The sequence below is a fragment of the Mirounga angustirostris genome, unplaced genomic scaffold, assembly GCF_029215605.1.
Source record: "Mirounga angustirostris isolate CCGP_5_RB_7025 unplaced genomic scaffold, mMirAng1.0.hap1 SCAF_6, whole genome shotgun sequence".
NCBI lineage: Eukaryota > Metazoa > Chordata > Mammalia > Carnivora > Phocidae > Mirounga > Mirounga angustirostris.
In genome coordinates, this window is record NW_026991714.1 from 38,681,085 (window position 1) to 38,825,263 (window position 144,179).

Sequence of the window (144,179 nt, forward strand, 5' to 3'; positions counted from 1 at the left end):
AAACATTGTAGAAGATTCTGAGTGGTTCATATTAAGGTGCTTAGGAAGACAGATGCATATACACATAACTCAAATGCTTAGAAGGCTGGAATAGTGAATATAATAAAAGAATGGAATGAAAAATCATGTCTTCTGATCGTGCTTTATTTATCCCTTTATTTACACATCATTGTGTGATACACCTCTCTTGTGTCATAGGTTCACCCCCAAATCAGGGAGCAGCGGAAGGGCAAGCAGCACCATCCTCCGCTGCGTACACAGTAGGGCCGTGCGGGAACGCAACTGGCTTTATTTGAGGGCTGGAAGAAATCGTTCTTATTGATTACGGCCATGTGGCGTATTTACCCATTGTGCAAATTAGCCTTTAAGTCCTGCGGCAAGATTTCAGAGGTCATTCTGCCTTTAGAAATGAACTCGGAGCCGTGAGGCTCTGTTCTCTATTTTGAACCTTGAGGGCAGTTTTCACAGCCTTCCCTGGGAGTCTATTCTCGTCTGGAACATTTTCATCTTAAGGAAATTCTTTATGTATGGTTGAAGTCTCTCAGACAACTGGTGAATTTTGTCCCTGTTTCCAGATGCAAGAGCTTAGGCTACCCCCTTCTCTACCCTAGCAAATGGGGAAATCCTTTCCCAGTCTTGCAGCCTTTTTGAAATTACAAATAAGTCGATAACTACAGGACTGACCCAATTACTGGTGCGTGAACCGGGTGAGCCGAGGCATGGCCTCGTATGGAAACCCGGGGCTGGTGTCAGGGAGGCCAACGTGATGGCAGGATCTCAGGTACAGGGAAATGAAAAGCAATAGACTAGGCCATGTGCTGGGCCGATCTGGAAGTCGGCGGGGTAGAACGGCCTGGGCGAGCCTCCTTGTCATGCCTCCAGTGGCCCTTTTCAGTGTGAGCAGACCTTACAAAGAGCCACTGACCTTGCCTTTCAGATGACTAGCAGCTCACCATGATAACCAACCCCACGGGGATTTCTTTACAGTGATGTATGGTAAAGGTCAGTCTGAATCAGGATGGCGTCTGGAATGGAGGAGGAGTTTAGGAAATGCACTTTTATTACTTACGAGGGCCTATGATAACTCAAGCACATGGACCGAGTCTTTCGTAGTAGTGAAAGGACCCTCTTTAATGAAACAACAAGAGGGATGTATAAAGAACGTCTCATCAGCCATTTTATGTAAACGATGCTTGTCAGAATATGGGAGAATAACATGAAGATGGTTTACTCTCTCAAATGTGGTAGATATCCCCCTGAAATATTTAAACTTGCAATTTGTCCTAGTTTATGAGGCATGAATTGGCTTAAATAAAGGTAAACGTTTGCCTAGCCAGTTAGAAAAATCACAAATTCTAAATTAGGGAGCTCGAATTAATGTGCTATCACTATTTTCATGTTAAAAATTCTGACTATCTATATTCATACAACTCTGAACTATAGATCCCACTGGATTGATATTCATGCGATGGGAACTAGACTGACATTTTTTTTTAAATTTTCTTTTATTATGTTGTTAATCACCATACATTACATCATTAGTTTTTGTTGTAGTGTTCCATGATTCATTGTTTGCGTGTAACACCCAGTGCTCCATGCAGAACGTGCCCTCTTTAATACCCATCACCAGGCGAACCAGTCCTCCCCGCCCCGAAGAAAGCCTTTATCAAATCCATTTCTAGAGTGTAGTTAAATGCAGGGAGAACCCAGTGTTTTCGAGATCTTTCCCAGAACTCCTTTCATTCCCTTCCCTCCTTGTCAACATCGGAAATAAAGCCACCATCTGACTTTGGTATCGCTGACAGGGCTCCCTTTTTCTCCAGGCACACAGGCTGGACACCTGAGAACCCGCTTTATTATTCACCCCTTACGCTGCCCACACACCTACATAACTCCTGTTTGTTCCTCTGATGTGCGTCTTATCAGATCCCTTCCCTCCACCTTCTTGGAGCCTTCCTTAGCTCCCGCTTGGCCTATCCTAGCAGCTTCCTGTTATCTCCTTGCTCTCTGTTTCTGCTTCCTCTGATTTCATTCTACTCACTATCAACTAATTAACTTCCCTACAGCATGACTTCGATCAGATCTCTTCTGCTTATAAATGTTCAGTGGCTCAAGATTACCTACCAAGTACAGCGTAAACCTCTCAGCCTGGAGATCTCAGAGTCCGGTCCACCCATCCTTCTGCTCCCTTTAAGTTGCCCTCAACTCCAGCCAAGCCAGCCTGCTTGCCAATGGGCAAGCTCACTGCCTTCTTCCATCCCAGCCCTTTTGCTAATGATCTGTCTCTGTGTTTGGCCCCCACCCCCAAAGCTTTCCTTTTAAATCCAATCCACGTTCATTCATTCAGTTAGTCATTTACTCAACCGCGTTCGTTTAGCAAACCTTTACCAAGTACCCACCAAATGTTGGGTGCAACCTCTGGAAAGCATTCCCTGATTTCTCCCGCCGGAAGTAGCCTGGTCCCTCTCCCTGATATTTTGGTGCTTTATACCATTCTGAGAAGATTTCTCACAAGCTGCAAGTCAGGTCCTGGCTCTGCCACTCGGACCGTCTACACCTCTGTTCCCCCATCTGTGAACAGTAGTTCCTCCCTCATGCGGTAGTTTGGGTTGAGGGGATGAAATGTGATGGTGCAAACACGGTGCTTTGCATAGTGTCCGTGCCCTTGGGGTGAGCCGTTATTGTCCTTACTATTATTCTTTACTGTGTTATTATAGCTCATTTCATTCTCTTTGAGACGAGGGCTGTGACTTGAGAACCTCTGTATCCTCTCTAGAACCTTTCAGGGAGTGTTTGCTTTCATCATTTGATCCGGTTTATTTAGTTGCAAGACACAGAGAGCCTCTTCTGTTACCTCACGAAAGGAGGGTTGATTGGAAGTGTCTAGACTGGAACTGAGGACTCATCAGATTCCTGACAGAGCTCTTCCTCTCTCCATCTGTCAGTTCCTCTCTCTACACCTATTCTGTTCTCTCTTCCCTACTAATGGCTTCTGCTGCTGACTTAGAGTCAGGGCCTACTACAGAATTTTCTAGGTCCACTGCAAAATAAATGAGGGGTCCCTTGTTCAAAAAGGAGAAAAAAGGTGTTGTTAGATGTGAACTAAGATATAAAACTTCTGCTTTCTTCAGAGGCCCTTTCTCTCCCTTCTCTGTCTCCACCAGCACGGTGTTTCTTATTTGCTATTTAGACACTGGCCTTCCTGAGGCAAGGAGACACTCACAGGGCAGCACACACCCTACTGGTCCCAGGGGCCCAGGCCTGCAACCTGGCACCCACAGCTGGGTTCCCCTTCCCTGACATCCACCAGATGGGAGCACTGTGCCCGAGGGCGGGGTGAAGTTGAGCCAGGCATCACCCCTTCCCCCGAGCCCACCCCCCAACCCAAGGCAGACAGGCAATCCCCAAGGCCCAGTGGTATTGCAACCTCTGCCTGTGATGATGCACGAAGTACCTGGATCGGGGGAGGCCGAGAGATTTGCTCCACTGAATCGCCCGCCAAATGAGCCATGGTGCGCCATCCTGGGGCAGGGACACCTCTCACCACACCCCATTTCTAGATGCCACAGGGCACAGGAGCCTGACTCTCCCCAGTCCATGCTCAGTTCCCTGCCGGGCAGTGTGGGGAGGAGGAAGGAAGGAGGGGGCGGGACGGTGAGGGGGAAGCAGGTCTGAGAATTCAGGGCAGGGAGGCAGCCGCGGGAAGCAGAATCGTGTGAGATGAGACTGGAGCGCTTGGTACCCGCTCCAGTGTCCCATCCACTTCACAACAAAACCCAAACTCAAAAATAAAATTCAGCACTAAATCCAAGCATGGGGCCCCGTTTGACCACTGGCAGCCCGCCCACGCAGCTGGCCCTTTCCAGAGTTCCATACACACGGGAGTGCATAGCTCTATATTATGACTCTTCTGGTTGCATCTTCTACTGCTAACTGGTTTATCTTTTCAGTTTCCCAAAATTAAATTACAAAAAAAGAAATCTGACTGGCCTACTCTTTCCCTTTCTCTAAAACACCCCCCCAAACCCAAACCAAAACAAACAAAACAAAAATCCACATAGGTCTTGGTTGCTGTCCAGCCAATGGATTGGTTGCTTTTGGGTCAAGTGGCCATTCGGGGTCCAATCGTTTGGAGCCTAGAGGGCAAAGTCGTGTCGCATGAAACACGGCTTCATGACGCTGTGGGAAGGAAGCAATGATGAAGTCTTTGGTTTGGGGCTCAGCAAATATATTGAATTTCGAATGAATTAATTTGATTTTTTAAATTAAAAATGTCCACGGAGACCCCTAGTCAGAAATATTTTCTTGCCAAAGTTATGGTTACACTTCACATGTGGAAGGACTAAATGTTTTGTTAAGATCTATCCTTTTGTATACATTATTTTCAGAAATTTAGGCTGGGTACCATACATCTGTCTAAATCAATGGGGTTTTAGATCATGTAAAATCGTGGCTCTGTAGGACATACTTTAGAAATTATCTTGTTCAAGTCGTATCATCTTATAAATGCAGAATGCATGAATTAGGTTAGGACAAAATGGGGCGATTACAGCAATATACCAAAGCCCGAAAGTAAAGAGACAACCTAAATAAAACTACCAAACCAAACCAAAAAACCCACTACACATATATCTCTGTGTCAAAATTAAAGAGAATTTAAAAATCTAACAAAAGGGGCACCTGGCTGGCTCAGTCGTTAAGCGTCTGCCTTCCGCTCAGGTCATGATCGCAGGGTTCTGGGATCGAGCCCCGCATCAGGCTCCCTGCTCGGCGGGAAGCCTGCTTCTCCCTCTCCCACTCCCCCTGCTTGTGTTCCCTCTCGCTGTCTCTCTCTCTGTCAAATAAATAAATAAAATCTTTAAAAAATAAATAAATAAATAAAATAAAATAAAATAAAAATCTAACAAAAGTATCTAAAACTCATAGATAAGTTAATATCCTTAATACACAAAGCACTCAAATAAATCAATAAGGAAAAAAAATCAATAGGAAAACTGACAACAGGCATGAGTAGACAATTAACACAAAAGAGTACAAATTGCCAGTAAAATGTTCAGCTTCACTATTTAAAAAAGAAATTAAAATGACAACAGATATAATTTTTCTCCAAATTGGCAAAGATGCAAAAGAATGATAAAACCCAGGGCTGGTCTATAAACCCAGGGAAACATGAACATTCATATGCTTAGGAGGATAGTTTGGAAAACCTTTTGAAGGTTAGTTTGATGGCATTGATTAAAACATGAAAGATACAAGAGTTCTGAGCCCTAAATTTTTACTTCTAGGTTTGACTCAAAGAAGCACTTATATATGTGGACAATGGCATATGTATAGAATGTTCCATTACAATATCGTTTGTAAAGGTGACAAATTTGAAATATCCAACAACCAATAGAAGAAAAGTAAATTTATGATATTTTAGTCCATTTGATGAAATATTATGTAGCCGATACAAAGAATAAGGGAAGATCTAATGCACCTACATAGAAATATGTCCAAATTATATTATTAAATGGAAAAAAAATTTCAAGGAAAAAAGTCTATATTATGAACCCATTTATGTAAAAACTTCTATATATTACTATAAATATTTGTTGCTTAATATCTATTAAGCATTGTGTATAACATAAAATAGTGTTATAGTACAATTTTTTAAGATAGCCTGTATTCTGCATCTGTTTGTGGGCATGTAGAAGGAATGTTATCCAGGACCCCCTCTCTGCAGCTGTGCCCCAAGACAGAGGCACGTTATTCCTGCTCTTAAAGAGCTCACAGTCCAGGGGCATCTGGGTGGCTCAGTGCTTAAGCGTCTGCCTTCAGCTCAGGTCATGATCCCAGGGTTCTGGGATTGAGCCCCGCATCGGGCTCCCTGCTCGGCGGCAAGCCTGCTTCTCCCTCTCCCACTCCCCCTGCTTGTGTTCCCTCTCTCACTGTGTCTCTCTCTGTCAAATAAATAAATAAAAGCTTAAAAAAAAAAGAGCTCAAGTCCAGGAGAGGGGATGAAACTGGCCGCAAAGAATAAAGAGCATAGCATAGAGTGTTGTGGGGTACTTGTTGGTTCTTTTCATGTTCCTAGAACCTTGAAAAGTAGATATAGATCCCCATTTCTCAGATGACCAAACTGGGACTAATCTAGAAATACAAAGTGGTGTTAAGTACATGACCAATCATTTCCCCATAGTCCTTTGACAACCAGAATTTCACAACTTCCACACCCACCTGTCCCTGGCAGCAGAGGCTGATCCCCACTTCTGACATTAAAAAAAAAAAAAAAAAAGTAGCACATATTCTGATTACATATAGAAAAATTTGCAAAAAATTAGAATTCTACTTCTATTTTCTTTCTGCTGTAACCTCACAGAATTTTTTTTTTTTTGTATTTTAATCAATATTTACAGTGACAAGATTATTTGAGAGGCCCTGGATCCCAGGCCTTGTTCTGTCACTTGTTCCTGTGGGCTCTGGGCAAGCCCAGTGTTAAAGAGTCCCTAACAGACCTGCTTTGTTTGTCTCCCTCCAGATGAAACAGAGTATGGGTGAGCCCTTTGAACCCAATAAAATAATGAAGATGACAAGTTTCTCTTCCACAAGACTTGAATCTGAGTTCTTCCCTGCCCCCCCATCTCTCTGATTAAAGCATCATCACACAGAATCAGGAAACAAGGTCATTTTCTCTCTAGGAACCAGCTCACGTGCCTCTTGCTGCAACATATGGGGATCTTTCTTTGGAGAGGTTGCTTGGCCAGGTGAACAGCTGTTGCCGGGTGCCCTTATGAATAAGTGGCAATAACTCTGATAGAGTGAGCTTAAGAAGACAGCTTAACTACTTTACTGTGAGAGTAGGCTTGTTTTGGTTTTTCCTCAGCTTATGCCACCCCTGGATTTATTTCTCCTGCTTTTGTGTATTTGGTGATTAGAAAAATGCTTTTTGGGAACTCTAGATATTGTAACTTGACAAAAATATATGTGGGCTGGTGAAATGAACAGAAAAACAGATTTTTATGAAAAATAAGTAGGTGAGTAAATATCAATATGTGTCAAATGCCTTAAATTATGTCCATACTTTGTCCCCGTAATTCCACTGTGAAGGGTTTATCAGTCAGATAATATTGGGTAACTATGAAAATATGTATTTTTAAGGTTTATTGCAGTATTATTTATAATGGTAAAAATAAAAAATGATCTCATTGTCCAATAGTAGGGGATTGGTTAAATAAATGAAAGCACACCTACACAATAAAATATATACACATATTAAAAATTATGTGGCAGGTGTGTGTATTCATTCACACACATGCATATACACAAATATATGGAGAGGTATTTTGTTGTTAAAATAGGGTCATAAAACAGAATGTGTAGTAAAATCTCATTTTGTTTTAAAATCTATCTTCACTTCTATATGGAGTCTGGAAGATTATATATCAATATGTGAACAGTGGTTATCCTTGAATGATGATGCAGGATAAACACATACATACACATACATGAAGAAATATATATATATATATATATATATCGCCTAAATTTTACCAGATGACCATATGTTATTACTGCACTTAAGAAATAAACATGTAGGGGCAGCTGGGTGACTTAGTCGGTTAGGTGTCCAACTCGATTTCGGCTCAGGTCATGTTCTCAGGGTTGTGAGATTGAGTAAGGCTTTGAGCTGGGTGTGGAGCCTGCTTAAGATTCTCTCTCCCTCTGCCCCTCCCCCACTCTAAAAAAAAAGAAAAAGAAAGAAAAAATATGTATTTTTTCTTTAAATATGGAATTAATGAGATTCTATTTTTTCCCCATAAAGATCAAATATGTAAGCACAGAAGAATCTCTACTCACTACACCAACAGCTCTGGTGAGGAGAGATAATTAATGAAGACCTTAGATCTCCCGGGCATTAACTGTTCTGGAAGCAAATCTGCAGACTTTTCAGAACTTTGTATCACTTTCAGCAGTTTCCCTAGTCCTGGATCTCTGATCTGTCTTCGACAGGTTTTGCTCTCTTTCTGATCCTTAGACAATGGAATTTGCACACACCCTTGTTAAAGGTTTATTCCACCGTGTCTTAAGTGCTAACTTACCTGTTTCTCCCAGAGGCTGTGAGCTCCTTGTGGGCAGGCACCTGACAGAACGTAGCGCATATGGGGTCTCTAGACATGTTGGGGAATGAATGCTCTGACAGAGCGACAGGTATTAATGAAGTATGTTTGTTAGAGGTTCGTGGAGGGAGAGAAATCACTATGGAAAAGTTTGGAATGGATTATGGAGAAGATGGTATTTGACATGACTTGGAAGGATTTCTCCAGGCAAAAGTGCAGAGAGGAAGGCTACCGATTCCAGGCAGGGCGAAGAGCATCGGAGCCAACTGACCCGGTGGGCTTTGCACTGAGGGGTTTCCCAGGGACTCGGGCCTTTCAGTGTTAAAACCCTATCGTTCTCGGCGAACCGGGATTGACTGGGGATTGACTGGTCACTTGGTGGAACAGTATAATCAAGGGCAGGAAAACAGGAAAGCAAAGTGGAGAAACATGTCATCCAGCTTGGTTAGAGTATGGCTTAAGTGAGGGGAAACTGTGGACAGTTAGGCCAGGAAGGTTCCACTGGGCCTCCCTGAGGAGGGCCTTGAATGCCAGAGTGAGATTCTTGTACTTCATTTTTTGCGAGTAGTAAAACCAAAGACACTTTAAATCCTAAGGCTTGACTCCTCTAGCACGCATTAAACCTCTCTCTCTCTCTCTCTCACTGTTTTCTCTCCAAAATCTCTCCTCAAAAGCATCTGTTACACTTTTGGCTCTTTTGTCTTGACATAATTTTTTTTCTCCCTTATAAAGCACACCTCGAATTTTCAAATGTAGTAATCAAATGGCAGTGAGAACTGCCTTCCCTTGCCAGAGGGAAGACACTTCACCGCTGGTGGGGACAGATTCCGCTGAGCCATTTCCACCCCCAGCCCCTCTGTGACTGGCGACATGTCACTGACTCACTGGCTGGGATTCAAGACCTGGTGGGCAGCGTCTAGGGTGCAGAGCAGGGGTGGGGGGCTGCTGGGGAGGGAGAGCTGGCGACCCTGGCCTCCTCCGCACCCTGCTGCTGAGCGGGGAGCCCCCACACCTCTTCTGGAACGTCTGAGGAGAAGCGCGGGCTGCTAAGGCATCAGGGCCTACGCAGAAGGCTGTTGCCATCCGCATCCGGTCTCTCTGTGCACTATAACAACTGACAAAAGGGGCCTCACTGCTGAGTTTCAGACTGAATGTTTAATGCAATCAATGCATATTTCATAGCACAATAACTGCCACAGTTTTGCTCTGCCGTCCTCCCCGGCTGAGTTATTTACGCAGCCATTTTGAGCCCAGTCACAGAGGAAGTTGACAAATGAGTATCCGCGCAACACGGCCGGTCTTTTCCCATACAGATCAGGCCTCACAACTTCAAAAAGTCCCTGAGCAGCATCTCAAACTCACCCCTCTCAGTTGGGTGCATAGATTTTCCCTTGGAAAAAAAATCCCTTGCCTTACATCCTTCCCTTTTCTCTCCTCCCTAGCCCCAAGAAAAAGTATAGAAAGGGGGTTTTATGCTAATATCATCATGCCCCGAAATGAATCTTAGTGATTTCTCTCACTACAAAATCCCTAAAAATGAAGAGAGTGAGCTGTCCCCCTGGTCAGTGATTTCGTTTATTCATTGATCAGGTCTGACAGTCCTTTGCAAGGCAGCTCTGTCCCTTGGATGGTTTGACATAAATCAGGGGCGCCTCAGCTCACCTGCTCATCACGGGTGATGGATTTGGCAGGTTTTCAGGCTCCTGTGAAACAGATCTCTGGACCAGGAGAGCCAGACTGGGACTCAGAAGGTAGCATTCAGCACGAGAGGGATGTCTTCTGACATACATCTCGTGCCGTTTTTCACTGACTAGGCACAAATCCAGCCCTTTGAATCTCAGTTGTAACCTTCGATTAAACATCAAGAAGCTTCAGGTGTACTCTTTGTGCAACTGTCGTGTTCCTGACAAGTTGTAGATAATCATTTCTTTGGGTAAACGTGATCCTGTGTTTCAGTGACTCATTTAGAGACATTCTAGATTGCTCTTTCTTTTAACATGTGAACTTTTTTCTGCCTCCCTCTCCCCCGTCCCCAATCCCTTTGCCAAATACTTAGTAAGAGAAAAAGAAACACATTTAGAAAAGAGCAGTTGAAAGGAATGCTAAAACAAATCCTTTTACAATGTGTGCATATTCGCCCTTAATATATCTATTTTGTCACTGCGGATTTTTATATGCCAAGTTTTCCTGAATAGAGGTCCATCTACCAAAAAGTACCTTAGCAAATCAAAACAGCTGGCTGGTTTTATTTTTTAATGAAGGTACAAAGCTAAATTCAGCAAGTTTGATTTTTATGATGAACACATTCTTAAAAGTACAGTTGGATGTCCTAAGCTCTCCTTCATCTACCATGTTTGGTTTTGAGGTCCTGCCATGGGAGAAAGCAGTGGGATAGTGGAAAGACTCAGGCCTCAGAGTCAAAAACTAGGTTCAAATATGACACTCAGACACTCCGAGGGGAAGGTTATTTAGCCCTTTTGGCCAATGAGAGGATTGACTCAGATAAGAGATGAGAAGGACAGAGCGTAACGACATGAGGCACTATGTTGGCTGTGACTTTGTATTGGGAAGTCCCTCTGGCTTGGGTTTGATTGTCCACTCCATCTTCTACCAGCTGTGGGACTTTGAGCTACCTGTCTTTACCAAGACTTCCTTTTCTAACTGTAAAGTGGGTATAAAATAAAACTTACCTATAATGCCCTTACAAGGGTTAGATAATGCACATAAGCTGCTTAGCATGGTGCCTGATCATCACACCATCCGCTAACTAATAGCTTAAACAGGGTAGACTGTGATTCGGTGTGTTTTGATCTTCCCAGCCTCTCAGTGACATAGGACATTATCATCCCCATTTTGCAAAGAGAACATTGGAACCCAGAGAGATTCTAGGAGGCCTTGTCAATCATCTAATGAGGGCCACAGGAATAAAGTCCGGTGAGTTCCAAGAACTCAAACGTTGCAGCCTGGGCAACAAGGCATAAAATGAAAGTCCTCACTTCCTTCCCCAGCACCCAGTTATTTGGCCTGAACTGATGGGGGCTGAAGAGGGAAGCAGCCAGCCTCCCACTCCCTAGATATCAGGCCTCTGAGCACTAGGTTACTCCTCTCTCTTCTTTAACGCAGACAGGATGCTGAAATGGTAACAGCTTCCAATTACTGAGGGCTTGCTTTTTGCCTGGGATCTTGCTAAATGTTTTACTCACATGAGTGCTGACTTTTGTGGATTTTACAAATGATGGAGCAGGCTCAGAGAGGTGGAGTGACTTGTTCAAGGGAGATAGCTAGCAAGTTGTCACGTCATGACTGAAATCAATTAGTTAAGTCAGTCTGACCCCAAGTAGGACTTCAAATCACTTCACCATGTGGTGAATCAAGTTCATGTTTAAGGTTCCCTCACACAGAAATAACCAAACCTGACTGATCATCAGAATTGCCCAAAGTGTTTATAAAATAATGCAGATTCTTAGGTACCACCCTTGGAGACTGATTCAGTAGGTCTAGGTGAGACCAAAAATTTGTATTTTTTAAATCCTCAGTTGAGTCTTATAATCAACCAGGTATGGGGAACTCAGCTTTAGGATACATGCCCAGCTGCCCTCCAGAGTGTCCGACCTTGCAGATGGCTTAATTCATTTCCTTCCTTGTCCTATGAAGCCATTTTTATTTCTGGTGCCTTCTTCACCTTCAGGCTCAGCGTTTCAGTCCACACATCAAATATTTATGGAATGCCTGCTGTGAGCAGGACACACTTGCTCTAAGAGACCAGTAACTTATGGCCCCTGGGATAGCTGTGTTCACAGCCCGGAGGTGGGTGTGTATGCAAGCTTCTGGAAGCATGTTTCTTTGTGAAGGTTTTAAGTTTTTTGTACGTATCTCTTGTGCTACCTGTTGTCCCAGAAATCAAGAGCCAGTCCCCTTTGTCTGTGTTTTTACAACACCCCATACAAATTAATGACACCTAGTACCTGACCCTGTGGTTAGTAAAAATGGTTGTTAGCATGGGCTTGAACAAAATGGAAAATGCCTTCTTCAGAGGAGTCAAGCAATCGCTAGTTGGAGATCTCTGACCTGGTCCATGGAGGTTCTTACCTGAGTTTTCCTATCTCTTAATATACAGCAACCCAGCCTTTTTCTTCCTAATTATCCCTCCCAATCCCATCCCATATTTAGACCCAATGAATTTGGACAGAGGCTGGGAAAGCAACTGAGGAGCCGTGTGGCACTGCAGTGATTTTGATCTCTGGCTCCTCATCAATAGGGGGTTCCTAAAATATATCAGTTCCTGCATCCCCCGAAGTTCAGTGAAATGAGAACTCTGCAGGTGGGAAATGGGCAAAGGTTTTTTGTTTTGTTATTTATTTATTTTTACTTTTTTTTAAGAGTAGAAGGGCCCGAGGGAGAAAGAGTATCTTTAGCCGATTCCACACCTAATATGGAGCTCAATGCGGGACTCGATCTCACAACCCTGAGATCATGACCTGAGCTGAAATCCAGAGTCAGATGTATAACGAACTGAGTCACCCAGGCGCCCTCAAAGTTTGTTTGTTTGTTTGTTTGTTTGTTTTTTGGAAGATCTCCAGGTGATTCTACTGTGTAGCCCATTGAGAAGCACTGCTATAGCAGAGGAGAACTGGACTAGGAATTGGGAGGATTATCTGTTGTCACCTGTAGCCTATGTGACCATTTACACATGGCTGTCCCTGGCTGAGCTTCCTAACGTCTGTACAAGGAAGATGCTGGACTAGATTTCTCATGGACTTTCTCTCTATTTTCAGCCATCTCATTCTAAGTTTTAATGGCCTGGGGTCAGCTCAGATGAAGAGGGAGGGCTGGGTGGGGAATACCAGCCGAGACCTTGTTTCTTTATAAGGGCCAAATACACAGAGAGAGGCAGACAGCAAGAGGGGAAGAATGGGAGCTGGATGCTAATTGGAAAGGATAAGGGACATGTCGAGTTGTCAGTTTCACTCACGGGAACCTGGTCTGTGAGTGCTGGAGCAACACTGATGGATCACAGGAAGGATCTTGGTCATGCCAGTGTCTGTCCTCTCTCCTATCTGTCTATCTGTCGGCATGCTATTCCCTGGCAGAGGGCCTCTGTTTGTTTTCTTAAGATGATGAAGTCTTTCTAAGTCTCCCTCAGCAGAGCCTATGATTGAAAGTGACAATTGAAGTCTACCCTATTTAAAAGCTGCCACTTTGTATTAGCAGAAGGATCAACTCAGGTTAGAGATATTGTACTGAAGCATTTTAAAACTTGATCAAAAAGAAATGAACAGGTGTACGGGGGCAGGGATGGGGTAGGATGTACAGAAAAGTTGGAGAAGAAGTAACACAGCTCCACTGTTAGTTTAGAAGGCAGCTCCAAACGGGCCAAACCCAATGCCCTCATCCAAAAGGGCAAAGTAAAATGGAAGACTGAGCAATGAGGAGGTGACTTTGGGTGGTGTGAACAGCTGACCGAGGGGACCTAGGGGCCAATGGGGCAGAAGACTGTGAGCATCTGTCTATTGCTGATTTGGAGCTCAGCCCTCAACATAACTTAAAGCAAAATATTCTCAATGTCTTCCCACCCCTCCTTCTCCCACATGAAGACTGGTCTTTTCACAGATGTAGTTCCTTTCTTTCTTCTTCATTCTTCAGACAAAACTTCTGTAAGACATTTGTAGAGTGCCTACTATAGGATAGGCACCATCCTGAGCACTGGGGACACAAAGATGAACAATCGGTACTCTCCCAAAAACTCTAAGGACTCTAGGAGACAGAATGGTAACCAAAAAGTAGAGTCGCATGTGGCCAGTGCCAAGGGCAGGGAACTTGGGGCATTGGGGGCATAGAGCACTCACCAACTTGGAAAGTGAAGAGGGATGCTTAAGCTGATTTTTGCATTAGGAAAGAGGAAAAGAAGAACAGCATGCACACAGGTATGGAGGCCCCAGTTTCGCATGTTCCATTTAGAGAATTGCATGTATTTCAATATGGCTGATAGAGAAGTGGAAGGGAATCTAGAGAGGAAGACAGGAGCCAGATCACAAAGGATGTTATAGGTTTAGTTGAGTGAGAAATGCATCTGGGAGCTAAAAGAAGCCATTGAAAGGCTTCAGAGAAGAATATACAATTAAACATATATTTTAGAAAGATCACTTCAGGAATAAACAAGATACATTAGAAAGAGAGAAGATTGATAAAAGGAAAAAATAAGCCTATTTCACACTAAAAGGTAGAGGGCTATTCTAATGGCCAAAGAGGGAGATGTTTTTCCAGGGCATACTGAAACCATGGAACATAGTTTGTGTACTAAGAATCTTTCCCTCTCCTTGAGCTTCTAGGTCTGGTCATGGGGTAAGACACCCTGGTCAGAATTTCTATAGATGGTGCTTGTGAGAGTGCCTGACCTTGACTGGGGGACATGCCAATTTCATGTTCAGGGACCAAACCTACCAGGGATATGTCTTCAAATTGCACAAACCCTAATCACTTCCAGCTTCTAATATCCACCGCAGTTTCTCTAGTCTGAGCGTTGTTAGTCTGTCTTGTTCTCGGCTGGTTGACAGATTCACCTCTCCTTTCTCTTCAGCATTGATTATATCTACCAACAGTGAAAATCTAAGTGGCTTCTAGAGAAACAATAGAATCCAGTGTTGTTTAGAATCCAGCGTGGTCTAGACACACACTGTTTGTGTGTTCCCCAGAGGAAACTTGACTTCGCTACTCCTGCCTTATTCTTCAGTCCCCTGGCAGATGGGAATTCAAAGCAATTTTTCTAATCAGGAATAACAGCGCAAGACATCTCACTGGGCCGCTGATCCATGGTTATGAATCTAGCATATGAATCCCAGTTGCTGTCAACCCTGCGCAAGAGCTTCTGAATCAGACTCACATGGAAATTTCAGTCTTTTATGGCATTGGACCCATGAAAAATTCTTAGTGTGAAGCCTTCCAGGCTCTCTCATGTGTAAATCTCTTTCTCTCTCAGCCCAGAGTCTGTTCATCCCTGTGTAGTTTTTGTGGAGGTAACTCTCACCCATCCCGGTACTGCATTGTAGCAGGTTTCTCTAGGATCAGATGGAAGATAATATGTTTTGTTTGCACCAGTATTTCCACAGCCTGAATGCTTGCCTGACCCAGACTAGTGTCCAAGGAACTGCGTCTAGTGGCAACCAGGGGAAAGAAGAATGCCTGGAACTGGTCTAAGCATACCTGATGCCAATATCCTCTTTTATTTATTTATTTTTTTAAAGATTTTTTAATTTATTTGAGAGAGAGAGTGTGTATGTGCACGAGCAGGGGGAGGGGAAGAGAATCTCAAGCAGACTCCCTGCTGAGTGTGGAGCCTGATTCAGGGCTTGATCTTACAACCCTGAGATCATGACCTGAGCCAAAATCAAGAGTCAGACACTTAACCAACTGAGCCACTCAGGCACCCCCACCAACATCCTCTTTCAATATGAAAGGACTTACTAAGAAGTCGAATATCTGTAGAATCCAGATAAAAGTCAGTTCTGACCTATTATTTCTTAGAGAGATTTTTTTTTCCCCTCTTAGATTTTATAAATTTATATGATATATAAGTCCAGAATTATGATTTTATGTAACTATAAACCACATGGTCTAGTCCCATTGAGTTACTGGTGTTTAAAAAAAAAAAAATCATCAACAAGCAAAAGTGTTTCAAAAGAACTCAAGTTTTCTACTTGTATTTTCGAACATTTTGTCTCTCTCATTCACTATTGTATCCCCAACATCTAAGATAATGACTGACATGTACTAAACGCACAATAATTTCTTGTTAAATGAACAAATACTTTGATCATACCAATTTATAGTCCACCCCCTCTTTTTTTTTCTCTCTCATCCACTTCCCCATTTACAAGAGCTCCTCCTGGGGTTTTTACCCCAAACTCTATCCATGGCCCTTGCCCATCTCAGCCTTAAAAGGTAGGAGAGGAAAAAGAATGAATGGGCCCAGCCAGAGGAAAGGCAGGCAACACTTATTCCATTGAAGTTGTTTTGTCCCATCATATAGAGACTGGCTCAGAGTCACTGATGAGTTTTTAGTAGGGTCCCTTTTAGAAGAATGATTGTGAGTTTGGAGACCTGCCCCACTCAGTCCAGCATATGTAAGTTGACTGATTCCTTGTAGAGATAGTCTTCCCAAGAGAGAGTCTTTCCTCTGTGCCACACTGCTGGGTGCTGATGGGATATGAAATACTGCACTGTAGAAAGTGAAAATTCTCTTTTTTTTCTGTTTTAAAGAGGTAAAGAGGCAGAAGAGAAAGAAGTGTATAACCTGAGTTTTCCGAGCATAACATAACCCCAAACTCTCTCTGGCATTGTTGATATCCAGGTTCTAAGACCATGATGGAAATATTCCAGGTAGAGAAGTTAGAAGGAGCAAAGACCCCCTAGAAGTGTGAGGCAGAAAATCAGGAAGTGAGACTAAAGTTGTATTCAAGAGAATGGTCTTGGAGGTCCACAGGAAACTGGCTGGGGTTATGATAAGATCTAAGATAATGAAAGGCTTCAATCGGGGAAGTGCCATGGTCAGATCTGCATTTAAATGGATTCTTAAAAATATTTGGTGGCTCTATAAAGGAGGGATTTGAGAGGGATATGATTAGAGGCAGGAAGATTAAAGTCAGGGAGAGGCAGGGAAATATGCCCTCCATGTTTCATGTTGATGGGAAAGGGGATAAATGACCTGAATTAGAACTGGTGTAGGAAAGACAGAGAGGATGGAGCAGATTTTAGAGGTATTTTTTAGAAAGTACAACTGACAGGACTTCAAGTTTGATGGCATTTGGGTGGAGGGATGGGAATTCTCAAGTTTCTGGCCTGGTAATGGGGTGGATGGAAATGCCAGCAACTGAGATTAGAAATGGTCAAAGTAATGCTGTTTGGGGATGAGATGATGATTTTGTCATTGGATATGTTGAGTGGTCCATCTGGGTCAAAGGATCTAGCCCACTGTTGACTATACAAGTGTGAAGCTGAGGGAAAAGTTTTGGGCTGTAAATATTGATTTGAGAGTTACTGGTTTACATGTGGTAGTTGAAACACTCAGACTGGATAAGGTCAGAAGACAAGAGAGACTAGGATACAATTCTAGAATACCTGTACTTCATGGGTGATTAGAAGAAGAGGTTCCAACTCAGGAGATGAAGGAGTAACAAATTAGAGGGATATGATGAAGGCCAAATGGGTATGCAATCACAGAAGCTAAGGTAATCTAAAATTTTAAGAAAAATGGCATTTTTAATGTGTTACTTCAGTTTAGAGGTATGATAAAGATTTGAATTTGACCATTAATATTTCCTAATGACTTTGACAAGAGCGGTTTCAGTAGCATAGTGAAGGTGGTCGCCAGACCGAAATCAGTTTGGGAAAGAGAAGGAGCTACAGAAATAGAGGCTCAGAGTATAGACAAGTCTTTCACGAAGTGGCTGAGAGAGGGAGGAAAGAGACTGGGTTGTGGACATCTTTGTCTGGAGGGTTTTGATTTGTTTTTTTGTTTGCTTGTTTTGTTTTGTTTTGTTTTGTTTTGTTTTGTTTTTTATAGGACGGGATATGTTGAGCATGCACAAGGGCTGAAAGGAAGGCTTGCCTATAGAGGAAGAGGTTGAAATGGCCAATGCAACAAGATCTTGAAGATATGGGAGAGGGTGGAGTCAAGAGCATCCTGGTAAGCCTTGACCAAGAAGAGGGACCCCCTATCCTTTGCTACTAGGATGGGTGTGCTTAAAGATACCTGTATAGATAGGGGTTGGGGGTGGAAAGTTGAGGGTCATCACCCTTGCTAGCCTCAATTTTCTTTAATGGATAAAAAAAATCTGGTTGGAATGGAGTGTTGTGGAAGACTCAGATTTTCTCCCCCCTTCTCTGTGCTTTTCAATCAAAGTTGCCAACAGTTAAACGTGAATTGCTCGTTCCTGACCGAAGAGCAAGGCCCCATCCATTGTCCTGACTGAGCCCCACAGCTTCCTGAGAGTGAAGAGTACAGAAAGTTACAATCAATACTGTTGAGTAAACCTGGTTAAGCTAGGGACCTGCCCAAGATCGCAGAGGGAGTGAATAGAAGTGCTGGAACTGGAAGCTGCTCTCCCTGCCCCGTCCCTCAGCCAACCGACAAGCGGGAGGGAAAAAGGGATGTGCATGATTCAGTGGGACCATCCCCACCACAAACGAGGGGAAATCAGAAGAGCAGGTGCACTCCGCTGCTTCCAGGCCAGTCCTCGCCTGGCAGGTGCAGCCCAGGTGCAGAAGTTTGCAAACACAGCCAGGCCCCCATCCCAGCCTGGGGGAGGGTGGAAGCCACTCATTCTCCATTGTTATGCTTGGCTCTTCTTGCAGGGGGAATCTTTGCTGTCTGTTCCTGCGAGTAAGGAGGCTTTGATTCTGGAGGAGCGGTGCTTCTGACTTTGATCTCTCACAAATCAGGTCTTTGCACACTCCCAAGAGAACATTTTACATTTTAAAGGCTCAGAGCTGGCTGTCTCTTTTGCTCACCTGTGGAGCTGCTCTTCCCCCCACGGCTCATCCTTCCTGCAAAACGGGCCCCTGGGCAACTTGCCCAGGACAGAGTCAGTGAAAACAGGCTGCCCAAGAGGGCTTCTGAGTGAAGAACAACGAACTAGCTGCAGCTCAGATCACAGACTGACACAGACCCCTCCCTTGGCTTGGGGCTTAGCGGGGGCATCCACAGTTAAGGGCAGGAGAGTCAGAATAACAGATACTGGGAAGCCTTGCTCACCTGTGAACAGCTCGGGGGAACTCTTTAAAGCACTTGTAGCCCTCTGCCATGGAGGCATCTTAGCCTCCATGGGGGTGGGCTGGGGGGAGGGGTAATGCACCTTCCCTGGTGCAGATGACAAAGTTCAAACCGGGAGCAAGTCACCTGAGCAAGTTTGGATTGGGTGGATCCAAGATTATAACCCACGCCTTCAGACTTCTTACCCTTCACCCTGTCCACCAATGTAGAGGTCCTGGAGGTAGAGTCAGAAGACCCCAGACACATTTTCCAGGGCGAGGACAGCCAGGATGGAGAAGAGTGCCAGCCTCATAATGTGACAGACCCGACAGCAACAGAACACTGAACTTGCTCATTAGAAGTTGACTCTGACTCTCCCGGGTGTCAGCAGCTGGGGTCTGGAACAAATGACAAAACCTTTCCTAACTGCTTCTGTAATAAAACCTGTCTGCCTGCATCACAGGGAACAATGAATAACGTAAATTATTTGAAATTCCTCTGTGAATTGGCTAAGTGTTCCAAGCAAGTAGGTAGTTATTTATCTTCATTCTTATTTCTCTCTGGAATCTTATTTGAGTCAGCCTGGGATCACGGGGGTCGGGAGTCTCTCCAGTTTGTCTTCAAGCTGGGCCAGGCACACAGTCTCCCTGCCATCCACCCCATCCATGTTTCTGGGACAAGCATTGCTCTCCATTGTTCGTGCTTTATCCTAAGGATGTTGGAGGTGGGATGGACGAACCCCAACTGCAATGAGAAATCTCTATCTCGAGGTGCCCGGGTTAGGGCTCCTTCCACAATAGACACAATGAGAAAAATGCGTTCTTCTTCCCACCCCCACCCAGCACCCTCACCAGGTCCTCCTGGGCTGAGAAAAACTCTGCAATTATAAGCTGGCAATTGAGCTCGGCCTGGAAGGGCCCAGAGAACTGGTGAGTAAACAAAAGTGATTTACCTTAATCAGGGCTGGTCACAGGAGAGAGCTGGAACTGTACTGAGTTCCACCTGCTATTTTCTAATCCTCCTTGCCCTGCCCCCCTTCCCACCCTCTAGGGACCTTGGCCCAGCCCTCCCCAACTCTCCGTTCCCCACCTGTTGCTGTGATTTCTTTAGGGGTGGGCAGGAGAAAGGGCCTCCCAGAAACTAAACACTGGCTAGGGGCAGAGCCAGCTTCCCTCCCCTACCTGGGAAAGCTAGCCCTGCATGGGCAAATCCTCCCTCCCTGGAATTACCTGGAGCTCCTTTTCAGGCACTAACTTGCAGCCATAAGAAAGAGTCCTCTTCCCAATACCATCCAAAGAAAGCACCTACTTACTGAGACTAAGTTTCAGCCTTGATGTGTGTGGGGTCGCTGTATGTAAGACTATGCATTCATCACCCTGGCTTTTTGGACCTAGCCATCCAATCTAGTTACCATTCTCTGTACACACCCTATGTATTCCTGTCTCCTGTCTCTGCTGATGGTAGTCCCTTGCCTCAAACACACTCTGATATTTATAAATCTTTTCACTTAGCATTTCAAAAGGCTTTCATGTCTGTGATCTTGTCCAATTGGATCATATCATGATCCTCACAGCAACCCAGAGGGTTTTGTTATTACTATTATTTAAATTATTATTCCCTGTTATATTTGAGGAACTGAGACCCAGAGAGGGGCCTCAATGACTCAATGACTGTTCAAAGTCACATCAGTAGTTGTTACATCAAGAGCTGGGATTAGAACAAGGACTTCATGACTCCCCCTTCCTGGGACTTCTTCACTATCTCATGCTGTGTCCCTTTCACCATTAAAACACTTACCTAGGGATGCCTCCTTCAGGAGCTGCCCCCAACTCAGCCACTGGAGTAACTTTTGCCTGAGTTCTCATACCCCAATTTTCCCCAGTTGCCACCCCCTCAGATCATGTGATTTTGGCAGACTGGACCTCATCCCTTGGGTCTGTTGGCAAACCATGATGCAGTGCATCCTCCTGACATGGAGATTGTTTCAGAGAAGAACATGTGACCAAAGCCAGCACAATGAAATGCCATCCCAGGTCTTCCGCTGGAGTTGTCTGAGAAGAGACGCTTCCTGCTGAGATTTCTAAATCTGTGGAATATAAGCATGGAGTTGTGGGGCCACCACTTGGAGATGCCCACCTGAGAATCAAGCTGACCAAGAGAATGCAAAACAAGGCAGGGCCCGAGGAAGCCCAGTCCTGAAGACATTGCTCAAGTCACTGGGTTCCGTCGTGCCTGAAGCCAGTTGGAGCTGGTTGCCTGAAGCTGGTTTCAGTTGGGTTTCTGTCACCTGTATTAAAAAACAGCCTTGACTAATTTACCCACCTTCTTGGGAAATCCCCCATTTATTTCTTGCTTCTACATCCCCCTATATAGTCTGCTTATCTGTTACTCTGGATTAAAATGTTCTCAATATTATATGTTTAAGTCTTTCTTCCACTTTATTACAAGCAGTTGGAGGACAGGAAACTTTCTTTTCTTTTACTCATGCAATGGAAAGAGCACAGGGTTTGGAATCAGAAAACCTGATGAGTCCTGCCTTTACTACAAGCTGAATGGTCTTGAATGGATGACTTCATTTTCTTGAAACTTATTTTTTTTTAAATCTGTGAGAGTTAAAACAACAAAAAAACCCCTCCCTTTTAGGCTTATAATGAGGATCAAATGAGGTAATGTATATAAAAGTCCTCAAACTTTTTAAAAATAAAATGCTGTTCCAACATAAGAGATTATGTAGAACAATGTCTGGCATGTAATAAATACCATAAAAGCATCTGGTAAATTAAAAATAAATAAAAATAATTATTGAACACAGCTTTTCTGTGTTGCCATCCACTGCTTGGATTCTTTGCTTTATGAGCAGGTTGATGGCAAATTGGGAACAAAGCATTTGGATGCTCCAGTGATTTTTAAATTTTTTTGCAAATCCATCACTAGAGATCCTTAATGGGGGGCATCCATCACCAGGTAAGAGAAGGTGTAGCCTCAGGGGGAGGTAAGAAGACAAGGCATTTCTTCATTTGTTCATCTTTCATTTACATTGAGACCACACACAAGGCTGGCTCAAGCACCATCTCCGAGTAGGAGCCCATGTTGGAGGGGAGGAACACTAGGGTGCTTCTACCATCTTAGTCCATAGCGGCTCACTCCAGTCCCCCAGTTTCAACCATTTATCAGCTCTCTCCATCAAGAAGTGCAGAGAAGTGAGCTCAACTTAGGACACTGCCCTCTGGAAGACACCCATGTGTTTCAATAGCCTTTTTTACAGACCTTCTTTGGACGCCACAAAGCTTTTGCATACTCATTTGAGGGAATATATAGTAGCTTTAGCTCCTTATTGGTTCCAGCTGAGAGAGAACTCCTGGGTTGGAAACTGAGATCAGTGTAGTTCAAAAGCAAGCTCCTGGCAACCTTGACCTTTTTAGATTCCTGGCCACTCACCCAGGTGAACTTCACCCAGAGAATTTGAAAATGCCCTGAGGAAATAGTTGTTTGTTAAATCATTTTGTGTGGAGAATCAAGAGACGTGAATGTCTGAACTTGGCATCATGTCATGAACTTCCTTTTTTTTTTTTTTTTTTTGCTACTAATTTTGAGCACTTATCTCTGGTAGACCCCCTAATAAGCACATAACATGTGTTGTATCATTTAATTCTCAATTTACCTCTCTGAGAGAATTTCTATTATTCCCCCATTACGGAGAGGTTTAAATAACTCACAGAAGTTCCCATTGCTAGTAAGTGGTAAACCTGGGTCTTAAGCCCAAGTTTATTTCACTCTAGGGTCTGAGTTCTTCTTAACTACCCACCTACCCCATCTATTCTGAGAATCCATGGTGCCTATGTCTCTTCCTAAACACCTGGCACTTTATTGAATTATGTATGATCCCATATATATGTATGTATATATTATATAATACCATAAACTTATTGAAGTTAGGGATTGAACACTGTTTTCCTCTGCATTTCTCACAGATGAAAACCACAGGGAAATATGCCACACAATGGTAGGAGGTGGATGAATGGAGCCATGTTGAGATAGAGATGTACTAGAGGGTCTCTGGCCTTAAGGACTGGACAATTAGCATGAGAGACAAAGCACCTATGAAAAACTAAAATTTATAATAAGAAAGTTCCTACTATAGCCATGATTATCGACAAGTGAATGACAAACTCATTAAGTGTTCATTCTCACAGAGAGATAGATGTCTTGGGGCTGGTTCACACCATAATATCGCTATCTGCACTTTGGGGCTCTGACTCCCCAGTTTGCTCCTTCTGCTCAGGCTTCCAGGGAGTCTCTGGGAAGCAGTGGCTTCAGTTGCATCCAGTTCCTGTAACGTGGGCCCTTGAGGGGAAGATGCTGAGTAAGTGCCAGTTTATGATGATTGATGACCACTCCCAGATTACTCTCAGCCCGCATGTGGCCCTCAGCTTCCTCAATTTTCATTTAATTAGGTTCCCCCTTTCTTCAGCTTCTCCCAGGAAAAGCAAGCTCTTGTTGCTGCTAAGAAATAGTTTGCCAGTCCCCACCCTTTTGGAAGACACCCTATGGAATATGGAGGACACAGCCAGAGAGGAAGTAGTGCTCCCTCCGCCTAAGTCTGATTGCCCCGTTCTCTCCTACTTCCCCCTCCCCAGTCTCAGTTCAAGGCCACCTCTAGTAGTCTTGGCTATATCATATCCTATCTGAGATAGTCCTCAAACTCCCAGGTGCCATAAATATAACTCATATCACTTCTTTCATTTTATTGGCCTGACTGAACTTCTTCTTCGGTCCCCACCCTCCTTGCACTCTGTCTGATTCTCTGATCTTTCAGTCTCCACAGCTAGGAACCTCCTGGGTTGCGCTTCTAACATGCCCAGAAGTATATCAATTTGCTTTTACCTCTCTGAGATAAGGAGCAAGCAGGAAGGAATAACTTAGCTGCTTCTGTTCCCAAAACTTTCTGGAAAATGGGGAAGTTGCCAGACCTGATGGGTGATGATTGACTCACTGTGATGTTGCCCTTCTCCTCAGGGAACTATCTCAACTACTCCTTAGATTAAACTCCCCCAAACTCACCATATTTCTGTCCCTCTCTCTCTTTTTCGAAGGTTGTGTGTATTACATATCAATTCAGGATCCAGCCCCAGCATCACTGTGAAGCGAGTAGGGTTTTCTCGGAGGCCCCTTGCCTCCCGATTTCGCACACACAGTGATCCAGGCACTACATCACAATCACCACCTGCTCTGTAGTGAGCCTCCCCAGCCTGTTAGAGAAAACACACTTTCAGAAAGCTGGGAATTTTTCCAGCAGTATGGTCTATTTTCCCTCTAATGTTCCTTATTGGGTTTTTTGTTTTGTTTTGTTTTTTGTGTGTGTGTGTGGTTTTTTTTTTTTCATTTTTGGGGGAAGAGAGAGAGAGGATAGGAAAGCTGGAGAGAAGGGGATTGCAGCAGAATTCATCACCTTGCAGTTGGATCTAAGTAATATTTCACAGAAATGCAGCATTGTGTGTTGAAGACTCTTCACTGAATGTTCATCTTCCACTTCTAGGCTCTAGGCAATGGTCAGAGGAGGGCTCCCCCACTAATTTGAAGCTCCTCTCCTCCCTCTGTCAGGATTTTAGAGGTGCAGCTGGGTCAACCCCCTGCATGGGTGGCTGGGTGCCGGGCTGGAACAGAGGAATGATCGATCTCTGGGTACCTCCAGGGTCCCTTCCTTTTTTTTTTTTCTGCCTCCCTTTCATGTTCAGTGGTTCCTCAGGACCCTCCACTCTCAGCCCCAGGACTTGGTCTGGTGGTGCTTTCACAGGACCTTCCCGCGGGCTGGAAGGACAGGCTCCAGCCATACACCTGGGGCTACCATGAAGTAGTTTTCTGCCTTTTAAGTCTCCTCCCTGTAGGGTCTTTGAAGGTCTCAGTTCTCACAGGGGGTTGCCATGATTCCATGGTTCAATGCAATTCCATCCTATGAAGGTCAGGATTGCATTTATTGGGTCCAGGTAATCCTGGGTTGTGTAAGGCAAGAACCTTAACTTCTCAGAGCTTCAGTTTCCTCACTTGCAAATTGTGGATGAGATCAGAGGTCCTCAAATTCCTTTGCATCTGAGAATTGCTGGAGAGTTTTTCAAAAGCTGCTGCACATCTCAGATCCCAGGGATTCTAGCGCCATATTTCAGTAGCAAGGTCCAGGAGTCTTCACTTTAAACAAACCTCATTTTGGTGCAGATCATCTGGAGAACAACATTGGGTGACGTGGTCTCCAAGCTCAATGTCTATTAATCAACTTACAGGAGCCCCTCCTGTGACCACCAGGGCAGAACCCCCTAGAAGGCAGAAGCCTGACTATGCCCTACAGGAAAAGAGGGTTGGGGTTTTCATTTAGGCATTTTCCCTTGAAGGGGACAGCCAATGTAGAGGATGAATTTCATGCACAGAAACAGTAGGTGGCTGTCACTAAGTGAGAAGTCCTGTGCGCTCATAATAACCTTCCCTCAAATATTTTCATAGATTAAACCTCCTGAGTTTTGAATGCTTCAAGAATCCTCCGATTTCAATTCCATTTCTCCTGGAATATGTTATTAACCAACAGTAGCCGAGCAGCTCTGACAGAAGCTAAAAGATGTGTTTTTTTGCGGGGAGGAGACCATTAACAATACATACTCTGCGCAACATCAGGTTTGGGTCTGCAAAACCACAGTGTTGAGAGACATGTAGAACAAAAGGTCAAGCCAGCCAAGGACTGAGTGGTTGCTGAGTCTGGAGGTAGGCAGCCTCCTCAGGTTTCCAAACTGGAGCCTTTTAAGTCCTGCCCCTTGTTGCTGTGTGGTTCAGGGACAGAAGAACAGTATCACGGAGCATCTTTACCTTTCGACTTTCCTGCAGGGTTCTCCTTCCTCTGCTCCAGGTTGTTATTTCCAAGCAGCTATCCTGCAAGGGGTCTTCTCCAAGCATACCCTCTGGCCTCTCCTTTCTCCCCGCACCCCCCCCCCCACACACACATGCTCTTGTGCTCTGTTCTTCCCGTGTTTCTTTTGGGTTGGTTGGAATGGCTCATGTTTGTCTGTTGCTTTAAAAGTCCCTTGGGTAGTTCACCCTATATATTAATTTGTCTCTCCAATCAGGCAGCAAGGTCCTTAAGGGCTTCTATTTCTTCCCCTTCGTTCCTTCCCTCAGTGCTCAGTGCAATGCTCAGGGAAGATATTTGCTATTTGTTTGTCTGTCTACTAGCTAATGACTCCTACTTCTACCTGGCAGATGCCATTTTCCTGATGGCAGGTAAATAGAGTAGATTGTCTGGAAGGAAGGGAGAGAGGGAGTGAGCAGAGAACCAGATGCTTCATGTTCTCCTTCTAGAATGTCCCATCTCATCAATCAGTCACTAGACACTTGTCTAGGGAAATCCACCCAGGAATGTGGCACCAAGTTTATTGATTGGCCAATCTAAGGGTTTCCACGTGGATCTCCTAGCATTGGGAATAGGGTGGACTGAGCTATAAGACAAAGTGATCTTACTCTTTTTTGAAGGGGAGACTCTCTGCGCTAGTGGCTTAGAGCCTGGGCTTTGAAGTCAGACAGATGTCAATTTCAATTTTGGCTCTACGCATTGCCAGCTGTCTTTTCGTGAACTTCTCAATCTCCATGATCCTCAATTTTCTCAGCCGGAAAATGGGGATAAAAATAGACTGTCTATCTCACAGGTTTGTTGGTGGGGGTGGGGGCTAGGAATAAATAAATACATGAAATCATACAATTGAGACGCTTTACGCAGTAACTTGCACAGAGGGCCACTCCAAAATTATCAGCCATTGAAGGAGCATGAAAAAGGCTTTCCACTTGTGTGAAAGTCCAAGGCTCTCCCCACAGCTGCCTGTTTTATTATCGCACCAACTCCCCCTTGACTGCTTTACTCCCTCCCCTATCTGTTGGTGGACATAATCCAAAGAGCAGAAGAGAGTGAGGGGAACCCCCTGTCCCCCCTGGTGCGGCCCCTCTCCAAGAGCTGCCCACTGCCTTTCCTTACAAACCAAGCCTGCAAGCTCCAGGAAACAGGCATCTCCCCTTCCCTTCCGCTGGTCGGCTCGGCCACTGGAAGCCTCCTGGGCTCAAGGCCACCCCAGACTCATCCCGTCCTCTGTTCCACAGAGCCAAATTAAAACTGAGAGACTCACTTCTTAATTGAAAATTCCCAATCAGGACAGTAGAAAAAGATTCTCTTTTTAATGTAAACCTCCAAATGCAAATACTTGAGCGGATGTGCGGTCCTCTTATCTCATGCTTTTCTTTCCTGTCTGAAGCAAACTCCTCTTGTGAGACCTTGGGGTCCCAGTAAAGAGGCCTCTTTGCAATTGTACATTACGAATTTGTGCAAAGGGACTCCTTAGTGGATTGGTAAGTGCCCTTAAAACAGATTTTATAAATATTTCAAGCAGGATTTTCTATTAGATTCCATCTTTTAGAAACTTCTGCTGCTATCTGGATAGCCAGTTTTTCAAGGATATACCTCCTTTTAGTTGAATCACAGTCTCAGAGAAGTGCCTCTGCCTCCCAAGTACCTTCTAAACAGTGTGGTTGACCTAGGAGCCCAAATTAAATTACTCTCTCTTCTAATGGAAAAGATTCAAGGAACAAAATGGCCCCAGGGAAACTGTGTTTTCTTGTAGTTTTTGGCTAGCAGAGATGTTAATCTGGGAGGTAGCTGGGTTGTGAGAGCACACATGGGAAGGAGTTTCTCAGGGCTATTTCATCAGAGGTGCAAGGAAGAAGCCTTATCAGGACTAAAATCCTTATCAGAATGAATCTTCCGTAAGCAGGAGGCACTGACCTTCTGGCTGGAAAGCTTCCCTAGAGGGGCAGGAAGGCTCAAGGACAAGTGATACAGAAGGGGCCTGGGTATCTGCTGAAGACCTGCTTTCACTTTCCCCGAGGCTCTAGTTCCTGGTACAGACCAAAAACCCTGCCCTGAGGGGCTTAGCAAGGACATCAGGATACTCCAACAAAGGCAGATAAGCATAAAATCCAAAGTCTGGCATTCAAGGCTGGATTTTATCAACTGCCTCCCAACTGTCCTCTAGCTCCCCTCCCCTCTTGCCTTCCTCCAATCGATGCTCATTGGCCAGAAGGGCTTTCTACAAGAATGCTCTGGCCATACCCTCCCGGCTTCTAGCCCATTGACTCCCAGCTTTCATTCTGACTAATTTGTATTCGATCCTTCAGATCTCAATTTCAGATGCTTGTTATTCAGGAAGCCAGAGTGCCAGCTCCCCCCCCCCACCCCCCGCTCATGCCAAGCTTGGGGTTCACCCTGTGTGTGCAGTATGCCAACAGCCCTGCTTCCCAACAACAACCTGTTTCCCCATCCAGACTACAAGCCCCCTGAAGACCAGGCTTTGTTTTGTTAAAGATGTATTCCTAGCACCCAAACTCCAACATTCAGGGGTTGGCAAGGAACCCAACAGCTGCCATCAAATCACTCATTCAGACCCTGGAAGAATGGGAAACAACACCAAGTGGGCACCGGGCCACCGAGCAGAAATCATGACCATCCTGCCCCGGGTGAGGAAGGACCCTGGTGGTCCTGCTTTTTGGAGAATCACAGTGATGCAGTGTCCTTGAAGCCAATCAGAGGAGGGCATGGAGAAGAAAACCCTTTTGGGAGGGGGGTGCTACAGAAACTTAGCAGCCCACTCCCTGTTGGCATGAGTTTGGGGTCTGGGTATTGCCTATGTGTTAAATAGCCAATAATATATTTCTTTTAAAAAAACTAGGTTGGCTTGTAATCTGTTAGTGCCCAGTCAATTCCACGGGGCAAAGATTTTGTCTAGTCATGGTCCTTGAGTGAGAATTCCTACCACCCATCTGGCCTCTGGGCTCTGTCCATCACCCTGGCCCCCACTTCAATGGCCTCTGCCTTGAGGCAATTTGAAACAATAGCTTGGTGGGGAGATACCACCCATAATCTGATTTTTCCCAGCCAGCATCTCCACAATAAGTCTGAGTGTCTTCTTTGTCTCATGGAGAATGCTTAACAGGAGGAGCTGGGAAGGCTGGGGATCCGGATTATAGTTCGGCTCAATCTTATCTCTTGCTCAGTCTCCTGCCTCTTTGCCTCTGCTCCCACTGACTTTATCTAAGAGGAGAGGATTCTGCTTTTTCAGCCCTGAAAGGCTTCAAGTTATTGGACTCCTAGTCAATCAATTTAGATCTCAGAGTATAGACAGACAGAAAGCATGTCTCCTAGCAAAGCTGTCTTTTCTTTCCCCTCTCTGTTTTAAGATAGGTCACCTTTAGTCTGAGCTGATCTCATTCATGTATAACGAGACTGAAAACTGCAAAAAAAAAAAAAAAAGAAGAGATGCCAATATTCTGTATCTTCCCTAGCATTTCCCCAAATATTGCAGTCTCCGCAAGCACATGGTTGGTATCCTGACTTGGGCAGGTGACAGTTTGACTGTCTATCTACCATCCTCGGACAAGAGTCACCACCTTCCCCACGAGGAAGGCTGGGGTCCTCCCTGCTTTCTACCTTTCCTTCCTCCATCTTACCTAACTGTAGGGTCTGTTTCTTGCAGTACACCCAGTTCCTGGTATAAATTCTGTATCATTTGGCTGATTTTGGATGAAGGCAATGCATGACCATATGAAGGAGGATAGATTCCCCTGAACAATAGGAATTTTGTTTTGTTTCATTAGAAAGGAGGAAGAATAAGGGGAATGAATGCTGGGGAGACAGCCAGTAGTATTCTGCACCATTTTCTTTAACATTCATATATTCAGTGAGCATTTGGTGAACACCTACTGCATTCCAGGCATCAGAGAGGCAGGAAAAACAAAAAAGGCGAGTTCCACCTCCTAAAAGCTGCACAAACCTGTGGAGATGCAGACATAGATGCCCCCTAATAAAGTGAGAATGGCCCAACAGAGGCCCAGAGAGTTCTGGGAGAACCCAGAGTTGGAGTGGCTGACCCAAATGGGGGGGGGGGGGTCCCAGAAGAGGTGAGTCCTCCCCTCACTAAAGGTACATTTCATGAGGCTGGGCGTTTTGTCCTTCTGATGTATTCATTGCTGCATTCTTAAAGTCTGTCATAATGCCTGCCCCATAGTAGGCACTCAAAAAATATTTGTACAGTGAATGACAGTGACACCTGAGATGAACCTGGAAAGATGAGTAAGAATAATCATAGTGAAGAAGGCTAGCGGTGTATGCACAGGTCCTATAGTAGGCGTGGTGGCCAATGATGTCTTCAAAATGTCTTGGGCATGAGAGGTTATAGCTATTCGTCCATGTTGCCAGCATCTAAATAAGATCTGACAGCATACATAGTAGGTGAGAAGATGCAAATCCGGGGGAGGCAGAAGGCAACCTAACTGCAGGTCAGAAGACAAAGCCAGACACTGGCATTTAAGAAGTAAACGCTGGTCTGACTCTAAATGCACCGAAGGAGTTTCAGGAGATGAAAATGAAAAAGGACAATGGCATCTATACTGGGAGCCGTGAGGAGCCCATTGCAAAAACAGGTTTTATCTCATTTTATCCATGCTCTCAGTGTGACCAGCATTCTATTATGAGGACTTACAGGATCAGGACTGCAAGTCCAGCCATCAACAGGCTGGCCTTCCCTTTGGCGGGGTTCGCCTTCACCCAGCATGGGTGGCCATCAGGTGATTGGTATTGTTTTATCATCCCGTTCTGCAGCGGTAGCAAGGAGAGATATCAGCATTCTTTGCTACCTGCAATTCCTTTCGAGACAACTTAAAAGAACAGCTTATTAAAACATCTAAGGACATTCATCGAAGGGTGGAGTAAGAAGCCCAAAGTGTACATCTGTTTAAATAAAACATACAGCATCTTAAACTGCTGTCAATAACTTCACTAGAATTCTTATTTTAGCCTTAAAGATGAGAAAGCTGGTCCTTCACATCATCCTGCAGCTTTGACTTGGATCCCTCCAAAGCTTTACATCAGATTAAAATCCAAACTTAATCCAGTGAACTGCCCTCGACGCTTCTAATGCCTGGAATGGAAGTCATCTTGCAACAGCAATAGGTGTTGACGATCTCATCAGTGTAAGAAGTGACTTTGGATACTGCCTGCCCTTTAGGCTGCTGAAGAAGTAATTCCCACTCACCTTTCTCCATGAAATTCTCTTCTTAAGAAAAGAAGCTAAGGAAAAGAGCAAGTGGAACTGTCCAGTCCATGACCTATTTAAAACTTTGAACATTTTCTCTTTTTCCAACTGAGTACATTTCTCAACCTGGTATTTTCACACCTTTCTGAGCCGAGTGTGATCTGATAATCATTAACAGATACAATTATTCTTCAATTAACCAGAAACTATCATCAAGACTAGGAATCATGGATGGTTCAGTATATGTTGGAAACTCGTCTAAAACGGTCTCTTCTAGACAAAGAAACATGTTCCCAGTTATTAGAATATTGTCTAAACAGAAATTTGGGGGATGCCTGGGTGGCTCAGTCAGTTAAGCGTCTGCCTTCGGCTCAGGTCATGGTCCTGGGCTGGAGCCCCGTGTCAGGCTCCCCGATCAGCAGGGAGTCTGCTTCTCCCTCTGCCTGCCGCTCCCCCAGCTTATACTCTCTCTCTTTCTCTCTGACAAATAAATAAAATCTTTAATAAATAAGTAAATAAATAAATGGAAATTTTGGTATGATTATTAAATAAATAGCCGTATGTATATAAAACTATATGCATAGTTATAGTCATTTATAATTAGGCCTAGCTACATTAGGTGTGTGTACTGATTTCACTACAACTGGCTGCTGGTCTTTGTGCCCAAAGAACCAGAGCAGATGAATCATAACCTGAGTCTTGGGACCTGAGACCAGGATGCAAAAGACATGCCCAAGTTTAGAGCCTTTTGTATGACCCAGAGTTCCCAGTGTGGTTAAACAAAGTATAGCCATCTGGTTATTTTAATATTGTTTAAGGTATGACATCAAGAGGCAAATCCTGGGCGCCTGGGTGGCTCAGATGGTTAAGCGTCTGCCTTCGGCTCAGGTCATGATCCTAGGGTCCTGGGATCGAGTCCCGCATCGGGCTCTCTGCTCCTTGGGAGCCTGCTTCTGCCTCTGCCTCTCTCTCTCTCTGTCTCTCATGAATAAATAAATAAAATCTTAAAAAAAAAAAAAAGAGGCAAATCCTGCTCTCTCTTTCCCTTCATCTCTGCAATTATTAGAATATCCCCCCTAAATGAGAATAAAAGGTCAGTACCACACACCCCACGAACAATCAGAACATACAGGCTAGACGACAAATGGAGATTAAGTTGCTCCATTTGGGAGAGGATGTATGTCTGACTTCAGCTTATCTTCATGGTTGGTTTTAAGCACCTTAAAGGCTATACCATTTTATATCAGGAATTCCCAAACCTGGCTGCATGTCATAATTACCAAGGGATTTATTAAAAATGTAGAATCTCAGTCTCCAACTGACACCTGCTGATTTCAGAATACTAAGAGGTGGGCCCCTGGACGCAGTATTTCTCACAAGCTCTGCAGACAAGGCTAAGACAGAGGTCAGTACCCAGCAGAGAGGCCAGCCCTGGGGAAGCCCTCATCTTCATGAAAACGAATAATTGCATAGATTTAAATTCCTGATTTTCAACTCTTTTTTTTTTTTTTTTTTTAGTTCTTGGGCACACTGGCAATTATGTAGTTTGGGGACAGAAATGTGAGGCTAACCGTTGACCTCAGGCTCAAAAGGGGCCAAACAGGCTGCTACATCTCTATGCAGCAAATTGTAGTCCTCTGGTCAGAAACCCAACAAGACAGGATGGGGTCCCTCTGACCCAACATGGCATTCACCACCCTCAACAGGAACAGTGTCTCCCTCAACCCCGGGGCAGGCTGTGATCAGCAGGCATGGTGTTTTATCTCCTTTGGGCTCTAAGAACCCTTGTCTCTCCATCACTCAGCCTTCACCATCTAATATTTCCTGAGTTCTATACCCTTGCTTGAGTGTTGCCTGCGGGCTGAGACTGAGCTAACAAGGACCATTGCCTGTTGGGACTGTGATAATTTATAGCTTAGTTCTGTGCTGCTTATCTTGACCAAAGCAGTATGGTATAAAATGGAAAGTAAAACCTTTCCCCTGCCTCACAGCCCTATTCTTCCCTTTTTTGTCGGTTCTAGTGGTTTCCTCTATAATTCTGATTAATGCGCTCACCCCCTAGTGTTTTGATTTCTCAACTTTTGACAGTATTTAAGAAACAACCTTATTTCTACTTACCTTCTTGTACACCTTTCTCTTGCTAATATTATGACACATTTTTTCACTTATTCTATTGATTTTGTTTATAAATTTTAATAATATGCGTAAAACTTTGTTTCTTGATACATTAATTTTAGACAACATATCTCAACTCTTTAGTAAGCTGAACAAACTAATAACATCTCTAGTTCCTTCCACTTCTTCCCCTCCCTGAGCCTCATAAATATCTTGGTAATATTTCTTTGGCCCTATCAAGGTTCATTACATGTGCATTATGGGTATAATTATACTTCAGTTTTCTAGGATTTATTCAGAGTTTGAATCTGATAGCCAAAAAGCAAACCATACTTACCTATTTTAGAGTTTATATTGGGTCATGATTTTCTTGTGTAACTTTTAGAGTTTCCAATTACCTGTTATTTTTCCTGTTGAGAAAAGAAATATGCTTTTTCATTCTCCATAGAAGATGTTTGTTTTTAGGTTGTTCAAGGCTGAAAGGGGTCATATATTTTCTTCCCAGAATCCTAACAGCTAGGAATGAACATGAGGTAGAAGCTAGGCCATTTGGATGAACCTGAGGGTTTGGATCTTGATGGAGTGATACATACAGGACGGTCTGATCATCTGTGGCAGCTCTGTGAGTCTAACAGTGCAGCATGCAGTGGGGAGAGTACAGAGGTGACAAAGACCAGTGACACTGTAGCAGGTGTTCAGTAGTGATGGTGTCTATGTGGCCTCAGCTGGGTCTTGCCTCCCTTGGATATTGCCATTTATTCTAAGCTTAGAACTCTCAAATTTTTCACCTTTTCTCAGAATAGTCCAATATTCTTCCAGTAAATTCCTTTTTTTTTTTTTAACAAAGTTGGTATCCATTGTTTACAACCAAGAGTCTAGAATTAATACAGACAATTGGTACTGATAGTGGATTATCAGTGAGCAACTGTTACTAACAAAAAGGGAAGTAGAAGGAATACGGGGTTGGTTGTCTGGCCTAGAACTTGAAGACAGCAGCACTCCTAGTATTCAGAGATGGGAATCTTCATATAGCATGGAGGAATTACATCACTAAAACTAGAATGAAGTTTTTATAGTGCTCTAGGACCAAAACAGTTGAGACACTCATAAAGGTCCAATTTGGTAAGAATGACCAGAAAGTTAACAAAAGCAACAGAAAATAAGAAATAAACAAACAAACAAAAAAAGAACAAACAAAAACTCTAAATCCAATGAATAAAGGCCTAGAATGACCTATTCTTAGACTTCGGTTAATTCACAGACCTGGAGTCTGTTGAATGGAGGGAAGGCTGGCTGGGATTCTACAATAATATCACAAGGAACTTCTGCACAGCTTCCTCTTAGTCCTCGCCAAAGAGACTGTCATTTACTAAAGCAACTGTACCCAACTGCCTTAGACCAGAATCTCTTGAAAAGAGAGCCCGAGTCCAGGACTTTTTTGGGGGAAGTAAAATCCCAGGGTAATGGGAGTGAGGTAAAAGGGAAGCAAAGAGGGAAAGATGACAAATAAATGCAGTGTGATGCATTATTGCTTCATGACGTGGTGCTAAGGGGGCTGAAACCCAACAGGTGTACCCACTCAGACAAAGGGGATCCTCCAGGAAGGTTGTGTGCAACAGCTGTGCCTTGGGACAGGCCATCAGATGGAGGATTAGAGAGGAAATTTATCTCCTGTCTCCTGCCTCCATTGGCTAGTCCATTGGAAAGTTAACTCCCTTGCACTTCCAGATTGTATCCCTTGGCTCCTTCTGCAGCTGTTTGGGAACTGGAATCCTCCAATCTGTGGGGTGAGGCCTCCCCAGAGTTTGGAAGCAGTTGGAGGAGACTTGGATTCTAGATGTAGCCCTAAGTCCTCATAAGAACTATGTAGGACCATACATTGGCCTGCCTAGCCCAGTTGAAATATGTGAAAAGGGCTAAGGGACCAGGATATAGGTGAGACCAAGAGAACCTGAGAAAAGTGTAAGATGTGTCCAAAACATGGAAAGTAAATGCTCTGATATACTGAAATTATTAGACAATGACTCTGAGTCCCATTAATTCTTTGGGATCCAGAATATCCTTCTGGTCAAAGAAGGGATTTCTGAGGTCAGATAAAAAACAGTATTTTGTACTGAGTCTGCCTTAAGGTAAAACATTGATTATTTTCCAGATCTTGAATATACAGTTTAAATGTGTGTCTTCAGAAACCCACATTACCTCCCTGACTTATAAGATAAAATAGAAAAACCCTATTTTAGTAGGGAAAGCCAAGCAGAAGTCCCAGGCTCTCCTCCTCCCCACCAAAATAGTCAATCAAGTATTATAACCTTGGGGGGATCATAGAAATCAGTACCACCATCGATATGTTAAATGCTAGACTGATTGTGATTTCTAACACATCTGCCATTGGATTATGACAAGTTCAATCAGTTGACTTCAAATATGAATGATATTCTAGATGTTGTCTTCACACTGGAACAAATCACTTTAGTCCCTGAAACGTGGTATTACTAAGACTAGTAATCTAATAAAAAACTTTTTCTTTCTTTCCCAACCTCCCTTCCCCACCCAAAATATCAGAATAGTTTGTCTTTACTGAAGGAGTTAACAGAACCTCTAAAACCTCAGAGATATATCAACTCTGCTCAGGGATACATCAACCATGCAATGATTTAATCTGTGGGCAACCTCTCTGGTTTACCATCCCATAGTATACCAACTTAAAAATTATATGCTGATAAGACCTGAGAGCAAGAAGTAACAGGTACCCTAGTTTTCTTGTTAAGACATTTGTGTGCCAGAGGAGTGAAAAATAAATCCCGTAAAGGTATAGAGAGCTGCCATGTCAGTAAAGGTTCTGGGGCTCTATTAACCTAAGGCATCTTGGATACATTTTTGCTCCTTTGGCCCCTTAACCACTGTGCTCATTCAATTCCTTAATCATACCACTTGTTAAATAATCAATTTTGAAAGGCTGCTTTCTGGAGCTGCTGCATGTCTGTCCACCTGAGATTACTTTTTAAAGAACACTCCACTATATTTTTTGGATCCCATATTTTCATGTTGCTTAAGTACACCCTCGCTTCTGTATTTTTTCCACATGGGCCCCTCTACTATGGACATTTGCTTTTATCAAAGTAGGCAAACCAAGAAGGCAACAGAGACAGCCTACTTGCATGACAGAAGTCACAATCCTATGCAACACAATCATGGAAGTTATGTCCCAACACCTTTATGACGTTCTGTTGGTTAGAAGTAAGTCACAGGTCCTGCACGTACTCAGAGGGAGGGAATTATACAAGGGTTTGAATTCCAGGACATGGAGGTCATTGTGAGCCACCTCAAAGCCTACCCACCACCACAGATCAGATATGAGTTTTATCTCTGGAAACTTTTAGTAATTGTTTGTGATCACCGATGTCCTGATAGTCCATGAGGATTTGTCTAGATGTGTGTCCTGTTTCATTAGTCATGCTTGTACTACTTATTTCCTTATATTTAGCCTTAGGAAGTTTTCTTCGATTATTTCTCTGTTTAATTTCTCCTTCCCATTTTGAAGACATCTGGTCTTCCTGAATAGATCCTTTATGTCACTTTCCTGTATTATTTTCCTCCTACTTGAGCTGTCATGGATTGAAAGAGGTGAGTTCAAGTCTTCTGTGTTACAATGATCCTATATATTTCTGAATTTCTACTTTCTTGATGATAATACTGTTATTTCTGTACTGAATTTCACCCTACTCTTTATTTTTATTTAAATAATTTTGGCCTTAATTCCCCTTGTCTGAACATCCACTCTTTTTTTGTTTGTTTTTATTTGCTGACTGTAGCTCTGCATAAAGTTGAGTTTTGCTTTATTCTTTTTCTAAAGAAATTTTAAAATTTTAAATTCTTTTTCTTTAGAATGATAAATTAGGCACACATATTTTTAGCACAAGGAATATGTTTAGCTTTAGTCTGGTCATATTACTTTTAATTTTGTTTATGTATATGTGTATACACATATACATTCTATTTATGTGATTTGTTCTATTTGCTTTTGGTATATTGTTCCTCTGATATTTAGGAAGATTTGTTTTATACTCTAGTGGTTACCTTTAAAATTATTACTTTGGGTAATACCTTTGGTTCCCTATTTTTTAATTCCTTATGAGCAATGACAAAATTAACATCTCTCCTCTTCTTCCCTAGTCCCCTTCTTTCTCCATTATTATCTGATATTAGTCAATAACATTATCTTTTTTAGTATTTGCCTTTGTACTATTAAACGATACATTTGACTCCCAGCTATGGTAGAAACTTTAACTTGCCTCTTTTAATCAATGAAATTAGTTTGCCTTTCATTTTCTTTCTTTCTTCCTTTTCTAATTTTGTTAGTCTGATCATTTCTACACGGCCAGACTAATAATACATATGTCTGGCTTATCACTGTAATTCCCACCTGTGATTTTATGTTGATTTTATGGGTAAGTATATTTAATTCTCACAGAACATCACTTTTCCATTCTGTTCTCATTTATCACTTGCTTGGCCGAAGTTCATTCCCAGTAGTTTCCTTAAGAAGAGCTCACTGGGACAGTACTCCTTGAGTGCTTGCATGCTCAAAGTTGTTTTTTTAAAAAAAACAGTCCTGGGTACATAGTAATTGTTATATAAGTGTTGGCTGTGATTATTGTTATTATGATTATTTTCACCAAAAAGATCATGTTGGATTTTTTAAATTTTTCTTTGTGCTTTTGGATGATTTCTGGGAAGAGGAAAGTGCTGACTTAGCCATTTTCGCACATTATCCCTCCCTTTTACCCTATTCATTTTCCTCAACATCTATTGATCCTTAGTTGTCCATTCGCACTTAAGAATGGAAGATTCAGGTGACTAATATGGATGGCTCACGTGGGTTTCTTCTGCCATTTCAGGCCTCTCTCTATCCTGAGAACTCTGACGACCTGTCTGGGCAGGTATGCAGGGCATGGTGTACTGTGGGCTTCCCCTCACAGTGTTTTCTGAGCTGTGCAAGTCTAGGTTGAAATCATTTCTCTCAGAAATTTGAATCCATTCTCTGGCCACTGCCAAAACAAGGAGGCATCAGCTTCCTATTCTCAGGCATCAGCTTCCACTCTGGGAACTCTAGGCCTTTCAGTGCAGATTGGCTTGATTTCTTCGGAGAGCATTTCCTGTATTCCACCATTCAACCTGGAGATAGACATTGCTGCTGCTGCAGGGGGGTGGAGGAGGCCAACAGTGCAGCCATTCACAGGCTGTTTGCCCATCAGCCTCACAAGCAGGTCTGACTGCTGGCTCTGTGTTAGTGAGAGGGCAGGGCCATCACTCTGCAGGCTGCGCTTTAGGGAGGCAACAGGAGGGCACGGGGGTGCAGAGAGGAATCTCTCAGAGTCAGCAGGGGCCCAAAGTGGGATGGGAAGAGCTGAAGAACCAGAGAGATTCTTCAGATCATGGCCAAGGAGAGAAGGAAAGGGCCAACGCTGGGGAACTGGGACTCTCATTTAGGTCTAAGCTATGAGGCAAGATTGAGAAAGGGAAGATCAGGGAGGTCAGACGTATGGACAATTGGAAGAAAGTTGAAAGCAGCATGTGTGGTGGTTTGCAAACGTGGCTATAAATGTTGTAAAAGTGTCAGAAGCTCATGTTTTATTTTTACGAGGAGCTGTCTCTGATTTGGGGAGGAATCAGAGGCAGATCTGGGAGCTTAAAACAGCCAGGAGGCTGTTCACTTGTATATCTATATATCTTCATATGTGGACAAGACCATGTTACTCTCCTTCTGGAGCAATGTTGGGTCCCAGACAGTCCTCTATACATTTTGGTTGAATGGAGAGATGGTTAAATGTCTAAAATATCCTTTATTAGTGGGCCCAAATGCACAGCACATTCTTACCTTGCATTTGGTTCAGGTATCCCAAATAAATAAGAAGCCAACAGAATAAGATAAGAACTGGGTCCCCAAAGAATTCTAGTTGGCACTCATGGTTCGGATCCTAGCTGTTTGAAAATTCACAGAAGGCTTTAGAAACAAAGAAATCTCCCTTTAAGAAGTAAACTCTGGGAAGTGTGTATTTTTCTTGAATTGTTTGAAATCAGCCTGGACCCCAGTAATGCAATTGGATCAGAAAGATTAGTCCATAATCTGTTTTCATCATTGTTGGCATTTGTAAGAAGGAAAAATATAATAAAGCCAGGCAAGACATTTGAGATTTAAAAATCAGTCATTCACTCTCCCCACGAGCCCTTTTTCTCTTTGCTCTGATGAATCAGTAAGGTGCATGTAGGGAGGGTCCACTGTGTCTAAACTCCTCTTTCAAATGCTTACATGCTTATGATACAAACGCAAACTTATGTGAGAGGTAGCTGGTAAGTTTCTTTGTTTTTCTTCAGAGTTGTCAAAAATATTCTGTGCAATACAAGTTCCATGAAATGTTTCATAAAATGTAAGGTTTTATAGTGTAATATATTTGGGAAATAGTGCTTTACTTATTTTCCTCTTTGAAATTTCTAAAACACATCAATATGTTAAAGAATCTGAGAATGACAATGTGGAAGTCTGTTTAATTTGTTTAAATAGGAATTTCCCAAATGTGAGCTCTTTTTTTCTACACAATTCCTAGCATCCCCTGGATTGCACATGGGGAAGGCTTTTTACTCTAGAGCCCATGGCTCTGGTCCAAGCACCCACTTGGATGCCGCTGAGGACCGCAGCTGGCCTCTGTGGGTCAGGATTCCTGGGCTCTCTGCCTAATTCTGAGAGACACTTTTCTGATGCCCCTGAAGACAGCTTGCTCCAGACCTATCCATCTCCCAAAAACTCAGTCCAGTGGCTGTTTACCATGGAACTGATATGCTGGTAACTGATACCAGTTTCCCTTGCTATTCTTAGGGAAGTGGACAATCTCCTTCAGAATTCTCCAAGCCTCCTGTGAATAAAGTATCTCATGTTTTTAAGATCTTATTAAAAATATTTTAACATTATTTGGCAATTTCAACAATCTCATTTTCTAAAATATGATCAAAGATGTATTTAAATAGCACTTCTATAATTTTCTTCTTCACACTTCTATAGCACCTAACTTGTACTTCTCTTATAATACTTAACATTGTCTATATTTAATTATTGCCGTAAGGGTACACATTTTTTCTTATCTATCATATGATAAATTACATATGACTTTTCATCTATTTTACCACTGAATAAAATTTCATACCAAGGTTTACACAACAGGGTTTCAATAGATGCTTATTATACATTTAGCTAATATTTATAACATCCCTATGAGAAAGACTTGCTCTAAAAAATGTCTTATTTGGAAAAATGTCTATTCAGGTCCTTTACCCATTTTTTAATTGGGTTATTTGGGTTTTTGCTATTGAGTTGTATGAGTTCTTTGTATATTATTTTAGCTATTAACCCCTTATCAGGTATGTGGTTTGCAAATATTTTCTCCTATCCCATTGCTTGTCTTTTCATTTGATTGATAGTTTCCTTTGCTGTGGAGAATCTTTTTAGTTTCATGTGGTTCCACTTAATTATTTTTGCTTTTGTTGTCATGCTTTTAGTGTCAAATCCAAAAAATCATTGCCAAGACCAGTGTCAAGGAGCTTACCCTCTATGTTTTCTTCTAGAAATTTTATAGTATCAGGTCTTCTGTTCAAGTCTTTAATTCATTTTGAGTTTATTTTTGTGTATTGTAGATGACAGAGGTTCAGTTTCATTCTTTGCTGTCCCATTTTCCCAACACCATTTATTGAAGAGACTCTCCTTTCCCCATTGTATATTCTTGGCTCCTTTGTGAAAAATTAATTGACCGTATATGGGTGGGTTTATTTCTGAACTCTCTGTTCTGTTCCACAGATTTGTCTTTCTTAAGGCAATGCCACACTATCTCGAATACTATAATTTTGTAATATGGTTTGAAACCAGGAATGTGATGCGTCCAGTGTTGTTCTTTCTCAAGACTGCTTTGGCTATTGGGGGTCTTTTGTGGTTCCATATGAATTTTAGGATTTTATTTTTCCATTTTTGTGAAAAACGCCATTGGAATCTTGATAAGGATTGCACTGAATCTGTTGATTAATTTGAGTAGTATGGACATTTTAATAATATTCATTCTTCCAATCCATGAATACAGAATATCTTTTCATTTATTTGCATCTTCTTCAATTTCTTTCATCAGTGTTTTATAGTTTTCAGTATACAGGTCATTCACCTCCTTGGTTAAATTTAGTCCTAAGTATTCTATTATTTTCAATGCAATTGTAAATGGGATTGTTTTCTTAATTTCTTTTTCTAACAGTTCATTTTTAATGTGTAGAAATGCAACTGATTTTAGTATATTGATATTGTATCCTGCAACTTTACTGAATTAGTTTATTAGTTCTAACAGGTTTTTTTTTTTTTTTTTGCTGAAGTCTTTAGAATTTTTTATACATACTATCATATCATCTGCAAACAGAGACAATTTTACTTCCTCTTTTCCAATTTGGATGCTTTTTTTCCTCTTGCCTAATTGCTCTAGCTGGGTTTTGTGGTACTACATTGAATAAAACTGGTGAGAATGGGCATCCTTGTTCTTTTTTTTTTTTCCTACTTAATAGGCTTTCTTTTTGAACAGTTTTGTGTTCACACAAAATTGAAAGGAAGGTACAGAGATATCCCTTATACCTCTTCCCCCCACACACATGCACAGCCTCCCCCATCTTCAACATTCCCCACCAGGTGGTACATCTGTTACGACTGATGAACTTATACTGACAAATCATTATTAAGTCCATAGTTGACATTAGGTTCACTCTTGGTGTTGTACATTCTACAGGTTTGGACAAATGTATAATGACATGGATCCACCATTATAGTATCATGCAGAATAGTTTCACTGCCCTAAAATTCTCTGTGTTCCACCTATTCATCCGTCCCTTCTTCCCTCCCAGGCCCTGGCAACCACTCGTTTTTTTACATAGATGTCATCTTCTATGTGGTGGGAGTCACTGAGCGTCTAAGAGAGGAATGGATACAATCAGATATAGTCCTCGAGGGTGGCAAATGTGTTTTTTTCTGCATTATATTTTCTGCCTGGTGATACAAGGCACAGAGTAGGCACTCAGTAAATATTGACTGAAGATTTTAGAGAGAGATGTTTTCTCAGGATCTGTCTTTTTAATCTGCAAAAATAGTTTGTAGACCAGATTCTGCCTGGATGTGCAACTCCACCTGAGAGCGTCAGATCCCCCCCTTTCCCTCTGTTAATGGTCATGTGGAGAGATTCCCCAGGGACCCTCCTCATCCACCATTGTTTCCCCGCTGTCAATCTTTCCACCCTCGCTGGACTCTGGAGTGCCTAGGAAAACAGAAAAGAGAGGCCAGGCAGGGATCATCTCCCTGCTCCAAGTCCGCCTCTTCTCTGTTGCCTTTTGTGCTCCACAGGCAGAGGAAAGCCACCGACCTTCAACAAGCTGAGCAAATTATCTTCTGCTAATGAGCTTAATTACCTAGTTCTCCATTTAAGATCAACTTTAAAATGTTATAAAGGCCTTTAGAAGCCATGTGTTGCACTTGCAGGTACTTGTGGCAAAATGGTGGGACTGCTCCAACCTCCTGCAGCCCAGTAGCGTGACAGCCCAGGTCGGGAGGCTGGTGCTCAGCTGCCTCCTCACACCTGGGACTTTATTGGATCGCCACAAGTGGTCAGGATAGCAGTTCGTATCCCTCTTTTACAGATAAGAAAACTGAGCCCTGTAGGGGTGAGTCACTTCGGCTTCTTCTAGTATTGGTCTGCTTTCCTTCTGGTTACACAATGCCCTCTTCACCTGCGCTACAGGAAACATGGTAGTCCCCACCATGGGGACCTTTCAGTCTCCATTTTTATTACCATAAGAGGCTGACTGGATGAGAGAGATGTCATTGGGAAGCAACGACCATTTTCTCCACTTCTCCAAGGCCTCAGGGAAGCAGGGGCTCTAAGGGTCCCATTCTGTACACACAGCATCTGCTGATAACTATCTTCTTCAGTCTCAAAAGTTGCTTGGTTAATTAACCTCTCATTTCTTGAACACCTAGTCCTCATCCAGCATGAGCTGGACTTTGGAGAGGTACCATTCTGACTTGCATTTGCATGTGAATCACCTGGAGACCTCCCTTCCTTCCTTCCTTCCTTCCTAAATTAATATATTCGTCAATGGGCTGTAACTTGCTGTTTGAAAAAATAAGGCAAATGCAGTTTATCTTGGATACCAACTTCGATTGATTGGCAATGATAACATGGAATACTATGTTAAAAAAAGATTCTGAGATAGGATCTAGGCTTGTTGGCAAAGAAAGGGTGATCTATTAATCAGGCCAGCAATCAGTTTAGAAGTAGTAAGTGGCAATCCACATGACAATTATCTGCCGGTTTTTATTATGGCAGATTTATTTGCCAATTATTCGTGAATGATCTAAGAGTTTGCCAATAAGATTGGGAGAGATGGACATATCCGTACATCTTCTCAGTGCAGGCCAGGTGTGACAGGCAAAATAGAGATTTTTCAGAAGCACTACAGGGATTTCAATGACTCAAAGTTCTTCTATCCAGGTAGAAGTACTCAGTATCAAAAACCGGAAACTAGTTCTCAGTGAGATTTAGGATGCCAAAGTGGAGTTCCCCAAAAGAGAGTCATTGTAGACCTCAATGTGCACATGTCAGAGTAGGGCCAGACCCACAGGAATCTCCTGGTAGTGCCACAATGACAGATGAGTGATAAACCCACAGATGGTCAGCTTCTTTGTGAAGCAAGCTCTGACCACATATTCTCCACAGGGTCAGCCTAACCCAGGTGATATTGAGGCCTCATGGGCAGTGTGTTTTAATTCAAGGAGGTACTAGTGAGCATCCTCCGGGGTCCTGTCCTGCCCTCAGCCCAGGGAACGTTGTGTACTACTGCAGACTCACTGAGGTGGAAGGAGGGCTAGAGACATCAGCCACGTAGAGAACTGGGAAGAGCAGGGTCCTCAGACAGTGTGCTTCAGTCTCTGAACAGGTGAGGAAGCTTTCTCTGAGCAGCCTTGCTTGGCAGGGGTGCTGAAGTCAGGAAGCCACATAGAGAAGAAGAGCAGTTGGGACTGGGAAGGGGGAGAAGAATGAAACTCCCTATAAAACTCATTTCATTAGGTGTTGGGAGAAAAAAGCTAACACATACAGTGGTCAGTGGTTAAAAAAAAAAATCAAGGAAGACAAACAATGTGAGAAGGAAAATGACAGAGATAATCTTTGAGCATATGGAGGGTGCAGAGATGTCACCTCTTGTAGGAGCTGGTATGCTGCCCAGGACAAAGTACAAGTAAAGTACTGAGGGCACAAGACTGGAATGCTAAGGAAGCTTTATAACACCACCCTCCTCCATCAGTTAGGCAGGAACAAAGCCGACAGATGACTAACTCTGGTCTGCCTCACCCCCACAGGAGCACAAAGGCAGGACTGGCTCTTACCCTTAAGCCCATCTTCTCTTCTTCTATTTCTGGGTACATGCCATATTCAGTAAGTATTTGCTTTGAAGACGGATATTCGTTGTCAAGAGCACAATCCAGGAACATAAAACATTTGACCTGGGAATTGCTGAGGCAACCCAGGTAAATGCCAATAATTATTTAAAGTCAAGTTAAACACAGAAGACCAAGCAACTGCACCTTCCCTCAGAGCTGTCTGGAGAAGGATAATTTCAGAGAAAGCCCAAAGCATTTTCATACCGAGAGGCTCTGTTTGCGAAAGCTGTCATCTGTGACTGAACACCCCTGGTCAAGGAGTCACAGAGATAGTTTGGGAAATAGCCATGGCTGTCACTCCAAGCCCTTTGGTGAGAAATCAAAAAGTGCTAAGCTTAGAGACATTTGGATTTCTTATAAGGAGTGTTGGGAGGCAGGTTTGTGCCAAAAGTCTTCATTTGTGTTCTCTCTTTCTTTCTCTGTCTCTCTCTCTACTTCTCTTTCATTCTCCCTGCTTTTCTGTTCACTTCTCACTTCTGTATCTTCTCTTTTTCTACCGGTACATTTCATCTGCCCACATCTCCACCCCAGTCCTGACTTCCAAACATTGACAAATCTGTAAAAGCTGAGAAATGCAAATGATCGAGAAGGACCATACTGGAGGAAGAAGCATGAACCTAATTTTTAGTAAAAGGGTAGTGGGAGGGTTTGATGTTCAACATTTCAAACAAGAGTCATGGGAGATCTTGTTTCCTAGTTATGTTGCTCAAGCTGGTACGAAGTGGGCAATAAGGAGGAAATGTGGTGCTCAAAGTCATATGAAATTACCACCTTTGTTCCACTCTCTTGAACAGTCTACATGGTCAGAGGCTACCAAGGAGCTGATTCTAGGAACCAAGCCAAATCCAATCAATTAAGAGAAATCGGGGAGTGTTTAAGATCTAGTAACACCATCTATCATTAGAATTGAAGAGCTCAACAGAGGACAGCCTCGAGGCTCATCACAAATTTTTCTTGACGTTGGAAAAATTGGCTTAAGGGAATTTTTTTAAAAAAGTTCCAAAGGTTCTTGATTGGAATTTTAACACATATTGTGCAGCTTGATTACAGCTAGAAAGAAGGAAGTAACTCAAATAAATTCACATTTTCAGCTGTCCAGCACAGCAATAAAGAATAAACTGCCAGAGAACTCATTATAGGTATAGAGGACTGGGAGATAGGTTTGTAGAGATGGTGACCCACAGAAATATTTTGCCTGAAATGGCTAGCCTTTATTTTCAGTTTGTAGTTGCACCTACTTACATTTCAAAACCCTTTTGCAAAAGAGAAATTAAGAGATGACTACTACATGTCCTGTGTTTTGATGCCACGTGGCATCACTATATAATCGTACAAAAGTGAGATGGTCCGTCTCACCCTCCGTTGCCATCACTAGGAAAGAGAATATAATGCATCAAAGCACAGGGCAATCTTCCAGTGCAGCTCCAAAGTATATATATAAATGGGTTGATTTAACTCTGGTTTCAGGGAAGAAAATTCTATAAAGCTTCTGGGCAAATAGTTGAACAAGTGGTAATCATGGTGATATTTTATCCATGGTAGTGGGGCAAAGGAATTGTCGATAGTGGAACTCCACCTATTGAAAAAGCAACCCTATCTCAGTTCCTGTCTGGTCTGTGAGACCTGCACATGGCTGGGGAGAAGGGAAGTGACAGGTACTGACAGTGAAGCTTAGTTCTAGGTGTGGGGCAAAAATAAAATTTGATTTGTCCTCCTGGGCCTTCTTCTTCATGATGTCATCACTTAATGTGGCTCTTCTTTCTACTCCAAGAAGACCAGCCTTAGTCACTGCCTGCCACATCTAAGGGGCATCACAAAGATCTATGCCTACCCCCTCTCCTCCTATGTACCTCCAGGAGAGGGGTTTTGGTAAGGCTAGGAGAGATCCAGGGACATTATTGGCAGTGCTTCCAAATCTAGGCTATGTATTATCTTTTGGGATTCATTCTCACTCATTTTCTTTCTCTCTCTGTCTCTGTCTCTGTCTCTCTTTCTCTCTCCATACAATGGGGATTGAAAGGCAAGCTCAAGGCTATATCCTGCTTAGGAAGACAGGATGAGCGACCAAGTAGCTTTTGCTACTTCATCTTCAAATGAGAAGTTTCTCCCTCCACGCCTACTTCCTTTTGTTTGCTTTCCCTGTGCATGCTGCCAAGTGTTGAGATCTTGAAGGCCAAGATTTGCATGTGGTGTTAGTGTGGTGGAACTGGGGTCTGAATGTAAAAGGACACAGAGAGGCAGCTCCTCGTGCTCTCCCCTAACTCACCAGGAGGCTACCTGAGGATTTGGGCAAAGACCTGTTGTCAGAAACAAAGTAACTGAACCTCACTCAGATGCTTTGCTCATTTCCTCCAGGAATCTAGCATAGAGAGAAGTAGCTGACCTTGCCATACCTCTGATCTCTTCTCCAAGATGTGATAAACATACCTCATGCCCAAACCCTTTCCTGCCATTGACTTCTGCTGTTCTCCAGGGTTGCAATGTTCTAGCCTATTCTCACCCCACTGTCCGTCCCAACATTGCAATGCTTCATGACAACTACAAGTCCTTATATGACAATTCAAGGAGACTCTGCCCCTGGTCTCTCTCCCTCCACTCCAGCTCTCAGAGTCTTCCTTCTTTTCTGAATTACTATACAATCTTTTTAACTACAGGTTAAGATAGGGATTACTAGATCCTGCCTTAGGTGTGTTTGTGCCTCTATTTCAAGTTTGTAAATTGTATTATTCCTATTAAGAGTCTAGGTTTCCCTAGGGAGGTGAGCTGGACCATATCCCCTATCTCCTCCTAGTGCCTAGCCAGTGTCCTACACACAGACAGTGTTAATAGCACTGCTGACATCTCTGGACTGGGAAATAAGGAGGTAAATCAGATGATTGTCACCTCCTTTCTCTAGGGGAGCAAAACCAAGAGTAGACAAAGGATACCATCTGTGCAATAAGCAATCCCACATGAGGCCTCAGTAGCTGTGCAAGGTGTCTGCCCCACTGGGGAGGGGGGTAAGGAGAAATTCCCAGAGGGCAAGTCCTGAGTGCAGCTGTATGCTCTGACATTTCCAGTAAGGGAAGAGAAGAACTGTGACTGGGTCCTTGGAAAACTCTTTCAAGTTCTTACACCCTCTAGGGATTTGCTCAGCTTTTAAGGGTACTCTGTTTCCAAAGTGCTGACTATTAAAGAGTTAGTGCTTTGAGCTAATGAAATCCAGACCTTAGATCTGGTACAGAAATCTTGCTCAGAGATTATATTACTTTTCTTGGGCTGCCATAACAAAGTACCTCAGATTGGGTGGCTTAAACCACAGAAATTGATTTCCTCACAGTTCTGGGGGCTTGAAGTCCAAGGTCAAGGTGTCAGAGGGTTGGTTTTATTCTTAGTCTTCTCTCCTTGGCTTGTAGGAGGCTGTCTCCCCCCCCAACGTCTTTACATGGTCTTCCCTTTATGCATGCATGTGACCTAATCTCTTCTTATAAGGACACCAGTCATATTGAATTAGGGTTCACTCCTATGATCTCATTTTACCATAATTACCTCTATAAAGAGCCCATGTCCAAATACAGTCAGATTCTAAGAAATTGGGGTTAAGTCTTCAACGTACAAATTTTAGAGGACACAATTCAACCCATAACAGTGACTCTGGGCAATACTGGATTTTACTCAATTGCATTATATTCAGTTCCTTCAGCAAGATGTTGAACCCCTACATGGCACCAGACTCTATTCAGATGCTGGGGATCCAGCAGTGAGCACAACAGACATTCTGATGCAGAGGGACAATAAGAAAACTATGTGGCATGTTGAATAATCATACAGGCTATGGAGGAAATTAAAGCAAGCCTGGGGCACTGGGGGTGTCATCTAATCCACCCCCCACCTCCAGGAAGAACTGAGTACAAATTCTTGACAAATTGAGGAGGGGCAGCAGAGTGCAGTGGGGAAGGATGAGACCAGAAATTCTCCCTTTGTGAGTCTTAACTCCTGCTTTTTCCACAGGCACAAGCATGCTCTTTCCCCTCCCTGCCCTGGTCATCTGTCTCACTAATACAAGCACAAGGTCACAAGGGGCTCTGGGAGCAAGGCTGTGGCTGGCTCTCTGCAAACAAGGGCCACTGATGGAGAAACAGTTCAAGGCACTCACCCTCTGGCTTGGGAGATGAAAGCTCAGTCATCCCCGTGGATGAAAACCTGACAATCCTTGAATCGCCTTATTAATGAGTGCAGACATCAATTGCAGGCTGATTATGTGCCAGGCACTGTGCTGTGCCTGATCTCATTCATCCTCCCTAAAGCCCAAAGAGCACTATTTTTTTTTCACATTTACAGATTAGGAAACTGAAGCTCAGAGAGGTTATGTAACTTGCCCCAAATCCATCTGATGCATCAGAGTTTTAGCCTCCCTTAGCCCCTGTGCTGAGCTGTCTGGGGAGGGGTGGGTCACTGACGGAGCTGGAGTTGCAAGTTCCATTGGCTTCCTAACACTTTTGTCCTCAATTAAAGCTGCCAGCATAACATCTTCCCAAGGGACTAATAAATCTTATTTCCAATAAGCAACTGCCAACCTTAAAACATGCAAAAATTTTCAACATAAATTTTCTCAACAATTGTAACTCATTACTTCAATACAAGGCATGAACTACTGCAGTCTGTCCACGGTGATGAGGAAAACACTGGGAATGAACCCAGCAACATGGTCTTTGACAGCAACATGAAATATTTTACAACAGTTCCAGAAGTTTCGCTGGCTGTCCCAATTACAACGAAGTCTTCTTGAGCATATCTCTTGCAAAGAGATTTAACGTATAGTCCTCCTGGTATTTCAGGGCCACCCAGCAGCAAGTAGACCACATAGGTAGGAAAAGTTCTTCTTCGAGATGTTTGCCTGCTCAAAGGCATTCCAAGCTCTCTCAAGGAACTCGTGGTCAAAGCTTTGAGTCCTGGACTTGCTGCTGTGAGTACTATTTTAGCCACAGAAATCCAGAAATCTCAAAGAGACAAAAGTCCTCCTCATTGCTTTGGGGACAATGTCCTCTTTTGTTAAGTGTTGATGACCAGAATTTAGCTAAAAGTCTAATGTTGGTAGATAACTCTGCTTATTATATACACAGAGCATATTTCGTATGGTTTTAGTCATTTGGTTGCCACATCTATGGGTTTCCAGTTCATATCCTTTGCCCATTTTTCTACTTTTTTGGATATTTTCCTTATTTATTTTAAGGAGTTCTTTAGATATTCTCAGTACTAATCCCTTGCTAAGTGTGTGCTAGCAAATCTATTTTCCCCAATTTGTACTCATCTTTTTACTTTATCATATAAATGCTTTAATTTTAGATCTGGATGTACCCATTTTTATGTGCTTTTGATGCCTTAAAGATTATTTACAGACTGCCTTCCATATTTCATACTCCATTGACAAAAATTATCTATAGTTTTTCTAAAAGTTTTGTTCTAGATTTCGTATTTGTTTTAAACATATTTTTTCAAAGGGCAAATGTCATTAGCTGTCATAATAAAGAGGTACCTGCCTTTGGAGCATATGCTAATATTCCTTGAGAATGAGATTTCTCTGTCCTGATGGTGGTGGTGCTAGGGTTGAGTTGCTGAACATGTCTCTAATTCTGGAATCCAGCTAGATTTCACTTGTGGGGCAGTCTGTCTCTTTCCCCTCTCACTCTAAGTGATTAAAATTGCAATTGTTTAAGCATCTAAGAATACTAAAAACTTTTCCATCATATTTCCCTCCCTGATGCTTGGCATATCTATTGGTCTGTTTACCTATTTAGGTTATGATATTGTCATACATTGTGTGTATGTCTTGGTAATGGATTTTTTTTTGGTACCCTTGTGTTGTATGGAACAATATCAAAATTAACAGTAAGTTTTCAGAAGCTAGTGAAGCTAACCCCCAAGGGGCAACCCTGTTTTTGTTTTGTTTTGTTTTGCTTTTTTTTTTAAGATTTTATTTATTTATTTGACAGAGAAAGACACAGTGAAAGAGGGAACACAAATGGGGAGTGGGAGAGGGAGAAGCAGACTCCCCGCCGAGCAGGGAGCCCGATGCGGGACTCGATCCCGGGACTCCAGGATCATGACCTGAGCCGAAGGCAGTCGCTTAACCAACTGAGCCACCCAGGCGCCCGCAACCCTGTTTTTGTAGCACAGAATATTAGAGTATTAGAATGTGTTAGGTTAAGATGTGCTACTGACAAGTCCAGGTCACTCAAGTTCATGCCTGCTCTTAGCAGGGGTCCAGAACACACCAGGCTGCTTCAGTCTTAGGACTTCACCATCTCAACACCAGGTCTGCTCAGTCACTGGTGAAGGAACAGCAGGAGAATTGCTCTGGCTCTTCTATGCTTTGGCTTGGAAGTGGGGCACATCACTTCCACTCACAGCTCATTGGCCAGCCCCTGTAATGTGACCCCTCCTAACCTCGTGGGGGCTGGAAATGTGAGGGAGCAGATGGACTATTTGGTAGGCATCACAGGAGGCCGGCCTGAGATTAATAGACCATTCATAAAATTTGTACCTATGTGATGGAGCATTCACTGTAGCCATAGTTGATATTTTTGAGTTCTGCTTAAAACTCACAGGTCAGGATACTCTGGATACTCTGCTTGCAAGTGCTAACTAGGAAAACATGCCTTTTGAGATGAGGGGAGAGGGAGGAGGTCAAGTATGCACAAGTCATCAAATGTTCGGGAGAGAATGCATTCGATGTCTGCCATGGCTTAGATTATGCAGATTGTCATTTGTATGTGGGAGGGGGTCAATATTGAGAAGCAAAGTAAAGCAAGATGAGAGGATTTCCAAGAAGTTGACGACAAATAATAAATGTTTCGAGTGTGAATGGAACTCAAGGTCTGTGAAGAAACTGTTTGCTGAGAAGCCACAAGAGTGATTTATTGACAGGCTAGAAGGTATTGCTGACACCATTCAAATAGTTCTTTGTCAGGATGCGCTCTCAAGAGAAGAGGGAGGGGGCCAGGCCAGAAATACACACGCTATTTTCCCAGTGACAAAGACATATGAAAGAAAATTAGAAGAGGTGATCCAGCCCCCGTGTCTTTATGCGTTCTCCGTGTCTTTATGCATTCTGTAAAAACTATCAGTAGGTTGGTATTTGGGACACACACACACAAATGGAAATAAACCACTGGTGATTTTTAGCAAAAAAAAAAAAAAAAAAGTTGTAAGGAGAAAGGGGAAAAGTTCCCAGTGACAGAAAGTACAGAGAGGAGAGCAATAATTGTTTTGTTAACTGCAGGAGATAAAATGCGTATCGGAGAGATACGCCTGACCTTCCCGCAATGCATGTATCAGACTCAGGAGTGTGGAGACAAAAGGAAGCAAGTCACAGGGGAGAAGGAGGCAGAATGCAGTGGCTGTATGCAAAGTGGGAGCCATTGTGGGCAAGCGAAGAGATAATAGATGGAAGTGGAGAGCAGAAGCGCACAGCCGAGTGATAAGCGATGCACAGTGAAGAGGGGAAAAAACCAGGGAAGGCTGAGATAAATCCCACATAAAGAAGTCTCCAGCAGAGGCCAGGAGTTCTGGGAGGAAATTATCTGAGGGGCCCGAGTCTTTGGGGAGCCTTGCGACTCCAAATTTGTGGGAAAAAAATATGTGGCTGGTCTCAAACAATCCGCACCCCAGGCTCTGCTGATCACAAAGCGGCCACCATTCACCGTGTCCTTGCTCGGCGGCGAGCGCGGCCCCAGCTCTATTCGGCTCGCATCTCGCTGAGTCCACGGTGATAAAAGTTGGAGAAATCACAAATAGTAAATAACAGCTCGCGTGCAGAGCGTGCTCCGTGCCAGGCCCTGTTCTAGAAGCCTGACATGGGACAACTCGTTTAAGTTCCCTGCTGGCTCGCTCTTCCCCGCTCATTCTGTGCCTCTATTTCTTCGGCTATAAATCCGGAGTAGGGGAGGAGCGGGGGAGCAGTATGTAAGAAGAGGTAAAGGGAGGCAAGAACTCATGGCACCTCCTGCAGGCGGGGCGATCTCTTCCCCTTGGCTTTGTTGGAAGGGTCTCTACACGTGAGGACAAAGAAAAGGCAGAGCACTTGGGAGACGGGTTCGGGCTGCAGACGCGATCTGCCACTCCATCTAGACGTGTCACTCTTCTGTCCCCTGCTTGGCTGGACAGGTCATCCGTCCTCAGCTGGGCCTCAGGCATCGCAGTGAAATTCCCGGGCTGGCTGACACTCACACCAACCCAAGGAGAACTCAGATGTCCTGATTCTCCAGGAAGGGAGGATGTTTTTACCAGCCCCCCCCCCCCCCCCCCGAGCGGCAGGGCAGGGTGATCACATTTTATTTCTCTTTATTTATTCATTTATTTTACATGTGGAATGATTTATTTGCACCAGATTCTGAGAATAAAAAAAGCAAATGAAGTCCTTCCATCATCCTGTCACTCTGCATTTTAAACAGAGGGCAAAGGTCAGGACAGAGACCCAGGGAGAGCAGCCAATATACGGAGGAGTGCTGAGTGAGAGGGAAAAGTTTACAAGACAGCGATTAGGTTTTTACAGTGGCAAACCAACAGTTCGATGCAGAGGTCCCAGACCTGTGCTGTTTTCACGTGGACCCACTGTTGTTCTGAGGGGCCAGGGATGTAGTCAGTAGGACTAGGATTTCCAGAAGTGAGCAGGGGACCCTGCTTGTCCTTTCTGTCATCCTTATTCTTAAGTCTGAGGGTTGGAAATCTTGCAGTATTTCCCTCTGGTAACCCAGAACAAGCTTCTATAACTTCAGCCCAACACCCTTGGTCTCCTGGGGTCAGTGCATCCTCCTGCTTGCTTCCCTATTACACCTTCCATTTATGGCAGTGAGGGTCCTTTGTAATAAGGGATCAAGAAATGTACCTGCACTTCCAAATGCAGCATCGTTTATTGTGTCCTGATGCAAAAATAGCTTCCTTGGGCTTCAACTGGCCAAGATTCTCTTATTTGTCGTGTTTTTGTTACCATCAAAGGACCAGGAGGAGGGAAGGCTTTCTGGAAGCCTGTTTGTCTCTGAAAATCAGTCATTTCACAGAATCCTCAAACCAAGAGAGAAAAGAGCAGATCAGGAAGTCCAGGCCCCTTCTCCCGGCAATGACTTTGATTCCAAGTCCGCTCCAGGCCCATTCCACCCAGAAGCTGCCATTGTGTTTAAGCTTCACAGGTGGTCTTAAAAGTTACTCTCACCCAACTACTGTCTAACGTCTCCAATGCTTGTTAGGAAAGGGTGGAAAATGGACCCCTCCTTCTTCACATTCTCTGGGGAGATGTGAGATACTACAGACTTTCTGGAAGAACAAAAATCCTTAACATACATGCACAAGTTTGAACCCAGCACTTCCATGTCTAGAGATAGATCCTAAGGAAATCGAATCATTGCACAAAGATGAATGGACAAAAATGTTCAGTAGAACATCATATATTGGAACAACCTAAAATGTCCAACAGTAGCAACTGAATAAATAGGTCAACAGTGGACTATGTATATACTTATTTTAGATGATATTTTTATATAGCTACATGGCAAGATGTTTATAGTATACTAAGAGAAAAATAAGTTACAAAACAGTATCTAGGGCACAGTCCTGTGTTTACATACATGTGCTTAGAAAAACTTTGTAACAATAAATAGCAAGATATCAGTGTTGATTGTGTTGTGGGGATGGGAAGGTGTGATATCATTTTTTTTTCTTTCTGTATCTTCTATTTTTTCTATAATGAATAGGATTTTTTAAAATGCATTTAAAAAACAAATTTCACTGTTTAGAATTGTTTAGGTTCTCCCAAATCAAGGTGGCACCATTTTCTGAGCTAATCCTGTTGGGGAAGGAGAAAAGGGCAATATTTCCCTATTTATTAATTTTACTTTACACAGATTGCAGTGAATCCAAGTGTGATTTTGAAGCAGAAAAGTCATCACAAAGATTTAGCCTGCATGGTATGTGTTTATGAGAGAGAGAAAGAGAGACAGAGAGAGAGGGAGGGAGAATAAGCTTAAGATAGGAAGAATTAACCCCTTTGCCTTGTTTAATAAATGTAGATCATCATTGGTTGATGTTCGTAGACTAAGCATTTAGACTAAGAACCTTCGAGGTAGACAGTAACTTAACTTTTTATTCCCAGGTCCTAGCCTAGTGCCTGACACATGGTAAGTGCTTCATACATATTTGACATGTGAACTGACTTTTGAGCCTCACGTATTTGGAGTACCTGTTGGCAAAGCTATTGGTTCTCTTCCATCTGGAAGGTCATGGCTTCTGTAGATCAATGGCATGGCAGGAACAGTGGGACTGGTGGATGTGATAAGTGAGGCTGACCTGGATTCAAATACTGGTTCTGCCCCATATGAGCAATTTGATCCTCTAGTTCCTCTTCTGTAATATAAGAATGATATTATGATGGATCTTGCAAAATTACTGTAAGGATGAGAATTACTGAATTCCCTTCTTTGTAACCCCTTCTTGTGTATTTTACCTTAAAGCCTTTGAAATGATTTAGCCATTGACCAGTGTTAAAATCCACCCATTGAAGCCATTCTGTGTAACTCAAGGTTCAAGTAGCCTTTTCTAGAATAAAAACAGTGCATCTCAGGCTCAATCTGAGAGTGCTGGCTCCCAGCTTCAACCGAGTATATGGAAAGAAAGAGTGTTTAGCAAGAACCAGTGGATTATTAAGTAGCCTTATCTCAGTTCAACATCTCTCTGTAAATATGTCAAGGCTCAGAGCAACCCCGTGCAAGTGCTGGAAATGTTCGAGGCCTTAAAATAGCAAAGCGCTTTGAAGAAACCCATCTTCCTAATGGAAAAAAAAACAAAACAAAACACAAAATGCAGAGGAAAAATGACTGTCAGTTATTTATGTATTGTCCAGGCTTCAGCACGTGACAAAATTGATCATTGCTGATTTACAATTCCCTTCAGAAATTAGCTTTGTGCATCACATTCAAGGAGGCTGAAGATTAACAAAGTTGCTGACCACGTGACAAGATCCCGAGCCCTCTCTTAGGGAGGCTCTCTGGCTGAACTTCCTCACGAAATAGCTGCATTAGACATCACATAGGTTTGATTTCCACTGATATCACTTAAGTCAGTGATTTGTCCAAGTGATCAGAATGGCCATGTCATGGAGTCTGGCAACGGAGTTCGTAGAAAAACCTACTGTAGTGTCTTCTTTGCTTTTACTAATACGTTTCAAGCCAAAGACACAGAAGAAAAGGAAATCGAGAGCCCATGTGGTTTCTATAGTCAGTGGGTCACAGAACGGTTTGACCCATGGGATTTTTCACTGTATGAGTGTGTGTGCCTATGAGTGACTTCTCCTTTTGCAGGCTGAGCAGGGGTGACATATCTCATGCAGCCGGGTAAAAACACTGAACCGCGTGATACATGCAAGAAAATGCTCTTCGGTGGTATGTTGTGAACAAGGATGGGTGGTCAGGCCCACTGAGGAACATCCTGGAATGTTCACCTCAAATAATTTTTAGATAATAGAAAGTATAAGTCAATCTATCGGTTTTCAAAGTAAATAACGAATACTGGAGTTCTAGAGCTACTTTGCCCGGCATCCTTGCCATTGGCGGGACAAATACCACGGTGGTGAAGCTATTATTCCTTACTGCCTGTGGCACCAGCTGCCCTGTAATTGAGAAGTTAGGTGAGTTCTTATAAGAAAGCAAGTCAGCAAGTCTCTGTGCGTGCTCTCCTGGGACAATGCTTCTCTGGTCCTCTCCAACTGCAGACAGCCTTAGGTCACCGGCAGTGTTGCTCCAAAGCTCAGGATATCCAGGACAGCTACTGATAATATAGGCTAATCTGGGACCAAGTCAAGTGCCTGAGGATGTTCAGTCTTAGGTGGATGGTGACAGGTGCCAGGAGGGGCTTGGCCAACTCCCACGTGCTGCTGCTTGGGAGGTGGCACGTGAGCCTTAAGTACTGCCCTTCTTCTGTTTCTTCCACTAACTTGTCAAAAGGATAATCACACCGGCGGGGTGGGGGTGGGGGCGTCAGACAAAGGAACTCGGAGGTTGGCCTGCAATGCGAAAACTGTCAATTATTCTATTTTATGTCCTACCTACATTTCTAGTAGCAGGATCCTCATTTCTACGAGACCACTTTGGTGCAATGCTATATGTTCTAATCCTTTTACCGTCTTATCTGAACAAGAGAAATGAGTGCAAATGAAGGGGGAGGAGGACAGGGAGGTGGGAGAGGACAAAAGAGACAGAAAGGAGGGAGGAAACAGAATCATTTTGAAGGTTGATTTTTAACTTGTAACTTGACAGTTTGTTAAAAGTAAATATGCCATCATAAAGAGAGCTGGTCACTGCTGTACAGGAGGGTGAATCTAGTCAGAAGTGACCTATTTTTAAAATCTTGGTTCTCTGATTTTGCGACTCTAAGTGTGTGAACAAGGAAGGCACTCACAGGTTCTATGTCATTACTCCACGGAGCACTGAACATGGCTCAAGAAGGCAGTAAGTCCGGGCACAGAGACTCAGGGCCAGAGGGAGACCTTACCGCCCACCTGGGTGCTCCATCTTCTGGAAGGAGTGCCAAGAGCAGACTGCATCACAGAATGGTGGGGACATTAACTCTTTCCCGTGTGAGCGAATTCTCACAAGCATAGGGACATGTTTGAAAACATCTTGTATTCATTTTCTATGGCTATGGAACAAATTAGGACGAACCTAGCAGCTTGACAAATGCACATTAATTATCTCTGTTTCCATGGGTCAGGAGTCCAGGCTCAACTTAACTGGGTGCTCTGGTTGGGGTCTTACAAGGCTGCAATTAAGGTTTCAGCCAGGCTGTGGCCTCATCTGGAAGCTCCCCTGGTGAAGAATCTGTTTCCAAGCTCAGAATGACTAAGAGCTCAGACTTTTTGCTGGCTCTTGGCCTGAGGCCACCCACAGTTCCTCGTGCGTGGGCTTCTCTGCCATTACTTACTTCATCAAGCCTGGAAGGAGAGTTCTAGCTCCAGTGTGCTTAGACCAGGTCTTTTATAACATGCCATAGTCACAGGGGTGATACCCATCGCCTTTGCCATATTCTATTGGTTAGAAGGAAGTCACAGATCCCACTCACGCTATATGGGAGGGTTACATAAAAGCATGCACACCAGGAGGTGGGGATCATTGGGGATCCTTTTAGGGTTTACCTGCCACATGCCTGGAGCCTCTTCCCACCTTGATCATCACTCTGACCTGATTGGCATTCTCTCCTATGTCCTTGAATGTTCTTCAGTAGGGTGACCAACCATCCCAGTTTGCTCAGGACTGTCCTAATTTCAGCACTGAAAGTCCTGCATTCTGGGCAACCTCTCAGGCTCAGGAAAGCAGGACAGCTGGTCACCTTAAGCAGATAATGGACCCTCTTTAATTTCTTTTTGACCAGGATCAAGGGCGAAAGTGAAACCAAAAAGGTTTCATCCACAGGTGGTCAGACTGTTCTCCAAGCAGCCCTTGGAGGTCCACTGCGTTGAAGGAGGTGGCAAGGTGATGTGATTGGGTAGAATTTTTGGCCCTTTCCCAGCATTCTACCACCAAGTACACCAGTACCCCCACTTGCTCACACATGTCGGATTCTGTGTGACTTGCTGGGTAAAGTGTGGTTTCCATGGCCAAATGTTGATGCCTTGATACTCTGATCTCACATATGAGCAGTCCAGGTCTCCAGGGTGGGTAGAGGCATCCTGAGATCTAGCCTTTGACTTGTAAGCCAGAGTTCCACAGCAACATGCTGGTGAGCAAAGCATTTCTTGGCCATCTATTGTGTGCCAGGCTGGGGAGAAGAGTTTTGGTTCTGCTTTTGTTTGTTTGTTTTGTTTTCTTAAGAAAAGACTAAATCCTACCCATAGGGAGTTTCCAATCACATTAGTGGAGACCTAGATTGGGGCTAGGACATCCTCAGCTTGACAGTTTTATCTGACTTGAGTAGTTACTAAGAAGTCAAAATGGTGGTTTCAGCTACCTGGAAACAGGCAGATTTACCCTGGAATTACATGTTGTTTCAAAACAACACAGCTTAAGTGTCAGTCCCCAAGGTTGAACACACAGCTTGTGCCCGTGACAAGGACTTTCTGGTCTTTTCGGTGTAAAACACAAGCCAGTGCAAATTGACCTGCCGCAAACAGAGTTCATAAAAGTTGAGGGGAGGCAAGATTATGGAAGTCCTGAAAAGTTTAAGGCAAGGTTAAGGTGGGCAAGTAGAGTGATGGCTTCAGACTGCATTAAGGAAGGTGGTTAATTTACTACTCAGCACGACTCTGCCCACTGCAGCCAGCCCCTGTCGTATAAAATGATAAAATCAAGCAGTAACTCTATATCTGCAGACGAGACGAAGGTCCAGTCTATTTTCCCACCTGCCCAACCAGGCAGATTTCTTCAACTGAAACCACAGTCTAGGTTGGCTGATGAATGGGTCTTATATCTTGAAATGATAATCTCAGAGCAGTTTGATTTGCTCTACCATGATTTCCTCATTAACTCCAAACTGAACCAGGGGTGTTCTAAATAGGGTGACAGACATAACACCTCCAGGGGTGTGAAGCTATTTGTCCAACGTTGTTCAGCCAAAGAGCTTTGCGGTAGGGCCTCATGTACTCAAAGTTCTTGACCTGTTTGTGGGTCCTAAGAGTAGCCACACTAGTCAGAACAGCTCTGGGACCTTGGTTAAAAAATTTTGTTCAAGTAAAAAAGACACCAGGAAACTAGCTGTATAGACTGGCAGGTAAGGATGGAGGACTCTGCATTCTCTTTCATAAAATTTCAAGGAAATGCTTTGCAAAAATATTGGCATTTCTTTTGTCACCATTCTCCACTGAGTTTTCCATAACGTGTTTCCAAATATGTGACAAAGAGGTTCCTCAGCCAAGTGAATTTGGTAAATGCTGGATTAAACAGAACTCAGTGGGATGAATTTACTGTAGAACTTTTCAGCGCCTAATTTAATGTAGCAAAACTCAATACTGACTCATAATTGGAATCACCTACAGAGGGTTTTTTTTTTTTTTTTTGGTTGTTTAATGGGAAATTTTTTTTTAATAGCTTTTTATTTGTAATTATTAAGACTCATGGGCGCCTGGGTGGCTCAGTTGGTTAAGCGACTGCCTTCGGCTCAGGTCATGATCCTGGAGTCCCAGGATCGAGTCCCGCATCGGGCTCCCTGCTCGGCAGGGAGTCTGCTTCTCCCTCTGACCCTCCCCCCTCTCATGTGCTCTCTCTCATTCTCTCTCAAATAAGTAAATAAAATCTTTAAAAAAAAAAAAAGACTCACTAGTACGGTGAGTTTTAAAAGTAAACAATAGGTATAAACTCACATTAAATAGTACAGAATTCCATTTACTCTTCACCCAGCTTCCCCCAATGAAAATATTCTACACAAACATTGTACATTGTCAAAACAAAGAAATTGATGTGATTATAAACAATACTAACAACTCAGTTAGACACTTTATTTGGATTTCATGAGTTTTTATGTACACTTCTTTTTTTGGTATGTGTGTATAGTTCTACAGAATTTTATCACATGTGTATATTTGAGTAACTAAACACCACAATCATGTTATAGAACTGTTCCATCGCCACAAAGAGACTCCCTCACCTCACTCCTTAATAGCTTCACTATTCCCCCAATCCTAATCTCTGGCAACCATAGATCTCTTCTACATCTGTAGAATTCTGTCACCTTAAGAATGTTCTATAAATGAAATCATGCAATAGATAATCTTTCCAGATTGGCTTTTTTCACTTAGGACTATGATCTCGAGATCCATCGAAGTTGTTGTTTATCAATAATTTATTCCTTTTTATTGCTCAGTAGTTTTCCATTGTATAGATATACCACAATTTATTTATCCAGTTATCAGTTGAAGGATATTTGGTTGTCTCCAGTTTTTTGGCTATCACAAATAAAGTTCATATGAAATGCATGTACATATTGTTATATGAACAAAAAATTTTATTTTTCTAGGATAAGTGCCCAGAAGTATAATTGCTGGGTCATATGGTATTCTGCAGATCTTTAAAAAACTCTAGGTGCCAACTTCTCTCACAAGACACTGAACTGATCACTGATGCACATTTTCTATAAGAAACCTGCTTCTCCCTCTCCCACTCCCCTTGCTTGTGTTCCCTCTCTTGCTGCGTCTGTCAAATAAATAAAATCTTTAAAAAAAAATGAAAAAGAAAATAAACAACACAACCCAGATATAAAGCCACACTGACAAAGAAAACGCAAAGGAGAAGTAGAAATACAAAAGGGTTTTCCACAAATTGGTTTACTGGAAGGGAAAAGTGGATGTAGCAGGGACAATTGATGAAGCAGAATTTAGGAAGCCCCTGAATAGATGTGCCATGAAGAAAGAGGCAATGAGCCCGTTAAAGTCCAGAGCAGCTGGGGAAGGCAGAGGGAGCCTTGTATCTCCCCAGAAGGCAACATGTATTTCAGGGAGCAGAAGAGAAACTTAAATATGTGCAAACACAATCAGAGAAATTAGAGAATATATTGCCTCTATACATGAGAAAAAGGTGATACATAAAAGAAATGACCAGAGAACAAGAAAAAGTTCTTGGAACTTAAAAATATGATTGTTAGAATTAAAAAAAAATCTCTATAGAAGCCTCAAGAGATAAAGTTGGAGAAATTATCTCAGAAAAGATTTTATAATCAAAGAAATAAGATAAAATATGACAAAATATAAGAGATATCAAGTATTAATTCAGGAGGTCCAACATCCAATTAATAAGAGTTATCAAAATAGGGAACAGTAAAAATAGAAGTGAGAGCTTATTAAAGAATTAAACAAGAGAATTTCCTTAGATTCTTTAAATACAAAGACATCAAGAACCAAGCATAATGAGTAAGAAGAGTCTCAACTAGACACATACGTAAAAGTTCAGAACAGTGAGAATAAAGAAAAGATCCTTAAACCTTTCAGGAAAAAAACAAAACAGAAATAAGAATTATATTGGCATCACACTTCTTATCAGAAACACTGGATGCTAGAAGACAATGGGTCAATGCCTTTAAAATTCAGAGGCAAAATATTTTGAATGTAGATTTCTATACCCAGGCATATCTTCAGTTAAGTGCTAGAAATAGAGCCTTTTCAGATATGCAAGTGTTCAAAAGTATGCCTCTTTCATCTTTCTATAGGATGTTTTTAAAGAATATATGCCAGTAAATAAAAGTGGTTAAACCAAGGAAAAGGAAAATGTGGAACCCCAAAATGGATTGTATCTGAGGGTAAACAGCTATGAACAAGCCCATGAAAGAACAACCAGTCTAGGCTGGGGCAAAATGAGGAAATGAAATAAGTTTCTAGAAATAAGGGTAATTAATAGACCAGAGATGATGATTAAGAGCTTGAAAAAATTGAGGAAATTCTAACAGTGAAACATAGAAAGGAATAATTCATTCCAAGTTATCTCTATAGGAATGTATATACATATATTTCTATCACAGTAGTCATATCAAAGCTTTGATAAGTTCTCACTCTCACCGAGAAGGAAACATAAACCCAACACAGGCAGGCATTTCTGCTATAACATCATATAGGCATCCCTGAACTATTTCATGATCTACAAAATTGCACAATAAAAATAATAGGGCTTATGGGAAAAATAGGGTTTGGCTGATGACTCAAAATTTGTGGAACTTTGTAACTAAAGCACTAACAAAAACACTAACAATCCTAAGAAAAATATTAGCACAGTTAACTATTTGCTGGCATCTGCAGCTAGAATCACATTTAGTTTCTCTTTAAACGTTAGGGTTCTGTTTCTCTTTGGATATTGCTGGTCCTTAAAGACATTTGCATGTAACAGAGGTCAGGGTCATCAAAACTAAAACCTACAACCTAGGGACAGCCTTCTTCATTAACCTGTTTGCTTTCTTCTTCTTTTTTATCTTTGCAGCAAGACATTTGTAGCTTCTCCCTTGATTACTTAATACAGAAACTGCTAAAACCACTTCTTGAATGGATGAAAGGCTCCACTCCACAGTGTGTGTTTCCTTTGGATCTTTATATAATGTCGAGGGTTTCTCCCTAATTGTGACAAAATTTGTACTTGATTGCTTCAAACATTAACATGCCCGAGAAACAAAAACTGTCCATGAACCAATACAATTTCTGTGTCCTGACATGGTCCCCTATTTACCAGTTGCACACGCACCAGAACAAACTGTGCCTGGCTCTGCAGAGAACAACAGTGACGTGAGCATAATAGTATAAGTACTGTTTATTGGTCTGCAACTTTTAAAATCAGCCTATTGACAAGCATGGTGCCCCCCACCCTTCCAGCCAGCACCACCTTCATCTGAAGACTGCAGAGTCTGCAGATAGCGTCTGGGGGATGGGCAGGAAGTGGAGGTTTGAGCATGCTGCTCCCTGATGCAGAGCTGGGGTGACTGAGAAGAGCAATCTGCTCAGTCTGGGAGGGATGGAGGGGAGGAAGTGGTATAAATGAGCCAAATGCTCATCGATTATAGATAGTACCCATAAAAATAATAGAAATGTGTTATAGGACACATGATGGTAACCATCAAAAGAACTGGAAGGAGGAAATAGAGTTGGTTTTGGGATAAAAGCATAAAGGAATGGCTAAGAGGGCAGGGAGGCAATTAGGTTACTGTTGCTTTTCTTCATATGCCTTTCTCGATTATTTAATTTTTTTATTTGAACCAAATGCATATGTTAATATGATAGAAATAAAAAGCAATGAACTCTAAAAAAAACTTCTCTTATCTCATCCCTACAATTCAATGAGCATTGAGAAATTCTGATTCTGGTGGGGCCAAGACTGTATTTGGAAAAAGACCCACAGATAGTTTTGCTTTTCTTTGGAGGTTAAGTATTACCGCTCTGGTCTAGAATTTGCAAATGTACAGCATCCTCGATAATGAATACCTTTGGTTTGATGATCAAGATTCTTGACCTCCACAGAGGCAAGAATTTATAGCTCTTTTCTCAGGAGAAGGGATGGGTAATACTAGCTCGTGGTCATGCCCTTGATGGATCATATCACTAACAATGTGTGTAGGGGTAGGTGGTAGAGGTTTGGGCCAAACTACCAGGCCCATGTAGGCTCTTGCTTATGAAGTGAGCTCTATGGGGTGACACTCATGCAAAGGACCCTGTGGTAACAGGACATCGGAAGCACCGTAGGCCTGGAAAATGCCAAGATGGGTCGAGTCAGAGTGAGCAGAGAAATGAGAACTCTCTGAGGCAAGAGTTTTGAAATTTCTAGGCAAGACAAATCTGATGCCATTTATTTCCTTGAAGCCTAGCAGCCTGAAGGTCCGTGAGGCACCCCAAACCAAGCACGTTATGATAGGAGAGGCATCACCCAGCCTATGCCAAGGTGGAGACCATGACCATGGCTCCCGGGGATGTTCTGACAGAGATTCTGATGACTATCTTCTATGACAATGTCCCTGGAAAGGCGGTGAAGAGTGGTGGACACAGCTCTAGATTAGGAATCAGACTTTCTGGATTCTCTGGGGACCACAGTGTTCTTGGGGAGAGAGGGTCTTTGGTGTCTCTGGTATATCAGCTTCTAGCAAGGCCTCCAAAACAAACATGCATCTTAAATAAAAAAAAATACCTTGAATGCAAAAGCAGCTTCAAAATATGTCTCCCAGTTGCCCCTCCAGAATATTGCCCCCCACCATGAGCCTTCCCTACGTGAAAACTCTGAAACAAATTACCACTCTAGTTAGGCCTAACTTTGCTTCCCATTTGCTGAATAGGCTTTTCTCTTTGTTCCTTAGTTCACTCATCTGTGAAATGGGACTGGGGAAGAGCATGAGTCGATTGACCCCCAGTATCCCTTCCAGCTCTGACATTCCAGGGTTGTATGCTTTCCAAAGGAGAGGAATGTTTTGAGACACCCCCAGTTTTCATCAGGCAAAACAGCTGAAAACCAGGCAAGGACAAGGTGAGAGGCATGTCTTCATGTCTTCATATTCCTGAAGCTTCAGGCTTTCTAGGAGGTCCCCCTTCTCCTTTCCGGATAGATTTCTATGACTTTCTAGGGAAGGGAAGGTGAGAGCTGCTCGTCAATGTGGAGGCTTCACAAAAGCACAGGAACAAACATACAGTTCTTAACAAATCCTCTATTTCCCCAGAAGTGCTTGGCTGCCTGTGGGGAGCAGGCTCTCTGCTGACCCAGATAAGCAGACCCGGGGCTCTGTGATGTCGGCATGAGGCACTTCAAGGTGTCCCTCTCCACAAGACATCGGGAGGCTGGGCGGCCCTGTCCAAACACAAACACGAAGGCAGTAGTGTCCCTACCCAGACAGATGCGAACACAAAAGAGACTTTTCAGCTAATAAGATCCTCTGGTGTCTGTAGCTCTAAGCAGGTAAGGTCATTAGAACCCTTCTTTATAATACATTTTTTCCCTCTACATTCTGATGGAGTAAAAATAGGCTGAAGGAAGTGATTTTATTTCCCATTTAAGTTAGTTCAATGGGAGGTAAATTTTTCTCTGTGTGTGTGTGTGTGTGTGTGTGTGTTTGTACGTGCAAGAGATGGGGGAGGCCCGGGGGAAGGAGAGTTTTGAGATGATGCTATTGGGTCCCTTGGCTAAAGAAGAAAAATGTCAGGTTTGAAATGGTTTCCTCTGGGGGCTGTTTGTGGAATCAAAACGCCTCTCTGGTTTGCAGTTCTGAAAACCACTACTGTGACTAAAAAAAACCCACTTTCAATTTAGAGGGAAAAAGGCTACAGCTCCTGGAGTCCCCACTCAGCTGAGGAAAATGCTGCTGGATGAAGTGAATGCCACGGATTTGGATTTCAAACACCAGCATTGATCTCAGCATTGATTGGGGTTGTGTTGCTGATGGTGTCTGAGCTCCAAGCCCCTCCTTGTCCCCCAGGGGAAGGGGATTGATCACAAGATGTAGCTATGAAGCCTGGATGGAAGAGGAAGGACAAAGGGGACCAGTCCCACGAGGAGGGAAGGACCCCAACATGCTGTCCCAATAAACTAAAATTCTGCAAATCAAAGTCTCACCCTCAGCAACTCCCACCCCCCTGTGCTTTGTCAACACTTTTCTCCTGGGAAGGCTCAGTGCTTTGAAGGACACTCAGGTTAAATCTCTATTTACACCACCACCAGGAGAGGGGCATGTAGATAAATGATTAATCCTCCTTCCCTCCTATACCCAGAACCCTGTACCCACTAGGTGTCTTGGTCTATGAAGACCCACTCTAGGCACTCACTCTGCCTACCTGGTTCCCGAGTGATAGGCTGATGAATTATTAGCATTCAATATTCATTGAGTATCTACTATATGCCAAGAGCTTGGGATGACTCAGTGAACAAAATAGACACAGATCTTTGCCCTCATGAAGTTTCTATGCCGGTGGAGGAAGATGGATGATAAACAATAAGGAATAAGAAAGAAACAGTAAGAAAAATTAAAAATAGCAAATTATCATATGTTCTAAGGTGATAAATGCTATGGAACAGGCAAAGTACAAGTTGAGTAGAAGAAATTGGGAGAACAGAGTAGGAGGTGCTCTCAGCTGGTCAGAGTGAGACCTATGAGAAGGTGACACTTGAGTAAAGACTACAGGGAGGGGAAGGACTCAGCTGTGCAGATATCCAGATCTAGAGCTGGTAGGCAGAGGAATTGCTAAGTGCAATGGCCCCAGGGGGTGGACTACCTGGGTGTCTGAGGAACAGCAAGGAGGCTGGTGTGACTAGCTCAGGGTGTACTGCACGTGGGTGGCCAATACTGGGTGATGGATAAGGTCAGAGGGGTCCAAAATCCTATAGGGTATTATTGGCCATTGTAAGATCTCTGCCTTTTATTTTAAGATAAATGGAAAGCCACTTGAGAATTTTAAGCAGAGGAGTGGCATGATCTGAATTAGATTTTCTAAAGATCACTCTGGTTGCTGTATTGAGAATAGAAGGCAAGGGTAGATCAGAGAGATGGATAGGAGGAGAGAGAGAATAGAAGGAGCAGAGGTGGAGGTAGTAAGAGGTGTTCTGTTTCCAAATATAAGTTTGGAGATTTCCTGATAGATTTGCTGGTAGCCTGAGGTTTTGGGCTTGAGCACTGAAAGAACTGAGTTCCTCACAACTCAGATGGAAGGGAGGTTTTGCAGGGGAGAATATGAATTTTGTGTTAATGCATGTTGAGACTGAGATATCTGTTAACAGGTATCCAAGTGGAAATGCTGAGTATAAGTCTGAAGTTATCCTGGTGGGAGATATCTAAGCTTTAAATATAAATCTGGAGGTTATTTGCATACATCTGATGTTTAAATGCCATGAGACCGGATGTGATCATCAAGGAAGAAGGAAACTGACCAAGGGCACTCTTGGGAACAGGACCTTGGGACACTCCAATATTAGGAGATTGGGTCGCGGAGAAGACCAGCAAAAGGTCTGAGAGAGAACAACTCGAGAAGTAGGAGTATGTGGGGTTCTTGGAGCCAGGGAGAGGAACGTATCAGAATCAATTGATTCAAGTTCTGTAGGGAGGTCAAGAAGGATGAAGACTGAGATGTGGTCATTCTTTTTGCAACGTGGAGGTCACTGGTGACCGGGACAATAGCAGTTTTGGAAAAGTAATGGAGGCAACCCCTCACCTGGATCAGATCTAAGAGAAAAGGAGAAGAGAGGAATTGTTAACAATACATTCCTTTGCACCAAAATAAACTTGATTTGACTTGAACATGAGACCTAAAGTGGTAAAAATCCTAGAAGAAAACAGGGAGGATAAGCTCCTTGACATCTGTCTTGCCAATGATTTTTAGGATTTGACAACAAAAGCAAAATAAATAAGTGGGACTACATAGAACTAAAAAGCTTCTCCACTGGAAGCAAAGGAAACCATCAACAAAATGAAAAGGCACCCTATGGAATGGGAGAAAATATTTGCAAATGTTATGTCTGATAAGGGGTTAATATTTAAAATATATAAAGAACTCATACAACTCAATAGTAAAAAAGACCAAACAGTTCAATTTAAAAAATGGTCAGAGGAACTGAATAGACATTTTTCCAAAGAAGACATACAAATGGCCAACAGGCACATGAAAAGGTGCTTGACCTCACTAATCATCGGGGGAATGCAAATCAAAACCACAAGGAGATATACCTCACACCTGTTAGAATGGCTATCATCTAAGAGACAAGAGGTAAGTGTTGGTAAAGATAGGGAGAAAAGGGATCCCTTGCGTATGTGGGAATGTAAACCGGCACAACCACTCTGGAAAACAGTATGAGGATTCCTCAAGAAATTAAAAATGGAACTCCTATATGATCCCACAATCCCACTTCTGGGCAAATATCTGAAGGATATCAGATATCAAAGAGATATCTGCATCCCCATGTTCATTGCAGCATTACTTACAATAGCTAAGCCATGGAAACAACCTAAGTGCCCATTGATGGATAAATGGATAAAGAAGTTGTAGCATGCACATACAATATTACTCAGCCATAAAACATGAGGAAATCTTGCCATTTGTGACAATATGGGTGGACCTTGAGAGCATTATGGTAAGTGAAATAAATCAGAGTAAGATGAGTATCATATGATTTCACTTATATGTGGAATCTCAAAAAGCTAAACTCAGAAACATAACAGATTAGTGTTTGTCAGAAGTGGAGGTGTTTAAAAAGTATAAACTTCCAGTTACAAGATAGATAAGTTCTGGGGATGTAATGTACAGAATGGTGGCTATAGTTAATAATACCCTACTGTATATCTGAAAGTTGCTGAGAGTAGATCTTAAAAGTTCTTATCACAAGGGAAAAATGTAACTATTTGAGGTGATGGATGTTAACTTATTGTGGTGATCCTTTCATAATATACACATATATCAAATCATTATGTTGTACATCTTAATCTAATACAATATTGTATGTCAATTATATCTCAATAAAACTGGGAGAAAAAAGCTCCTTTAAAGGGTTTCCTGCAGAGGGGACAAAGAAATGGAACAGCAAAGAGTAGCAGAAATAGGGCCAAGGTAAGTTTTTGTTTGGTTTGGTTTAATTTAGTTTATCGTTCATTTTTTATTTAAAGGCATTAGAGGTTATATGAGTGAGAGAGGAGAGAGAGAAAGAGATTGAGTGTGTGTGTGTGTGTGTGTGTGTGTGTCTGTGTGGGGGGTAAGAACACTTAACATGAAATCTATCTCTTTAGCTTTGTAGGCGTAACAATAGGGTCTTGTTGTCTGCAGATACAATGTTGTATAACAGACCTCTAGAACTTACTCACCTTGCATAACTAAATTGTTACAACCCCTGACCAGCAACTCCCCACTTATGTGCTTATGAACTTGACTGTACTATGAACTTTGATACCACACATGTAAGTGGCATCCTGCAGTGTTTGTCCTTCTGTGCCTGGCTTATTTCAGTTAGCACCATGCCTTCAGCTCTCCTCCTTGTTGTCACATATTGCATGATTTCCTTCTTTTTTTAGGGCTGAATAATATTCCATTCTATGTATCTATCACATTTTTTAAATCTTAAATCTAGATATCGCTTGATATCTAGGTTTTTTTCACATCTTGTCTATTGTGAATAGTGCTTCAAAGAACTTGAGTGGGTTTGGCTTAGCTTTGCCATGGGAAAACAGAGCAATAATCAGTCAACTAGCCAATATTTGGAATATTTGCCATCTGTTTCAGGTGCTGAAGGAGAAATAGAAATAGAAGCCAAGTCCTTGTCTTCAAGGACTTTACAGCCAAGTTAGGGGTGTAAAACATTTAGAAAAGAAAATCAGGGAGCTGTTGACATACCCAGCAGAAAGGTCCATAGATGGGAGTCAAAGTAGGTGGTGTATAGACTCTGGTGACTGACGTGGGAGCTCAGGACAAAGGGAGAATGGAGACAGTGCCTGGTAAAATTCAGTGGAAAATGTTTATCGAAGTGTCTAACAGTGTGCCTAATTCTCTAGGTCATGTAGGAGGGAAAGGAAATCACTATTTGTCATCTGTACCTCTATCGTAGGAGCGTGTGAGGGGCTCACGTCGGCATCAGACTGCCTCACCAGTTCTGCCACATTTGAGCCTGTTTCAGTCTACCCAACTTGTGTGAACTCTAAGATGGACATAATAATTGTAGGAGATAAGGCAAGTGCTAAGAACATAATAAGCATTTGTCTATTAACTACTTTTTTTTTTGAAATTGACAATATCATATTGAAATGATCCATTTACCTGCCTGACTGCCTTGCTGGTCTCTGAGCTCCTAGAAGGCATACACTGAATCTTCTTTATTTTTGTACTCCCTGGGATATATTTACATATCCCAGACCCAGGGTTTGGTATATGGGGAACACTTAGTTACATTATGGATAATGCTGCAACCTCACTGGAGAGCTTTTATGGTTCCGAATGCATGTTGATTGTCCAGGTGATAAGATATTGATGAATTCTGATCCATTAATTGAGCATGTACTGTGTGTGAGGAGCCATGTGGGTTATAAAGATGCCTAAATCCATGTCTTCCTTTTATGACCTAGAAGGAAAGTCAAGGCAAAGGGAGTCAGGGATGCTGGAAGTGCTCACAGAGGGGAACTCACAGAGCTAGGGGACCCAGGACAGGAGGAACTGGCCTCCCACGCCCTCCCTCCTCGTCTCAGCTCACAGTCAGACCTTTCTTGCCACCGTCTCTCCTGAGTTAACCTAAGAAAAGCATCCCCAAAAGTACCAGGGTGTTTCTAGGGTCTCTTTTCCCTTTTGAGCCTGCGTCTAGACACAACTCAATTTCATGAAGAAGTAGATACGAAGGAACATATTTTTGAGGGCTTATGAGGAGTTGGACTGGCATGGGGTCTATTAGACGTTATCCAGTATACTTGGAATGACTGCATCATAAGCCACGATAGCCAGAGTAGTTCTGTAACTGGTGAATTAATTACAACTCTCTTCAGCCTTCTGATGTCTCCATTGTAAGGGAAAATTCTTGATGAACGCTCCTGATGGAGAGAAGTACAAATAGCCCCAAATGTGGATGTCAGTTATTTCTACTGGACCTTGGAATGTATCTCAGGGTTTCTGATAAAAAGCTAGTTTATTTGCTATTCTAGAATCATAAGACAGAGCAAACCAGATAATGATGCTGTGGTATAGAGGTCAGCTCAGGAAGTCCTGGAGAAATGTCCATTTTCCTAACAACATTATCACAATGCTCCACTGTCTGTTCTAGGCAGGAGAGATATTTCAGCTTTCTGACTGAGGCTTTACACCAGCCTGAGCGGAATTGTGTCCCCTTTTCCTCCTGACTAACACGTTTACTGACAACATGCTGGGTTTTGGATCTCCTGACAGAATCTCTTTGAACAGCTCACGTAGGCAGCGGCTTTAGTTATTGTCCAGAGAAGAAACATGAACTTCCACAGTACGGGCTGGAAAATATCCACCAGGTTGCTTTCTTCCCTAGAAAAATACAAATATCACAGTGCCCTGCTCCTGGGATATTCCATAGAATCCATTTATATCAGAGGAAAGTCTACTAGATGCTGAGCACTACGACATGTGTTTGGGATAGAAGCACAAACCCTGCAGAGGCTGGTGGTCTAGGCAGGTGCTCAGGCTCAGAAATGAACATCCATAAGAGAGCGTTTGAGGCAGCAGAGTGGCCAGATGCATGGATGAGGCAGGAAAGCCAAGGAGCCTATGGTCAATTCTCCCTCCGTTAGAACAGGGAAGAGGCCCTAGAACTGAGACAACATGGACGGTGAACAGGAGACTTCTGGGTCCTGAGTTATGGGAAGGAAGGCTTGGTGATGGAGGGGAGCAGGAATTCTAGGTCGAGGGAAAGGTAGCCAAAGACAGGGGGCTACGACCACCAGGCGGGTGCCCCTGCTCAGGCAGGGGTTTGCCTCTCAGATCTTTACCCACTTGCCAGGTTTTCTGTGGATTAGAGGCTATGACAGAGGCAAACTGGGGTTGGGTCTGAGCCCCACCCCACCCCACTGCTCTCACGGTCACCATCTTTATTCAGGGGCAACTTCAGGACAGGACTCTGTGGGCATCCCAGACTTGCCGTTGGAATCGGAATGGTGTTATGAGGACAGCGAATGCAATCAACCAGAGAGATGAGTGATGGCATCTGATGTTGGAAGACTGAATCATGGGGGTGACAACGAGGGGGGACATCCCCCACAGTCACTATTTATTTGTTTACCTAACTTCAAAATTCTTTCTGGGAGCTGCATAGACAAAGCCTGCTTTATCTTCCCAAACATGAAAGGCTAGGTAAAGACACATGTCAAATGAAAATAGCCTTTTTCGTCACAGTCAATATTTTTTGAAGTTTGACAACAGACTCTGTTAAATTCAAGAGCCTATTTCTTGTTTGGGGCTTACTTTGTTTTGGGGGGTTTGCGAAAACTTAGCAATGACTCCTTTGCAGCAAACACCAGTCTTGACTCTAAGGAAGCACTGCACAGCTGATACTTGGTGTGTTTTCTAGCCCCAAAAGGGCAATGTCTTACACTTCCACGTCTTCTGAATCTTCCGCTTCATATGCTGGTTTTCAAACGTTTGTTTTACCAGTAGGCAGAAGGCGAATCTTCATTTTCAGTTCTTCGTTGGCACTAAACTTCTCCCTATTTACTCATTTTCTCGACTGACATCTTTATGTGTGTGTGTTCTTGCTTGGCAAGGAGTCTACAGTTTAACACAAGCTGGAAGGGATGTTGGGAGGTTATGGTAACAATCTAGGAGAGCTGGTGAGGGCCCAAGCCAGGACACCGAGTGGGGGTGGATATGTGGGCTGGAAAAGGGAACACCCAGGGTGCCCCCCAAGTTGCTAGCTTGGGGGACTCGGTGGCAGGGAAGGCTCAAAACCAACACAGGAGAAACTAGCAGCTCTTTTGCATCTGGTTGAAGGTATGTGCAAGACATGCAGGTGAAGATTTAACAGCCAGCTGCTTAGGCAGGTCTAGAATTCAAGAGTGAGAGAGACAGATAGGGCCAAAGAAGTGATTCCATCTGCACTTATACCCATATGTGATAGAGTTCCAACCAACTCCTCCACCCTCTCAAAAATAAAATGTTTGCAAGGTCACACAAGAGTTTGCAATCCCCACCGTGGAAACATGTTTATTTTGATATCCATTTCTCAAATCCCTCCTTTCATCTTTTCTGCCAGAGACAGACTGAGAAATAATGTGGAACTGGAAGAACCAAAGTGCGTGGAGAAAGCAAGTAAGAATAAATCCGAACTGCTGACTACCATAGTCACTCAGCACGGCTCTTTGCTTTTCTGGTTGACCCTCTGGCAGAACTGGGTATCTTGAAGTTCTTGGAAGAAGCAGAAAGCAGTTTTAGCAACTTATCTACCACAGGAGCATGAATTTTCTACACAGACAATAGATCATCATAGTACATCTGGCCCAAAGTGCCTGTGGTGGCATAATGAGTTACCACCAGAGTCGTCTGACAATGATGAAATCCTCCTGGCAGTTGGGATGGGTTGGAGCGGCGAGAGGGCAAAGCACAGAGCACGCTGCGCTGGTTGTGTAGTTGCCCAGAGTGGTGCTTCTCTGTGACCCAGTGGCTCCAATGTATCAGGAAGCTGGAAAGCTGGAAACGCCAGTGTGGATTCCTTTCCTGAGCCAGAGCACGCCAGCAGCTGAGAAACCATACTTTTCTGGTCTTTTCAGCCAAACCATGCTTTGGTCTGTTCTGTCACTCCTGCCTCCCAGTTAGACACCCGGAGTCCCTCTACCACCTGCCACTCCGCAAGACAAACCCAGCTGACCTGGTTTGGGAGAAGGAGGATGAAGGCTGAGCTCTCTAGCCTGGAAGAAAGTAAAAGAGCAATGAGTCCCCCAGAAGTAAGCAGAATTCACTTCTTCTCCTCAGAGAGCCAAAGGGTTGTTGAAGGCTCATCACTGGTCACAGCTGTGGTGGCGGTGATGAGTTTGAGGAACCCTTTATAAAAGCTATGAGGACTTTATATAATGCAATAGTGCTTCAGATTCCCAACTCTGATGAAGGTGGTTTGGAGGCTAAATAAGAAAATGTGGGGGGCACCTGTGTGGCTCAGTCGGTTGACCGTCTGCCTTTGGCTCAGGTCATGATCCCAGGGTCCTGGGATCCAGCTCTGCAACGGGCTCCCTGCTCAGTGGGGAGCCTGCTTCTCCCACTCTCCTTGCTTGTGCTCTCTCTCTCTCTCTGTTAAATAAATAAATAAAATCTTTAAAAAAAAATAAGAAAATATGGGGAAGTCATAATACATAGTACCTAGTATTTAATAGATACTTAACATATGGCAAATACTTATCATTTGAGGAGTATACACTTCAGACCAAGATTTGAATCTCAGCTCTACCCCAGACCAGTTCTGAGACACAGGGCATGTTAGCAACCCCCCAGAGCCACCAGTTTCACTATCTCTAAAACTGGGTCAAAAGTATCTACCGACTGAGGCTATTGTGAGTCTTAAGATCAGCTGAAGTAAGTAAAAGGCTTTAATTTGAGGTAGCATTAGTACTATTTTTGGAAATATCTGATCATAGGGCTCTTTTCATGCTTCACATTTCTAGAGAAAAATACCCCTCAACAGGGTCAAAAGCAGGTTCCGCCTGGACCATACCCAGGTCTCTACACTACAGTGAATCTAAGCTACGTGTTAACTTAAACTGAGATTGGCCAATCTTCTCTGTAAAGGGCCAGAGAGAGTGTAAATATTTTAGACTTTGTGGGCCATACAGTCTCTGTCCCAAATTCTCAACCCTACCATTGTAGGGCTGAAAGCAGCCATAAACAAAAATGTAAACAAATGAATGTGGTTGTGGTCCAATGAAACTTGATTTACAAAAACAGGCAGTTGGCCCAATTTAGCCCATGGACATAGTTTGCTGACTGCTGACTTAGACGTATACATAGAGCACCTCACATGGAGGTGCCTGCTGATGAGGCATGGTGAAGAGAAAAGCAGAAAAGAGCGTCATGCTCCCACTACCATCCCCCATGACATGCCAAATACTAGAAATTCCACCATTAGAAAGACATTCCTTTGAAGTAAGCATCGATCCATAGAGAAAGGAGAGGTGCCTGTTGAAATGGAAATAAAGAGAATAATAAGTAAAGATTAAGCTTTAGTGTGAATTGTAATATTGTGTAACTCTTCAATTGACTGGACTTGACTTTGCAGGGAGTCACCAAGCACCTGGATGGAGGAGAATTAAAAAAGGGTAGAAGGAAGGGAAAAGGGAGTAGATTTGACTAGGACTTTCTCTGAGGGTACGCGAGTAGCTGCACTCCCCTCTAGAACCTCCAAACAAGCTCTCAAGGTCTTCCAAATCAAACCCCTCCTCTTAGACTCCTTCCCCTTCTGCATTCCATTCCCCACTTCCAGCTAAGATTTCTTCATCACAAAGAGCAAACCAAAGAGTGGCTTCTTCATTGCCTCTTTCTGAGACAGTGGATGGCTGCTTTCAATGATTCCTAAAGTCTGAGGTCCTCAGTTTCCAGGTTTGCATCTTAAGATATTGTCATCTTTTAACTGGAATATTTAGTTATTTTTAACTATAGTTGAAGTAAACATTTTTATTTTGCCCTTGCCATTTATTTCACCTGTTCTATACTCCCCTTTCTGGGATCACTGGCCTTGCTCCTTTGAGCCCTGCCAGCCCTGGTCCCCTGCCTCCCTCCACATATACCTCCATGAATCTGTCCTCACCACAACCACCAGCCTCCCCAGAATAACACCCAACATCAAAGCATTCATAGGTGCTCAATTAATGTTTGTGAGAATTAATTCACAGTTGACAACCTTAATGCTCACATCACATGAATGACCACCTTGTCTGGTGTTAATAAAGGGGGAGAAGACTATACAGACCACTAACGTCTCCTTGCCCCACCCCACCCCTGCGCCCCGTGAGGGTGGTGATCGCTGGGAAAAGGAACACCCATCTAGCCTCCTGGGAGCCCAAATCCTTGTGCATACCTTTTCTTTTCCACTCAGGCTACCTCTAGCCAACATAGCTTAGAAACCCTTCTGGCATTTGAACTTGGTTTGAATAGAAATGGAGATGACTCAACAAACCTACTTTAACTGTCTTTTGCTTAGCCCAGCTTTATAATCCATGGTGCAAATGTGTGCTAAGAGTACATCAATCCTCCTGTACCCAAGTTAAGGGGTGGAAAAAGATCCTAGGAGCCTTCCATTACATTTAAGGCAAAAGTCTTTATTACGGAGTACTTTTTTCCTGAAGGAATACGATCACCGGGAATAAGGAGTGAGGGGAAAAGTGGGGCGAGGCAGGGAAGAAGGGAGAGCCTAAATGAAGGGCATTAACACACACTTTACTGCTCGGAGCCATGTACAAGTGAACATTCAGTGTCTCAGGACTCATTTCCCAGAGACCTCATGAACTGCTGTCTCAGGAGACTCCACCTCAGAAGGAAGGGAGAGGAAGGTATCCACCAGATCGTGACCCAGTGGGGCATTAACTGCTCCATACTTCACAGCTGCACATGCATGGCACCAAGAAGTTCCCACGGTGAGTCACACTGTGGCAACCGGGATCCCAGTGAAAAGGTGAGAGAGCGCAGTGCATGTCCAGGGGGCATGGTCAGGCTGGGCTGTCGTTGGTCCCTGCGTGGCAGCTAGAGCGCAACAAGGGGTCCGAGGCCTTGGGTACTGGTGAGCAGAAGAGGATCTAAGATGAGGCATAAGAGTTGTCCAACATACTGAAACTCCCTGCCTTGAGTGGTGGACTACCTGAAATGTACTTTCTACATGGGCTCTCTTGCAGAGATGGACTTTATTTTTATTCAACAACTCATTTCTTCCTTCCTTCATTAATCAATTCAGGCACCCCCCGTATGCCACGCACTGTGATAAATAGGAACAGCTCTGTCTTTCTGGAGCAATGAAAGCACCTTATCTACCATTTTAAAGCAACGTCAGCCTGTCTCCCTAGCTAACCCCTCCTGATGCCGCACCCCACTTGCTGGGACCAATCATCCATGAGTTTTACTCAGAAGTGTTGAGCTGCCCACAAAACTCATGCTGCAAGGTCCTAGGTGGCAGGTGGCCCGAGAAGAGAATGTGTCTCTTCCAAGGAAAAAAATCTTTCCTGTAAACCTGAACACTGCTACTTATCCACTTTCGCAAGTCATCATTCTGTAAACACTCAGGCCCAGGGCATGGGGTGAGGAGCTTCGGCATTCCAGAATGGGATCTTGCACTGTTAACTTAGACACCAGGAGGAGAGTAAGCTACAGAAGCCTGGAATGCCTCAGTGTCTTAAAATTTGGGGCCTGTCAGTGGAAAAGTGTCTAAAGTAAATTCTTGTAGGTTACAGGCAAGAAATTACTAGTTTTGTATATTTGTGTTTCATCCATCCATAATGTCATTTGGCTATGGTTCACTGTGACCATGACCACATATAATTATGTCCATGTTACAGATGTGGAAACTGAGGCTGAGGGAGTAAATAACTTGCTGCAGGTCACAGAGCCAGTAAAAGTATTTCTAGGGCTCGAGCCACGTTTTGGAAGTGAAAGTCACCTTTGTTCTACCCAGAGGTTCAGCCTACCCAGGCCTGTCCTCCAATCCCCTGACCCTGCAGCCCAGCATTGGTGGCTGCCAATCCTCACCCGCCATATGGGAGACAGGGGCCTTAGGACCCAGGGATTTCCCCCAAGGTACTTTAGCTGAGTATTGTCAGTGGGCGAAATGCCAGTGCTCAGGGCTCCATATTCCCTCCCCTGCCCTCCCTCCAGCCCCCTCCTCCCTCACCTAGCACAGAGCCAACTCACTCCTGGTAAATTCAGTGTTTTTCCATTCCAGTGAGCTCAGTCTTTACTTTGATTTGGGTGCAAGCAGCTGCAGGTGCCTCGAGTCATCATCTGCTCTCTTTCCCCCCTCTCTCACTGCAATGTCATCCATGTTTACTTGCTGCTCTGGACTTTAGATTCTGTCAGAATGCCAATCGGCTGGGCCGCCAGGCACCGCAGCTGACAGTCAAATCTGTGATGCCGAATCCTTCTTCGGGAAAAAAAGGCTAAAGAGGTTAATACACTCAAGTCAGGATAAACACACCAGCTGTTAGAGTTTCTAATATTTAATATCATTATCAAATAAATAACTCAGGGAAAAAAATCACACACACATACACACACATCATAAAAACCCACAGCAGCCCACTGCTTCATCCATGGTGGTTAAAGAGAATATTAATAAATTATCTTAAAAGCCTCCACAATGGGGTAATGGCTAGGACACAATTAAGAAAATATTTGCATATAGCCTGCTGCTGTCCTTGTCCAGAGACACCATCTCCCAGGTCAGCCTGGAGAAAGGAACCGGGGGAGCATAAGCTGGGAGTAACAGGGAGAAACAACTTTAGGTTTTCGTCTTGGTCCGGGAGGACTTCAGCTCAAATAACATTTGCTTCTGCTTTTGCTTTCAATGGGGAGATTCCAGATGGATCTCCCTCTATTAGAAAATACACCACACTTCTAACCACAAAACACAAGATCATTTTTTTCTTGAGGAAAATGTCTATCCAGACAAATTTTGCATTCATAACCATTTTGTGGGGAATGGGTTATTTAACTGGCCAGTAAGCAGTGCTTTCTTGTTGTTTGCTCTTCAGCCTACTTCATGCACAGATACCAGCATCTATTTTTCTTTTGTAGTTCTAGCCTTCCGAGTCCCTGAACACTGACGTTAAGTTTGAGCAAGACAGAATTTTAACGGCCTGTTAACTGTGTCAGGAAATTGCGAGTCCACTTTTTTTTTTTCTTTTCTTTTTTTTTTTGCCCCAGCTCACTGTCTGCTGTTCACCTGGGCTACAGGAACAGAAAATGATGATCACCGCATTTGGGGGGGAAAAGAATGAACATGGGCTAATTTTTTTTAAGCCTCCAACAAAATGTTTTCCAGGTCACAAAGCACTGAGCAAAATGAGCTCCATATCTAGTTTATGTTGTATGTTAAAAGGAAAGGCGACTCTGTTAAGGTTCCATGAGCATTTTTTGAGATAAAGCCTTCATTTCAAGGGGCCAGGGTTGAGCTATTTCCCTTCTCATCAAGCAAAAACCTGGCATCCCGTTTGTCTGTCCAGATGTATTTTTGTTTGGGTTTTTATACTGTTCGATTGAGATCAAGTCATGAATTTCTGCTCTCTGGATGGGCAGAGGAATGACAATTTATGAAGTCTGAGGATGCGTATTGTTTAGCTCACAAGCACAGCCAGATGAATTTGGGTGAGAGGGAGGGCTGCATGGCCAGCATGGCCAATATCAGATCAGTTTCTCTTTCACAAACTTTTAACAATCAGACCAGGAGGGTATAATTTTAATATTTTCCATTATCTGGAGCTGTATGGGTGGAATGGATCAGAAGGAAAGAATCCAAATAATTTAAATGGGACCTTGTTCTAAGAAGACTTTCATGGTAATTTTCCTGTCGACATCGTATCTGTGTAAAGGCTCCCAAGATGGCTGGACTGTCCACACGTGTTCTGGTTAACGCTAGGAATGATGAACATGTAAATGACTTCTGTCCACACACCTCTGCCTTTGGGTCCTTGATGAACTTCCAACGGCTCGGTGGCCCCTTTGCTCACTCAGGCATCCTCTCCACGTCCGCCCAGGTCCTCGGGTCCTTCAAATGAGTTTTTCAAGCGTGTAGAAAAAAATGCAGCCAGGGGGCAGGAATGAAGGCAAGAATGATGGGTCTGCCCAGGGCGACCAAGTGGGAGGAAGGGGTGTCCCGGAGCCGATCTCAGTGGTGAGGTGGCCAGTGTGTGTCCTCACCTCTCAGCATGATGGTTATAGAGGGAATGAAACATGTCTGAAGTTTGGGGAGTTGCCTGAAGTTTAGATAGCTGGTTGTTTTCTTGATTTCTATTCAGATGTATCTGGATTGGAGATGAGACCAAAATTATTGTTAAAGTAACGAGGACAAAAGAGAGGAAGGAAATGAAGAGGAAAGTAGTGGCAGGGAGAAAGGGAGAGGAGAAGGGGAGGAGAGCAGGGTCGGGGCGGGGGGGAAGAGGAGAGCGGGGGAAGGAGAGGAAAACCAAGGTCAACTCTCAAACCCAGAGCTGTGCTGTCTCGCTGGTCTCTGTGCCCTCCACCTGATGTCCTTTCACCCTCCTGTCCTCCGCAAGCTCTGACTCACGACCACGTTCTGGGTCTAGATCAAGCCATCCTGCTCCTCAGTGCACAGCTGAGTGCCTTCTTTCCCCTCGGCTTCATCCCCTTCATGCACGAGGCTGTCTCTGCCTTTTTATCTTCTAGAGGAAGGAAACATCTCTACTGCACAGCTTCCCACGAATCCTGGTGATCCTAGCTTTCCATAAATGTTTGCTGAATGAATGAAAGAATGAAGGAAGGAATGAATGAAAATGAGAGAATTGAGGACTCACTAGAGATTTACCCAATACTAGTGTAAATCCAAGAACTCTCCTATGATAAAAAACATTTCATTTCAATGAGATGCTATTATAACCATTTGCTAATAACAAGAGAAACAGAGAGGTCTTAAAGATTAAGTGAAAGAGTGGTTTTGATGATCACTCTCAAGAGATTTCTTTCTATTCTAATAATAACTCTTTATAATGCACTTTTAAAATTAGAACATACCCGTCATTAATATCAAAATGTAAAATGGATCAAATTTTACTACTAAGCTTACTTAGGAGCAGAGTGATGTCCTTTTTTAAACAAATATACAGAGAAGTAGTTAAGATAACCAGATTTAGCCATCAAGGGAGCTACACGAATGTGAAGTCTGAGACACGTGGACTTAAAAGCAGTTTTGGTTTCCCACCTCAGTGACCGAGGCTCCCTGTGAGTTCATTGCACCTGAGATCAGGTCCGCTCAGAAAACAGGAACAAAGTAACAAGGGTCCCTCCGTTTCGATCGAACTTTCACTTCCTGCCACTCTTATCTCCTGACTTTATTCCCAGGAGATCCTTGTAAGATGGGGAAGAAACTGACTTCCCCCTTCCCTGCTGGGGACACAGCAGCCCAGGGGGCTCAGGGCACTTGTCGTGGGACCAGGTCCTTGACTTCCATCACCCAGGACTTGGAAAACTGTAGAAAGGAGGATGCTAAGTGGCTTTTTTCTGCTTGCTTTCATGGTAAAAAAGAAGAAAAAGGATTAAACAGGATTGACATTAGACACCAAGAAGAACTTCCCATTGCTAGGATGATTGTAAAAGCTGGAAAAAACTAGGAGGAGTCTCAGTGAGTTTAACTCGGCTGTAGTGATTTCTCCCACAGAATTACAGATGTCTTACCCTTCTTAGTCCTGATTCTCACATAATTCCCAACTCCGGGCAAGTGATGGGCAAGCAGGCCCCATAGCCTTCACTCTGAATTCTTTGCTTCCCTCCAGTAGAAGCCCCATGCTTTATTTATGGGAATCTTTTTTCATGTAGACATTTTACTCTCCTTGCTGCAGAAGGTGGTTTCCCCAAACTGCTGCAAATGTTCCTTGTCTGTATATTTTATTCATATGGATCTGTTATTGGCCCATCCCTTCCTGAAAGAGCTGAAATTTGCCCTTGAGGCATCAGATGGAGTAGTCAAATTGTCAAATGTGTCTCCTAATTGAAGTGAACATTGGCACAATATTTGTCGACTGGAAATAAACAGCCCCAGTGAAGTAGTAGGTTTACAACCTTCATGTGCTTGTTTCAGGTCTTGCTGAGAGTTGAGGGAAACGTGCAGAGAGAGAAGCTATTTCTCCTGAAAATGAAAACTTTGGGGGGTGGGGGTGGGAGAGTCTCTCTTTGACTCCAAAATCTCCCAGAGCCAGGAAGGGCTAACCTGGAAAAACTGTAGTGTGGCCAGCAAGGTTTCTTTCTATTTTTTTTTTTTTTTTAAGATTTTATTTATTTGACGAGAGGGAAATGGGGGAGTGGGAGAGGGAGAAGCAGGCTTTCCGCTGAGCAGGGAGCCCAATGAGGGGCTCAATCCCAGGACCCTGAGATTATGACCTGAGCCAAAGGCAGACGCTTGATGACTGAGCCACCCAGGCACCCTTGTGAAGTTTATTTCTAGCACTCCTCCCTTGCCTGTCTGGCTCCTTCCCGTTCTGGGGTGCCTCCTCGGCTAAAATGCAAGGGTCCAGAATCAGCCTGCTTGCTGTCCTGTCAAACCCTCTTATTAGCAAGTTTCTGCTATCAGAAAAAGTGAAAGGGTGATCCTGTCAAAAAGAGCCCAATGACCAATGCTGTCTTTTCCAGGTGTCTCCTGAGCCCCAGCAAACGCACAAGTTCTGGTTCAATATTGTGGAAGCTCTTCTGGACCCTGGCATCAGTCCCTCTGGCAGAGCTGCAGTGAATACTCTTGGAGGACAGGGAATGGGGAAGTCAGTGCTGAAGGCTTGCGAACTGCAACCCCAGATGCCTCCCAAGGTCACATGCTGGAACAGGAGAGTGGAAGGGACCCAAGTCAAGCCTGAAGCTGAAAAGCTTGCCTCTCCAATAAGGCTGTGGAAAATCATGGGCCGGGGGGGATGGGGGGGCAGGGTGAGTGTGTCCCTGCCAGTCTTGGTCAAGTCGGGTCTGTCACACCCCACCACTTTCTTGCTTTCCTCAAGAAATCAATCAGAAGTAGGCCATTTCCTTCCATGAAAGTTCTCTCCGGAGTGGGTCCCTCTTGCCCCTGCTCTCCATTGCTTTCCTCTGGTCCGTTCCAGCAAGCCCCCAGGCCTCCTAGGCAGGCACAAAGCCACCAGCCCCTGGACACCCTCCTCCACTGCCACCCTGTTGGAGTCGCCATTCCAATGCACCAGGTTCCTACCAGGGAGTTGGGTGGATTCCAACCCCTGGAGGGTCTTAATCTTTCTTCTGTTTGGTCTAGATGGGGGAGCTGGCCTCAAAGTATTGACAAGCACCGTGAACCTTCGTTAGGCTTCTCTGGTAATGACTGGATTTTCTCCACTTCCCTGAGAGCGCAGAGAATGGGAGCATGAGAGACCAAGATAGAACATTCCTGCAGTGACCCCGACAAGGCATCTCTGCTCAAATCCCTCTCCGGGATAAAAGAGAAATTGCATTTCTAAGGTCCCTTTAACTCGCCTCATAAAGACTTTGTGAGGTCAGGGCTAGGAATTCCTCTGATGTGAGGGTACTGCGACTGCTAATATTCTCTGCCCCCGCACTTCCCTCTGATTTGTAATGATCTGCCCCAGTCTGTCCAGACCATGGATTAGAGTCTTTTAAGGACAAAGCTACTGCTTTCACCACTGTATCCCCAGCCCCCAGTACAGCCTGTCCTAGACTCTTGCTGTTTGTTGAACTGAAGAAACTTTCTTAACTAAACAAGTGAACGAACCTCAGGCACCTGTGACCCACCGCCTCCCCCAACCCCAGCCTTGACCTTTATCAGAACAGGTAATCTAAGTCAGTTGCCCTAAGAAACTTGAAACCATTCCCTATCACCAGCTTTTAGGGACACTATGATGAATCTTTTTTTTTTTTTAAGATTTTATTTATTTATTTGAGAGAGAGAGACTGAGAGAGAGAGAGCATGAAAGGGGGGAGGGTCGGAGGGAGAAGCAGACTCCCTGCCGAGCAGGGAGCCCGATGCGGGACTCGATCCAGGGACTCCAAGATCATGACCTGAGCCGAAGGCAGTCGCTTAACCAACTGAGCCACCCAGGCGCCCCACTATGATGAATCTTAAAAAGTGAAATTGTGCTTTTAAAATTTTTTGTTGTAAGTCAGTTGTTCTTTAGGGCTAATTGAGACCAAGAGCTGATAGGAGTGGGGATACAGTAACGTTTCCGTATTTGAAGCTTGACCTCTCCTTGCAGATTCCTGGTTTTGTCCCCTTTAAAGGAATCCTAAGTCTAAATGGACAGATTGGGAAAAGTATCTCGGAGATGGGGCTATTTTAAAATGCAAAACCCAAAGTGTTAGCAAGTGGCCAGCCAGCAACCTCACACATTTAAGTGTCAGATCAGCTCCGCAGCTAATGAAATCCAGTCTCCCAATGTGTCTTTCTGGAATGGAACCAAATTTGTAGAAGCCCGAGACTTGATCAGCCTTGTTTAACGTTTTATTACTTTTTATTCCCCCCCTGAGTCTTGAACACGTGCTCTTTGCAGAAGATGGCAAGACAAAGAAATGCTGATGTCAGGTGTCAGGGACAGGAAATCAGTCACTCTTCTTCTACTGGGTAAAATTAATCAGTAACTGTTGACCTGCTCATAATCAAGAACGCAAACTGGGCTGCCGTCACATGGCTTATAAAGACTTCCCCATGTGACATTCCGTGTGGATTGGAGATGATAAGGGAACATAGGATTTTCCAGCATGTACTCTTACAGAAAGGCTGAAAATGTATAAAATTACCTTGGGAAATAAGTTCTGATGGAGGACAAACTTTCAGTCTCCCTGTTCTCCTCAGTGGCCTCCCCTGTCCAATTTTTCATTTTCCTTGACATCTCCTCTGTAGCACCTGATATGGGTGACCATTCCCTCATACTTAATAAGGATTTTCGTTGTCATGATCCCTATGCTCATTATATAGCTTTCCCTCGCCGTGGTGCTAGGCATTTCAAACATCCTACCTCATTTGCCTGCAATGACTGGAGTCTTCCTTCCCTTGTCTTGGTTCTAGGTCCTGCCGCTTCCTGAGTACTCCTGTTCCTACCCCTCATCTTCCTCTTCTCACCACCAATGGACTCATTCCCTCAGGCCTTGCCCTTGGGCCTCTGCTCTTCTCTTCTTCAAAGAAGCCGTCTCCTCCCGTGATTTTCTAGCCGTCTCCTTCCGTGATTTTCTGTTACCGCTAAGGGGATGACTTTCACACATGTTATCTTTGGCTCTCACCCACGTTCCTTTTTCTAGCCCCACGTTTTCCACTGCCTGCTGGACATTTCCACCTGGGTATTCCACCAATACCTTAAAATAACTGAAAACAAGTTCATTATATTTCTCTCAAAAATGGCCTCCCTGCCCATTTCCCCACTCCTATTGATACTACCAGAACTCTAATCTTCATAGATTAGATGCTTTCTTCTTACATGCTTTCTTCTCCTTCATCTCTTCATAGCTCCTCAGCGACCCAGTTCCACAGGTTCTTACTTTGTCAGGGCTCCTAATTCTCCTTTCCTTTAGATTCCCCCTCTCATGATTCTAACTCAGGCCTTGTCACCTAATACTTCAGTTAGTCTACTGTCCTCTTAACTTATCTCTCCGCCACCTTCAGTCTTCAGTACATTGCTGCCTGATTAATCTCCCTAAAACATTGCTTTCTGGAAGTAACACTCCTGATCAAAACCCTTCCCGATCTCCTCACTGGCTAACCCTGGCATTTAAGACTTTCCAAAAGCTGGCACAAATCTACTTTTCCCAGATCAAATCTATTACTCCTTAGTGCAAACTGGTCTCTTCAGTTGTTTCTTCTTCTTCTTCTTCTTCTTCTCCTTCTTCTTCTTCTACCTCTTCTTCTTCTTCTTCCTTGTCTTCTTCTTCTTCTTCTTCTTCTTCTTCTTCTTCTTCTTCTTCTTCTTCTTCTTCTTCTTCTTTTTAGAGAGAGAGAACAGAAGCAGTGGGGAGGAAAGGGAGAGGGAATCTTAAGCAGGCTCCACTCCCAGTGTGGCACTCTTGGGGTTTGATCCCTTGACCCTGAGATCATGATCTGAGCTGAAATCAAGAGTCTGACGCCTAACGGACTGAGTCACCTAGGCACCCCTCTTCAGTATCTTTGAAATAGAACTTGCTTTACATCATTTTGCTCCTTCTGTTACTATCTTTTAAAAATATTCCTTCTGTATTCTGTCTGATGCAAATCTTACCAAGTCTACTGCTTGGAGTTTAGTAGTTTGATCCTCAAAAAGCCATTTTTCCAATAGCATTTGCTCACTTCATGTCTCTGTATCCTATTTTGGAAATTCTCATAATATTTCAGGATTTTTCATTATTATTGTATTTCAATATTATTATATTTGTTATAATATCTGTGATCAGTGATCTTTGATATTACTTTTGTAATTGTTTTGGGGCACCATGAACAGTGCCCATATAGGACAGCAAACTTAACAGATAAATGTATGTGTTCTGACTGCCCCACTAACTGACTGTTCTCCATCTCTCTCCTTCTCCTTGAGCCTCCCTATTCCCTAAGACACAAAACTGAAAATAGGCCAGTTAGTAACCCTACAATGGCCTCTAAGAGTTCAAGTAAAAGGAAGAGTCACACGTCTCTCACTTTAAATGAAAAGCTAGAAATGATTAACCTTAGTGAGGAAGGCATGTCAGAAGCCAAGATAGGCTGAAAGCGAGGCCTCTTGTGCCAGTTAGCCAAGTTGTGAATGCAAAGCACAAGTTCTTGGAGGAAATTAAAAGTGCTACTCCAGTGAACACACAAATGATAAGAAAGGGAAATGGCCTTATTGCTGATATGGAGAAAGTTTGAGGGGTCTGGATAGAAGATCTAACCAACCACAACATTCCCTGAAGCCAAAGTCCAATCCAGAGCAAGGCCCTAACTGTCTTAAGTTCTATGCAGGTTGAGAGAGGTGAGGACGCAGTGGAAGAAAAGTCTGAAGCTAGCAGAGGTTCATGCTGGTTAGGAAAGTTTAGTTGGTTCACAACGTTTAAGGAAAGAAGCCATCTCCATGACATATAAGTGTAAGGTGAAGCAGCAAGTGCTGATGGAGAAGCTGCACCAAATTATCCAAAAGATCTAGCTAAGAGAATTAACGAAAGTGGCTACACTTAGGGCGCCTGGGTGGCTCAGTTGATTAAGCATCTGCCTTCGGCTCAGGTCATGATCTCAGGGTCCTGGGATCGAGCCCCGCATCAGGTTCCCTTCTCAGCGGGGAGCCTGCTTCTCCCTTTCCCTCTGCTGCTCCCCCTGCTTGTGCTCTCTCTTTCTCTGTCAAATAAATAAATAAAATCTTTTTTAAAAAAAGTGGCTATTCTCAACAATAGATTTTCAATGTAAATAAAATAACTTTTTGGGGGGAAAAGATGCCATCTAGAATTTTCATAGCTGGAGAGAGAAGTCAATGCCTGGCTTCAAAGCTTCAAAGGACAGGCTGACACTCTTCTTAGGGGCTAATGCAGCTGGTGACTTTCTCTTAAAGCCAATGCTCATTCACCATTCTGAGGATCCTAGGGCCCTTCAGAATGATACTAAATCTGTGCTCTAGAAATGGAACAACAAAGCCTGGATGACAGCACTTCTGTTGACAACATCATTTACTGAATATTTTAAGCCCACTGTTGAGACCTAGTGCTCAGAAAAAAAAAAAAAAAAATCTTTCAAAAGATTATTGCTTATTGGCCATGCACCTGGTCACCCAGAAGCTCCAATGGGGATGGACAACGAGATGAATGTTTTCATGCCTGTTAACACAACATTTACCCTGCAGCCCATGGATCAAGGAGTCATTTGGACTTTCAAGTCTTATTATTGAAGAAATACATTTTGTAAGGCTTGAGCTGTCACAGATAGTGATTCCTCTGATGGATGTGGGTAAAGTAAAGTGAAAACCTTCTGGAAAGGATTCACCACTTTGGAGGCCATTAAGAGCATTTGTGATTCATGGGAAGAGGTCCAAATATCAACATTAGCAGGAGTTTGGAAGAAGTGATTCCAACCCTTATGAATGACTTTGAGAGGTTCAAGACTTTAGAGGAGGAAATCACAGCAGATGGGGTGGAAATAGCAAGAGAACTGGAATCAGAAGTGGAGCCTAAAGATTTTGAGTGAATGGCTGCAATCTCGTGATAAAACTTGAAAAGATGAAGAATAAAAATGCTGCAGAGAAACCATTCATGAAAGCAAGAGTCAATGGATGCAACAAACTTCACTGTTGTCTTATTTTAAGAAATTGCCACAGCCACCCCAGCCTTCAGCAACCGTCAACCCAATCACTCAGCAGCCACCAACAGCGAGACAAGACCCTCCACCAGCAAGAAGATTACAACTGACTTAAACTCATATGACGGTTAGCATTTTTTAGCAATGAAGTGTTTTAAAATTAAGATATGTACATTTAATAGACAATGTTATTATACACTTAATAAACTACAGTATAGTGTAAGCATAACTTTGTATGCACTAGGAAACCAAAACATTCATGGGACTCACTATATTGCTCTGTTTGCTGTGTGGCAGAGGTCTGGAACCGAACCCTTGACATCTCTGGGGTGCGCGTGTATTGAGCATTTGCTCAATCCCAGCCTCTGTTCTAGGCACTGGGATACAGAGAGGAATCACCAGCACCAGTCCCTGTTTTCATGGAGCTTACACTGGCGAGGGAGAGGAGACATAAAACAACAAATAAATAATGAGATACTTTCAGATAGCAATGAATATTACTTGACTTCAGAACCCCCTTCAAGAAAAAGAAACACCGAATCACAGAGACGTTAAAGGCCTTCTCAGAGATCCTGCAGTTGGCGAATGACAATGCCTGGATCGTAGATCATGACTTCGATTTTTCTTTCCATTACCTACATTACTTGTTTCTTTAGCCCACTGTTAAGCATCTCGAGGTCAGGTCACAATTTTCTCAAACTTGTCCTAGTACTTATCATGCTACTGGGCATTTTACAAGTGCTCAATGCTTACCTGTAGGAAGAAAGAATTAAGGAAAGCAGAAAGCGGGCACGCAGGAAGGCATCAGGGAGAAGTGGTGTCGTCCCTATAGGTCACGGACCCGTAACATTCATTTTCCTTCTCTGAGTCGATGCACCTCATTAGTGTCATATGCATATCCATATTCTTTAGCCCACCAGAGAGTCTCAGGGTTAATAAAGATGCTGTCAGGGAGTACTGGCTTTTATTTTCCACTACATTTCCCTTGCAAGTGGCAAACTCTATCACTTGAACTGTGAGTATGACCCAGGGGGGACTCCGTGTCCAGGCAGCTTCCTACTCCTGATGGTGACAAGCAAGAACAAACTATAACCTAGCAGGACCAAGACTGGGAAAAGTTAAGACGATTTGTTTAAAGCAATCTATAATAGAAGATTTGTCATAAAATGGATTCCTTTTACTTTCCCCTAATCCTTTGTTCACTACACCTCAGGAAGAAATAGAGAGAGGAGGAAAAGGGAGGGAGGGAAGAGGAAGAAGACGAATTTATCACAAGTTCCTATTTATAGAATCACAAGGCTGAGCAATACACTATCTTCAAGGAAAGGGGGTATTAGATAGCCCTTGAAATAGTCTCCCTTATACCTAAATGATCATTCTAGTTCCTTCACACCAACTTTTAATGGAATCTATATTGATGATTACAGTTTAACTAACAAAACCTGTAGAGAGGAATGGCACCTCCCAACTCTGATTTCCCTTTAAATTATTTTCCATTTAGTGTAAATCCTATAGCATGGCATAAAACTTTATTGAATAGCTCATTTGAGCAGAGAATACTTTTGAAAGAATATTAGTAAACTCTTTCAATGGAGTCAAAACACCAAAATGGAAAATTCAAGTTTTGAAGAGAGCCATTAAGTGTGATTAAACCTTTAAAAAGCAGAGAACAACGTGTGCAGAAACTCTCTTTAGCCATTTCATATCTTTAATTGTCCAAAGATTTACTTTAAAAGCACAGACATGAAAGGATGCTGAATGTTACAGTATTTAGAGGGGGGGAGTGAAGATAAGCCCCGCTCACCAGCAAATGGAGCTCAGCCCAGAAGTAGGGACAACAAAAGCGGCAGGGACCTGCTTCCTTCTACAATATATAGAGAGAGTGAAATAAAAAGGCAGCAATTCTTGACTTAGCTTTGAGGAGCACAATGGGCATGATTAGGGATCCAGAGTGGGAGTGCACTGAAGTAGCAGTGACATCCACCAGTTAGCTGGTAATTAGGATGAAAACGGAGGGGAAAGAAGCCGAGAAGCAAGAGATGGGGAGATGGGGAGACACGGGGAAAGCGATGTGAAAGGTAGTTTGTTTTCAAATTGTAGGGATATGAAAAAATCACTTTGAAAGCCAAGTTTATCATCTACTTTCCTCCACTCATGCCTCGGAGATACAGGGTGAGACCTGTGAATCTGGGATTTTAAAAAGCCTTCGAGATAATTCCACCGCCGCCGCCGATGGTCTTTGGGCCAGTTCAGGGGATGTCTGGAGGAAGACGGGAAAGGCTTGGAACAGAAATCTGAAAGAGCAACACCACCTGGGAAAGAGGAAGAGAAAAGTATTCCCAGATGACAGGTGTCTGGCAGCTAACTTTCCCGTCCCTCTCTCCTCACTCTCAAGTACACAAGGCAATCCCGGGAAGGGAGTCGGCTGACGGATTCAGGAGAGTATCAGCAAGAAGGACAATTCCTTCTGGAAGAGGGCAGGAAGGAAAAAAAAAGTAAAACAATGAGGGGGGGGGAAAGACAGAATAGGAAGAGGAAGAAAAAGAAAATGAGAGGCACACAGAAAAGCAAAATCACCAGCTGAATACTCTCTCAGTGTCCGGAAATGGAAGTGAACAAAGCAATGTGATAATAGATGTTGGCGTATATTGACAGCATTTTAAAAAAATAAGTAGTCATGTCTTGTGACTAGGTATTGATGAAGTGGAATAGAAATATGTGAAATTGTGGATAGGGCAGATTGCTAAGTGGTTCAGGAGAATGTAAAAATCTGCACCTCTGCTCTGTGGCCTTGAAGATTGGCCTCAAGGTCAACCACCAGGGAGTGAGAGCCACCAACTTGGTGGGGCCGGGGTGGGTGTGGGGCACCAGGCATTGTCCCTTGCCACAACCAGAGTATCTCTGTTTTGGCTAAGATTGAACTTGAGCAGAAAAGTACTGCTAAAGAGGGTTTTAAAATTCCTGATTTGGGGGGCTCCTGGGTGGCTCAGTCGGTTGAGCATCCAACTCTTGACTTCAGCTCAGGTCATGTCTCAGGGTTGTGAGATGGAGCCCCATGGCTCTGTGCTCAGTGAGGAGTCGGCTTGAGGATTCTCTCTCTCCCTCTTCCTCTGTCCCCCCCACTCACACTCTCTCTCTTTCCAAAGTAAATAAATAAATCTTTAAAGATAAATAAATACTAAAATTCCTGATTTTGGCCATTTCCCCTCATTTTACAGATGAGGAAACCGAGGGTCTGAGAAGTAGTGTCTTGCCCAAAGTCACTCCACATGTTTGTGGTGATTTGGACCTAAGCCTGGAACTCATTGTTCCTAGTCCAGTGAGCATTTCTCCAGAGCACCTAGCCACACCCTTTAGACACTGGGACTTGCCAAGCAAGTGTGTTTTACAAGTGTGTTGTTCTAACTGGTTGGAACATTTTAGGGGTCATGATTTAATCAGTAGCATGTCTAAATGCACTTGATAATGAGTAAGGTCCTCCCAGAGTGTTATTCAAGTTCCTTTGAAGTAGAAGAGATCTGGTGAAGTGCAGAGGAATGGACAGGAATCCTTGGGTCTGAAGGAAGTGGGAACTCGCAAGTTGACTACTTCCATGCTCCAAGTAGGTTACACATGCTACACTCTCTAGACCTTCTTACAGCAACCCAGTGATGCAGGATAAATGACCCTCATTTAGCCATGGAGATGACTGAAGCCCAGCATGGTTAATAGATTGCCAAATGAGGATGACAGCTCAAGTCTAGGTGACTTCAGAACCCAAGGTTTTTGTACTTATTTACAACAGGACACTTCTGGCTTTTCATGCCATCCTTTTGCAGGAAGACTCATTTCCTGTGTTACCAGTTCCAGTATATGCGTTGCCATGGGGGATGGCTGTACATAGGAAGGAAGGAGGGAAGGAAGGAAGGAAGGAAGGAAGGAAGGAAGGAAGGAAGGAAGGAAGGAAGGAAGGAAGGAAGGAAGGAAGGAAGAAGGAAGGAATGAAGGAAGGAAGGGAGGGAGGGAGGGAGGAAGGAAGGAAGGAAGGAAGGAAAGAAGGAAAGGAAGGAAGGAAGGAAAGAGAAAAAGGAGAAAATAATGAGAAAACATTTCAATTAAAGAAAAGTTGAATTCAAACATCTAGAAAGAGTCGCTTAATGGCCATGCACTGCTCCTGCCTTAGAAAGAGTTCTAAACAGTTCCTTCGGGATGAGCACATCCCTCCATAAAGCACTGACTTTCACTTTCAGTCAGCTCATCCTTCAAGCCTGGTGGACCCCGAGTGAAGATAGCAGGAGACACCCAACTGTGGGTAGAGCCTCAGACTTCCCTTCCCTCTCCAGGCCCATGGACTTCAACACAACACAGGTCGGTGGCTGGGGTCAGAGGGGCCTGGAAGGGTGGCTGTGGCCGGGCCCCTACACTCTGCTCCCTAACACCACATTTGCCTCTGCTTTCCTATTATAAAGATGGTGCATATTTGAAAGTCCAGAAAATGGAGAAGTAACACTTATGATCCTGACCATTTATATATATATATATATATATATACACACACACACACACACACACACACATTCCAGCTCCAAGTGTGTGTGTGTGTGTGTATATATATATATATATATCCATTTTGGCAAATTCTATTCCCATTCTCTATTTTCATAAATATAGGTTTTAATAGTTATGGTCATAATGGCACGTACTTTATATCTCACCCTCCCCCCCACCACCACTTAACTCTCTGTCGCAGACTTTCTCCAGGAGATGTGTGCTTAGCCTGTTTTCCTCCCTAATTCTTCTCTTCCCTTCCTTTCTTTTATTCAACTCCCCCACCCCGTTCTTTCTTTGTCACTTAGTCTCTCTCCCCTCTATGTTTTTCTCCTTTCATCCAACCTAAGGCTTGCCATAGCTTCCTGGGATCATGGGAAGGAAGACATTTCTGAGTCCTGACTGGGTTCTGAGTTCTGATGCCTGCTTTCTTTTCCAGGAGAGCAGCCATCTAGTTCCAAATAGCCTCCTGTCTTGAGCCGGTCTCAGGCCAGACGTTTCCTAGAAGTAAATCGGGGTAAGTGAGAGGAAGGAGGGGAGAGCGGGGTTATAACAGGGGGTCCCAATCCGGCATGCGCAGGGCTCAGGGATTGTGGGGGTGGGATAGGAAGTGAGCAGGTTGCGCATTCCCACGGAGCTAGGAGATGAAGTGCTTCACTGCCTATCAACAATCCGGAAGAATAATGATGATAATAATTCAGAAGGCTTCAAGCAACGCCTCCTGAGGAGGGAAAGTAGTCTTCTTGTTTTGTTCTACGCTAAGTCCTGGATTTAGTTTAGTAGGGTTCGAATACAACCTAAGAGAAGATGGCTTCATTTTTAAAAAGATGTGCAGAATCACAATACCACCAACCGACCCTCGCACGGTCCTTTAAATATACAAAGCACCATTATGTCACTTATATCCACAAAAGCAAAGAAAATGTTCTGGGTAGAATGTGAAGAAGCTGACATTTGACAATAGAGTTTCGCTGAGGTTTGTATTATAAAGCTTTCACCAGAGCAATTAATATAAACACTCTGCAATGATAAGCATTTTAAGAGGGGCCACATCCACCGATTGGAATCTCAGAAGAAGCGAAGGTATTGCTGAAGAGGGCAGCGTGAATGAGGATGAACATTCAAAAGATGGAAAGGGAAGACATCTGGGCGGGGGCGCGTTTCTTGATGAGAAAACATTACCAGCTACAAGTACTCTAATAAAGGTAAATTGCAATTTATGGTACTTCTTTGTGGTTCAATTTCCTTGGCAATTATTACATTAGAGTGACACTTCTATTGAATTATATGTTTCAATTACTATTAAAAAATCGAAGTCCTTAAGTTCGAGGAAATTATGAATGCAGCTTCTGGAGAGCTCTACCTCTGACACTCCAAGGATAGGATCGTTTATCTCCTTAGCGCTCGGGGGTCCATTATGCAGCGTGGGCCAGGAAGGAGCCTGTCTGCACAATAGTGTCCAACATTATCAAAGCACTTCTGGTGGATTCGACCATCTCCGTGCTGTGTTGTGGTAACCCTAGGTGACTGGCTGCCTTTCTTTGCAGAGGACACAATGGCAAATAGAAACATTAACTCTCACAATGTTGCAAGAAATCTGACTGCATTATTCCCTGACCTCCGGAAAGATAATGTGTCATTTGCTGTACAGAAATAAAAGTTTGCAAAGCAGTTGGAAATATAATTGTGTACACTTCATTCACTGAACCACCTTTCCAGGGTTTGTTTGTTTGGCCCTTTGGAGTGAGAGAAGGGAGACTTTCAGAGAGGGGACCGTGGAGGTTTCCTTCCCCCCTCCCCGGCTTACTTTCCCCTCCAGGAAGATGGAGTGGTTTCTGAGCACTGGCTTGTGGCGGGTGGGGACGAGCCACTCCTGAATCACAAAGCTGGGGATGGAGGAGCAAGAAGGCCCTGTCTGGTGTCTGAACACCCCTGAGGCAGGGCTCGGGGAAATCTTCTTGATGGGTGGAGATTTACTAGAAGTCAATAGCGCAGTGGGCTTTGGTTTGATGCTAATGAGGCCAAGGTTATACAAGGGCCAACTAGTTTCCTTCTGTTCCCTCTGTTATAAACCGCCTCCCGACGGCGGCCAGGCCTCTCACAAATGCAGGAAAGGGGGTAATGAAACGGGCTGGAGGCTTCTCCCAGACAGATGGCTCCCCAGCTGTTTTTGCCAATGGGTAACTTTTGTTGCCACCACTCAACATCCCCTTGAAAAGACACCGTCCTCCAAAGCCTTTCCGCTTCAGTTCTCCTGTGAAATGTCTCCTCATCAACAGGGACGGCCTTCAAGATCATTCTCAAGTAGATAATTTCTAACATTTGACATGTCCTTTTCTCTGGGTGGGGAGCCATCTCGGTCCAAGGTGGATGCGGAAGGGGTTGACCCCAGCCTCCTGACACACCTCAGGCTTAAAGCACCATTCTGTCTCCTCAAGGTAAAACTTCTCTCTTGGGTCCATGAGTCCCCAGCCTTGGGATACCGAGTGGCTCTTTATTTTCTGATCTGTGAAATGGGCATATGAATCCTTGCCCTTGCCAACTTGCAGGGTTGGTATGGGAACCAAATGAGGAAGCATGGGGACGGCTTTGGGAAAGTGTAAAGCACATGCTAGTGACCATGATGCCCGTCCTGACAAGGTGTCCAAGTGATTTCTGACAGCCACCTTGGTCCTGAAGCGAATGCACAGTTCTTTATTCACATTGTGTCCCAGGCCTCTGTCATGCCTCAAATACTCTTTCACTTGGCACATGCTTCCTTTCTGAGGGTAGCGACAGGAATGTCTTTGAGTTCCTTCCCCTTTTTCCTTGGCAGTCCCCATCTAACTCTCCCCCTTCTGAGTAGCCCCTACCTCCCGACTGTATCAGTCATGGTTCTCCAGAGAAACAGAATCAAGGATTTATTTTAGGGAATTGGCTCACGTGATTGAGGGGGTTGGCAAGTCCAAAATCTGTAAGGCAGGCTGGAAGCCTGGTGACTCAGGCAAGAGTTGATGCTGCAGTCTGGAGGTAGAATTTCTTCCTAGAAAAATCTCAGGGGCACCTGGGAGGCTCAGTCATTAAGCGTCTGCCTGGGATGAAGTATCCTGGGATGAAGCCCCGTGTCCGGCTCCCTGCTCGGCAGGAAGCCTGCTTCTCCCTCTCCCACTCCCCCTGCTTATGTTCCCTCTCTCACTGTGTCTCTTTCTGTCAAATAAATAAATAAAATCTTAAAAAAAAAAAAAAAGGAAAACCTCAGTTATTGCTCTTAAAGCCTTCAACTGATTATGTAGGGCCCACCCACATGATTGAAGGTAATTTCTTTCACTTAGAGGCAGCTGATTGTAGATGTTAACCACGTTTTAAAAATACCTTCACAGCAACACCTATATTAACATTTGATTAAATAACTGGGGACTACAGCTTAGCCAAGTTGACATAAAGCTTAACCATCACACTGCCCTTCCATGGATGACTCCCTGAGCACATTTCTTGAGTAAAACTTCCTGAGCAGCTGCTCACTCCTTTTCTCTGTCTTTTCTCCACTCTGTATTTTCTCTACTTGCATGCTCTTCCTCCAGATGCACGCATCTTGGCTTTGGAACGGCACCCCCTTCACTGTGCCCTGTAGAGGTGACATCAAGATCTCATCTCCCAGAAACAATTCATTGTCCTTTCAGCAAGTTATCAGAGTAAAAACCATAATTAATATTTCATCACCTTGGCCATGGTAAATCGGTTACTGGGTAGCTCTTTTTCTGCTTGGAGACAAGAGGGTTTGGGGTTAGAGGTAAGACAGATGTCACTTGTCAGGGAATTAAATCCTGACTCCAGGGATGCCTGGGTGGCTCAGTTGGTTAAGTGTCTGCCTTTGGCTCAGGTCATGATCTCAGGGTCCTGGGATCAAGCCCCGCATCGGCTCTTTGGATCAGCATGGAGCCTGCTTTTCCCTCTGCCTCTGCCCCTCCCCCAAGCTCCTGCTCGCTCTCTCGCTCAAATAAATAAAATCTTTAAAAATCAATCAATCAATCAATCAATCCTGACTCCCAAATGTCAACTTTCCATCCATTTCCAGTCCTCCTTGGTGCAATCTGAGGACTGATTCGGCATGCTTTCAGAATAAATAGGGAAGAACTGACATGTTTCCTTCATCCATGCACTCTTCTGCTCAGCTCTTTCCCAAAACAAGGCTGTCTACTAGATGCTGGGGAAAGGCCCAGAAAGAGCTCTGGGGCCAGCCCCTAAGGACTGGCATTCCAATGGTAGACCGGGCAGGTAAACAGAACACCAGACACGAAGGGAGATACAAACAAGAGGTGAAACAGACATATAACCCAAGTGTTTACCTTTTCCCCGGGTGACGGAGTTCATACGCCTTGTACGATGAACTCCAAAATTGCAGCCACTAAAGAATCATTTGTATTTCACTGTGAACTATGCCGTGTGTGCATTCATTAGCAGGGTTACCTTCTCTTTTACACTTTGGGAAAGGATGAACTTTAGTTTGCATCTCCTCAGAGTACATTAGTTGATGACTAAAGAAACCGGTCACAAAGTTGCTGGGCAAGTGTGAGCAGTGGAGGAAGCAGTTGGAGCTAAATATGCATTCCTTCCACAACACCCAGGGAGCCAGGACCACGACCCAGTGCTGTAGGAGGAGCGGGACGGGCCATGGTGGCTGAAGCTCACACTCTTGTGGGGAAGAAAGATGACAAACTACAGAAGTGCCTCTTATAAAATAAAGCAGGGCCAGGGGGTAGAAGGTTCTGGGGGGTACTGTTTTATTTAGGGCAACCAGAGAGGACCTAGTCACAGGGACCATCTAAGCAGAGACCTGAGAGAAGGGAGTTGAGAAAATTGGGGCCCCTAGCAGTGTTCCCAGCGCACCCTCTTTCCTTAAATGACAAGGGCAGGTCTTAATAAATAATACATATTGTATAGACCCTGTGAGATAAAATACATATGTATGTGTGTTTGTGTGTGTGTACACAATAAAAGTATTTATGAATATAAATGTAGATATTTACATATATATGTCTATATAAATATAACTTTGATATATACATATATATAATAGTACCCAACTATTCACATGAGTTATCTCTGAGCAATGAGATTATAGGTGAACTTAATCATTGAATTTTCTTCTCTGATCTCCATCTCCCCTCTTTTATATAACAAATCTGCTTGACATTTTTTAAAATCGTACACTAATTGCCTTCTTAATCTCCCAAATGAAATAGTTGTCTCCTGAGAATGGAGGATTTTTACTATAAGCCGCTGTAAACTAATGGTAATGGCTGTATCAAAGGACCACGCGGCATGCGCCAGGTGCTGAGTGCTTTCTGCGCAGCATCTACCTTCATCCACACAACAGCACGTGCGGCAGGTGCCGTCATGCCCGCCGTCGTCCTTCCACAGCTGAGGTTGCTGAGATTGCCCTAGACCACTCGGCTAGTGGGTCATGGAGCCAGAGCGGTTCCCGGGCCGCCCGGACCCACAGTCCCATCCGGAACCTCGTGCCACTGCAACCCCCCCGCAACCCGCCCCCCTGGAAAGGCCAGGCTGGCGGCCCCAGAGTCTTCATTTTAAAGATTTTATTTTTATTTATTTGAGAGAGAATGAGACAGAGAGCATGAGAGGGAGGAGGGTCAGAGGGAGAAGCAGACTCCCTGCCGAGCAGGGAGCCCGATGCGGGACTCGATTCCGGGACTCCGGGACCATGACCCGAGCCGAAGGCAGCCGCTTAATCAACTGAGCCACCCAGGCGCCCCCAGAGTCTTCATTTTAATTAGTTCTTAGAGGTGGGGTGTAGAAGAAGCCACCCATGAATTATGAAGCCAAATCTCCAGTGACGTATCTGCTTATCAATACAGCAAAGGCCGAATGGAAGAAGAATGGAAGTATTTGATCTGCCCACTTCCCTGGTGGCTAGTTTGTTTATTCCAGACCGGGTGGAACGCAGAATTTCATACCAGTTTTGACTACTCTGATGAATTGCAATAAATCAAATAGCAGTAAGGCCAGGACTAGGTACGTGTGGACACAGCCCGCGTGGGCTTCTACTGAAATGCAGCTTTTTCCCCTCCTCTCCATACCCTGCTTCTCCACCCTCACGTCAAATTGCCTTTCAGAGGACACCAAAGATGAGGTTCAGTCAGAATGCTAGAGGAAGATTTTTTTTTTATTTACATGTCTCCAACTATGTGATCTTGTTCTTTTTTTGGTTTGTCTGTTTTCTTCACCCTTTCTCTTTCTCTCTCTCTTTTTTTGCACTTTCCTTTGGCTCTTTGGGTGGCAGGAGGTAAACACAAACTTCCTGGCTGTCCATGAGTCAAAGGAGCCACTGACCCACTTGGAGACGCAGAGTGAGGTGAGCTCTCCCACCAGCAGAGAGCGACGAAGTGTGGCTCAGACAGACAGACCGAGAGGAGGGTGAAGGATGAGAAGGGTGAATAGTGTCCGTGATCCCTTTGCTGTGGCTTTGGTGTCTTCTGAGCAAAGGGATCATTGTCCTGAGGGAAGGACGCCAGGGTCAGATTCGGTTTCCAGTCGCTGAGAGGCCTATAGCGAGAACATCCATGTGGGACTGCCCCTACTCATTCCACATGAGTTTCAACACCCTATTGAGGGTTCTGGAGGCTCCAGGCACTTTCCCTAGCATCCTAGTGTTTGGTTTGGGTGTTCAGAGGGGTCAAGAGAGTGGGGATCTCCATTCTCTTCTTGATCTACGATTCCTTGGAAACTCAGAGGACTCATCCTGGACACCTAAAAAAGTGTGGAGGAGAACGAGAAGGGATATGTCTCAATTGCTGCTAAAAATTGCAAGAAATATTCCCCCTTCCAGGAGCACAGTGAAGGGTGAGAAGTTGTAACCAAAGGTCAGAGGTGTGGTGAAATCAGATTCTCATTACACTGTGGCCCTGAGTACCCTAAGGAGGCACAGCAACTGAGCAGCTGGAGGGAGACAATAGTCTTCAGATGGAAAGTCCCAAGGGGCCCCTTAAATCTTTAATAAATTCAATGTGTAGATGATTCCTGTCTCAAACAAGTCTCCCGCACCCTTCTGCCTACCTGGCCCCCAGTGCTTAGAGCTGACACACCCAGGCAGGGTAAACAAAGTTGCATGTTATATGACATTTGCCTTGGCTTATCTGTGGAATCATACTATTTTTCCTTCTTTGCCTTTTAAGGTCCTGTGACTTCACTTTTTTCAGACTACAGACTTACTGCCTTTGCTGTCTGTAGTGGTTTAACAACTTAGTAAAAGCTTGAAAATGAATCACAGCATAAGACTCAAAGCTGAGTTGTCATCATGGCTAGGAAGCTGGGAGGAAGTCACAAAATCAGTGTGTATTGGTGTGTAACCCAGGAGAACAAATCACTTCAAGTTGATGACTTGCTATACCAGACTAACAGTTTCAGTCAAAAGGGTTGTACTAGTTGCTATGTGGGGATGCCCAGAGAAGTTCAGCTTCTGAAAGAACCAACATGCTTATTTTTTTCAAGAATAAAGGCATCAAGGGCACCAGGGTGGCTCAGTTGGTTAAGCGTCTGCCTCTTGATTTCAGCTCAGGTCATGATCTCAGGATCGTGGGATCAAGCCACACGTCAGGCTCCACACTGGGCATGTAGTCTGCTTAAGATTCTCTCTCTCCCTCTCCCTCTGCCTCTAACCCTCCCAACCCCAGCTCATGCATGCTCTCTCTCTCTAAAAAGAAAGAAAAAGAAAGAGAAAGAAGAAAGAAAGAAAAATAGACATCACATTATCCTTATAGTAAAGAAGCATTTTGTGTCTATTGTTAAGCAGGAGGAGGAGACTGTCCCTATGTCCTTAGTATAAGGTCTTAGTCAGTGTAAGTGTGGGTATATGTCCATCAGGGTGTCTAGGAAAGGGGTGTAAGGCTATAAGGACCAGAGAACATGCTCTCTGACTTGGAGTTTAAAGTCAAATTGAAGCAGAACTTCACATGTAAAATTGCTGACTAATGTTAGTAAACATTAAAAAACAGTAAAGAATTTTGGGGGTGCCTAGCTGGCTCAGTCAGTAGAACATGAGACTTTCGATCCCAGGGTCATGAGTTCAAGCCCCACATTGGGTGTGGAGCCTACTTGAGATAGAAAGATAGATAGATAACAATAAAGAATTTCTCCACTGGAAAGATGTAAAGCAGAAAGAAGAGTCAAGCAAGATAGTCTTTAGAGATACATCTCTAGAACAGAGCAAAAAAAAAAAAGTATATCATTTTATTTCTCATAGAATTGCCTTGAGTTTGATTCTCAAGTAAGTACTTGAGTTCAGAAGTTCACAGGTGAACAAGTGTATTTTCTGAAGCATTGGTGCGAGAAGCAGTAACTAGTTGACAAACTGTCCCCTATCACCACTAGATAGCACAAGGGATGTCCCAAACCTAAGTATCTTCACCTACAGAAGCTCTGCGCAGAAGTCTAGCACCATACAAATAGGTGGAGATCCAGTCATTGGTGAGATCCAGTCATAGCTATTTACAAAACTACAACCCAGTTGTTTTGGGGGTATTAGTAGTCTATTACAGAGCCATAATCTGGGCCAAGAAGATTCCTCTGTTAATAAATAGATTATTCTGAGTTTTTTTTTTAACTCAGTCCTTTCCCAGATTCCAGCCAGCCCCATGAAGGCCATCTCAAAAACCATGAATTAGAAAAGAAAAAGGGCCACAGTCAGAGTCGAAAGATGGCATTTAGGGAGGGCTGGTGTTCAAAGGGACAGGAATTTAGCAACAGAAGTGGTAAAGAGAAGAAGATGGAAAGCTGGGAGGAAATAACATGATGGAAGCAAAGGTTGGAGAAAGTGGTGAGAAGGCAGTGGGCAAAAGGTCTACATGGAAGGGACAGGTGTAAGGAAGACAACCATCTAAATGTTCCTGGGAAGTAACGTGGAGGTCATTGGTTTAAACGGAGAAGAAAGAAAGCAGATTGTTGTGGGTCTGGGAATAGCTGGGGAATGAGAAACAGGAGACTATCGGTAAAGGTCATTCAATCCAAAAACTTACTGAGAGGGCTTGGTTTCTATTCTGGGAAGATGGGGCCATTGGAATTGGAAATTCCAGTAATAAAAGAGGTAATTCATAGAGCAAAGTCCTAGGAGATGAGTTCCAGAAGACAGGTGTGTGGTTCATCCTTGGATGAAAAGAGGTGTGTGGTTCATCCTTGGATGAAAAGAGGGATCATTTGAGACAGTGGAGGGAAGAACAGAAAATCTTGTGAGGTGTGGACAGAAATTTTAGGGCCATGTCCATGACCCTTGTTGTTTTGCTGTGAAATTGCAAGTAATAAAATCTGCTAAGAGGATGAAACTAAGGGCATGTGATGGAACTGCCAATTGGCATTGAGGGGCAGCTGAGACTGGAGACCAAAAATCAGTGGTGACATTCATCAGCAGGGTTGATTTGTTTCCTACAAGTCACACTGGGTTCAAGAGTGAAAAAGGCAGATGGTTTGGTTTATTCTTCGTCAAGATGTTGACAGGCAGATGCAGCTAAAGGACAATTTGGCAAAGGAATTGAGGGTATGGGTGGGCATAAATGAAGAGGTGATCCCTCAGTATGACAGACTATTCATCATTGAAGACTCAGAACTTTGGCTAAATGGAAAATGAACCATCTTTGTGTTGTTGTGTTTCCATTTATCATCTTGCTATATTCACACAGGTTAGATCAGCTGCTGGGAAAAGCTCCACATCTAGCCAAAATTTCAGAACCACCCCTTTTCGATGAGTGCCTAATCAAGATATTTCTAGCTAAACTGGGCATATCAGACATGGCAGGGGAGACTCCACTTCAGTGGTTTAACCCAAAAAGGGTTTATTTCTTCTTGCTCACTCGAAATCCACTGCGGGTGGGTAACTCTCTGGGGTAGTTTGCCTTTAATCAGGGATAACAGTTGCTTCTATTTCAGGGCTCTGCCATCTTGATACCTCCTTTAAAGGGGCAGAAAGAATAGATGAGGGGCGCCTGGGTGGCTCAGTCGGTTAAGCATCTGACTCTGGATTTCGGCTCAGGTCATGATTTCAGGGTTGTGAGACTGAGCCCCTCATCAGGCTCTGCGCTCAGTGGAGAGTCTGCTTAGGATAATCTCTCTCCCTCTGCCCACCCCCACCCCCGGCTTGCTCCTCTCTCTCTCTCTTTCTCTAAAATAAATAAATCTTTAAAAAAAAAAAAAAAGGACAGAAGAGGCAAACTGATGATTAGTATCTCAAAGCAGAAGTGATACAACACTTCGATCACATTCCCATGAGCTCAAACTCATCCCAGTGCTCCAACCTGACTGCAAAGAAAGCTGGGAAATGCAGGAGAGCACCTGGATGTTCAGGAAGCATCAATCACAGGTGTTAAACTGGCTCAACCACCAAGTATCCCAAGTCCTGCCCTTAGTAAGTTTCAGGGAGCTTGGCTCCTACATGATCAGGAGGAAAAGACGTGCAAGATGAGAAGTGCAACAATATGTGGGACTGACTGGGTCCACGTGGCGCCAGACCAAGCAGTCAAAGAGTAAAAACCCAAGCCGAACTGTAACCCTGTAATCGCACATCGTGTGGGAAAACAAAGGCGAAAAGAAAAATGAAGAAGGGGAGGTGAAAAACGAATATAGAGATTAGAGGCAACGTGGTCAAAGGTACTGTAATGGTGCAGCGCGGTGACAGGTGGGAGCTGCACCTGCGGTGAGCGCAGGCAGCATCCTGCAGAGCCTGGTCCAGTCCCTGTGTCCTGCCCCTGAAACCAATGTAGCAGCGTGTGTCCACTCTACTCCAGAAAATAATTGCTCAACTAATTAATTTTAAAAAAGAAAGAAAAAAGAAGAAAAAGAGCAACAGCATCCACAAGGTCATTTGGTAAAACTCAGCTGTTGTAATCTCCTCCCCGCCCCCACAAACCTCCCCATGCCCCGCCCATGCCCCGTCCCTGTGGCCAAACTGGAGTCTGCTCCCAGGAAATGGTTACATAAATAAAGGTAAGGCGCAACAGGAGCCCGTCTGAACTTTCAGCTCGGAAGAACCAACTAGAATGAGGTTGGAGGAACGAATGCTGTGAACCAAGCCGCCCGCTCTGAGGGCCCACCTGCGTTCTCGGGTCTCGTCTGGCTTCCTTCCTTGCTTGTTCCGACTCCCCATTTCAGAAGCGCTCGATGCGTATTGTTATCATTTAAAATGTTCTCAAGACCAGGAGACACTAACAGGCCTTTTCCCCAACCGGCGCTGCTCTTGCGGGGAATGTGTTATTTCTTTTTAATTTGCTCACTCGGTCCTGAATAACTTTTCAGAGGGCTCCAGACACCGCAGTGTGACAGCTAAACCAAGGCGCATCGGATGCAGCGGAATTGCTCTACAAGCAACCTTGCCAAAGGCCCTTTTCGATGCACAAAGCTGGCTCTATCTTTGTATATTGAGGGAGCTAAATCAATGTTAAATGCTTGGCTCTTTTCACAGGACAATGACCAGGACCTAAGCTGCGTCCTTCCTTTTTGATTGACACTTGAAACGCAGAGCGGGAATCAGCCAGAGGCGCTGCTACAAGCCGAACCCTCTGCTGGGATAACCACTGGTGACATCTGCAGAAAGGCCGACAAAAGGCAGTTGAAAGCTGTGTTTGTTGCTTCCCCCCCTCAGATCTCCGCGCTTTCATGGAGCTCCTTCCTTGCTTTAATATTATGATTCAGCACCTGGCTTTTTTGAACCTTGCTTTAAACTTCAAAAGGCGAGGTGGTATTAACAAACATGAAACGAAAAAGTGGCGGTAGTTTGATTTACTGTTGTCGTCTTATCAAGGGGTTTTTTTGTCACCAGCTGCCACTTTCTGTCATCTTTGGAACCATTATCATTTCTCTAAAATCTAAAAGACTCCACTTAATAACAGCTTTGAATACAGGCAGGATCAGTACCATACACAGCCCTGGAGATGACAGGACCAGCAAATGAAAAGAAAGATGTTGTAAAAAAACAAAAAAACAAAAACCAAAACCAAAAAAAAAACGACAAAAACCCAGAAACACAACAAAACACAAAGCCCACCCAAACCACACAAATAAGAGCTGTCGTACTTTCTGGTGACCTTGATTTCAGAATTAAACAAATCAAATCCGAGTCTATTGTTCCTTTGGAATTCGCTGGAGAGTTTCCTTGAGAAGTTCCTTTTTGTTGTGGGGGCTAGTGGGGAGGAACCAAGCTCAGGCAGCTTACCAGGCTTCGCTCCTCCGCGGAGAAGTGAAGCCCCGCTATCATGGAGGGGCTGAAATGACCTCTCCCAGCGCGGCCGCTCAGCTAATTACCAGCTCACTTTCCCTGACTTTCTCATACTTTGAGCACCCACTTGATGCTGATAGCCAGATAAACATCGCCAACTCTTACCAAGGATGAGGTCGTTCCATGTTCTGCTCTTTCCCAAGCACTGGCAGCTCTGAGCTTTCCAACCAAACCCTCGGGACGTAACGGGCCCCTAAGTGGGTGGGTTAAAGCTGGGTCCACCAGAGCAAGCTCAACTGATTAACCCTGCTATCTGCTTGGAACCTCAGAGACATGAACTTGGTCAGAGCCACAAGGGACCTTAACATCACGCAGTCTGGTGGTTTTGACTCTCCCGAGGACCTGTGTAAAGATCTCGATGCTTCCCCGAGTTCCTTCCCACATCATCTGAAGCCAGTATGCAGAGGCTGGGCTACAGGCACCTGTATTTTTTAAAGGTTCTCTGGATGATTCTGATTTCCGAAGAGGGTTGAGAATCAGCCCTTCCAGTAATGAGCCTTCTGAGCACTGGAGGACTTGTCAGTCACTTGTCAAAGGTGGCACAGCAAGTGTGTGTCACAGCTGGACTGAGACCCTGCGATGGGAGCCCTGGACAGGGCTCAGCCCTCTGAGGCAGACCCGCAGATGGAAAAGCTGGAGAGTGAAAAGTGGATAGGGCTTCTCAGCGGCAGGGGGTGGGGTGGGGTGCGACGGCTAGCTTCCAAAGATGCAAGTCACCGTCCAGCAAATGTCTGCTGCTGGCCTCACCGGTCTTCTTCCCGGCCGCTCTCCTGTCCGAGTCAGCACCGCACTTCCTACAGAAAGTTCCTGATGGCATGTAGTGACGGGTTTCTCTCATCCTCCCTCTCCCCTATCCCCTCAGGGCCTTGAGATACTAGCGTGGAGGAAATAATTGCTAATCCCTGACATACTTCATGGAAGTCAACAATATGAAAAAGGTGAAGCTGTTCATTTAGATATGGTCCAGTGCAAAACATTTCACTTGTGCATGATGTGTCATGCCATCTCCATGAAACCAGACAGATATATTTGACCATCTGTTTCTCTTTAATGATCTAGTAGCCCAAGCCTGCTCCTTCTTTGCGTAGCATTGCCAGGGGCAGCATCAAACACCCTATGCCTTGTACCTCTTTTTACAAAGGTAGTTATGTCAACGTGGCTGTGGATGATTACCAAGGAGCATGGGGTTTTCACCCATGGATCCTAAGTGGTCTGCTTACAACTGAAGACAGGGGATGGCTCCTGGAAGCCTCACAGGCTTTTAAAATAGAAAGGAGGCTGGTTATGTCTGAAAACGAGGGAGAGCATGTTTGGAGCTGTCAGGAGGTCTGCTCTGGAAATACCGGGACTATGACAACTTTATAAAACAAGAAAATAAACCCAAAATAAAATCATGAGATCTCTAGCTCTGCAGATCAGAACTATTTTGTTGAGATAAAACCAGTGATGAGAATAGTTTATCTCCATGCCAACTCTGAACAAGTGCGGTAGCCTGAAGAGCTGGATTAAGAAAGACTCTGGGCTTAGTAGTAAATCGATCATGAGTGATTAGCAATATCTGCCAGGGATGGGGATACATATATATGGATGTAATGTCAAGACCTGATAGAGTGGTTAAAACAAGTTTTGAAATCATCCATGATTTTAGAACCTACTTCTACACCTATTAGCTATGTTCACTTGGATGAATGACTCTGATTTAGTTTTCTTTATCTGTAAAATGGGTGTAATACCTCATTCTATGTTTTGACATTTAAATGACACAATAAATGTGATGACATCGTCATACTGCATGCCATATAGTAGATGCTTAATAAAATTGAAGCGATGATGATGATGATGATGGTGGTGGTGATGATAATGACAATGATGGAGGGAAAAACCTACTAGCCTGAGTTTGAGTCTCTACGGATAAATACAAGTTATTGGGATCATTCTATAAGGGATGAGACAAAGAACTTTGAGCCAAAGGAAGTATTTCTACCCTTTACTCCACTCTGTCCAACAATTAAATGAGAAAGGAAGGAAGAAATGAGGGAAGGAAGGAAGGAGTGGGAGAAGGAGGGAAGGAGATGAGGAGGGAAGGAGGCAGGGAGGAAAGAAAGATTCAACAATGGAATCGAAGATGGGCAAGGAGAGCAGGGAGTTGGTGGGGAGACTAAGACTGGGACAAAGTATCAGAAATTCTGAAGCACAAAAAGTCCCCCCAAAACACACACATACACACACACACACACTTTTTTGACTCATAGCATCAGCATTCAAGTTTATAATAAAATTGTTCTATTTTGGATAAGAAGATGAGCCCACCCCCAATAAACCACACTTCATAGCTGTTCCCCTCTGTTAATATATAGTTTCTTATCTCCATGCTTCACGCTGTTAGAGGGACAACATGGAAAGGAAATCATGTTATGGGACAGTGAGCAGAGACCTTCTGAGAGGACACAGAAGATACACACATCATCTCCTGCTCTGCTCTACTGGCCAGGTAACCTTGGACAGAGTCAGCTAGCCATCCGAGACTCCGCTTCCTCCCTTGTAAAGTGAGAATAAGGAACCTCACTTGCTTACTTAAAAGGTTATTTTGAGGATGGCAAGAAGATAATATGCATGACACACCTTTTCTAGCTGTATTTGATGCATATTTGTTGCGTGTGTGAAGGGATGATGATACTAACATAATCTTTGCATACACCTTCTTGGTGTGGTTTGAAGAAAGGACATTCTTCCTTGTCTCAAAGTCCCCCCCCCCAAAAAAAACACACAGCCTTCTAAAATGTCTCCTAATTCTTCTTCCTTAGTGATTGGAATTCTAAGTGGAAGCAGAGATTCATTCTTTTGCATAACCAAAAGAGATTCATTCTTTTGCATCTTTTTATGTTTTTTATTTTTTTAAGATTTTATTTATTTGGGGCACCTGAGTGGCTCAGTCGGTAAGGCGTCTGCCTTCGGCTCAGGTCGTGATCCCAGGGTCCTGGAGTCAAGCCCCACGTCAGGCTCCTTGCTCAGCAGGGAGCCTGCTTCTCTCTCTCCCTCTGCCTGCCACTCCCCCTGCTTGTGCTCTCTCTCTCTGTCAAACAAATAAAATAAAATAAAATAAAAAGATTTTATTTGTTTGACAGAGAGAGACACGGCGAGAGAGGGAACACAAGCAGGGAGAGTGGGAGAGGGAGAAGCAGGCCTCCCACGGAGCAGGGAGCCCAATGCGGGGCTCGATCCCAGGGTCCTGGGATCATGACCTGAGCCGAAGGCAGACGCTTAACGACTGAGCCACCCAGGCGCCCCCTGAGGCATCTTTTTAAAGAAGTCTACTTTTCTGTGAGAAGGAAAATGCTTACTTGGCCAGAATTAGGCTAGACGTTGGATCTTTTAGGAAACCAGAATGAAGAGGCTGGGATGCAGGGGTGATTTGATGGGGAGGAAAAGAGGATGTAACTTAGCATAACAATTAAGAGACAGACTGACAAAGGCTTACACACTTATCAGCTGTGTAACCTTGGGCAAGTTTATTCAATTTCTGTTGGCTTGTGTTTCCTTGTCTGTTACTCACTCATAAGTATTATTGAGTGTCTATTCTGTGTCAGGCCTTATTATAGGTAGTTAGAGAGACAAATTTTTTACCCTTATGAAGCTTACATTTTATCAGGGAAGACAGAATATAAACAGAGACACATAGTAGAGTAAGCACTAAGAAGAAGTAGTGAAAGCTACCTTAAAAATAACTAAATCAAATAAAGAGAATGTGAGAAGGGGGCAAAGGATAGGCAAGGAAAGCTCTTTGGGAAGGTGACATTTTACTTAAATCTTAATGAAAAGATAGTGTGAGCCAGAGGGAAAGTCTGAGGAAGGAACATTCAAGGGAGAGGAAATATCAATGCAAAGTCTCCTTTAAATTTGGGAAATAACAATAAAGCTTCTAAGAAATGGTCACATTTGAGATCAATATTAAAAGTGGAGTTGACAATACTTCTTGTTGGACTAGATGTGGGGATGAGGAAAAGAGAGGAGTCAAAAATGACTCTGGGGGGTTGGTTTGAAAACAAGGTGAATGAGGAAGATGGGATTTAGTCTGGGGTGGGGGGGTGGCAAGAGTTCTTTAGACATAATACCTATATAAAATTTTTACAATATTTAGAAAATCTGACAAGTGGAGATCATAACAGTACCTACCTATTGGTGTTTGAAATAATTACTCAAATGGCCTAATAGAGAATCCAATGTGAAGCAAGTGTTCACTAAATTGTACTTGTATGGAACAATGAACAGAAACATCAAATCAAGTTGTGGGACAAGGAGGTCCTTCTACAGTCAAGGAACTAGACAATGATGACAGAGTGGAGGCCAGGACACAGGTAGAAGGGAATCGAGTTTAGGAGGGAGAAGCAAGAGGAGACTGAAGACATGGTTTAAATGCTTCACCATTCTGCATTCAATCTGCCTTATGTGGCATGGTGGAAAACAGAGGGGCCATTTATAGAGGGCTACCAGATCTAATGATCCATCCTGTAAAAACATTGTCTTTATTTTCTTCTTGAATTGAATGACTTAGCACTTTATAAATCACAAAGACATTGGTTTGGCTCAGGATATAAAAATGATGTGTAGTGACCACCCAACTTTCCTTCACTAGATGATGCTGCAGATGCAGGCTAGGGAACATGCTTGTTCTAAATCCGGGCAAATGCATCTTACCAAAAGACAAAATGGTTTCTGTTCTTCTGCAGTGCAGTAAATCTATGTCAAAGATTTTATTTACCAACTAGGTATGTCAAACTAACAACGTTAGAAGATATTGTTTACCATCCACTTAGATGTATATCCAAGTCTTCTATATCTACTACAAAGTTCTGCTAAACTTGACACATTTCTTTGTGTGTGTGTGGGGGGGTGGTGGTGAGGGGCTGAGGGAGAGAGAGAGGAAGAATCTCAAACAGGCTCCACACACAGCATGGAGCCCAACGCAGGGCTCAGTCTGATGACCCTGAGATCATGACCTAAGCTGAAACCAAGAGTCGGACGCTTAACCAACTGAGCCAACAAGGCACCCCTAAACTTGACCTATTTCTTATTGTACACTTCTCATGAGTTTGAAAATCGCGAAGCAAACCAAAACTAAAGCCACAAAAATTCCATTCCTCCCCCGATTCCCTTCCCACACCCCTGTGCACACACTTACAGAGCCGCAAGGCAATTGGGCTGGAAATGAGAACTACAGGACACTTAGAATTAAACGTGCCAAATGGCAACAAGTTTTCAAAAGAGGTCCATTCTGGTCACTCATCTGATACCATACGGATGGCCCAAGCTACAGATTCTCTCTTCCATTCCTGGTTCTGACTCCCTAACCAACCTGCTAAGGAAGTTTCTCAGTTTGGGGATGTAGGTAACTTGGTCTCTGCTGGACCATTGAAATGCATGAATTTGGAAAACAGAGTCATATTGATAATCTCTAAGATTTCCGTTCTCCTTGTATAGATATATAGACACACATAGAAATTTCCTTTTTAGGGGACAGATAATAAAACCTTTTCTGTCTCAAAAAACTTTTTGAAGGTAGAGAGGAAGAAAGTAGCAGGAGTTGACAGCACATCTCTATAGAATTCTGAAAGCCTGAGACTTGACCAGTCTCCTTTGGGACAGTCACTTGGCCTTTACCCAGTGAAAAAGAAGCCATGGGGAGGGGAGGTAAAGAATGACAGAGAGAAAAAAGTAGTATTCCGTTGAACTAGTTTACTTGAGAAAACAAGGTTTGAGTTTAGTCAATAGCAATTACATATTTTTTCCTTCTGTTGTACATTATTAATTATGTCTTTCTTCCCTTCTAGACTATAAAAGCCAAAAAGAACAAGGATTATGTCCATATTGTTCAGCTAGCCATCTCCAGCATCTAGGATAGTGCCTGGCGTACTCTAATGTGATGTGAAGTATTAGTTGAATGGAGAAAATGTTTGTGCTTGTAGGCACAGCCTCTGAAAGAGTTTAGGATTAGAGAATTCTGGAGAAGGACGCCTGTGCTATTCCATAAACCACATAACTCAAATTGAACCAAAGGCCCTATACCTGGGTTTAACAGCCATAACTCAGGTGATTTGTCTTGACTAGTCTATGTCACCGGGTGCACATAGAGCCTGCTGTGCCTCTTTAGCCTTCCCAATCGTGGCAAATTTGTTCACAAGTCACAGGGGCTCTAGAAAACTATCTTGACCCAGATGATGGAATAAAAATACTTTCCTTGAAACAATAAGGTGTCCTGTCAAGTATATTTCATAGTGTGGTGGGACCAGTTGCTTGAAGTCTTGTATCTACGAGAACAATGACAAGAAAACAGTGACAAGAAAAATGAGAAATGAATTTGTGATAATGTCTTCACAAATTTGCCTGATGCCATCTGCATTAGCCTCCCGTGCCATTCCCTACTGGAAGTTTTTGAACAAATTGAGCTAGATAGGCTTTTGTTATTTGTGACTATCAAATGAAAGTGTCTTTGTTCCTTGTCAGAAAAAAAAAATGACTTTCTCTTAAATTAACAACTTTCAATTAACTTGATGCGATAAATAACCCAAAGCACAATAACCTACGATCTTCGTTCTGCAATCACTTCTCCTCAGGATACAAAGCAGAGGAGAGGAGGAGGTTTCTAGGAAGGATGAGCTGGCCCAGCATTCCCAAATCACCACAGATAATTTACATAATAGGGCACCCATAAATGGCTGATGGGAGAAGTGGGCTGGGTGTGGTTCCAAACCACGTTCCACATTGGCTTACCCCGGATTCCTATTCAGTTCAAATGCCTAATTCTAAATATTTCCTTCAGTTTTAATCCACCCCATGGTCACTTGATCAGCTGAGGGATCTTTACCTTGACAGAACATGTGATCTATCGTATTTATGACTTCTCTCCATCATCATTGGTGAGCAAGACATAGGGAGCTGGAGGAGAGGCTTGACAGACAAGACAAAGTCCTTTTCTTAGGGCACACACTGCCGGAAAAGAGCATGCCATTTTGCACTACAGATATTTTCTGTGCAACAGGAAATGCTAAGTTTAGAAGAGTTGCCAATGTAACCTCAGCTAAAAAGTAGAGGAAGCATGCTATAACTAATTTGAAAACGAGCGAGCAAGAGAGAATATGAATATATGTTTTGCCATAACATCCACAATCCAGGGTTCATCCATGAAACACAAATGCCCTGCCATCCAGAGGACAGAGCAGCAGCTATGAGATTGCCTTCTGAGTCACAGTCACTGAAGTGGAACTCTTTGTACAAGTTCAAAGGCACCAAAGACCTTGGCAATCATCTGCCCTAGTGAATGTCAAGACAGAAGGTGACATCACTGTAAACTGGTAAACCCGAGGAAGATTTCCTATTTGGAATAGAAGAGTTCTGGGGAGAAACCAAGCTTTCTTCCTTTTTAAAAATAGCGTTTTCATCCAGGAGTGTCTCTGACCCATGGCCCTTGATGATATATCATTCATCTAATTTAGCAAACTGTGAGCTCTCCGGAGAGACACTGAGGTTTCTGTAATTATTGTAAGGTAGTAAAACGTCTCATAAAATTGGCAATTGGAACTTCAGGCAAAGGAGAGAGAGAAACTTCTACAGGAAAACAAGCCAAAAAGATTAGGAGCCCTCAGATGTGAAAGGCAAGCCCTCGCACAACCTGGTAGTAAGTCTATAAAATGTAAAGATTTGGATAGGATAATGTCACATCTATTCAACAATCTCAGGAAGAGATGGTTCATAGTCCCTCATGGAAACACGAAGCAATTTTTCCAGGACAGATAAAAAGAAAGTGGCTAGGGGCCCCTGGGTGGCTCAGTCGGTTAAGCGTCTGCCTTCGGCTCAGGTCATGATCTCAGGGTCCTGGGATTGAACCCTGCGTTGGACTCCCTGCTCGGTGGGGAGCCTGCTTCTCCCTCTGCCTCTGCTGTTCCCCCTGCTTGTGCACACGCTCTCTCTGTCTCTCAGATAAATAAATTAAATATTTAAAAACAGAAAATGGCTAAATAAAAACCAGAATTTGAAATTCTAAGAAATGATACGGGATGAAAATCTAAAAAGATAGAAAAAGAGCTTCAATAATGCTCATAGAACCTTGTTTAAAGGAAAGTTGGCATAGTCAGTCTTCTGTTCTTCACCTGGAAGTGTAAATCTTGGGCAGAAAAGTGACGTATTCTTTGCTGCCAAATTCACTGTGTTTAGACACCAACAAAACATTAGCTGCAATGATTTACATTAATTCTAACAGATATGTGTATGTAGGCCACTGTAATAGGTACTATTTCTAAAGTGTCATTAGTCTGTTCCAGCGGAAGGGATCTCTGACCTTCTTATGGGCATTTCAATAGGGGCCTGATCCTCTCAGCAGTGAAAGATGAGACTGCAAAGTGGCAAGATGGCGGGTGCCTGGCTGGCTCAGTGGGCAGAGCATGTGACTCTTGATCTTGAGGTCTTGAGTTCGAGCCCCATGTTGGGCATAGAGCTTACTTTAAAAAACAAAACAAAAAAAGCAGTAAGATGAGAGGTAGGGGGGAAGGAAGGGATAGTGTTAGGGGTTCCTACTGTCCTAACTTATCTGGAAGTTATACCTTATGTGTACATAGTATTTCACTTTTACAAATTGCTTTGTGATTACAACTTTACTCTGGCTTCATAACATCCCTATCAGTTTCAAAGGCTGACATATATAATATCCTCATTTCACAGATGAGGAATCAGACCAAGAATATTAGTTAAGTTCAAGGTCACCTAATGATCGAGCGGTCAAGTGAGGTCTAGTTCTCCACTTGCCTGTTGGTGCGACCTGCCTACCTCCACGGGCCATGTCTGACTTTAATACTTCCCTGTGTACAGGATCCAAGATGGCTCTGCTTTCTAATAACTGTGCACTTAGGAGGCCATGTTCTAGTGAAGTGCAGTGTCATTTTGATGAGCCTATGAGGTGCATTGAAGCTGTTAGGAACAGCTGAGAGATCACAGACAGGATCACCTGTTTTGGCCACTAACTCTTCAATTCCCCAACACTGGCCCTGGCCCTCCCACCCTTTCCTCCTGCTCTAACTCCCATGGTGCATCTCAAAGAACATTCACACATACAAAAGAGAATCACAGAGCCGTATGAAGAAGGCTCCAGCAAGTCCAAAGCTCCAGGCTATGTAACTGTTTTGAACGCGTACTTCTGATAGTCTCTCCAGTTTAATTGGAAGAGTGGGATTTAGAACCAAGCAAAGTCATGCGAACATAGCACTGGAACTCAAAATGAGTATGGTCCTTCTCTCTATTTCTTCTCTTCCTGTCGGTCACTGTCACCTGGTCGACAGGCAGGCCAGCTCTCATCTCAGCTGGCTGGCTCTACCTGAAGTATGTGTAAGTCCGACAAAAACCCAGGTTAAAACTTCAAATGCAAGTTTACCTTCCCCCAAACCCTCCCGCCTCCTTTTAAATTGAGACGCTGGTTGAAACCCCACCCTTCCTCCAAGTGAATAGAAACAATGGGGGCTCTTATTTGGATTCCAGGAAAGAGACAATATTCTGTGGATTCATAGATTCTGGATTTTTCTCTCCCACAACCACATGAGTGGCATAAATACAATTAAAAATGAATGTGACTACTATAACAAAGCACGCACCGAGGAAAGAGAGACCAAGTCCAGATTTAATACTGTAAAACACTCCTTTGGACTTATGGGTCATCTGAAAAAAGCAAAATGTTTACAGCATCTCAGAGGTTCATTTGAGACTAACTTACTCTGGGAAATCCCCCCTGCCCCCGGCCCGGCCTGCCCGCCATCACCACCACCTCCTTCCGCACGGAGGTCATCTGCTCCCCACCACCCCGGGCACTCCTGATATTTGTGTATCCTGGACAGACAGCCACCCCTTCTGTCTGACTGGACAACAGTCTTATCGTGATACCCTTAATGGACTTGGTTGTCATTTCATAGATGAGGAAAAAAAGCAAAACCAGCAGCACATAAAGAAACCAAGCTCACAGTTTTCCCCAGAGAGCAGATGGGATTCAACTAGGACTAACTCCTTTTCTCCCTATGATATCTCTCTCCTCCAAGAGAAACCAATTCCCAGTCTCTTTGTGCAGAATTACAGGTTCGGTCGTGGGATTGGTGAGCCTTTTTGAATGGCTCGCCCAAGGTAGTAATTTTGTAATCTGCCGTAGCTGAAGTAAGTATAGACCTGAGCTCACTCCAGCCTCCTTCTCTCTCCTCCATCCAGCACCGTGTCCCCACCTAGGTGAAAACACTTTGCATATAAACAAACTCCTCTCAAAGACACCTCAACCTTGACATTTCTTTCTCCCTTTTCCAAACTTGCTTCCTTGTAAAACACCTCGCGCTCTGCCATGCTCCCACATGAGGCCCAATTATCAGAATAATAATTAACAGGCTCTCATTATTTAGGATCAAACAATGCCCCCCTAATGAAGCCAAGAATAGCCAATGTGATCCCTTAAAATGGGGCGTGAGTTTTCCTTACACCTTGGGGCGTCTAATCCACTGAAACCATTAGGCACCGAGCTGCCCATAACGGCCTGTGTAACATTGAGTCAAGGACAGTTAATGGATGCCAGAGCACAGACCAAAGCGCTCCAAGCATGTCAGTCAAGACTAACCGGAGGCAAAAACATCAAAATGCAGGTTGGAGTTTTGACATTCCTGCAGGCTCTGAACGCCTCGCCAGTAAATTTTTAAAGTCAATATCCCCCTTATGCTCATGAACACTTTTCTGTCTGATGAGTAGGACTAATGTGGATCTGATTGAACTGTGACCAAAGTGGGACTTTAAAGGCAGCTTTGAATGTGTGGGGGGCGGAGAGGGGTTTTTTGTATGTGTGTGTGTTTTGTGTGTGTGTGTGTTTTCTTTTTTTTTTTTCCCAGAAATGTCTGTGATAATAATGAAGACAGTGTACTCAGATTATCACAGGCTGTGTCTTTCGACTTCAAGGTTATGTGATCAGAAAATTAGAAAAGCGACGAGATTAGAAAAACCGCAGAACATTTTGAAAGAAAGCTTTTTTACAAATTATCTGTGTGCTGGATTTACACAGAATCTGATAGATGGATCTTCTAATGTTTGGAAATGGATAAATGCAACAATGCAAATAGGAAGAACTGGCTTTGGAGTCTACTCCTGGCAGAAGTTCAAAACCCATATTAAGTATTCTAATTCGCTTAACGCCTGTTCCTTAACATTTTTTTTTTAATTGCCATGTATACACAAAACAAAATATAAGCATTCCATAAATATAAAGGTAAAAATAATAATGGGAGTGTTGTTTCTCACAATGCATGACTTTCCCCCAAAGCTGGAATGAAACCTTCACCTCTCTGCCCTTTCTCTTCTCAGAAGCTGGGAACAATAATTAAGAGGACAGGAATCAGGAAGCCCAAGCAGAAGGGGTTTGGGTGGCGGTCGGCATTCAGCAGGTACTGGTTCAAGGTGTGATAGCAATTTTGCAACTCAAGTCACAGCTTTACTCCACCTTAGAAGAAAAGGAAAATGAAATTTTACTGTATCAAAACCCAGACTCATCTAAAGAAAAATTCCATTTTAAAATGCCTCCTTTTTTACTTGTCTGATGACAATGGTGGATTTCTGAAATGCATAAGCAGATGGCTCTGTCGGGCAAAAAGGCAGGGTAAAGTCTAATTTGCGCCTAATGGCACCCTTTTAGGGGCCTTTCAGCACCTCGAAGGTGGCATGTGATTGTTTTGTCCCGGGGAGAGTGGATCTAGAAGCCTCTAAAGTGTCCATGTCCATATATAAAGGCATATAAATGGTGGTCAAGTCATAGCGACCTTTAACATATTTAATTGAAAGCTTTGAGTAAGTAGCATCCTGAAATTCTTAGGACTCAACTCACTGTCACCTGATTTTGGCCTCCCAAATATTAAACTATAAATAGGTGATAAATGCACTTCTAGAAAGACTTGGGTCTTCCAGACTCTGGTGACGATGTCAGCAAGGTTTAGGCATCGAGGGGCATCACATTTAAAGTTCAGGGATCCCCTTACAGCACACAAGTGGTCCTTAGTACCTATTTTTTAAATTTTTTGAATCTATTACTTGGATTACTTGGAACATTATCTAAATTTTTGAAATTATTTTGATATCCAAGTCAATATATGTATGTATATACGTATCAAAGCAATTTCAAAAATTTAGATAATGTTCCAAGTAATCCAAGTAATAGATTCATATATACATACATATATATACCTAGATACATATATTGAATTTCAAAATAATGTTTAAAAATTAGAAATTTATATCTATATTATATATATAAATAGGAAGGGGGCCTGGGTGACTGGGGTGAAGTGATGGCTTGGGGGAGCGGAGGGAGGTCACCAGGGTTGGGAGATAGAAGAGACCAAAGATGAGATCTTACCTTGGTATCCCAGGGCCTGGCTTAGAGGCTAGCATCCAGTAAATACTCCTGGTCTGAGAATGAATGAATGAATGAATGAATGAATGAATGAATGAATAAGTGAAAGAAACAGCAAAAGCTGGAAGGTCCTCTGACCCCACTCTCATGCAGTGTTCTGGCACACTCCACAAGGGCATTTTCTGATTGCACTCTTTGGAACATTAGTCCCTGAAGATTTTCCAGGGGAAACAAGTTCTATATTTTTACATCTCATTTGGTGGATTTCAAAAATCACAATTAACATGTGAAATCCTCAGAGAAATTCTCCAGGAAATGGCATGTTTTAACTTAGCATTTATTCAACCACACAGGCCCTTGCTTCTTTCCATGCCCATTCTTTCTCTATGCCCTTGGCATTCCTCAGAGTATTCTGTAGAACACACACTGGGGAATGATGACCCACAATGAGTTGGTATCCAGCACAGCTTCTGGAAAGACAGCCCTCTACCCAACCACCCGGACCACTACCATTTCTGGAACACTCTGAAATTCAGAATTGCCTCTCTTTACTGAATGGGATAAAATCCACTGCCTTGCAGTTTCCGTCCACTGACCCGAGTTTTATCCATTACACAGTACAGAATAACCATGGGTCATGGAAGGACTTCAGGAGTTTTAGTCCTATAGAATTAAGTCTGGCTTTGCCACTTAGCTACTAGCTAGGCAATTACCAAGTCTGATTTTTAGTTTCTTTATCTAAATGATCTGCCTCTGAAGGTTATTGTGAGGACTCTAGAAGATGTGGCAAAATGCCTGATGGAGTGCCTGTCACATGCAGTTACTCAGAAAAAGTGAACTCCCTTGCCTGCCCTCCTCCATAATTCCTCTCATGCATGGAGATGGTCACCATGTCTGTCTGGAGTCCTCTCTTCTCCAAACTAAACAGCTCCAGCCCTTTCTGACATAGATAGTGGTTGTGAACGTCAGACCAGAGGTTCGGTCACCCCACCAACACCCCAAGCATCACAGGAAACAGATCCGGGGGTTGGGGAGGTTGCCAACATGCTCTCTCAACATTCTATGTTTCTGAGGCTAAATCCGGGTGTTTTTTTTTTCCTTTAAGATTTTATTTATTTATCTGACAGAGAGAGAGTGAGCACAAGTAGGGGGAGCAACAGACAGAGGGGGAGGGAGAAGCAGGCTCCCCACTAAGCAGGGAGCCCGATGTGGGGCTCGATCCCAAGACCCTGGGATCATGACCTGAGCCGAAGGCAGACGCTTAACCAACTGAGCCACCCAGGCGCCCCGTCTTTGAGATCTTTTGAGGGAAAGTATCACATTGATATGAAAACTGTGGACATGCCTTCTTTTCCTAGATCATCATGATAAAGATTTGCACCTAACGAATGTCAAAGAATGCTCTCTAAGCACAAAAATCTATGCCATAAAAAGGAGACACAGATCTGCCAGCCAGAGAGGTGAGTGCTCACATTTTCCCCAATAAGGAAAGGCGTATCTCTACGCAGGAGGTCAAGTCCCCTTTGTATTACCAGTACCATTGCAGGGCTTCCAGGCACGGGGCATCTCCAGCAGTAAGTGGTTTAAAAATCATTTGTGTTTCGCTTCACAATGCAGCAACAGCAGATTGGATTTCTTAGCCCTCCTTTTCTAAGCGCATGGGGTTTACTTTTTCCAGTAGGAGATGATTTAAAAATATGTAGAGTGGCAGCAGTTCAATGGAGTTAAATTCATTTGGTGTTTCCTTGCCTTGTGCCCGGGGTGCTCAGTTCCATCAGGGCCTTTCCCACTATAGTCGGTGCACCACTCATTTGCTTCTTTGTGTTTCTTAGATAATTTCTGCGGGGGCGTGGGTACAACGGGTCCTGCTTTATAGGTTAAGAATGATTGTAGGGGAAAGCGGCACCTCTATTTATTCTGTTTTCAAATTCTCAGTTTGAGGCTTGGTGCCATCTGACAAAATACCCGTGACAGCCAATATCACAAAAGACATTGAACACAGGGGCGCCTGGGTGGCTCAGTCGTTAAGTGTCTGCCTTCCGCTCAGGTCATGATCCCGGGGTCCTGGGATTGAGCCCCGCATCGGGCTCCCTGCTCGGCAGGAAGCCTGCTTCTCCCTCTCCCACTCCCCCTGCTTGTGTTCCTTCTCTCGCTGTGTCTCTCTCTGTCAAATAAATAAAATATTTTTAAAAAAAGAGAGAGAGACAGCAATGTAAAAGAAGCCATAAAAAGATGAAAGTTTCGGGGCACCTGGGTGGCTCTGTCGTTAAGCGTCTGCCTTCCGCTCAGGTCATGATCCCAGGGTCCTGGGATCGATACCTGCATCGGGCTCCCTGCTCAGCCAGGAGCCTGCCTCTCCCTCTCTCACTCCCCCTGCTTGTATTCCCTCTCTCGCTGTCTCTATCTCTCTCTCAAATAAATAAATGAAATCTTAAAAAAAAAAAAAAAGGACATTGAACACATGCAGCAGCATTCTCATTCACGTCACATATCTTGTCTGAAAACTGATTTTGGGATAAGTAACCTACCGGGCAGTTGTCTTCAGAACACACTTCTTTACACATGGCACCTTAACCATGTGGCCTTTAACCAAAAGCCCTTTCCCCTCTCCAATTTGTTCCATTGTCTTCCTCCAGGCCCAGCTCAGAGAAGGCTGTCCCATACAAGGATGGGGTCCAAAAATCCTAAGCACATAGCATTAACCAGCATGCCTGTTCCATTTGCTGCTTCTTAACAAAGCACGTTATTTCTGGTGAGTTTCACCCTTGCTTTTTTCTTTCTTCCTATATCTTTACATATGTTTAATTTGTAATGTGTATGTACTATAATATATATATATAGTCATAAATATAATCAAGACTTCATTTAAAACATTACATGGAAAAGGAGGCAGAATCGTAATCATGTCTTGGAAAAGAGGTAAAAGGAAAATAAACTGAAATTTTAAAAACTTGCTTCTTATGCCGAGTATGTGTACATTTCTCTAAAACTCAGACTGCCTTCTTTGTCCCTTGGATATGATTTGACCTGTTGGAAGCATATCATAAGCACATCATTGTCACCAGACCATGCAGATAGGGCTACATTAAGATGTCACTAAGATGACAAAATGACAGCCATTGCAAGAGAGAAACCAGGTGATGAAGAGAGATCCAGCTCAGCAGAAGTCCCTGCACTCCACATTAGCTCCTCAGATCAAGGGAGTGGAGACTGAGGTTGCCAGAATACCAGACCCGGGAGGGAGAAGAGCCTTGGGCAACAATAGCCAGGCTGAGATTCACTGTGAGTTTCATGAAACCACCATGTCGCATCAGCTGAGGTCCACTGTCGTTGGTCTGGAAAGACATTAGCTCAATTCTACAAAACGAGATAGTTAACAAGTAAAACTTTACTAAAGGTTGAAGTCACCTCCCACCATCACAGGGGCCAAATATCTGAAGGAGAATTGCTGCTCCCAGATTAAAAGAAAAAAGAACAAAGACTATGAAATGCTTTAGTGTCTGTTAAGAAAGACTGGTGACACTTATGATCAGGCTAGTGTTCCTTCCAGGCTGGTGGTTCCCGTCTTCTCCAGCCACACTAGCCCACCAGGAGACCTGCTCTTTGCTCACAGAACCCAGATGACCCCCATATGGACAGCACAGTGAGACTGTGATTCCCTTTCCCATCAACCGACTTGTCCATCATCCATGATAGTGAGCCCTCCCGCAACTAATAACTCAACCTGAGTCCTCGGCTCCTACTTTTCCCAGTACCATATTGAATCACAGAATACTCAAGGGGCCATTAGGTGAGGAAAACTTGCACTTAAACCACTCCCACTTCCTACTCGATATGGGAATTTCTTTCACCAGAGCTATGCTCTTCCTGACTCTTCTTGAACACGACTGAAGATGTGGAATTCCGTATTGTAGGACCCCTCCTTCTGTCCTTTGGTAGTCCTGTGTATTAGAAAATGTATCCTTAGGGGTGTCTGGGTGGCTCATACAGCTAAGCATCCCACTTTCGATTTCAGCTCAGGTCATGATCTCAGGGTTATGAGATCGAGTTCCGTTTCAGGCTCTGCACTAGAAGGGGAGACTGCTTAAGATTCTCTTTCCCTCTGCCCCTCCCCCCTGCTCATGTGCACATGTGCTCTCTCTCTCTCTCTCTCTCTAAAAAAAAAAAAAGAAAGAAAGAAAAGATATCCTTAAATGAAGTGGAAGGTCCTCTCACCATGTCTATCGGAACTTACTCCTGCTTCTTTTCTCTGGAACCACAATAGAATGATTTTTATCCTGTTCTTCCTTTTCAAACTGCTCTCATGCCACCATTTATTTCTTTGCAACAGATGAGCACATCTGAAAGAGCCCTAGGTCATCTATGGATTCCGGCTTCTAGAAGTTTCCTCTCTTTCCCTCAGCTCCTAGAATACACCATAAAATCTGACGGGGAAACTTCCCTTAGTTTTGTTTTTTTTTTTTTTAATAAAAATTTTCCAGTATGATCACATCCATCAAGTACAGTCATAGTAATCAGACTTGTTAGGTGGTGACCAAGCCATTACCAACGTGCTAATGGGGAGCTCAGGCCGGGGTGGTCTTGAAGCCTGGCAGATCCAGCCAGCATTAGCTGCTGCTTAGAAAAAGGCCACAAAACACCATCCCTAATGATTTAACAGCTTGTTCCCGAAAACACATTAACCAAGGGAGCTTTTAAATATTAAGAAATAATTACACCAACTCAGTGTTGTCTTTCCTCAAAATTGCATCACATCAGGGCTCCACTAGATAAATAAATGTAGTGAAGGAACTCAGGTCTTCTAAAAATGAAAAACTGTACCCAATGAAATGTTATTTCCAGCTGATGGCAGGAGGGCAGACAGAAGGGAAGGAAGAATTAATGAAAATATCCTGACTACTCTCCCAAATGAACACTTAGAGTAGTCTTACCCTAGCCAAATTCATTCTGAATTATTGATATTTCAAACTTCTTTTTTTTTTTTTTTTTACCATCTCCAAACCATTTGGGGCAAGATAAGAATTGGGAGGACCTAGAGGATGTCCTGGGACCAATGTGCTCTCGCCTAACCATGAGAGTCTATTTTAGGCCTAGAACATAGAAGCCCAGAGAATCAGGCACTGGCCTGGGGCTGTGGGTCTGCATTACATTAGGGCAGATAAGAGGAGCTTTACCTTGATTTGAATGAGAAATATGATTTGGGGGATGAGAAAAAATAGACTTTCTAAGAGCCTAAAACATTGTCCCCACATAAGGGCCACATAGCCTTCAATTCCAACATTAAAGATTATCCTCTTTCTGGAGAACTGTTGAACTGTCGAATAAACCTAGAGAGGCTATTTGGGTCATCCACATCTGAGTGTAAGTGAGTTTAATTGATTCTCCTTCCCTGCCCAAACGAGACACCAGGCAGTTTTCGGTCACTGGGCATGTGAGTGGGAAGGGCCCCGAAGGAAGGAAACGAAAGAGGCACACTTCACAGCTTTGCTTCGGCCAAGGCCAAAGGGCAAGCTCTGAGACGCCCAGGTCTGCTGGCCTCCTAGGGGGCACCCTGTCCACCTCCAGGCCCTGCTCTAGTTAGGGGGCAGAGCAGACCTCAGTGCCAGCTGAAGCCAGGGTGGATTCCAAGAGCACAGACCTAGCAAATAGGGAAGCCACTTGGCCTGATGGGCTGGCGCAGATTTTCGTGGAATAAACCCTACCCGGGTAGCTCTTGGGTGTCATGAGACTTCACTTTTTCCATTGCTTTTTCCTTTGCTACAAAGAATCTCTGCCTTTTGGTCACCTTTTGAAGTTAACGGCAGGGCGTAGCTGCACATCCGTGCTTTTATAGGCTTCCTAATGACCTGCTTAATTATTTGCTTCTCTGCAGCCAGATTTGCTGCTGATAGGTGCTGGGAGTTGGGGCACTGATGCAGCCTGCTCTCCCCGATGGGTCCAGCATGGAGTTCCAGTCATCTTGATCACTGCAGTCCAAGAGACTGTCTCCCTGGGGCACACAGGCTGGGATGTAGGTGAAGCTTCATTTGTACTTTATTTATTCGTTAGATTGGCAGAAGCCTTCTCTCTAGAGAGCTCTAGGTGCCTGATATGAGACTAGCATCAACATTTCCTAACGAAGGTAACTACTTTGTAATCATCCGCAGCTTTCTTGTATTCTGTGGCTTAAACAGATTCAGAAACCAAGAACACCCAGGTCTGAGCTCAGAATGACAGAGACTACCAACTTTTCTACCGGTGCTCTTGGCAGAGGTTGCGATGTCAGTATAGATTTGTTTTGTTTTGTTTTTCCTTCTGAGTCTAGACACAGTCTCAGAATCCTTCTTATTATGGTGCTGAAGGCAGCCGCTGGGGTCTGTCCCAGACGCTGTTTGAGTTGGATTCTCCTTGCCGTTCTTCACCTAAATCCTTCTCATTTCCAAAGGCACTGGGAAGTTGAAACCAACTATTTCTTAAAGGCTTTTCCTATGCAGAAGGACTTGGCCAGAGTCTCCTTCAGATATTCATACTCCGGAGAGTAGTTGTTGATAAAGGGCACACTAAAGTTCTATCTGTGAATACATGTTTTGGACCTTGTTTTAACCCTCTTGGGTTTGCATGTGAAATGCCTCGTGCAGGATCGGACACACAACAGATACTAAGTAAATTAGGTTTAAACTAGCTGTGATGAGCGTGGGTTGCATAACTTTTTTTTCCTTGTTGTAACCCATCTACATTCTTTACCATGGAGGTAGGCTAGGCCCTCCTCACCATTGAAATCTAGATCTACATGAAAACAGAGCTTCCCTGGAATCTTGACTATTTTAGCTCTTAGTTTATCAGGAACCCTGATAAAGTAGATCTTATTGGAAGTGGTATTTTAAGTCCCTCCACGCCCTGTCTGTCCCCCTCCCTCCTCTTTTCCTTCTGTCTCTGTGCATTGCTATAGATTCTTTTGACTATTTTCTGGTTGAATTTAACACCTAATAGTCATCAAGTGATCGCTTCCAATTAACAGCCATCATATTCTCCAGTTACTTTCTGTTTGGACATGAGTTTATTGATTTGGTGAGATTTTATTCCTCAGAAACATAAACAACATGCCATTTAATTCAGCCTCAGTACTGTCTCTAAGTACCATGAGAGAGGCAGTTAAAGAAGCAGGCATTGGAGGGGGAGAAGAGCTATCTATTACCTCTTTGGAAGGTGAGGGGGAAGAAATCGGGTTAAACTTTGATCATTATCATTTCACCTTTGGACTTTTATTAAAACTGTGAGACACAGCCGTGCTGGCAGATCGAGTAGGAAGATAAATGGGCCTGTGTGAATAGGTTTAATATCAAACGTGGATATGAGACATGGCAGGTTCTTTCATCCAGGAAATGTTCATGTCCACAAGATTTGCAGGTTACAGTTGGCGATCCTTCAGGGCTCAGGGGGCCAAAAGGTGAACATGATTGAGGTACCTTTTGCTATGAATATTTTACAACCCGAGTATCCCTTTTTCACTTGGGACCGTGTGCTGACTGAGGGCTTCCTCAGGATGAGTCCTCAGTTGACTGATGAATACAAAACGCCTCTCTGAACAAAAGGCATTCAAGATTCGCTGAAGACAAGACAACCTACTTTGGTTTCTGTGTCTGGTACCGGGGTATCAACGGAGATAAAACACTGAGTGACAGGGAAGCTAAATACAGAATAACACAATCTATTGTTCTCCCATTGACTGTAAGTATAATGGGAGAGTTAGCGAGTCACCGTAATGTCATGGACCGCTGTGAACTTGGGAGAACTCAAGGATCAGAAAGTAACATGAAACAAGGAGGGAAATGAAGATAATATTGGGTTACTGAACATTCTCAAATTGTACTGAAACGCATCCCATCCCTTTGGAGAGGTCATGTTTTTGACAAGGAAGACAATGGGAAGAAACTGGTGGCTGTAACAACATCACCATTCTCTTTTACTACAGGCCGTAATGTGAACTTCTTAGAAGACACCTTCTTTCACCACGGCTTTGTTGTTCAGTCTACTGGGGAGCCCAGAGACCAAAGTCCATGCCTTGTTCCGGGACCGTCTAAAACCAAGGAGCCCGGCTCTCCCAGCCAACACCAGCTGCTCTGTTGTGAATTACAGGGCAGGTTTGCAGCCAAAGGCAGGGGCAAGGAACTGAGAGGGAAAGAGAGAAGCAAAGGGAGGAAATAGACAGGGAGAATCTGGAGCATACGAGTCAAAGAGTAGGAAGGAAAAAATTAAGGTGGTGGAGGAAAGAAATGAGAAAAGGAATTTGCATCATGGGGGAGGGAGAGAATGTGGATGCTCTGCAGGTCCAGGGTCTGGGCGAGCTTTCTCCCCACACAAAATAAAACAACAACAAAAAGAACGGGATCACTTCTGGAGGGATTTTGTTGGAGCCAGAAACCCACCTTTGGGCTAACAATGTTCTGGGAGAAATTTAGCTAATGCTTGGTAACATGTTTCAAGTCTGTGGTAAGCTGGTAGTAAAGAGCCGGCCATGGTGAAAACCTCTATTCATCTAGGATCCTGACATAACGTCTACTTACAACTCACCACAGTGCTGATGGAGGCCGGGGACTCTCTAGTAGAAAAATGAACATAAACGAACAGATACCGAATTTTGCACACAAGCTCAGTGGGTTCACACGCTTCTAAAGCTTTTTCATAAGCCTCTCAGGACTCCACAGACATAGGTTAAGAATTGCTACTCAGAGTGTCTGACAAAAGAGCTGGCATAAAATAGAAGAGCTCAATAAACTCTTATAGCTTCGAATTAGGCAAGTATTCAGGTCAACCGAATATTCTAGTCGGCCAAAGTTACCGTGTGTCTTCACAAATAACTGTTTTTCAAGGAACCAGAGACAAGGGCAATATTTTCAATATCAAAAGTATACTCATTGCAATATAATCTTTTGTGGGTTTTGATGAATCAGGAGGCACCTGGACAATCTTTCCACGATAAGGTAGCAATCTCTACACCAGAGACCATGGTGCAGTAAAGCTGTCCACAGAGAGGGGAAGCAAGCTGGATCTGAATCTCCTTTCACCCTAACACATTCTTGAGAATAATTTTTCTTAACTAATACTCATTACCAGCATAGTTCCTTGTTTGTTCTATCTCCCTTGATAAAAGTAGAGGTGAAAGTAGTTTTGAAATTTCAGCTGCTAGCTTGTCTAGAATATGGCTGCATTATGAGTATGGACGTGAGAGTATTGGCCAAATGGTGGCACCTCATAGGAGATGATGTTTATTTCCATGGGCAAAAATGGGCTTCTTGTGACCAAGAGATTTCTTCTACATTTTAGGGAAAACACCACCACCAGTCCACATGCCTAATCTTCCCATGTGGACTCGCCCTGTTTGGTTGTGCCTATTTATATACTCTACTCATGATTCTGGAGTCATTGGTTACCTTGGACATGTTGTTTAACCTGCTCAAGTCTTAACTTTCTCTTTAGCTAATGAGGAAATTACATTTAACACTCTGATCTTTTTTTACCTTTAACACTCTTTGATTCTACTAGCAACTGTATCTGGTGTGCACGGGACATCTTAGACCCTGCTGGAGATACAGCACAGAACTGAGCACAGCGAGGCTTCCAACCTCAAGGATCCCACCAGGCCATGAGATCTTCCAGAGCAAACACCATGTCGCTCATCTCTGTATCTCTGCCCAGCTCCTCCCCATGCCTAGCTCACTGCCCACAAATTATAGATGCTCAGTAATAACTGTTTATCAAAATTACATGAAAGAAGGGAGCGAGTCATAAGTAGTTAATACAAAACAGAATGTGGCAACCACCTTAGAAGCAACACAGCATAAGGAGATAGAACACAGGAGAGGAGATTAGTACCAGCCGGGGTGGGCAGGAGAGCTCCAGGAGGGCTCCGTGGAAGAAATGGCTTCTGACCTCCAACCATGCGCAGGGCATTGATAGGCCAGAACGGGCCTGCATGAGAAAATTTGAGAGACAGGGAAGTTCTTTGTCATCGGTTTTACTTGACGATTGGTGTGTGTCAGAGATGTTAGCAGCAGATAAGACTAGAAAGAAGACTGGGACTGAGTTATTAGGAGCGTAAATTTTTGAGCTTTAGATTTTAGGGTGTTCTATAGGAAATGAGGAGCTATTGAGAGGTTTTTTTTTTAAGATTTTATTTATTTATTTATTTGACACAGAGAGAAAGAGAGCACAAGCAGGGAGAATGGCAGGCAGAGGGAGAGGGAGAAGCAGGCTCCCGGCGGAGCAGGGAGCCCGATGTGGGGCTCGATCCCAGGACCCTGAGATCATGACCTGAGCTGAAGGCAGACGCTTAACCAGCTGAACCACCCAGGCGCCCCTACTGAGAGTTTTTAAATATAAAAGCGGCTTCAGTGGTTATGTCATATTTATAATCCAATCAGTGTTGAGCCTGGCACAAAGCACTTTCATGTGTTCTTTGAGTTATGACTCAAAACAACTCTGTAAAGTAGAGCTTTATTGTATGTTAATTATATCTCAATAAAAATAGGTCATAAAAAAGTAGGTAATAAAAACACCTCCAGTTTTGAGATAAGGTTGTACAAGCTTCAAAAAAACCCACAACCAACCAAAACCAAAAAACAGTTTTCTCCTGAAGCTTCATTTTAACTTTGGTGAGATGCCCTTTTTTAACTCTCAAGAGATAGAGAAAGAGAGAGACACACACACACACACAGAAGGAGGGAAGGAGGGGAGAAGAGAAGGGAAGGGAAGGAGAGAAGGAAGGCAAGAAAACCTCTTATTTCATACCCTCTTTTCTGGCCGTATGGGAAGACGCTGTGGTGGGCAAACAGTCCAACTTCTGTCCAAATTAATCTCAGGTCAGATGGCCCGTTACTGAGCTTCAGGCTTGTGTAACAAAAATCGATTTCTTGCCATCTCCTTAACCAGGTCTATGAAGATTTTTGTTTTGGGTATCTGGATTCAATTGGGCAGTTCCTTAAACTCTGTGGGTTCCCTGTCTTCAAGCAGGCTATGGTTGGTAGATATACACATATACACAAATAGATAAATTTTATATGTATACATGTATGTGTGTGTGTGTGTGTGTGTGTATAAATTTTTTTTTCCCTGAAGTTGGAAATTCCAGGATTGACCATGCAGCTGGTATAAACCTTCCTGAGACAGTTCATTTAGGAAGATTGGTCCTCCTGGGACACACCTCTTGGAGTTAGTTGAGTGTGTTAAAGAGATTTATTTCCAGACAAATTGGTTTATAAATATGAACCAGCCCGTGAAAGGGAGTCCATAGGGCAAGTCTTGAGGGAACTATTCTTTGTACTTTAGGGACTGGTTTTATGAAAGACCTAATAGGTAGCTCCTTTTCCTACTACTAGCCTTGGGGATTTTAGCTCACACCGAATGTGAACATTCTTCTTCTATTTACTTAATACAGCATTCCCTGAGGGTTTGTAAACCTATAATTGGACAGTTGAGATCAGGATGTTAAGAAAACTGACACACAGAGAGGCTTTATAAGTCTGTAAGTAACTTCTTATTGGTGGAGGCTTTCTTAAAACACCATTTTCATCATCTCTTGAGAGGCTTCCCTCGTCCCATCAGCCGCAAGAGATAACCGACAAGATGAAGCTGGCGAGCCTGCCCCACGCCGAGCGAGCATGGGCTGCATCCTTCCTCTGCACGAAAGACTTCTTAGGAGTGGATGGAGAAGATAAAGTTGTAGTCAGATTAACATGAAATAAAAAACTACAAAGAGCCACTCAAGGAGTTTAATCTAAATCCTAATGCGAGACTTTAGTTTGAAGTGCATCGTTTCAGCGTCTTGAAACATTAAAAGTTTCCCTTTATTTCTGAAAATTGTACTTACTGCTACTTTCTGATGGCTACTTACACTGAACACCCTTAGAAAGCCCCCTACAGGCTATGGTTTTCAGGGGGAGGAAGGCAAGGAATTGATTTTCCGGTGTTTATGGAAGATAAAGCAATAGATGGTGCTGGAAGCAAGAAGCAGGACCGCCAGTCCCCAAGGTGCTGGGGGCAGGGGGTTGCGGAGCTGGCCTGAGACCAGCAAGCTTGTTTCTAGGTGTCTATAGCAAAGGGTGCCCCAGCTCACCACAGTCTCCTCCTCTGCCCATGGTGAACACCTCTCCCCTCCTTGAAGCGCTGGATCTGAAGCGATTTACAGATTGAATGAACCTCAAACTCACCCAAAAGCTGCTGTCAGGGCAAGAGGCCAGGGTTGGAGCAACCTGAGATGCCTATTAAATCGCTAAAGCCTCCTCAAATTGTTCAAGGTTTTTATAGCAAAGATATCGTGTTCCTGGATTTTATACAGAAATAGAACATGTGGCCATCATACTCAAGCACCATCAAGGAACAGCGGAAGGAAGAGACACCGATGTGAGTTCCAGACCAGTCCCTCCACCCAGATATCTTCCCCAGGGTGCACACTCCTTGCTGACTCCTTTGCAGCACCTTCCTTTCTGTAACACTCCTACTTGTCTGCAGTTCCAGAAGGCTCTAGAATCCCCCTCTTGGAGCAAAGACACTGGAGGGATTTGGGGGAGTTCTGGAGGAGCATAGAGAGAGCAAGCAGCACACCCACTGGGGTTGATGGCAGTGAGGGCCAACTTGCGGGGCTCCTTCCCCCCAAGAGGACAGCACCCAAAGGTGCCATTGTCCTTCCTCTGCGCTGGCTGGGGGAATGGATAGGGCAGGTGCAGCTAGGATATTCAGAGTCAGAGGTTCTCAGAAGCAGAAGCAGATATTACTTCTTAGCTCCATAGGTTGTTGGTAAAATCTTAGAATAGTTTCCACGTGGGTCCCCATACATGGGCTTTGGAATCAGCCCCTCAGAGCCAGGACAGCAGCTCCTGCACTCACCTCCCTGAGTCTCCATTTCTTTACCTTTCCTTACCCCACCTCACAAACTCTTACTGGATGGTAACTCAGGATCAAGCACCATCAGAAACTCTTCACATGCATTCACTCATGTAATCTTCACAGCTACCCTATGATGTAGATGCGACTCCATGAGCTGCATTCTACAAATGAAGGCACTGAGGCACAGAAAGGCTGAGTAACTTACCCCAAGTCACACAGCAGATGACTGAGCAGGCATTTGAACCCAGGTAGTCTGGCTTCAGCATCCATGCTCCAGACACATTGCTTTGCTTCTGCAGGATTAAATAAGAGGTACTCTGTGAGTAATAATTATTGCTACTTCAAGTCATCAACATAGCCTCGAACATGGGTTTTCTTAAAGCTAGAAATCCAGGGGACCATTAGTATCCAGCTCAGTAAACTTCAGACTTTTTGATCATACATCTCAAGTTGTAAAACATTCTTGAGCCTGGGAGTATACCTCTCATAGATATACATATATATTTAGTTGTGCCTAATGGGGATAAATGTCCTATTGTATCTATGCCTATTATAAAATGTGTGGAAATCAGAAATGTCAAAGGAGGAATGACAGAAAACAGAAGTTCAAATAATTATCCCTGCTCTTCAGGGGATTGTCTTGTTGACTCCTCTTTAAGGACCATTTAGGACTCACATGGTTCCATCTGGCCCACAAAAACTGAAGAGCCCGCTGGGCTCAGACAACCCTGCCTCCCTGCATTGACTCCTTACGCTGTTAGGCTGTCCTAGGCCTGTCAGGCTAGGCCCTGAAGCCAATCATCCCCTTGCAGGACACCAGGACCAGTCATCGGCAAACCTGTGAGCCCAGCAAAGCAGCATCTTCGGCCTCTCTTGCTCCTATGCCCTCCTCCCCTCAGCAGCCCCCTACTCCTGGGCCCCCTCAGATGCCCTGTGGTAACCCGCCCCTCACTCTGCCTCTCCCTTCCTGAGCAAAAATATCTAATTTCCATCAACCTACCGGGACTTAAGTATTTCACAGGGTTATTTGCATTTCAAGCCTTATCTCTGATTAAATTTTCAAAGACTCATTTTCCTCAACAGCCAAATAGGGATGTTAATCCCCCTGTGAAGTTTAAATAGGGAATCACTTTTGACCGTGCCTAGCACAGTACCTAGAGAGCTCTGGGCACCTGGTACGGCTCTGTCCATGGCCATGGAGCCAGGAGCTAGAAGAGAAGACTGCTTTCACTTACAGGAGAGTAAACAAAAAGAAATATTACCTCGAAACTCCACCATGTCCTGCTGAACCCCATCCAAGCCAAATGGCACTATGCTATCTGCAAATTTCTGGGATTCTATGTCCAGAAGAGACTCTCAGTGAGGGATGCAGAGATAAGGATGTGTCTTTGGCTTCCTCATTTGAAGATGAGGCCCTGACAGGGACTCCCTGTAGCTTAGTCTTTCAAACCCCATGACACCCACAGGTAGGTATTAGCTCCCCTCCCCCCAAAAGCCCCTTCCCACTCCTGGCCCTTCCTGACTGCTCACGAGAAAGGCACCTTTCGGAGGCCAGAGAAGGGGGGTGGGGGGCGAGGGGGGAGGCTGCCCCAGAGGGCTGAAGGGCAGCTATTTATATTATAATTAAGGTTTTACAGCAGAAACTGAAATGTAGCTTGACTATTCCAACAAGGTGCTGCAGGTAATGACCACTGCTAGAGGCCTTCTCCACTGCCAATTACTTCACTCCCTAATTGAATAACTTAGGCCACATTGTAGAGGGGCAGGGGAAAGGAGTTCTCTTCAAACACGGCTGTTTCTTCAGAGGCCTCAGAACAGCTCAAAGCTGAACAAACTCGCAGTCCCAACACTTTCCTCTTCCGGGAGTGTGGTGGGTATAGAGGGTGAGAACGCCAGTCCTGGAGTTCTGCCACTTACTCACTTGAGCTCCCTGCGTCTGTCCCCTCGGCTATAAAATGGGTCTGAGGTACAGACTTCCTAATGCTACTGTGAACATTAAACAAATGAGGATAATCCTGGCACGCAGGGAACCTGGAATCATTATGGCTTAAGGAAATGACACTGACCGCAAGCATGGCCATGGAGGAGCAGGAGCTTTTGCCTTCCCTGAACAGATGGGGAAACTGAGGCAGAAAGCACACTTTCATCCCATGTGAAACAGCTTGGTAAGTGAGGGCCAGCACCAGATAGAAAGTGTGCCTCCTTGGCTAAAAAGGAGTGATGTCTTTTGAGTTGTGAAGGAGGTGGCTCCTCCCAAGAAGGTTGGACAGATCCCCAAGATAATCCAACTCCTGAGAGTTCTCTGCTCTCCCCCTTCCCCCTCTCCACACAAAGCACCCAGCACTGTGCCCAGCACCCTGGCTACTTCCCCAGGTCCCATGCAAGCCCACGATTAATATCCCATGCATTTGTAGGGAGCTTTCAATGTCTACCATTTCCTCCTACTTTCTGTACATCATCTCCTTTGATCCTCACAACAACTAGAAAAGTATCATACCTGGCTTACAAATGAGGAGATAGAAGTCAAGAGAGATTAAATAAAGAGCATGAGCTCAATCAAGGAATAAAATACAGGTCCGCCTCTGGTTTTTCCCACCACTGGAGGAGGCCAGTTCTGTTCCTAGGGCTAGCCACACACTCCCTCCTCAATGTCCAACTCCTTGGCCGCTGACATCGTAGAGGGTGTTTAAAACATCTCAAAAGCCAGAGATCGTGATTCTCAAAATTTGGTGTCTATATGAGTCTCCTGGGGAATGTGTTTTAAAATGCAGATTCCAAGACCACATCCAGAGATTCCCATTCCCTGGGTCTAAGAGAGGGTCCCAGGATCTGAAGGTTAAAAAGTGCCCTGGTTCTTCTGATTTCCGTGGTTCAAAGGCCACACCGTGAGAAACGCAGGACTAAGAGAATGTAGGATGGGCACCAGAGGCCTCTCATCTACCACCTGTGTGACCTCGGTGGATTGACTTAAACTTTCCCGCCTGTTCGTTTCCTTAAATGCAAATGAAGATAATATTTACCTTCAAGGGATTTTTGTGAAAATTCAATGAGATGATGCACGCGAGGTGCTGAGCATGGTGCCTGGCACAAGAAAATGCTCCGTGAGGTGAGGGATTATTAGCATTACTGCTGCTATTGTCTCAACAGGGAGAAATAGAGCTGAGCCCTGTGTTACTCAAGGGGTAAATTCCTATAGCTAATACCTTACCACTTGGAGTCATTAAACCTATAGGAAATTGGGATGTAAAAGAGACACAAATAGGATTCGATAAACAAATCATTTTTTTAAAAGATTTTATTTATTTATTCACGAGAGACAGAGAGTGAGAGAGGCAGAGGCAGAGGGAGAAGCAGGCTCCCCGCGGAGCAGGGAGCCCGATGCGGACCTTGATCCCAGGACTCTGGGATCATGACCTGAGCCGAAGGCAGACGCTTAACCAACTGAGCCACCCAGGAGTCCCTAAACAAATCATTTTTTAATAAGAGGGATTCATTTAGCTGCCTTGGGGTGGGGTGTTGGTAGATAAGCAACTGTTTGTTCTCTAATTAGCAGACGCTGATTAACAGTGGGAAAGGCAGGCTGTTCGTAGATATGCCAAGGGGGGCTTCTTGAGAACTGGCTTTGAGTTGATGTGATCTGTGCAAAAAAACCATCAGCAGACAGCACTGATGTAGACAAGGATGGTAGAACCCACACCCAGTGATGCCCAGTGTCCTCCTGACTCTTCTGTCCTCCCTGCTCTTCTGCACGTGCCTGAGAGTGGCCTCCAACCTGAGCTGGCCTCCAAGAGGGCTCCTGGCTGGGCGGAGGGGGACTCTGGCTTCTCCCTGGAAAAAGTCTGCCTTGAGGCTGCCTTAGGACTGTTCCCTGGTCTCCCTGCGGAAAAAGGGAGAGCAAATCTCAGAAGGAAAAAAATGGCAAGAAGTAGAAATCCTACAGACGATCTGCGGTGGACCTCTCTCATTCTCTCTCTCTCTCCTCCCTTTTAGAATTTGGCAGAGGTTCCCAGTGAAGTACGAGCGACTGTGTCACCACAGCTTACCTGCCTGCAGGTGGGGGCCTGGGCTTCGTCAGGGAGCCTCCATGAAGTCTGTCATTTTGCCCAGGCCATCTCCCTCCCACACTTGGTTGTGGCCAATGAGACCCATGAAACCAAATGTCTGACTGGAGGAAGCCCACAGGCATTCTTGGGTGCATTCTGGCATCTTGGGGAATGTGCTCTGAGAGAGGGACTTCTGCATTTCCACACGCAGTAGCACGGGAACAGGTGTCCCTCAAGGCCGAGGTGAGGGGAGTCATGCTTTGGCCCTTCCTTGGGAAACCCGAATCTCTCAATGCATTTTGGGGTGAGAGCAAACTATTCCAGAGAGCAGCCTTGTACTGAAGCCACGCCGTCAGCTACCTGCATAGTGGGAACTGACAGACTTTGAAAACCCCACCTCCCAAACCCTGTCCCCTGGGGTAAGTATTTGTGTCTCCAGTGTCCCCCTTTGGGCCCAACATCTTCATCCCTAGCCTTCCTGTCTGGCCCAAGCTCCTTAGATCCCCCACAGAAGGGGTACCACAATGGGGAAAAAGGCTGCAGAAACAGGAACACAGGTCAATCTCGTCTAAGTTTTCCTCCAGAATGCTCCCCTTTAATTTTCCCTTCTTAGTCAGCTGTCCTTCGTGACCCTCAATTGTCTCTGTCATCTGCTCCCTGGGACTTTTTCCCTCTCTGAATCCCACGCAATCCGGCTCAGTGCTGGGCACACAGTGGGCTCCATCCGTGCGTGAGGAGTGACTGACAGATGCATGAAGGACACAAAGTGGGCAGCACAGGAGGACCCCTGAGGGTTAGGGGGAGCAGGCACATCAGTTCCTGTCCTCCTTCCCCCTAAGGAAGCCCAAAAGGAAACAGACACTGCAGAGAAAACACTGACTATTAATCTTTTACCCAAAGCCCACCCCACAGTAACCTTCCTTGTTTGTGCTAACTGTTGGCTGTCAATGTGGTAAAATCACATACTTGCCTGGAAATCTGCTGTCTGTTACGTAAAAACATTCGAGACTGCCTCTAGGTTTCAGTCTTTATTTTCTCCCCCTCTTCCTTGTGTCCATCTCTGAAATCTCCTTCCCCCACAGACCCAAATAACCTAACCAACCACCGGCGCCTTGCGACCCTGTGAAGACACCTTGCCCTTCCTGCTCCTCCTCATCCCCAGACACTCCTTCCCCTCAGTTCCTGGGGCCACTCAGATCTCATTGTCTTTATCATTCATCCCCTAGGAAGTGATATGACCAAGAACAAGAAATACATACCTGCTACTGCTAGGGACAAGTGGCTTCCCAGGAGACAGGGGTGGGCGGGAATGTAGGTGAGCCACTGGACTCAAAGCAAGTTGCTGGGGAGAGGTTGCCTTCGATGGAGAATTTCATTCATGTTAACTCTGTCATTTGGGAAAAATAAGACAAGAGCATTCAGTGTCCCTCAAGGAGGAGCCTCTTCATGATAGGTTTGTAGTGCTCCTTGATGTAGGAAAGATGTTAGGGTTCGAAGCCGATGGCCAAAAGAATTCTTGAAATGTCTTTGGTGCAAAATGGTGGTTTTATTAAAGCACAGGGGACAGGACCTGTGGGTAGAAAGAGCTCACTGGGGTCATGAGGAGCAGTGATTATATACTTTCAAGTTGGGAGGGGGTTAGGGATAGTAGAAGTCTCCCAGGTATTTTGGAAACAAAGTTTCCAGGATCCTGAGGGGGCTAGCTATTGTTAGGAAAGTTCACTTATTACCGTTTCATAAAAATTCAGTCATGAGACCCTTCAGATGTATATTGGTGGGCCATATGCTTGAGGGATGGTTGCCAACATGTATCTTGGGGGAGGGGGGTAGAGATAAAGGAAATTTCCAAAGGAATTTTTATATGTTAAAGTAGACTGAGAGGGTCCTGGGGATTTGGCTAAGTATACCTGTTGCCCTTAGCAAAGTATCAACATTGAGGCAGTTGAGTCCCTAGAGGAAGGTCACTCTGCCTGTTTCAAGGACTTGTCGGTGGGCTGTAGGCAGTAAGGAAATTTAATCATTTTCTTCTGCCTTTGTTTCCCACATCACTCCTAATGAATTGTCATCCTCCCAAATTGAAGCATCGAAGCTTCATTCAAGCACCAATGAACTGCTGGTTGCAGGAAGTGGGTCTGACAGTGCCTCCAACTCAGGAACTTTCACTGGGGGACCCAGAGGTGAGTGTCTCATCATCCCCTCTGTGCCCTTCCCGGACCCCTCAGGAGCATCTGATACAATATATACTTTGACTAACCTAGAAGCACATTGCTTTATTTGGTTTCCAGGGGCCACAAGCTCCTGGTTTTCTACAGGACATGCCTTTGCTGGGTCTTCCTTCTCTTCCTAATTCCTAACAGATGGAGTAACTCGGAGCTCCGTCCTTTGGACCTCTTCTCTCTTACTGGACCTCTTTGTCATCTCTCTCGCTTACAGATTTAAATATCAGGTGGAATCATAAGAAACCTCTGATATTCACTCTTTTCACCTATGAAATGGCCATTTCAATGGTTGCACCTAATGCTATGTCTGTGTTAACCCCCAGATTCGTGTCTCCACTGCCTGACCTCCTCGAGATCCAGACTCACTTATCCAGCTGCCTACTGGACGCCTCCACCTTGGTGTCTCGTCAGCATCTCAAAATGAACCCGAGCAGTTCAGAGCAGGGATCTGGGCTTTCCTGACACGTGGGCTCCTCTCCTGTCTTCCCCGTCTCTGCTCAGGTCCGTTTCACTCTTCCAGTTGTGTGGATCGAAACCCTCGCACTCCTCACTCCCTCTCTCTCTTGCCCATGCTGCAGAAGGCAGTCCATTAGCTCCATTCTCACCACCCCTCACTTGGACCCTCCTGGGGCTTCCCCCAGATTACCAGGACGGCATCCCTACTGGCTCTTGCTCTGCCTCTGGGACCCCCTATAATCTGTTCTCTGGACAGAAGTCACCATGATCTTTCCAAACCATTGGTCGTATCATGCCTCTGTCTCTTCTCCAAGTGCTCCGGTGTCTTCCCATCACACCCGGAACAAATTCTCAACTCCTTGCCCTATTTTCTGGCCCCTGCCTGGCTCCACCTTCATCTGTTGTGCCTTCTTCACTCAGATGTGTACCTTGTACTCAGATGTGTGCCTTCGTATGTCCCATTTCCTCTGTCCTAACACCCTCACTCTGCTCATTCCCATCTCTATTCAGACATTGCCCCTTCTGGAAAGGCTTTCCCAGACCATCCCATTCTCTGATAATACTTATCCCATTCACCCTGCTTTTTTTCATATGCTTACCACACAATAGTATATTATATAATCACATGTGTGTTTACTGTCTATCTTTCAACTAGAATCGAAATTCTCTGAGGGCAAGGATTTTTGTTGGCTAGCTCAGTGCCCTATCTTAGTGTCTGGCACATAGTAGACACTCAATAAATATTTGTTAAATGAATGAATGAATTGATGAATGAATGTGCAAGGCCCTTAGCTCTATACCCTGTGAGAGCCCAATAGACACTTGGTGATTGACCAGCTGGGCCAATAGTTTAAAAATGATATGGGACTAGGATTGTGCTTCTGTATGAGTTTGTCATTCTTGGAACACTTTCCTTAAATATGATAACTTCAACCTCCTTTTCCCATCAGGATGGAGGATTCCAGAGCAAGGGGCTAATTTCTCTCCTTCCATTCTGTCTATCCAAAGCATTAAAACTTTGTTTTTCATTCAAGGACTATGGCATCTTTGGTGCTGGCTATTACAACCACACACACACACACACATGCACGCTCGACAATAATGATAAAAATAATCATAGACTTTCATTAAGATCTTATGAAGCACCTAAAACTATTCTACATATATTCTACAAGCACTATATTACATGTATTATCTCATATCTAGATGACTTAACAGCTCTGTGAAGCAGGTATGAATTTCATCATCACATTCAGATGAGGAAACTGAGGTACAAAAGGGACTAAAGTAGCTTCAAAGTTCACACAGCTGGTAAGAGAAAAGGCCAAATATCTCTGAGATTTTAGTTTTGGAAAAGGACTCTCGGGAGCTACTACACACCCAATGTCAACTTTGAGCAATCGGAGCTCTGAAGAATACCATAAGCACAGGGTCGACAAACATTAGGGACATCCAACATCGCAGTGAGAAAGATCCTGGATCCCCGTGCCTACTAAGGGAATACAATTGCACCAAAAACTGTCATCAAGTCACACCATGAGGATCTGTTCCCTCACTGATCCTGCGAGGGCCCTTTGCCTCCCTCATGATGGACCCTCTCTCCTAGCCCAGTTGTAGGGCTGTGTCTGCCTCACACCCTCAAGTGAACAACCAAATCTATGCAGCAACTGATTTATCCAACCCCCCCCCCCCCGCCCCGCTGCCACCTCAATTGTTAGCTCAGCTCCATCTGGTAAACAGAATCCAGATGGCCCAGGTTACCAACCCCCTCACCTGACAGGTAGCCTTCTGGAAAAAAAAAAAATCACAGCATCTACTCTGCCAAGAAATGGGGACCCCCCGCCCCCAGACCTGTGTGTTGATGCCTGCCTCCTGCTATGCTGGTCATGGTACAAATGAGGCTGCCTGGGGGCCTGTTGCCTTTCTCAAGGGGAGAATTGACAGGAGACACTGGGGCCCTGCTCCCAGCAGGCCTCTGCCCCCTCCAGGCAGTGTCAGACCAGAGGAGTACGGGAAGGGGAGGGATGACTCTCCAAGTAAGAGAACAAGTAAAAAGATAAATGGAACCAATTTCAAAAGGAGTTACAGGGCATCTGGGGAAGTAAGACTCCTGGGTTATAGTTAAGGCTCTGAAGCATCAATAGTATGCTTGACATCCATGCCACCCTTCTTTTGGATTCATCAAATGCTTCCAGGGATCACCCCCAGGTCTCCTCCTCACAGCTAGACAGGACTCACCTTTCACAGTACCAGAAACAAAGACTGCCGATACTCCAATATCATGTGCAAAGGCTGCTGGTCTAAATGTTAATACAGAAAGATTTGAGGGCATACTTAGAGTGCATGTCTCCCAGAAAACGTGTGGCTAAAATGAAGACACATGTTGGGAGAGAGAAAACATTAGCTTAAGAAATCTCAAGCCTCTCCCCAGTGCGAGATGGAATCTGAGTCGGGACTGAGATGTCCTTGTCATTGTTCTCTGAAGTAGTTAATGCCAGTCCTATGTACTGCACCCGGCCCATCATCACTGGATTGTCCAAGGTAACTTGTCTTTGCCCTGGAATTCTGCCCACTACATGGACCATCCTCCGTCCCATGACCTAGGACACTGTGAACCCTTTGCTAAGCACCAACGAACTGTGTGACTTTCAGATAGCTCTACCTTTGTGGGTATCAGTCTCCTCAACTGCAAAATGAGGCAACAAGAAAATGATTTCTGAAGTTCCACATTCCAGCTCTCATATGCTGGAATGTAATAAGGGCTGATAGTGGAATATTATCAGGAAGAGCCTTTATTCTTCATGGAATGGTTGCTGACAATTTCCACAAAAATAAGCAGCAGCACCCCCCCACCCCCAACCTGGCTTTTAAATTTTAATCAAAGTTCATGAACTGAGCACAGTCAACATATGTGATGGGGGGAGGGGCTGATTGTACATTCACTTCATTGTTACCCAGATATATTCACCATCCCTCATGAGGTGCATGATTATCTTATTGGGCAACTTTAAAATTGTTTCCTAACTAATCACTAGTTGCCAGGACTATGATGGGCACTTTAGAGAATGCAGAGAACTTATATTTTCTCCATCTTTAGGAGAAAAAATGATGAATCTATAAAAAAACCCTAGAAATTAATACAAGAAACTTAGAATCATATTTTAATTTTATTTTTTCTTTTATTTTTTAAAAGATTGGTTGATTGAGAGAGAGGGAGAGTGCACGCGCTTGGGGGGAGGGGCAGAGAGAAAGAGAATCCAAGCAGACTCCCCACTGAGCGTGGAGCCCGATGCGGGGCTGGATCTCACAGCCCTGAGATCATGACCTGAGCCAAAATCAAGAATCGGATGCTTAACCAACTGAGCCACCCAGGTGGCCCAGAATCATCCTTTAATTTTTAAAGTTTAAGATCTCACTACTGTTCATTTTAATATTGAGCAACCATAGAAATCCAATCCAACCTCTGAAGCACGAATAGAAATGAACAATATTACTATGAAATTATATCACTAAAGACAAGTAATCACTGGCTCCACGCAAATGTTCATAAAATATTTACTTCAGCTCAAGTATCAAACAAACTCTCTTAAGGGAAAATCTGACCTTTCTCAACAAGATAATGTGAAGGCTGGCCATTTTGGTATCAACATTACACAGACTTTAGATTTCGGCACTACAGCCTTGTAGACAGAACGACCTACAGAATTTGTGGAATCCAGTACAAAATGAAAATGGAGGGTTCCTTGTTCAAAAATTACTAAGACTCTCAAGCTAACAACACTAGAGTATTCAACATGCCCGGGGCCTTCGGCTACTGAACAACATACCCACACGTAGCCTGCTCATAGATGATCTGTAATTAACCACAGCAAACATTTAACCAGTGCTTCCTGAGAACTTTCCATCCATTAACTCCTTTAATCCTCAGAACTGCTTTACGGGAGAAGTGCTATTATTCTCCCTAGAAGAAGGAAACTGAGGCATGGGAAAGCGAAGGGTCCTGCCCATGGACGAAGGGACATGAGGTAGAGCCTCATGGACTGGCACTGAGGCAGGCCGGATCCAGGTTCTATTCCGCTCCTAGGAACCATGCTCCAGAACTGAGTCTGGAAATCATGTGAACAGATTTCCACTCTGCAGTCTTAATTTTCTTCTCTGCTAAGATTAACACTGGGCTTGCGTGACTCCAAGATGGTTCCAGGGACCTGCCATGACCGGGGTCTTTGGCATGAGTGTCACTGGGGGTATGTGGGCAAAGTAAGTGTAAGTGCAGGGAGCTGGGAATGGTTTCCCTGAACCCCCATGTGTTCCTGACACCCTCCAATGGAAGCTTGCTGACGCTGGACAACTAAGGCTCCAGGTAAAAGCAATCCCTCCTGGCCACACTCCCTTCACCTTAAGAGCAGAGCACGCTATGGTGCCACTTCCACGAAAGTTTAAGTAGGTCTGCTGGTCCCCCTGAAGGGGAAAGGTGGCCCCAAGATGGGCAAGTGGATGGTAGATTCCAAGACCAAGTTTTGCTTTCTCTGGCTACTAATCTTAACCACTATTTACCTTTTCACTGAAGAGTAACTCATGGCCCCACACCATGACTTGCCATCCACAAAATGCTAGGCTTTCTCAGCCAAACTCTGCTCCTATAAATGGCTTTCTGGGCCTCTCTTTCTCTCTCTACCCGTTGGTTTCTCTAAAACCCATTTACCTTCTAAGGCTCCAATTTCGAGAAAATTCCTTTTTCTCAGAATGAATGAGAGTCATCAAAAGTTGCTGCTGAAAACGGACGTGAGGGAACAGTGAGCCCAGTGCATCCACTCTATAGGCCAAGAAACCAGTGGCCCAAACTGGGGTCCACCCTCACGTGCATAGGGGAGGCCACAAGGGCAGACCCCGTATCTGCCATCCACAGAGCCCCCAGGATGTCCCTTCTCCCTACAGTTCCACATCACACCAAGTAAGCGGGCACCGCAGGGCATGTCTAGACTCTCTTCATTGGATTTCCCATTAAAGGGATGCTGAGACGATTTTTTAAATCTCTGGAAATGAATAGCTATATCGTATAACAAAAATACAGCAAAGGGGCCGGAAAAAAATCCACTGTGCACATATAAAAAAAAAAGTTATAAATAAACAGGATGGTCAGAAAGCAGATTAAACTTCCAAGTTGAAAATGGGAAGTAGAAGATAAAAAGCTGACCCACTCAGAACTATTGCTCCGGCTCAATGGTGTAATCCTTCGGTGGCTACACAGCCCGCAAACTCAGAGAAGTATGGCTCTCAGAACCGAGAAATATCTTTGAGGTCAGAGATCCTCTAGAACAGACTTCTCACCTTGGAGACGAGGCAACTGAGGCTCAGAGAAATGAGGACACTTGTCCGAGGTCACACAACTCAAGTCTGTTAATCAACCAGGACTATTCTTCCAGCCACTGAAGGAACCACAATGGATGGGTTATTTGGTCTCAGGCAAAGAAAACTTTTATTACCTAATAGTTGGCCATCTTTCTGGGTGGTATGAAAATCTCACACACATCACCTAGTAGGGAAATGTAATCACAGTTTTTAATTAACATAAAGTCTCTACGACATTTTTTTGTTGTTGTTGTATTACTTCTATACCGCGTAAATCAATTAACTGAAATGAGCTAGTGGGTACAGAGAGTGGCGGTCAGTCATTGGACAGATAATTGCTCTGTTGCTGAGATTAACACCTTATCATGCTATTAGGACCGCTTATGAATCTTGTAGTCCTGACAAAGCCTACAGTTTAGGGACTATCCATTCCAGCTGTCTCCATTTCTGTGGCCTCCTACATGCAAACAATTGTTGCACTAAGTGCTGCATTTAATTAAGGGCTCTTCCCATGTCATGGCTATAGTCACAGGAAAGACAGACACACACACACATACACACACACACACACCCTTCTTGCTAGTGATTAGTTAGCTTTCAAGCAATCAGGATTAAAGTCAGGGAGGCCACCAAAGAAGGGGAAGATATTGAGGACTTTGGAATTGGAAATTGCAAAATACACATTACCTCTCCCTCTAGGACTTAGGGTAAAGTCACAAACAAGAACTACGACCCTGGGTCTCTTCTCACTTTAAAGGGGCATTTCATCCCAACTCGGAGTTCTCTGCCACTTCCCAAAAGTCCAATGAAGCAGCTCACCTGCACTGTTTTTAACTCCTAGATTCTGATGCGGGAGGCCAGAAGTCCGTGACAGATGAGACAGGTCAGAGTACAGAAAGGCTGGACGAAGGCATTCAGACCGATTGTAATATCTGAGTAAAAAGAGAAACCCATCTTCAGGGTGGCTTTACTTCCATTTTAACAAAGGGAAGCTTTTCCTGGGACAATTCTTACTGGAATAGGAGACAACCAAAACAAAAAAAACAAAAAACAAAAAAAAAAACAAGGCAACAAATAATTTTACCATTACCAGGTAATATGTGTTAATTGCTCAGTTTATATACTCAGAATGACATACCATTAGAGACTGTGTATGCATTGTAACTAGAGCATTAATAAATTTAAAATGTGCCTATTAGGATGACAGCTTTGGAGGTGCAAAGGAATAACAGTTATCACTTGGCAGAAGCCGCTCTCACCCCATCTGCTGAGACTTTGCATACATTTTCAGCTTCCTGAGCAATGATTAGGCCTGTCAGAACCTCTTTAACCTTCTAACTGCTGGTCCCCACTGGCCGTAATTAGAGACTAATGAATTCAGAAGATGCAGGCCGTGAGGAAAACTGCCTTGACAGTTTGTGTACAAATTAAGCCCCAATTACTTCATGCATCTTTTGCATCGCTGATACAAGTCTCTGTTATTATTTTTGAATATGGTCATTTTAGCAGAAACGAAGAACTTGGCTAATGTATTTTGTCATTTTTATGGCTCGTCATAAAGAAAAAACATACTGGGCGGGTCATGAATATGTGAAATAAACTACAGCGGATTATAAAAAGAAATTAATTTTCCTCTTGGGAATACCCTACCACCTTTTTATCCCCCCTGCTGGATATACTTATTAATATGGTTATTGTTATTCAGACACTAGCTGCCATTGAAGGAGCCTGACTAACTAGCAGGTTGTTCGATTTAGGTTTGGACCCCGAGTTAAGGAGCACTTGGAAGTGAGATGTTCTTCGTCTTTAGTTCTAGAAGTAGAGGTTGCCTGGAACACACTGGCTGCAAACACTTTATTCTCTGCCCTCAGCAGCCGCTTCCACCTTCTATGGCCCTGGCCAAAGTTTGCAACCCCAAGAGGTAGGACTTTAAAACCACAATACTAAGGTCCGATGCCATATTCCTTTAAAAACCTCTAAACATGATGATATTTCATCTTGTCTCAATCCCCACTGGTCAGCTCAACCCAATATTCAATCTCAGTCTGTTGGGGGACCCATTCCCCTCCTCTATGAGGTCACACAAGAATCCTGGCTGATATGTTTCCAGAAAGCCAAGGGGAGTAGGCGGGCATTTCTAAATGATGCTCATTACCTTTATGGCTTCTTCTTTAGCTACAAGATGCTGCTGCAGAGAACTGGTCCTGCCATCTGTCTTTAGACCCTGTAGCTCCGGGCAGCCCTGAGACCCCTCTAGCAATGGACCTTCCCTACTGAGAGCTGCTCTCCTACAGGCATCCTCCACTTAAGTTTCTGCATGCAGAGGGGCTCCCGTCTCTGCCCCTTTCCCTGCCCCACATCAGCCTCAGAGGAATATAACAGTTTCCCTTCTGTCTGGCCACATTTGCCTCCCCAGCTCAAAGCCCCTCCCTCCATGCGCCCCCTCCCGCCCCGCCGCTGTGGTAAGCAGAATAATGTCCCCCACCCCCAAAGTCTACATCCTAGTTCCCAGAACCTGAAAATATGTTATCTTACACAGTAAAAAGGAATTTGCAGATGTGAGGGGGGGGACTATCGAGGGGGAGCCTGTCTAATACAAAAGTCCTTAGAAGAGAGAAGCAGGAGATTAGAACCAATAGCAGGAGATGTGAAGACAGAAGCAAGAGGTTGGAG